Source organism: Thermobia domestica, chromosome 18, assembly GCF_964235325.1.
Source record: "Thermobia domestica chromosome 18, izTheDome1.hap1.1, whole genome shotgun sequence".
Taxonomy (NCBI): domain Eukaryota; kingdom Metazoa; phylum Arthropoda; class Insecta; order Zygentoma; family Lepismatidae; genus Thermobia; species Thermobia domestica.
In genome coordinates, this window is record NC_137471.1 from 37,791,214 (window position 1) to 37,935,392 (window position 144,179).

Genomic DNA, 144,179 nt, shown 5'->3' on the forward strand with positions numbered 1-144,179 from the left:
TACGCCACTGGATATATATATATATATATATATATATATATATATATATATATATATATATATATATATATATATATATATCATTGATTCTCTTTAAATGTAAAAAAAAATATTGTTGAAATTAATAATGCATAAACATTTAATTCCGGTATTACTAAGCTGGAGAAACTAGATACCGGATCAAATAATATGTAAAGAAGCATGGTGTGCACTTTTGGTAGCGACTGTACCTAGGACATAACTCAAGATAAAATCATGATATGTGTAATAAAGTGTGTAATAAAGTATGTGTAATAAAGTGTGTGTGTTACAAATGATATGTGTAACCGAAATGCTTTCATGTTTAAACAAGGTTGTGTCTGAATCACTCTGGCATGATCACTACATCCTTGACTCGTCACTATGTAATGACGAGGCTTGGTAGTCTTCCCAAGTTCTGATCACATGATTTTGTTTTAATCTTATTAGGGCAAAGTTTACAAAGAAAAACATTATTCATGAATCTATTAATATAGCTGCATTCATCAGTTGTGATACAGGGGAATCCATTTTTGTTAAATACTTGTAATTCGTCTTCTTCTTCTGTCTTTTTCTTTAGCATGTGTGTTAATACTTAGATCATAAACACAAACATATACTCACACAGGTGTATGAACATATGCAAGCGCAGGTTTTACCTGCTCCACACGATTGTGTTAAGTTCATTCAACATGTGACGTTCTTGTATATTGCTAACTGTAAGACGGATCCAGTGGCGGATTTATAAGGTAAAAATTTGGAGGGTCAGCCAGAACCCAGACCATGAAGGTATATCGTTAAAGTACTTTAAACTTAAAAAAAAAAAAAAAAAAAAAAAACTGTACAATAGCTTCAAATAATTTGTCACTCAAAAGACTGGGGGGTCCTAGGCTTTCACCACTGATTGGATCAAATCTAATGGGGTTGTACTGGTACACTCATGTCCAAAATTATTGTCGCATTTCTATAAATATGTTGCTGTAGGAATATAATTTGATAACGAATTCGCCCGGTATTGCTTATAATATTAGTATGTCTATAATAGACAAAGACATGTATGTGGCAAATTTTATGTCAAAAGAACAGTAAATAAGAACGATAAAACGAAAACAAAACTTTCTTGTCCATTTAGCAACATTTTGTTTTACTTATTCTAATCTTCGTATTTATAATAGTTTTCCTATGAAATTTACCAGAAACATGCATTTCCCGATTATATACATAGTATCAGTATTAAAAGTACCCTGCAAAATCATTATCAAATTATATTCTTACAAGAAGACACTTATAGATATTCGACAATCATTTTGGACAGCGGGGGCGCGGTGGCTCAGTGGTAGAGCGTTCACCTCTGGTGCTTGGGGTCCCGGGTTCGATCCCAGCCCCCGCCAAATGAACTTTGTGGTGGACAAACACCGTGCTCGTGGATTTTCTCGGGGTTCTCCCGTTTCCTCCCACTTTCTTCAATCCACCATTTCACTCATCTCTCATTATCACCGTCTCCTTTAGCCTAACCGGCTTAACCGTGGGACGTAAAACTCAAAGATTTCATTTCAATCATTTTGGACATGAATGTACATAATTTGCTAAGAAGACTTGTAATCGTAATTTTAATTTTAATTTATCATAGCACTGGGTAGGCATGTAATGGAACGTAATGTGTATAAACATTTAATAATTTTATAATCCATGATATATTCATCTTAAATTGACGAAAAAATGAATGAGTATGCGCTGTATTTTTTGAAAACGCTGAAATAAGTATATCTACCAAAAATCCAGTATTAAATGACACCTCCGGGCTTCTCCCTGAAAGTAAATCTGAAAAAAACACTGGTTACACGGATTTCTAAACACATTGTACAGATATGAGAAAACCGAAAATTCTGCTGAAATATTCCTATGTATTTCATTAAAATGGAGCAGCCTTAGCTGAAGATTTTGAAAACAAGATAAATCTCAAAGGACAGATATTTCAGGGAAATAATATAAGTGCAGTTACAGAGTTAAGACTAAATATTGTGTCAGTGTAGCCAGCACAACACAGATTGTGAATGAAAGTTTATGAGTCTCCCGGGGAGAAAGTTATATATTGTAGCAGGTGGTGTGGACGGGTCTTGAATCTTTGATGGCTTTCTTAAGATCATAATGTTCCATTAAGCTCCCCATCTCTCTCCTCCTCTCCGGCTATGTTGATAAGAAAATAAAATTAAAAAAAGAACAAGCTGTTGCCACTAGCAATATTACGAAGCCTTATCATGTACTGAAACTTGCTTCTTTTCTTCTCAGAGTCTATAAAATGTCGTTTTTCTTCTGCGATACTGTGTTCGTGAGCGTTAAGCAGATTTGTGATATGCCTAAGACACGTAAAAATATCAACTTTGTTGTTTGCCTTGGGTCGTTGACCGTAAATGCAATTACTAAATAAATGACAACATGCTATTATCATGAATATAGTAACCTGTTAATTTCCTATCAAGCACTGTAATGTTTTCTTTCGTTAGGGCTAAAACAGGGATTGAGGAGAAGTTGTTACGAAAGAAATCACTTCCGTTTTTGATATAGAATAGCGTCAGATCTAACTCCCGAGTAATGTTATCGCAGTGTGGGTGACAGAATACATAATATTTGTACTTCCTAGTGTTCGTAGCATAGGTTATTCAACTTTCAACATATTTAGCAACGTGTTTTACAGCGATTTTTATTACAGCTATTCAGGGGTGGACTGGCTATGTAAAAAGGGAGCGGTCACATACTCTGGGAGGGCGCCGTCCATCTGAGGCTTTCGCTTGTATAGAATACCCCCTCTTAATAAAAGAAAGTGCCGGGGTCTTCCCCCGGAAAATTAGTACACAAAAAACAACAAAAGATTAACTAGCTATTGCAGTTAATCACGATAGAATTATAAAAATTCTATATTTTCATGAACAAAGAGACTTTGAGTACTAAATACGAGGCGTGTTTTTTTAAGTAAGGTCCGTTTTGTTGTACACACTAGTGGTTAGCGCGCATACCGCAACTAGCGTGTGCGTCGTGTACCGGCATGCCTCGGGAACAATTGTGCTCAGTTTCAACTCTGTAGCTGACCTGTACGGTTGTGTTCTGTGCTTTCACAATGTTTAAGACTATCAAGTCGCCCACCGCGTGTGAGGTTCGCTCAGTGATACGGTTTTTGTCAGCAAGTAACCTGTCTGCTGCAGAAATTCATCGACAGATTTGCGAAGTGTACGGTGATACTGTTACGAGTGCAAGCAAAGTGTGTAAGTGGGTACGAGAATTCAAAAATGGCCGTGACAACGTCCATGATGAGGACCGCTTCGGTCGCCCTTCTTCGATTACAGACGATTTGGTGGCTTAGTTGAAGCGAGGGTTCGTGAGAACAGGCGCTGCACAATAACAGTTCTCTCAAACGAATTTCCTGACGTGTCGAGATCAACGCTTTACAAAATTATTTCTGAACACCTAAAGTTTAGAAAACTGTGCTCCCGTTGGGTCCCGAAACTCCTAAAGAGGACCACAAAAACCAAAGATTTGAGTATGCCATGAAGTTCTTGACTCGTTATCACGAAGAAGGTGAAGCTTCTTGAGTCAGGTCGTAACTGGAGACGAAACATGGGTTTCGCATGTCACGCCCGAATCGAAACAACAGAGCATGGAATGGAGACACACACACTCGCCTGTAAAGGTGAAGGCCAAACAGACTCTGTCCCAGCCCAAAATCATGGCGTCGGTGTTTTGGGATAGACATGGTGTTTTGTTGGTCGACTTCATGCAACGAGGAACCACTATCAATGCAGAAGCATACTGCCAAATCCTGTGAAAGCTACGCAGAGAGATTCGAAACAAGCGACGCGGCATGCTGACAAAGAGCATTGTTCTTCTCCATGAGAATGCAAGACCTCACACTGCAGGTCAGACCCGCGATTTGTTGGACAGTTTTGGCTGGGAAGTTTTAGACCACCCACCCTACAGGCCTGATCTTGCGCCGAGCGATTACCATCTGTTCCTCCACCTCAAACAATACCTCAGTGGCAACCGTTACAATGATGGCGACGATGTGAAAACGTCAGTGAACTCTTGGTTATCGGAGCAGGCGGCAAGTTTTTATGAAGAGGGTATTTTGAAATTGGTTGAGAGGTATGATAAGTGTTTGAACAAACTTAGCAACTGTGTCGAAAAATAGAGTAAAGTATGTACTTTTTGAAAATACATTTACTTTTTTGAAATAACCTTTCGTTGTGTATTTATGTTCAAACAGCCTTACTTAAAAAACACGCCTCGTATATTAGGCCTATATAAATCTGCACACTTTAACTGAGACTACAAAAATTACACCAGTTGTTTAAATTCTTCGGCTACATTTGTTAACAGCCTAATTATTTGAGTTAAGTTTGGGGCTTATGCTATTTTTCATACTTCTGTCCTTTTAAAGCTATGTTCATCATAACATTAACTTATTTTTCATCTATTTTTAAAACCGTTAATAAAAAGTATACATGAAACATTTACTACAAATTAACAAAAGTAAATTGAGAATTATATACCTACCTAGCGAAAAAAGATATTCAAAAACAAAACTGGAAAATGAAAGTAAAGTCACTACTTTATGCTTGAAGGAGCCTTCGCATCTCCTTGCTTTTTTCACACATTTTGTCAATAATAAGATTGTTGTCTATTTTGGTCAGAATGTCTCTTTGTGAGTTCATCAAGAACAATGATTCCAGATGTTCATCTGTAAGTGTTGAACGGAGTCTTGTTTTTATGTAACGCCACTAGCGGCTCTAACGGCGGAAGTGGGAGGGAGAGACATGTAAAAATGATCCAAAATGACCGAGATTAGAGTGAAATCAATATATTTCGAAGTCGCTGAGATCATTAATGGTACCACCATAGCCTAAAACAGAAAGGGCAAGGCCGTAGGCTGAGTAAAGACGGGATCTGGAGGCGGAGCATTGGGGGTGGTAGGGTTGATATATAAAAATCGTCTAAAATGACCGATATTAGAGTCAAATCTATAAATTTCAGGGTCCCTAAGATCATTATAATGACATTCCCAAAGCCAAAAACAGAAAGAGCGAGGCCGCAGGCCGAGCAAATACTGGGATTTGGGGCGGAGCATGGGGTTGGTAAGGGTGATATGTAAAAATCGTCCAAAATGACCGATATTCGAGTCAAATCTATATATTTGGGGGTAAATCTAATATCATTAATAGCATGGGCGGCGATTAGGGGGGGCAAAGAGGGGCAGTTGCCCCCCCCCACTTTTTGAAGTGACCTATCAATGTATATACTTTCATTTTTAAATGTACAGTTATTTTATATGTTACTAGTCATAGAAAAAAAATGATAGACTACTATATAACATTTGCCGTTGCGTGAGTACGTACTGGTTGTCTTCCCGTGGAGTTAAGAAAGCTGCAGGAATTCAGTTTTAATTGCCACGGAGAGAGTGACGTAACTAGGGGGGCAAACGGGGCTTGTAACCCGGGCGCCGGATCGAGAAGGCTCAAAATTGAGCAAAATTGGGAGAGCGTTTTGGTTTGGTTGGTTAGGGGGACGCTAAGGCGGGTTCTTGTCCCAGGCGACAACTAGAGTAGTTGTGTTGCTGCACGAAAAATGGCCCCAAAATTACCCTATTGGAGCGCTACAACTCCAGCGTACTTTTATTTCTTATTACAAGGGCCCGATATGTTGGTCAGCCGCTTTAAAACTAATGGAGATAACATTTCGAAAAAGAAAGTTATTCTTTAATTGCACAAAAATTGACAGTTCCTAAAATGTCTTTTCTTCTTTCTAATAGTAAGAAATATTTATTAAAAATAGAGTAATAAGAAACAACCTCTACCTTTTCCATTGTTTTGCAGTGTAATATACGAGAGCAGTGATGTATTTAGGGGTATACGAGTGTATATACAGTCTGACTCGTAGCCAGCCCAAAAATGTAGAGGGGCCCGGCTGAACTTAAGGGGTCCCGGTCCAACTATATGATAGTTCATCACCATATTATAGTGGATTTGCAAGCCTACCGAGAAAATTTTAGGGGGCAGCAAAAATTTAGGGGGGCCCGGCCTCCTAGACCCCCCTGGATACGAGCCTGCATACAGTACAATTAAATTTAGTGAATTCAACATAATTCTGGGTTTTAAGATTATTTCCTGTAACTAGAGTGTAGAGTAATTCTAAGTTTTGTTGAGTTTTCCAAGAAAGTGAAAACTGCACCTAATGGCAACGAACATGTATTGTAGAATTTAAAATACAAGTTGTTCATTGATCCCCAGTTTCAATATAACTCTTGCGAAACAAGCCTTATTATTCATTACTATCACTAATATTATCCTTTCTATTTATTTCTTTTACAAATTTGTTATTAAATAACTTGGTCACACAATTTTCCAGACAGAATTTTTAAGGTGTTCATGAGCAAGGAATCAAATCTTTTGTTACACTTTAGTTGTTTAACAAAGGACTAGTACCTACTTGCGTTGCTCTCGCCAATTTACTTAATAAAATATGAAATACGATATAAGGTATTTTAATTGAAAAAGATAGTATCCTATTAGTTATACAACCTTTCGTCAAACAATGTGTTAGAAACAAGCAGGAAAACTAACAAGGTTATACAAATATTAAGATCATGTCTTGCCCCCCCCCCACTTTCAACGCCCAATCGCCGCCACTGATTAATAGCATCCCACGCTGAAAACACAAAGAGCGAGGCCACAGGCCGAGCAAATACCGGGGTCTGGGGTGGAACCCTAGCTGGCCAAAGGCTAGCGAATTTATAAAATAATTATGTACCTTTGTTTTTTTTTAATTGTGTTCAGAGAGGAAACTGTGCGCCTTCCCGAGGCTAAGACGGGTCTTAGCCCCTCCCGAGGAGGGCGCAAAGGCACTGATGTGAGGAGGGCGCAGCGGCCATCGGGCCGGTACTTGATATGGCCAGTCCACCCCTGCAGCTATTATTGCTTCGTAGTAGGGGTTCTCTACCTTGTTTACCTGGTGGGGCCGCGATGGCTCAGTGGTGAAGCGTTCACCTCTGGTGCATGGGACCCTGGTTCGATCCCAGCTCGCGCTAAGTGAATTTTGGGGTGGACAAACACCGTGTGCGTGAGTTTACTCGGGGTTCTCCCACTTCCTTCATTTCTCATCATCACCGTCTCCTTAGCCTTGCCGGCGTAATGACGAGACGTAAAACTGAAATATTTCATTTTATTTTTGTTTACCTGACGCCCCCTTTCGAAACCTTCGCGCCTTCCTTCTTTCCAGCTTGTTGGTTATTTATACATGTTTTTCCCCTGACTCCTTCTGTGGTTTCCAATGCAGCGTTGATTTTTCAAATCTTACATAATAATAATAATAATAATAATAATAATAATAATAATAATAATAATAATAATAATAATAATAATAATAATAATAATAATAATAATAATAAACGTTCTTCCTTATCCTTAGTACTTTATAAAAGAATGTGCATGTGTGTGTGTGTGTGTGGTGTGTCATCACATTTTCACTTAGAACGGAGTCACCTAGAACGCACGTAGCCAGGATTTCGTGGAGGGGGGAGGGTCCGTGACATGAAATACTGTGGTCATTACACCAGGGGCTAGATCACTCTAAACTATTTTACTGTAACATTCTGTACTGTAACTATTTTACTGTGTTGGTTCGTTTAGCTAGAATTTCGTAATGGGGGGGGGGGGGCGGTCGAGACATGCAATTTTGAAGGCCCAAAAGCTCGATCAATCTAAACTACTTTACTATTAACAAATATTGGTTAGTTAGGGCAATAAAATGAGGATATGTTGGTAAGTATTTTAATAACAAACTATGAAGAAATCTCGAGTAAAATAATAAAAAACGTATTGAAAAAGATTTTACAACATTTACGTCCTTCCTCTCTTTATTCAAATATAACAATTTTCTTTTCATTATGACCTCAACTATTATAAAAAGTACATACTCAATAATGTTTTGTAAAATATTTTACAATGTCTGCGTCCCTTTCTCTGTTGAATCAACTGTTAACAACTTTTTTCCACATAAATTTTTATTTTTATTATTCCGTCAACTACTGTCTGTTCCAATTGACAGATTAAAGGAGCAGTAGAAAATTATTTTTGAAATAACATGTTTGATACTGCAAGGATGCGATGACGAAAAATCATGATAAAAAGTGTCCATGCTGTTACACAACGGCACTAAGCTTTCGGAAGCTTGAAATCTCTCTGACTAGTAGCAGAAATTCTGATAATTCCGTAACTTTTCTAGAAATTTCAAATTCCCTGACTCTTCCAGGTTATCTCGCTCGTCTCGCCATCATGTATTGCAAATAATACAAATTTCCTCATAAGAAAGAGTAACCAAAAGCTTCCTGTAGCTTTTTAATTTTAACGCTGATCCTTCTTTTTCCATTTCATTTTGTTTCATCCTTCCTTAATCTTTTTTCATTTCTAGTCTCGAACGGGGGGGGGGTCCGGATCCCCAGAGCCCCCCCTTGGATACGTGCCTGCCTAGAATCAGATAGTCACATAGTCACCTAGAGTCACATATAGCCATATAGTTACGTAGAATCATCTACAGCCACCTATACCCATAAAAAGTAATCTAGAGCCACTTAGAGTCACTTAGAGACATTATAGAGTCACCTAGAGTAACTTAGAGCACCTAGAGTCACCTAGAGTCACTTAGAGCTACTTAAGGTCATCTATAGCCATCTCGAGTCACTTAGAATCACCTAGAGCCACCTAGAGGCCCTTGGATACATTATAGAGTCAACCAGAGCCTCCTAGAGCCACCTAGAGGCCCTTAGATACATTATAGAGTCAACCAGAGCCTCCTAGAGCCACCTAGAGGCCCTTAGATACATTATAGAGTCAACCAGAGCCACCTAGAATCACCAAATTTTGAACATATATAGACCTGCACTACATCTAGTCACATACGAAGTCGTTTTCTACTTTGGACTCGAGAAGGATTAGAGGTGTCAACATAATGAAATCATATAGTGAAACATAGTGCCTGTGAGGTAGGCAACGCAACGGTTTTTTCATACGGTCCAGGTTGCATAACTCTCATCTTCCATATAGGGTGGGTGCGCCATATATGGAATACGTTCCTAATATGAAATACCAGACTATTTTGTCTACTATGTGCTGCCACCGAGAACAGTTTACGTAAACTTATACACAGTGACGCCCTCAGGCTGTGCATGAGTAGTTTGCTGCCGAACGATAACATAATATTTTCTTTTGCTGCAGAATACTTTTTTGAAGAACTTGAGTTTTTCTATCATTTATTTTCGGGCTGCTGAATATACGAAATGAGGCATTATTATTGTTGAGTTGATGATATTTAGATTACATATATAGTGTACCATATGGGCATAAAGATTCAGTACACGGAGAATCACGTAGACATGTGTAGGAAGAGAACTATCCAAAATGGCGATTTTCCTAATATGGAATACTAACAGCATCCATGGAATATTCCTAAATAGGTTCATATGTATGTGAACTAGAAGTGAAGAAAAATAACTCAATTGTAAGTTATATTAGACCTGACATATTTTAGACTGAGCGTTAGCGAACGTCTCCTAGTCGAGAAGTTTGGCATTTGTGTTGTCTGTCTACAGTATGTGTGTGTCTCGCGATAACTTCTGAACGCGTGAACCGATGCGAATAAAATTTTCACAGATTATTTATTGGTTCAAATGTCCCGACTGCCGTGTCATCTACAGTGCGAAGTGAACAGAACAGCACGATAGTACCGATTGAAGTAGTGAGTTTGCTACCACAACTACAGTCAAAACATCGCAACACACGTGGTCGAAAGCCAGATGAGGCGAAAGTAGTTACAAACGCTCCACACATAAACGATTTAGAAGCTGCCTGTACCTCATTACAGCGAGCCTTTACTTCATCATTACAACTAGTTGAGAAACGATTAAGTTTCCAAGCCCTGACCAATAAAATCCAATCGAAACAACCAAAGGAAAGGATATCACATGACGACGCGACTACAAGTTAGAAAGTTAATCCGAAGAGTCAGTGAGTGACTTCAGCGAAGATCATGAAATTTTAAGTGATCCTAATAATGATGACTATGATGAGGAATGTGAACATTGTAGTAAATTGTGGTAGCTAAGTGCAGGAGAGGGAGATTGGGTAAAATGCCCAATTTGTAAAAAATGGTCACACGAAATGTGTCCAATCAAAGGTGGAAAAAAATATGTTTGTGGCAGTGTTTTGTAAAGTAAAACTGGAATCAAAATTTGGACGCCTTAAAACACGCTAATCCAGGTGCTTGAACTGTTTCTTTTATATAGGTTTTTTCATTACTTTATTTATCGCACATAGTTTGCTTCCCCGAATATTTCGTTCTGTTACTTTTATTATTGGTCGTATCTAGTAAACACGCTTACTGCAAGGTAAAAGATACTCTGTATTATAGCTACTCGAAAAGTTAAAATATGTTATGTGATCAGAAGTATTCGGATATCTGGCTGAAAATGACTTACAAGTTCGTGGCGCCCTCCATCGGTACTGCTGGAATTCAATATGGTGTTAGCCCACCCTTATCCTTGATGACAGCTTCCGCTGTCGCAGGCATACTTTCAATCAGGAACGTTTCTTGGGGAATGGCAGCCCATTCTTCACGGAGTGCTGAACTGAGGAGAGGTATCGATGTAGATCGGTGAGGCCTGGCACGAAGTCGGCATTCCAAAACATCGCAAAGGTGTTCTATAGGATTCAAGTCAGGACTCTCTGCAGGCCAGTCCATTACAGGGATGTTATGGTCGTGTATCCACTCCGCCACAGGCCGTGCAGTATGAACAGGTGCTCGATCGTGTTGAAAGATGCAGTTGTCATCCCCGAATTGCTCTTCAACAGTGGGAAGCAAGAAGGTGCTTAAAACATCAATGTAGGCCTGCGCTGTGAGAGTGCCACGCAAAACAACAAGCCCCCTCTAAGAAAAACACGACCACACTATAACACTACCACCTCCAAATTTTACTGTTGGCACTACACACGCTGACAGATTACGTTCACCGGGCATTCGCCATACCCACACCCTGCCATCGGATCGCCACATTGTGTACCGTCATTCGTCACTCCACACAAGGTTTTCCCACTGTTCAATCGTCCAATGTTTACGCTCTTTGCACCAAGCAAGGCGTCGTTTGGCATTTATCTTCGTGATATGTGGCTTATGGGCAGCCGCTTGACCATGAAATCCAAGTTTTCTCACCTCACGCCTAACTGTCATAGTACTTGGAATGGATCCTGATGCAGTTTGGAATTTCTGTGTGATGGTCTGGATAGATGTCTGCCTATTACACTTTACGACCCTCTTCAACTGTCGGCGGTCTCTGTCAGTCAACAAACGAAGTCAGCCTGTACGCTTTTGTGCTCTACATGTCTCTTCACGTTTCCACTTCACTATCACATCAGACACAGTGGACCTAGGGATGTTTACGAGTGTGGAAATCTCGCATACAGACTACTGACACAAGTGACACCCAATCACCTGACCACGTTCGAAATGCGTGATTTCCGCGGAGCGACCCGTTCTGCTTTCTCAAGATGTCTAATGACTACTGAGGTTGCTGATAATGAGTACCTGGCAGTAGGTGGCAGCACAATAGACCGAATATGAGAAACGTATGTTTTCGGGGTGTCCGGATAATTTTAATCACATAGTGTATGTTGCTTTTACAGTCTGTTTCATCAATTTAGAAACATAGATCTAATAATGAATAAGTCCAGTCAAGTTCGATAATTATCCTTGTACTACGTAAGTAGTATAGATTTAGTGTGGTATCCATGAAAGAGATGCGACAGTTGATAAGAGATAGTTTATCGCTTGTTTAATTAAGGATAAGGCCAGATAGTGAGTATCGAAGGAGGTGATGCAATAGGGTCAGTTTTTTTTTCCTGGAGATAGATGACGAAAGGAAAGGTTGAATGACCACTACGAAGGTCACATTGGATGGTCCCTGTGCAGGACCACAATGGATGACCCTGGAAATGGCCCCCAGGACCCATAGCCCCTATGCAGGACCCATAGCCCCTATGCAGGACCCATGGCCCCTACGCTTCAATAGAAGCTACCTATTAAAAAGCAAATAAAAGGAAATGGTTTCCTTCCCTGCTTGCAGCTTATGTAATGGTTCGTAATATGTAAAATATTACTCATTGGTAAAAATATGGCCCCTGGAAATGACCCCAACCCATGACCCCTGAAGATTGCCCCCTGTGCAGGAACCATGGCCCCTATGCAGCACCCATACGAACAGAATGTGAGAACATTACAAGCTACATGTTAAAAAGGTGGGAGCAGATAAAAGGAAATGGTTCCCTTCCCTGCCTTGCAGGGCCCCTGGAAATGAGCCCAGGACCCCAGGACCCTATACAGGAACCACATTATGTATTCCTACGCTTCATTAGAAGCTACCTATTAAAAAGATGTGAGCATATATAATTGATTAGAAGCTACCTGTTAAAAAGATGTGAGCATCCCTCGACTTGATCAAAGTGAAAAGTTAAAAATAAGCCCCTCCCCCCCTCCTACAAGTATACTATGAAAAGGGTAATATTTATTAAAAATTATTTTTTTCTTACTTATGAGCTGAAGACTGAGTGGTACAGACGTCCTTCCTTGAGAGCCGTTGAAATTGAAATGAAGGAGCGAGAAGGCGTTTGGCGTGGCTTTAGTGACGTCAAGATTAACTTTGTACCGTATCAGAATGATAAAAGTGATTATAGACTTTAATTATTTACACGAATCACAGATTACTTGCAATCATCTACAAACATTTGTATGATTTGAACTTAATGAGAACTCTGAATAACAATCACGTGTAAGGTTAAAAACCTTTATTATTGACAACCATGAGTGATATCTAACAGAGTTAATCACAGATGGATCACGAGTTTATGTGTACGAGTTTAATTGATACTGATGATAGAGAAACCGATAATGACGAGAACTGATGGGTTATTGAACGCTTGCTTGCAATCATTTACAAACATTTGTATGATTTGAACTTAATCAGAACTCTGAATAACAATCACGTGCAAGGTTAAAAACCTTTATTATTGACAAGCATGAGTGATATCTAACAGAGTTAATCACAGATGGATCACGAGTTTATGTGTCTAAGTTTAAATGATATTGACGATAGAAAAAAATAAACCGATAATCACGAGAACTGATGGGTTATTGAACGCTTGCCCTATTACAAACTGAACTTGTATTTGTAAATATATATATATATATATATATAAACAATTTGGAAACGTTATTACTTAGAGATAACCAGAGAACGTCGAAAACATTTATTTTGTTATTACAATTTAATACGAGAAAATAAACTGTAACTTTAGAGATTAATGCCCCGAACTGAACAATTATTATTGTACGGATTCAATGTTCACAGTGAGAACATTGACCATGCCCCGCCTATATACAATAAAGCACACGGACTTATGGGTAAAAAAAAAATGGTTCCGCCTATACTAAATAAAGTACTTATATATAAATCCCCTTGCTCCCTTTTTCTATATATTATAATTGTTGCTACTGAGAGTGCCTTTTATAATAATTAATTGTGTGATTTTACGTGTGTGTGTTTGCGATTTTTAAAAAGTTTGGACGACCAGCGAAAACTGTAAGTTATTATTGTAGTTGATATAAATATTCACACATATTCACTGACGCGCCTTTTGTACATTAATATTTAAACCTAGGGCTAACGAACAAATGTAAAATTGTAATTCACTTCAAAAGTATAACACATATTCGTTATCGTACCACCACATGCATTTACATTGAAACGTGAGAAAAAAGTGATTAATTGTAAAATATTTTAGCATTAATGCTACGCGTTTGTTTAAAATGCTATTTATGTTGCGCGCTTACACAAAGATTTATTTTTAATTATAGCAAACATTTACAGAAATAATTTTAAAATTTCATTTCCATTTAACAAAAGTTGGCGAAGCCTTTTGTTACAATTGCACTTACGCGAAAGCGAAATAAAAAAAATTACTGTGTTCACCTAGCACATGTTGGTTTTACTTTTAAAATTGCACTTACGCGAACGCGAAATAAAAATTACTGTGTGCAACTAGCACATATTGCTTGCACTTTTTACAATTGCACGTACGCAAACATAAAATAAAAATTACTGTGTGCACCTAGCACATATTGGTTGTACTTTTTACAATTGCACGTACGCCCACCAACTTACATTTAAGAACGCATTATAAAATAGTTCGTATCATATAACTTCCGCGGACAAATTAGTTGCCTAGCACAAAATTTAAATTGCCTATCCATTATTAAGGTAAGCTAAGATGGCTATACTTGCTAACGCGCCTTTACTTGAAAACCACATGTTTTTTACTAAGGTAAGCTAAGATGTTTATACTTGCTAATGTGCATTAGTGGAAAACCATATTTTTTTTACTAAGCTATTGTAACGTAACCGTCGCTAACGCGCCTTTACTTGAAAACCATATGGTTCCTTAATAAACTAACCTAAGATGCCTATACTCGCCAACGCGCCTTTACTTGAAAACCACATGGTTTTTTACTAAAGTAACCTAAGATGTTTATATTTGCTAACGCCACCTATGGTATTGTGACCGTCGGTAACGCGCCTTTATTTTAATGGAGCATTATTCACTTTTGATAATAATGTATAAAATAATTATTATTATTTTGTTTTAACTTGTTGCTACGCGTTTGCTAATACTGAATAATTGCTTGGAAATGCACACCGACTTTGCCCTCCCCTGAACCATATGGTTGCGCGACGGTTTTACCCTGCCCTAAACCACTTGGTTGCGCGACGGTTTTACCCTGACCTAAACCACTTGGTTGCGCGACGGTTTTACCCTACCCTAAACCACTTGGTTGCGCGTATGCTTTATCCTGCCCCGCCCACATAAACGCACGCAGGTTTTTTACATGTACACCGACTGCTACATGTTTAGAACTAATAAATGTAATTATTGTACGCATGCTTTCGTATAAATGCAAGTATTTTTCCCGAATGGACTTGCACTGCTACACATTAATAATAATAATAATTGTATGAATGCTTCCGTATAAATGCAAGTATTTTTCCCAAATGGACTTTTACTGCTACATGTTTAAAACTAATAAATATACGTATGCTTCCGTATAAATTCGCGCACGTTTTTTTTTCACGAATGGACACCAATTGCCACGCTTTTAATTTTATTTAATGTAATTATTGTACGCATGCTTCCGTATAAATGCACGCACGCATAGGCACCAATTGCCACGCTTTTAAAATTAATCACTGCTATATTTTTATACATCTACAATAACAAATACTAAATATAATTGATTTTAAAACACGGAAAAGAAGAACAACCTGCGATCGGCTAACATTTATATGTTGGAAATACTTTTAAATAGTGTAGAGTACCATCATTTGCTTAACGCACATAGTGACGAATACGATTTTCATAAGTATTCATAAAATAATTGTAGAAAAAAAGATTATCAATTTGAAATATTTCATTTCTAGTACATACTAAATAATTTAATGCTAAAAATGATATTAAACTTACCTTTATATATAATCTTCTTTTAATTACATTTCGAAACCACATTTTGAAGTATACGTATTCTAAGAACCGCGTGGACAGGAAGTGACTCAACTTCCTGTAGCAGTGTTGGTAAATCTTAATACTTTGTGTTTAGTTAGAGAATGGTAATGGAAGATTTTTGATTTAAAGAGATTAATAAATAAGCAATTATTATGAAATGGGGAATTGTTTTTGGTATACTTTAATTACAAGTGCAGAAAAAGTATATGTGTTGCCTAGTTTGTAAAATAAAAATAAATGAAAATGCTTTAGGTCAATTTGTATTGTAGCCTGTAGGAATATGAGCCGATTCACTACCCTTTATGATATTTAGACTGCAAGCCACAGACTATAATGTAACACATTTGCTTATTTTATGGATTTTGCGATGGATTATTTACGCAAACTAGAATGCGAAGACAATTTAGTAAGATACATTGTGTTAGTAACAAACAAAATAGGGGCAAACTAAGAATAGTCAAGGGGTAAACTAAAAATGATCAGGGACTATTTAGGGAATAATCAAAGGGCCCAACCTAAAGATAGTCAAGGGGGGATACTAAAGATAGGCAGGGACTATTTAGGGGATACTTAAAGGGTAGTTACCCCATACTAAGGATATTCAATGACTATTAGGGGGTAATTAAAGGATAGTTAGCCCTTACTAAGGATATTCAAGGACTATTAGGGGATACTTAAAGGGTAGTTAGCCCATACTAAGAATAGTCAAGGACTATTTAGTGGATAATGAAAGGGGGTATACTAAAGATAGTCAAGGGGTAGTTACGGGATAGTAAAGATGGTCAGGGACTATTTAGGGTATACTAAAGATAATCAAGGGGTAGTTACGGAATACTAAATATGGGCAGCGACTATTTAGGGGATAATCAAAGGCTAGTTAGCCCATAGTAAGGTTAATCAAGGAATAATCAGGGAATATTAAGAATGCTTAAAGGCTAGTTAGCCCATAGTAAGAATATTCAAGGACTATTAGGGGATACTTAAAGGGTAGCTAGCCCATACTAAGGATATTTAAGGACTATTAGGGGATACTAAAGGTAGTCAAGGGGTATACTAAGGATATTTAAGGATTATTAGAGGATAATTAAAGGGTAGTTATTCCAAACTAAGGATATTTAAGGACTATTAGAGTATATTTAAAGGGTAGTTATCCCATAGTAAGGATAATTAATCAGCATTTAGGGGATATTAAGAATGCTTAAAGGGTAGCTACCCCATACTAAGAATATTCACGGACTATTAGGGGGAAGCTTAACTATAGAGTGCTGAATGAGGACTTTTTTTTGCGATACTTAGTTTGAGAATAAATATTGCGGTGGGGGCGCAGTACAGAATGAGGACCTTTTGTTTTGGTATATTTAGTTTGAGAATAAATATTGCGGTGGGGCGCAGTACAGAATGAGGGCCTTTTCTTTTGCTATACTTAGTTTAAGTATAAATTTTGCGGTGGGCCGCAGTACAGAATGAGGGCCTTTTGTTTTGGTATATTTAGTTTGAGAATAAATATTGCGATGGACAGAATGGGCTTTAGGATATTTTGCAATTGGAACAAGGCTACATACATGTGTACTGTTATTGGAAACACGTATAGAATGTGAATCGGAAAAAAAATGCACAGACACGTGTTGTTTTATGAACCCGTTTGCAGACGACTTAATACTATACTGAATGCTTTTGAATAAGGCCGCTAGGTGGCAATACTTACCACATGATTGCGTTAAAACATGCGTAAACTTGTTTAATGTAATGACATATATATTAATATATATTCCGTTTTAATATCATTTTATTGTACGCCGTTGGACGTAACGTGTTGTTTACCCCTGACTTATTATTAGTGCTAATACTAGTACTGAATTAAAAATATAACATTTAGTAAAAAAATATTATTACTGTTTTACAGTGTGCAGTTGCAATATATAAAAATTAGCGAGGCCATTTTTATCAGTTTTTGAAGAACAACTAAGAATTAGAAGGTGAGTGTATTTCATAATTATTATTATTAATATATTTATTGAAAACACTTGGTAAACAAGACTTTTTAAAACCAATTTATTGAACATTTCTTGAGCTGAGCTTGTTTTCTAACCATTAATTATTTAACCAACACTTAGTAAACAAGACTTTTTAAAACCAAGTTATGAACATTTCTTTAGTTGAGCTTGTTTTTTAACCGGTAATTAATAAACAAGTTTCTTTTATAGTTTTTTTCAAAGCAAGTTATTGATTATTGACTGTTTTGCTAGATTTTTTTATTACATAGAACTCAAAATTTTTCTTTTTCTTTTGTTTTAGATGGATTTCCTGTGTTCAACTGGTGAGTTCAATATGATTGATGAACTTTTTCTGCATGAAGTTTTACGCGGGCTTGATGACTATTCTCGTGTCTTCAGTACGTGGAAGGCGATAATGGAGCTGCAGCGATTAGGTCATCGAGCCAGTGTAAGATGTGATGCTTTACTACACGCTCTTCGTGCTTTAGAAGGTAATGACCTTATACTTTTAAATCATTGCGTTTCAGCCGCCGATGTGCTTGAGTTATTTGTATATGGATTTTTTCGTAATAAGGAGTTTTACAATTATGCTCAAGACAGATTTATGTATTTAATGGCATGCGGAGAAGGGCAAATAGATAGAATAAATAATACAGAGTTATCCAACTTTTTTGATTTTGGGTCGCGATTTGTTTTGGATGAATCTTTAATTCCATCTGAATCACCCATAACTGTGACCCCTCAAGAAAATTGTAACTTGAGTGATGAAGACTTGGCATTTTTAGATGGAGTAAATCTAAATTCCGATGAAGAACAAGAAGTGAGGAGATTGGTTAAAAATGTGGACGATGCTGTGGTTAAACCCACGCAACAAGTCCAGGGACAAAATCCTGTATACAATCAGCCTTGTGTACAGGATAATCATGGTTATGGGGACCAATCTGATCCTCAACCTGGACCCTCACATGCTCCTGACCCCGTGTTTGTTGGATATGGGAGCAATAATAAGAAAAGTACAAATAGTACTGATTGTAGTACTAGTGGTAGTACTAGTAGTAGTGGTAGTGGAAATAATAATGAGGGGGAAAATCAGAGTAATAATAACTTCGAAGTAGTAAGAGAGAGCAGAAAACGGTTTCGTAAGTTTCACCTTACGGGCCATGAAATCGCGGTTAGACCTGTGGATAATGAAAGACGTATTGATAATCCGCAGGCCTATATTGAAAGCTTATTTAATTTTGCATTAGAACATGTGTTATCTAATGCACGCCCCACTGATTATATTGGACTATACATTGATAGTAGCAATAGTAGAAATAACAAGTCTGTATATGTTCCATTTAGAAGAAAACCCGATTTTTCTGCTCAAACTGTCCTTTCCTCAGTTGAACGAGTTTTAAATTCAAATGAGGATTTCCTTTTGGGGCATGAGGTATTGTTTCGCTTCCATGTAGCGGAGAGTATGCATGGAAACGGAAGAAATGCAGCAAGTGCTGTTGAAAAGTATTCCAAACATCAAGATTATTTGGAAAAGCGTTTAATACGCATAGAAAACAATAATATGTACTGCCTACCCATGGCAATTGTTTGGGGAATTACAAAGCACACCGCAAGTAAGCAAAGTTTATATAAATTAAAAACAAGAGATTATGATACATGGGTTCTTAAAGCAGAAGTTCTCTGCGAAATGGCAGGAGTTGACGTTAAAGCAAAGGGTGGATGTGATTTTAAGGACCTGGATTTGATACAATCATATTTAAGTGGTGAGTATCAAATTGTGGTGTATGAGGAAGATGAAAATAATGACCGGGAATATATAGTACGTTACCCGGGAGAGTATGCAGAGAATAAAATCTTTATTTTCTATAAGAGAGGTGACACTGTTGGCCATTTTGAACCCATTCCATACATTAAAAAATTACTTGGAAAATTGAAGTATTGCTATTATTGTTTGCAAGCATATAATGGGTTAGCATATAAACATAAGTGTGAAACTCACTGTTCTCTTTGTGAATGCAAACACGAACGAAATTATGATAGTGATAAAATTAAATGTAATGCGTGCAATAGAGAGTTTGCTGAGGGTACATGTTTTCAGAATCATAAGAAATGTAATAAAGGCGGGAAATCTGTGTGTGATAATGTTAAGATCTGCAATAATTGTGGTATTATTTTTGATAACAGGCGTCGAAAATCAAACCATGTGTGTGGTGAACATTTTTGCACGACTTGTCGTAAGCATGTTGATATTACTCACACATGTTTTGTACAACGACAAGAGCCTGTACATACTGATAGGTTTATGTACATTGCATATGATATAGAAACGATGTTAAAGGCACCAAATGCGCGCGGTGAAAGGGAACATGTGGTAGTACTTGTATGCTGTAAGCATATTTGCCACAACTGTATGAATAAAGGTATCGATGAGTCCTGTAAAACATGTGGTGATAATAATGGAAATCGTTCGTTTTCTTTTAAGACAATGACGGACTTTATTAACCATGTATTGGCAGACCGACCTGACTTTAGACGTATAATTTGTATTGCACATAATGGTAGCAGATATGATGGTCTTTTCTGCCTTAGAAATCTAATAGAAGAGCAGCATCTTATTCCTAATGTGGTAATTCAGGGTCAGAAAATTTTTAATATTAATATTGGTAATCGTATTTTCTTTAAAGATTTTTATTTATTTATTGGTTGTAAATTATCTAGACTTCCCAAAACTTTAGGCCTGCGCGGAAATTTAAGAAAGGGAGATTTCCCATATTTATTTAACACCGAGGAAAATCAAAATTATGTTGGTCCCTATCCCCCAATTGAATTCTATGACCCTGAAGGACGAAGCACTGAAGAAAAACAAGAATTAATAGCCTGGCACCAAGAACGTGCGGCAAGTGGCGAGGAGTTTAACCTCGAAAAGGAAATGCTGTCTTATTGCGAAAACGATGTTAGAATTCTAGCAGAAGCGATCATCAAATTTAGTGACATTATTGAGGAGAAAACGAATGGTTTGCAATGTTTCATGACATCATCCACCATTGCAGGTCTTGCAATGCGTACATATCGTACTTTGTACTTACCTGAAAATACTATTCCCGTAATTCCCGCGTTGGGTTTCCATCATAAGACAAAGTATAGTACTAAAGCTATGCAATGGCTTATGTATATGGAAAAACAATTAGGGATAGAAATCCAGCATGCTAGGAGAGGTGGGGAAAAGTATATTGGTAGGTACCAAGTTGATGGATGGCATGAGGGACTCAACGCTGCCTTCGAATTTTATGGTTGTTACTGGCACTCGTGCCCGCGTTGTTACCCTTTCAACCGTAACGACATTTTACATGACGCTCAAGACTCATGCAATACAATGGAAAAAAGATATGAACAAACAATGCTCCGCCGGAAGTACCTAAAACGTTTAGGTATAAACCTATACGAAATCTGGGAATGTTCTTGGGATGAAAAGGTAAAGACGGATAAGGACGTACAAAGGTTTATTAAAGAACGTTGTACTAGCCTGCCTGATTTCCTTATTCCCAAGAATTGTTACAATGGTGGACGCACTGAAGTGTTCAAATCTTTTGTGAATTGTACGGGTAATGAGAAGTTATGTTACGTCGATATAACATCGTTATATCCATATGTGATGTCACGTAAGCCTATGCCCGTTAAATCACCTAAGATACATACGGGGCCGGACTTTCCAGATGTGGAAAGTATTCATGGTGTAGTAAAATGCACTATTTTGCCCCCGAAAAACTTATATTTTCCGATTATTCCGTATGTGGCTGGAGGCCGATTACTTTTTGGTTTATGCCGGACATGTATGGAAGAGGAAAACACTGATGATTGTACTCATAGTGACAATGAGTGTGCTATTACAGGTACGTTTTGTACTCCAGAGTTACACCTGGCTCTTCAAAAAGGGTACAAAATACTTGATATACATGAAATATGGGAATTCGAACTCATGGATCCTGAAGAGGGGAATTCAGGTGGTTTGTTCGGAACTTATGTGAATTCCTTTCTTCAGATGAAGCAGGAAGCCTCTGGTTTTCCTGCTTATTGTAAAAATGAAGGAGACAAGCAAAAATATATCGAGGACTATTATGCCCATGAAGGCATACAGTTAAATTATGATAACATTAGGACGAACCCGGGATTGAGGCAATGTGCAAAACTTTACCTCAATTCATTATATGGCAAATGGGGACAGCGCACTGATATGTCACATAGTGTAATCGTTAGTGACGAAGTTACGTTCCTTAGGTATTTAACGTCGGCAAGGTATGAAATTCAAAGTGTGGTCCCAATTAATGATGATCATTTAATTATCACATATAGAGATAATGAAACTGAAAATGTCCCACTGGAATTTTCAAACGTTATATTAGCTGCCTTTATTACTTCGTGGGCTAGACTTGAACTATATAAATTACTAACAACTGTAGGACCAGACAGAGCCATTTACTGTGACACTGACAGTATTATGTATATACAGAAAAAAGATGAGGAACCTTTGTTACCACTTGGAAACTATCTGGGTGATCTAACAGATGAAATTCCAGAAGGTTGGGAATTTACAACCTTCTACGGTCTAGGTGCGAAAAATTATTGTTATAGGCTAATTAATGCCAATGGGGATGTTCGGCACATACTCAAAATTAGGGGGATAACACTAAACGATAGGACCTCTCAAAAAATTAACTTTGAGAGTTTCTATAAATTAGTGTCTGAACAATTAGAGTCCACAGTAATAGAAAACCCAAATAGTATTGTGCGTAAACCAGGGTTCCGCATCTTTAGTCGTACAGAGACTAAGACACACCGTGAGGTAAATAAAAAACGTAAACGTGTTGACGAAGATGACGTGACTGACGATATACCAATAACAAAACGTGCGACTTTACCTTACGGATATAGGCCCACGAACGAGTAAATGTGACTTGTGTGAATGTTTTTTTTTCTTTTTTTATGGAAACTCTGCTTTTATATTCTTTTGTTTCTTTGGAAACTCCCTGTTAAAATTGAATGTAATTATGTTAAAATTTCCAGTGGAAAGTCGTTAATTATTTGTTGGACTGCTTCTTATAGAAGTGCATTGTTAATTATTTTTTTCTTCGCTTCTTATAGAAGCTCATTGTTAATTATTTATTTGTTTGCTTCTTATAGAAGTTCAGGACAATCGTTGATTGTTTTCTTACAAACCTCTATCTCTTTTCTTTTTAATTGTGTGAGTGTATATAAAGCAAAAGCTCTATTGCATGCATTCATTTGAGTACAACATGTTAAAGTTTCAACATCCCAGTAGTATAGATTTAGTGTGGTATCCATGAAAGAGATGCGACAGTTGATAAGAGATAGTTTATCGCTTGTTTAATTAAGGATAAGGGGGACTATCGAAGGAGGTGATGCAATAGGAAAGGGGAAAGGTCAATTGATTGATAAAGAACACGTGATGTGTTTCACAATAATAGATGACGAAAGGAAAGGTTGAATGACCACTACGAAGGTCACAGTGGATGGTCCCTGTACAGGACCACACCGCATGGTCCCTGGAAATGACCCCTGTGCAGGACCCCAGCCCATGGCCCCTGGAAATGGTTCCTTCCATGCCTTGCAGCTTATGTAATGGCAAGCCATACTTCTTGTTAAAAAAGCTTATTGGTAAAAACAAGACCAATACGAACAGCATGTGAGAAGATAAAAGGAAATGACCCCTGTATAGGTACACCCTGCCCCTGTTTATTGAATTTTAAAAAATATGAAATTATATTTATGTGGACACAGGAATTGAACTCGGGAAAATAGGAAATTACTTTATTTTATTTTATTGCATTATTTAGCCATAGTTGGTGTTCGTACTAAAGACGGAGTCTTGTTTTCGCACATCCATCAACGAAGAACTTAAGACATGAACTGAGGTTTTGCGCGCTTTGAAAACCCGGATGAATTGACCTTTGTACAATTAGATAAACTTGTTGATTGACGAAACATCATGTGACGATGAGTAATTTTGACCGTTGATACATGACTAAACATCATGTGACTATGCGAGAACAAGTAATTTTGACCGTTGATACATGATTAAACATCATGTGATAAGTAATTTGGGGCTACAACTGTGTGATTAAGTAACATGTGATTGATGACTAACCACATTTGATTCGGCATAAGGTGAACACGTGATGAATCTGAAAGTACTTTAAATACAAGTTCTAAGAGAGAAAATATATAAAGACACACAATGCAGTCGTATGAGAAGAAGGACCACGGCGATATTGAAGCATCATTATCTGATGCTGAAACAGAATTATATGAATCATCTTCAGATGAAGAATTTGATATTGATGAAATAGATTCATCAGTATTAACAGTTTCAGAAACCCCAGCATCATCACCATCAAGATTTTGGAGTTTAGACTGTTCTTGTAATAGTCAAAATGTGGACCGAGAATGTATAAAGAAAGCTATTGAAAAATGGGAATTTAACGAGACGTTAATATGTGATGGTTGCAGAGAAGGATCGTATCATGTGTATGCGCATGATTGTATGAATTTACCCCCAAAATCATTGGAAGTCCGTGCTTGGAGTGTTATAGCAAGCCCTAGTGTTGAAGATGATGTGTTTTACCTGTATGCCAACACCCACATTATTGGAATACTAACAAGAGAAAAATTTTATGAAGCATATTTGGAACTATTAAATGATATAGACTATTTTCCGGAATTACTAGAGGTTCTATTAAGAAAAGACAGAAGGAAAAATGTATCCGAATAGTGTGAGAGTTTTATGTGTGTTATGTAGTGCTAAAAATATTAATGTGAATTGTGTATTAAAAACAATAAATGTATACTTACGTGAGAATAATCCGCTGGATTGCAAATCAAGTACTCTTCATGATATTGGATCATTTGCAGCAAAGTATTTATCTCTTGATAAAACTCTTGGTGAACTTTTTGAATTGTATGAACAAGAACATAGTGAAATCTCATTTATGTGTTTTATGCGTAAAACTTGTGATCTTTTAAAAAATACAGAATTTGTTGGACAAATCATACCATATTTTATTTAGCGCACAAATGAAATTTCACCTTGCGTAAATCAATACATTATTGATATTCAAGGTTTTAAAATGTCTGATAACGAATTTATTATTCGTGAGTTTTGTCTTAGCGCATGTGATGATACAGTAAATTTTCATTGCTTGGTAAAATCACCAATAGAATATAATTTATTGTCATTAGGTTGCCAAAAACAAATTGATTGGCTGACATTGAATTTACACGGTTTGAACTGGGATAGTAAAACAGGATATACTGTATCATTTATACGTAACCTTGTATATCAATTATGTACAATGAATTCAACCTTTTATTGTAAAGGTTTAGAAAAATCTCTTTGGATTAAGAGAATATTTGCATTAGATAATGTTATTGATTTAGAAACGAAAGAATGTCCAGCATTAAATGATTTGTGTGGAAATACATTTAATGAATATTGTTCTTTTCACAAAAATGTTGTAAAGAAATCAGGATGTGCATATCGTAACGCACAACAGTTGAATTACTGGTGGAAATATGAAAGATCAACAGCATTAACTAATGCATTATCAAGATTGTAACGAGGATTTGTAAATTAAATGCATGAATATAGTTTAAAAATTTTTATTGTAAAAAATATATATACAATAATAAAAAATAAAAAATTACTTGTGTTTTCTTTTTAAAATGTTGTTTACATGTTTATAAACAATATCATCATTCTTTTTTAAATTTTTGTTGTTAAACAATTTTAAACACTTTTCAAATGATTGAGTGCGAATAATATGATGCAAAAAATATAATACAAAGTATCCGCATAACACAGAATCATCGTGCTGATATTGTTCACTGTTTGTAAAATATAATTTAGTATTTTTGGATAAAAAATTTTTTATTTCCTTGGGAATGTCCATAGCAAGACTGTCAAAATAGAATCCATGTTTTTTCTCATTAATGTACACTGCTACCCAGTGTGATCCACTTGAATTGGATGTATCAAGATTAATTACAAGTGCTGCAGGTGGTTCTACCATTACAGGAAGTTTATCAATAGGATAAATCCCGGTAACACTTGCACCAGTCACTTTATCAGTTACTAATACTTTTAACAATTCGTCACTATACATGATTATTATTTTTTAATTATAGTAGGTATGTAATTATCACTGTTTTTCACATGTAAAACATAATCATACACTTTTACATATTCACTATATAGTAATGCTTCATGAATACTGCACCTATATTGTCCAAAACGATGTTTATTATGTGCACACTTGTGAACGTGGAAACTTAATGCAGTATACTTTGGACAGTCTATTTCTTCCAAATTTGTAACATTTCTTTGCAGAATTTCTTCAAGAAAACACTTTCTAGTTAATCCATACGTGTAAATACTGGTGGTATTTGAACAATATGATTGAATTATTTCCTTAAGAAGTGAATACTCTACATCGCCTTCGTGCCAGGTAATGCCATATACATTTTCACTTAGATATTTGTTTGTATTTATGATTGGCTCAGACAGCTTATTTAATGGATATGGTGGTTTAAATATCCAATTTTGTAAAAACGGAACGTCAGGATTTACAATTGCTAGTTCCTTTACAATAAATTCCTCATCATTATTATGGAATGCGGAGAAGTGTACAACAACCCTCATTCTACTCAACTGAATAAATTAGAAGGTGTTATCAGTATAAATATTTCTATCTTTGTCTATTTGTGCTAACGAATCAAATTGCGCATAGACAATACATGTAATTGGTTCAGTTAAAGTTTCTGAAAATGATACTTTTAAATTTACAGGAGAATCACGAACTACATCCCAAGTGTTGTCATCTAAAGTTTCAGTTGGAGATAGAATAAATGCATACAGAGTATATCCATTAGGATATTCTTCAAGAGTAACAGTATGTGAATAATTTTGATAATATATTCCAGTACCTGATATCAGAGTATAGTAACTTAGAAGGTATAAATCATTATTAAAATCAGGCGTAAGGGGGTTGGGAGGGAATGATTTTGATCCAACATGTAATTGCAGTTTGTTAACGTTAAAGTTGCGGAACTCATATGGATTAAGATGTGATTTACCATTGAAGGCTGTGTTGGAAATGAAACCAATAACCAGACCTTTAGGAACATTACCCAGAAAGAGATTATCAAGGTTATATGACTTGACTTGTGCAGGAATAGTATAAGATCTTGTTTCTACTCTTGTGAGAGGTAACTTGGCCGTTTCTGAAACCATTCGTGTATTTAATTGCATAGCTAAATCTGCAGCAACATCAATACGTCGTACATGTAGAATAACTTCTTCAAGTGCAACTTTATAACTTGTATTTTCAGGACTTATCAAAACAAAAGTTATCTTTACTACGATGTAATTTTACACGTAAACTTACTTTATTGGGAAGCATACGATCTAAACTTACAATATCAGTATGAAGACGTCCGTACATTTCAAAAGATTTACTATTTTTTATTTTATTGGCACGCTTTTGAAAACCATCATTTGTATTATCTAATTTATTAAAATTTTTTGCAGTATCTTTATGCCACATAGCACATGCTAAATGTGTTTGAGAAGCATCATGAGAATAATTTAATAAAGTTTCAATGTATGCACGATAAGGATAAGATCCTGATGAAGAACTAATTAATTTATCATTTAACGAAATATCAATTTGACTAAATAATGAATGTAGGAAATTATTTACTGGTGCAACAACATCATCATTAACTAAATTTTTACCATCATCTTTTGTAATTTTACAACGTACATAAAGATATAGATATGCGGGATGAATAAATTCTCCTGTTTCTCCAGGAATAACAAATTCAATTGGTCCTTCTGATGTTAATGTAGAAATAGGTCGATATTCAGCATTTATAGTTGCTTCAATAGCTGTTTGTGTCATTGGTATTGAAAAGAAATCAAATTCATTGGTACAGCATTCAGAACTATCGGAATTTAGGAGCGACATTATGAAAAAATATCGTTTATATGTTTACGTTTTGTTGGTGGTCCAAAATTTACAATTGCAGGAGCCTTTCTTTTGCGTGACCGTCTCTTACCACTACCAGTTAGCAACTGTCCAACTTTATTAATAGCTTTTGTCTTTAAATTATTACCAGCTTCTTTTACACGTGCACGAACCGCTTCTTTAAATGGTTTATTTTCCAATACATCACCCGCAACTTGTATACCGGTTTGCAATGCTTGACGTCCTACAGTTTTTGCACCTTGTTTAAGAAATGGTAATGCAAAACGAAATAACCCTTTAAAGAAACTCCCTATACCATGTCCCCTTTGATATACAGGTCCTGAAAAATATGGTATTCCACGTCCACGATGTAAAGTAACACGTCTAGATCTCATTTTATTATTATTATTTAACAGGAGAGCGTTTAAAATGAAGTGTTACGGTCAGTGTCCCAGATCGGAATGGCAAATTTCGCCCTGCATGATCTTTTAATAGTATTTCAATTGTATTAAAACAAAATTTTGCAAGTGGCATATAATGAATATCTTCAAAGGTAATTGTTTGAACTTTTCCATATTTAATATCTGAAATTGTTGCTATACGTAGTAACGGAGCTTTTGTATCACCTAAAAATTGATATTGAATAATGTCGGTATAAATAAAAATTTGATGTGGATATCCAATATCTACGTATGGCTGTTTGAATCCACGGCGTTCTTTTACAAGATCTGATTTTTCAGAAAAACCTAATTGTAAAGCTAATGTAGGTGACAATGTAACAGATTCTACACGTTCATCGCATTCAACACGTACAATATTTGAAAAGCTAAACCGTATAAATCTTGATATTGTATTTAATTCATCTATTAAATGATGAATGGATGGATAATATCCAACAACAACTTTACTTTTCATAGGGTCTGCATTTTTAAATTTGTACCATACAACATTTTCGCCTTCGGTGACGTTATAACATGTTAATGGAATATGTACTTCACTTAACCCTACGTACCAATCGGATTCTGATAATCGTATATTATTTTTTAACTGATTAATAAAATGTGTTGGATTATTTGTAGGATATACATTTGTACTAGCATTTGAAACTAATGTAATGTAAAAACTATCATCAATACTTTCAGAAATCATTTTCGTTTAAAGTGAAGTGTCAAGTTTGAAGTCCCGAAACGAAATGGTAATTTTAAACCGTGTTCATCTTTTAAGTTTACTTCTATTGTATCAAAATATTTCTTTTCAACTTTAACATAATGGGGTGTATGAAACACAAAAGATTTTACATTAGCGTGTTGTACATTATATACACTAAGTTTTCGAATTAACGGTCCAATATTTTGTTGATGTTTTACAATATCAACACATACATTAATTGAATTGGGAATATTATAATCTAAATTACATGGAAATTTACCCCGTGATAATAATAAATCAACATTTCTAATTTTTGTGTATACTACATTTTTAATATCGTGTGTATTTTCATTAATAAATCCAAAAATATGTTGTAATCCTGGTGTAATACCAATCATACATTGATCTTGTAATTTTAAAGAATGTTTAATTACAATTTGATTTTTATTTTGTAAATATTGTAACATACGAACATTTTCAGGAATTAACTCAAGAATAGATTCAATAGACGAATAATATCCCGGTGTTACACGAACATGATGGCGTTCAACTTTATCATTGATAACAGTAGTAATTATTATTTCTTCATTTTCACCAACATTATAAAAACTCCACGGAATATTAATTTGTGTTAATGCAACACCCCATTCCCCATCACTTAAATCAATAGGTTGTGCTAATTTAACGCGAAATGAAGCTGTTGTATTATTATTAAAAAGTTTACTACTGGCATTTGAAGGAAGAGTAACGTAAAAGTCATGTGTAAGGTTTGAATTCATTTTGCAGACTGAATAGAATCGGATCTAATCCATGAATTCATACTTGACGGATATCCCAGCCATTTTACATACATCCACCCATTTTTACGTTTTAATACTTTTTCAATAAGATAAGTTTTTTTTGAATTTATAATTACTTTTTGTAATTCTTGCGCATAAAATATTCCTTTAATTTCTTCTCCATTCCAATCTTTTAATTTATAAGTCACAGGATTAGATTTAATACATTTATCGACAATAAATATTTCTTGTGACCATTTAGGTAAATATCCTTTTTCCAATACATGTTTATACTTACTAACACGAACATAATCACCCGAACTAAATTTACAACTTGTATTCTTTTTATTTATTGTATTTCCGTATAATGTTTTCCACACTTGATTTACATTGGAATCATTTACTTCTGCAGGCGCCATTTTAATACTTGAATGATATGAATGGTTATAATTATTGACAATTTGATCTAAGACATTAATATAACGATAAGTATTTTTTGCAGTAAAGTAACGATACAATTTTTCTTTTATCGTTCTTATAAAACGTTCTGCTAAAGCACATTTAATTTCGGAATGAACACTATAATGATTAATTTCATATTCTTTAAACAATTGTTTTACATGACGATTATAAAATTCTGTACCTAAATCGGTTTGGACATTAAACACGGGTAACTTGAAATTTTTTAAAATTTTTCTTATTGCTTTTACCATTTCAGGACCTTTCTTTGTTTTTAAGGGGACACAATATGCATAACGTGAAAAAATATCAATACAACATAATATATACTTATAATTATTATTATACTTTGCAATGTTTTGCATATCTGCCAAATCCATTTGTAATGTTTCATTTGGTGCACTAACATAATACTTTTTCCGTTGAAAAACTTTACGAATTGGTGCATGCAATGTATATGCATCTTGAGAAGCTAACCAATTTTTAATTTTCTTTTTAGATAATTTTGTTTTACGATGTAATGTTTGTATACTTGATAAAGAATTAGGATTTGAATAATCATAATATATTTTTGATAACTTTGTCATTTTTTTACATACTATATTCTTTCCAATGTTTAAATAAATTAGATACTGCTTTAGGACTGGATGATTTTCTTATTTTACGAATACGTTGTCTACTACTACTATTCAGTTTTGATGCTGGTGTACCAATAAATTCTTTAGGAACATTAAGATCTTCTAATAAATTTTTAAATTCATAAATACCTATAGGATTTCTTGAATATTTTCTTGTACGAACAACATCATTTACTAAATCTATAATATTTGAACCAGGTATTGTTTTTCCTTGGATACGGACTATGCCAGACTTATCCCACTGAATTTTATCAGAATTTGTTAACTGCTTTAATAATAGATCTGTTTTCCTACGTAGTGTTTTTGGTACTGATTGTAAAATGTCTGATACAAATGGTAAAATAGAAGTATTGTTATCCTGTTGCAAAGCAAGTGATGATAATTTTTCTTCTTCTTTTTGTTCATCCTGAATAACAGGTAATGTAATAGGTTTATGTGAAGAAGAAGAAGATGTATACTGTAAGTAACGATGCAAAGCTTGTTGATATAATTTCCATTTTTGTTGTACACTAATATCATGACGTTTTAAAATATTATTCATTTCTTCATCTAAACGTGATTGATGTGAATCTATTGATTTAAGATTGGACTGAATTTCATGTATTGCATTTTCAGGAACTAAAATCATTTTACGTAATTCTGACATAATTATCGACTAAAAATACTACTGCCTACTGCTGCTAGAAGTGGTCCCAAAATTAATGGTAAAAGTGCACCACCTTTCTGTAGTAACAACCTCTTCTTTTTCTTTAATGCAGTACGCTGCTGAGATAAAGCGCGCAAGATCTTTTTATGTCTACGTAATCGTTGCTTCTGACGAGGATTTAAAGGGATGTTTCCTTTTATTGTGTTTTTAGCTACTTGAGAAATTGTTCTTATTAAATCCCCTGAAGCATTTTGTAAAATTTGTTTTCGTTTTGTATTTTTGCATTTGCACAGAGCACGGAGCGTGTTGTAGTGTTGTTTTACCTTCAACATCTTGATAGCAACTAAATAAAAATTTCTGTATGCATGTCTTTTATGTTGGCGTATACATGCATGATTTCATTAGGAAAAATATTTGTACGTATTCGCAATGCATCGTTTGTTTTTTGGGTTAGGTCAAATAGCAAATAAGTGTGAGGCTCACGTGTTACCTTTCAGAAACTTTAACTGAACCAATTACATGTATTGTCTATGCGCAATTTGATTCGTTAGCACAAATAGACAAAGATAGAAATATTTATACTGATAACACCTTCTAATTTATTCTGTTGAGTAGAATGAGGGTTGTTGTACACTTCTCCGCATTCCATAATAATGATGAGGAATTTATTGTAAAGGAACTAGCAATTGTAAATCCTGACGTTCCGTTTTTACAAAATTGGATATTTAAACCACCATATCCATTAAATAAGCTGTCTGAGCCAATCATAAATACAAACAAATATCTAAGTGAAAATGTATATGGCATTACCTGGCACGAAGGCGATGTAGAGTATTCACTTCTTAAGGAAATAATTCAATCATATTGTTCAAATACCACCAGTATTTACACGTATGGATTAACTAGAAAGTGTTTTCTTGAAGAAATTCTGCAAAGAAATGTTACAAATTTGGAAGAAATAGACTGTCCAAAGTATACTGCATTAAGTTTCCACGTTCACAAGTGTGCACATAATAAACATCGTTTTGGACAATATAGGTGCAGTATTCATGAAGCATTACTATATAGTGAATATGTAAAAGTGTATGATTATGTTTTACATGTGAAAAACAGTGATAATTACATACCTACTATAATTAAAAAATAATAATCATGTATAGTGACGAATTGTTAAAAGTATTAGTAACTGATAAAGTGACTGGTGCAAGTGTTACCGGGATTTATCCTATTGATAAACTTCCTGTAATGGTAGAACCACCTGCAGCACTTGTAATTAATCTTGATACATCCAATTCAAGTGGATCACACTGGGTAGCAGTGTACATTAATGAGAAAAAACATGGATTCTATTTTGACAGTCTTGCTATGGACATTCCCAAGGAAATAAAAAATTTTTTATCCAAAAATACTAAATTATATTTTACAAACAGTGAACAATATCAGCACGATGATTCTGTGTTATGCGGATACTTTGTATTATATTTTTTGCATCATATTATTCGCACTCAATCATTTGAAAAGTGTTTAAAATTGTTTAACAACAAAAATTTAAAAAAGAATGATGATATTGTTTATAAACATGTAAACAACATTTTAAAAAGAAAACACAAGTAATTTTTTATTTTTTATTATTGTATATATATTTTTTACAATAAAAATTTTTAAACTATATTCATGCATTTAATTTACAAATCCTCGTTACAATCTTGATAATGCATTAGTTAATGCTGTTGATCTTTCATATTTCCACCAGTAATTCAACTGTTGTGCGTTACGATATGCACATCCTGATTTCTTTACAACATTTTTGTGAAAAGAACAATATTCATTAAATGTATTTCCACACAAATCATTTAATGCTGGACATTCTTTCGTTTCTAAATCAATAACATTATCTAATGCAAATATTCTCTTAATCCAAAGAGATTTTTCTAAACCTTTACAATAAAAGGTTGAATTCATTGTACATAATTGATATACAAGGTTACGTATAAATGATACAGTATATCCTGTTTTACTATCCCAGTTCAAACCGTGTAAATTCAATGTCAGCCAATCAATTTGTTTTTGGCAACCTAATGACAATAAATTATATTCTATTGGTGATTTTACCAAGCAATGAAAATTTACTGTATCATCACATGCGCTAAGACAAAACTCACGAATAATAAATTCGTTATCAGACATTTTAAAACCTTGAATATCAATAATGTATTGATTTACGCAAGGTGAAATTTCATTTGTGCGCTGAATAAAATATGGTATGATTTGTCCAACAAATTCTGTATTTTTTAAAAGATCACAAGTTTTACGCATAAAACACATAAATGAGATTTCACTATGTTCTTGTTCATACAATTCAAAAAGTTCACCAAGAGTTTTATCAAGAGATAAATACTTTGCTGCAAATGATCCAATATCATGAAGAGTACTTGATTTGCAATCCAGCGGATTATTCTCACGTAAGTATACATTTATTGTTTTTAATACACAATTCACATTAATATTTTTAGCACTACATAACACACATAAAACTCTCACACTATTCGGATACATTTTTCCTTCTGTCTTTTCTTAATAGAACCTCTAGTAATTCCGGAAAATAGTCTATATCATTTAATAGTTCCAAATATGCTTCATAAAATTTTTCTCTTGTTAGTATTCCAATAATGTGGGTGTTGGCATACAGGTAAAACACATCATCTTCAACACTAGGGCTTGCTATAACACTCCAAGCACGGACTTCCAATGATTTTGGGGGTAAATTCATACAATCATGCGCATACACATGATACGATCCTTCTCTGCAACCATCACATATTAACGTCTCGTTAAATTCCCATTTTTCAATAGCTTTCTTTTTACATTCTCGGTCCACATTTTGACTATTACAAGAACAGTCTAAACTCCAAAATCTTGATGGTGATGATGCTGGGGTTTCTGAAACTGTTAATACTGATGAATCTATTTCATCAATATCAAATTCTTCATCTGAAGATGATTCATATAATTCTGTTTCAGCATCAGATAATGATGCTTCAATATCGCCGTGGTCCTTCTTCTCATACGACTGCATTGTGTGTCTTTATATATTTTCTCTCTTAGAACTTGTATTTAAAGTACTTTCAGATTCATCACGTGTTCACCTTATGCCGAATCAAATGTGGTTAGTCATCAATCACATGTTACTTAATCACACAGTTGTAGCCCCAAATTACTTATCACATGATGTTTAATCATGTATCAACGGTCAAAATTACTTGTTCTCGCATAGTCACATGATGTTTAGTCATGTATCAACGGTCAAAATTACTCATCGTCACATGATGTTTCGTCAATCAACAAGTTTATCTAATTGTACAAAGGTCAATTCATCCGGGTTTTCAAAGCGCGCAAAACCTCAGTTCATGTCTTAAGTTCTTCGTTGATGGATGTGCGAAAACAAGACTCCGTCTTTAGTACGAACACCAACTATGGCTAAATAATGCAATAAAATAAAATAAAGTAATTTCCTATTTTCCCGAGTTCAATTCCTGTGTCCACATAAATATAATTTCATATTTTTTAAAATTCAATAAACAGGGGCAGGGTGTACCTATACAGGGGTCATTTCCTTTTATCTTCTCACATGCTGTTCGTATTGGTCTTGTTTTTACCAATAAGCTTTTTTAACAAGAAGTATGGCTTGCCATTACATAAGCTGCAAGGCATGGAAGGAACCATTTCCAGGGGCCATGGGCTGGGGTCCTGCACAGGGGTCATTTCCAGGGACCATGCGGTGTGGTCCTGTACAGGGACCATCCACTGTGACCTTCGTAGTGGTCATTCAACCTTTCCTTTCGTCATCTATTATTGTGAAACACATCACGTGTTCTTTATCAATCAATTGACCTTTCCCCTTTCCTATTGCATCACCTCCTTCGATAGTCCCCCTTATCCTTAATTAAACAAGCGATAAACTATCTCTTATCAACTGTCGCATCTCTTTCATGGATACCACACTAAATCTATACTACTTACGTAGAATTCTGGCATTTCTCCTTTTTATGTTTTAATTATCTTAAGAATGTTATGTAACTTTTGTTTACCTGTCTTATACACCTACCAAATATGATGTATAGGCCACAATGCCTACAACACGACATTTGGATAATTCAAGCATGTGCATGATCTCTGCTCAGACCGCCCATTCTGAGTGTGGTTTTCCTTGGTTTTCCTTAGCCCCATCATGTGTATGCCGGGACGGTAGGGTCTAGTCTGACCTTTCCTTAGGTCAGGGTCGAGTCTTTTCCAATTCGTAGACTTATCTTAAGGGCCGATGTGATCTCGAAGTTCAAAGCTCGAACACTTCCTTTGCTCCTTTCTTTGAACTAACAAATAAGTTTATTCCTTAAATAAACAAACTAATTGCTCGAATGCATTGCGCATGCTTAAATTATCTAAATGTCGCATTATAGGCAGACGCGCATATTTGTTCTAGTATTCCATTTTAAGAGCAGATAGTGTTCCATATTAGGAGCGGGGTGTGCCTAATATGGGAAATTGAGTTTATTTATATTTTGTAATAGTGTAAAAAATCAATAACGTGGAACAAACTTTCATACTTGTATTTTGTTTTGCAAAGGTACCGCAAGCATTATTATGAATAATATTTTTATTCTGGGATATGCATTTCAGAGAAATTAAGAAGAAACAAAAAGTATTCTATATTCGGTGCCTTTACCCTATATATTTTTTTGCATTAACCTTAGTTTTCCCATGCGGAGAACGGCTATTTCAGCTAGTGATGGATAAGATTTTTTGAAGTCCATTTGTACACTGAAATAACATCTCTCATTTATTTTTGATGATTTTGTAAAGAATAGTAATTTTGTATAATTATTTTTATTTAGTAATTATTTAGCAATATTTAATAGGAATAGGAGAGAAGAATGTCAAACATGTATAGTCTTTGAAGCTTACTAAAGCTAAATTGGAAACGGGTGGCCAGAGGCTCAGGTTTCTATGACCATCTTCAGCTCCCCGAAACTTTCAGTTATTATTATTATTATTATTATTATTATTATTTATTTATTTATTTATTTATTTATTTATTTATTTTGATGGCAGATACTAGGACTAATGAGAGATTTTTTCTGCTTTCTTTCTTATGTTCGTGTCTGGAAGTCTTAATTCCATGTTTCTTGATCTTCAGCTTTCTCTTTTAACTCTCAATATTTTCTTCTATTTTTCAAATTATTTATCAGTTGTCTTCCTCTTCTTCTTCTTCTTTCTACTCCTGGCTTTCCTTCCATTTTTCCGCTATAGCATTATGAAAAAGACTATTCTTTGTAAGATGTGTACAATCCCACCAGTTGACCCCCCGAAGGATGCTTTGTGAAAACACCCTCTAATGTCCTACCTTTTTAAAACATTTTTTGTTTGTTACTTTCTCTGTCCATTTTATCTTCTCCGTCTTCCTTCAACACCACATTTCGAAGCTCTCTCAGTAGTTCTTATCTAAAGTCTGCAATGACAAGTTCTTCGAATCATCTAGTCCAATACTCCATGTATAGCACTTGACTAGCTTCTTCCTTTGTCCAATGCTAAGCCTGTAGTCAAGAGTATTTTATTTTTTTATGGAATGCCTGTTTGACTATGACAATTCTTAACCTGCTCTCTTTGGTACAGATTTGTTGATATATAATAAGTATCTAATCAAGTATCAGGCCCCTCCCCACAAATGGTCTCCGCATCTCCTGTACTAGTCTACTGTCTATGAACTTGGCTGTAACTTGGCACCAACTTGTAGAGCTCACGCTCACAATTTTTCTCACAATCTAGTTCTATTGAGTTGAACTCACGAGTTTGTACTCTCTGACCACGAGGGACCTCCGCATTGCATATTGTCCATAGATACAGAGTCAAATTTTGAAACACGCTTGAGATTCGACTTGCACCCTCAATGTAATGAACACACGGTGCGGTTAAGATTGGGTGACTAGTGATGATAACATGGTATTTGATGCTACTTGACCAAATCTTGCATCTATTAGAAAAAAAATAATAATAATTGATATAATCTGGTTTAGCAGTATAGTATGCTTAGGAAGGGATCACTGTAGTATTTAAGCAACATAACTTACGCATTTAAATTTAGGATATTAACAAGTTCTGTAAGTTACCTCTGTTTTAAACCAGTAGATAATAGCTATATCTGGTAGCAATAGCCGAGTGGTTATAGGCGTTCGATTTCAATGACGAAGCGCAGTCCATCATGGATTTCAATCCCACTGAGGATCATGGGGATTTTAACTGCTCTCGAAATTTCTGTTGTGGTTGATTAAGTAAAATATTGACCTCCAATAGTTAGAGGACCAGTGGAGACATCTGTATCAGTTTGGTCGAATAAAAAGAAAGAAGCTAGCGTGCCCGATTGTGGTGTCCAGACTTTGGGAGAAGGGTGTTCGATTCCTGGCGGAAAAGCAACGAAATTTAAACTTATTATTATTGTCATATAGCTTTAATACTGAACTGGGTTCAACCAACCAATCTATCGCGTGTGATAACTGTAATGCTCGAAAGATGAACATAGAATTACAAAGAAACAAACAACAAATATCGAAATGTGTCCATGAAATTTGAATAAGTTAAGAGACAGTGCTCAATACCTGTGACTACAGGGATGGATACTAATTTATCTTGGTACTTTAGGGTATACACATCAGGGAGGCGGCACCGGGTCCGGAGTCCCTCCAAAATTTCGTAACTCGACTAACAAAATTTCGTAGGCTTTTTAACATAACTCTATTGGTTTAACAGAAGAACGATTGATGTAGGCTATTTATTTTATTTTACTCTTCATCTGTACTCTCTTTTTTTCCTTATATAAACAATCTAGTTCTATTTTTTTTTTTTTTTTTTGAAAATATAGTTGGAAGCATTTTACAATTACTCATCATCTTTTTGCGTGCAGAATAATACATGTATCGGAGCCCCCAAATACTTTGGACTCCTCCCACCATACATTTCTGGTCGCGCGCCTGATTCTATCCTCTTTTGTGAAGAACTGGGTACAAGTCGACCAATTTTGTTCATTATTCGTTATGCTGTAAGAGCGTAATTTTATGTACACTGCGGAAAATCCTACCCAAATTTATCATTTCTTAAAAATAAAAAATGAAATTTGAATGTTAACAAATAACACGTCGAGTTTATATAAAATCAAATTTGTTGTTGGTATACAATCACCGCAAACATTTACATATAAAAACATCTAACGCCAGTAAGTATTGATTCTATACGGTTGAGCATATACATACATTAATCATAGCTTATAGATGTTTATAGTTCATGGCCACCAAACCGGACGTTCAACCTGTCCTCTCTTATCAGCTGCTTGGCCTAATTTCAGGTTTACAGCTCTGCAGGGGAGCGTGCTTCTGATAGATTACAGTTCTTAATAATATACATCCAGAATCTAGGTTAAGGGAAACATTCATTTCACAGGTAAAACTGTACGTATATATGTATATTTTTGCAGACAAATTTTGCAGTAAAATTCCAGTTTCTAACCTGTTATCGTATCTACTATTCTACATTGAATTTTATTGGCTTGTAGTCGACATAATCTACAACTTTTTTCTATAATTTTGTACATCGACTTCTCTAAAGTTATTTTTGCTACATAGTCTTAAGTTTGATTTCCCTGTGTTCTGTAAGGCTCTTCTATAACATGAGAAAAGAAAGAAAAGATCATTTCAATATTCATATACTTTTTGACTTTTATTTACACTTTCTTTACATAGCTGTTTTGAATTATTCTCACGACTATAATCATTTCCAACACTTTATAATATTTGTCCCTTCCAAAAAAATTCTAAAGTTGAAATACTGCGTGTTGCTTTCTGTGCCCGTGACCCTGGATTCTATTTCCGGTGGGGGTGATTGCCCTTGGTATGGACTTGAGCAGTAGTGAAAACGGAAATCCCACTGTAAACAACCGATTTCATGTCTCATATAACCCCAGAGTAGACGTTGAACTCCAATAAACCAACAAACTAACCAGCGATACGAGTAATGACATGGTCTTTCCCAAAGCAGTACTATTTTTAAACTTACTTGATGATTCTTGCAAGGGCGCCGATTTCTCTGTAAATCTGGGGCAGGGCATTCAAATGCAGAAGCATATTTTGGGAGGTGGATTTTTTTTTTGGCTTTTTATCATTTTTTAATGTGAGTTTTTGAAATGAAAAATGAAAAGAAATCTTTAAGTTTTATGTCCCGCGGATATGTAGGCTAGTCTAAAGGAGACGGTGATGCTAAGAAAAGAATGAAATGGTGGAATGAAGAAAGTGGGAAGAAACGGGAGAACCGCAAGAAAACCCACGCACACGGTTTGTCCGCCACAAAGTCCACTTGGAGGGAGCTGGGATCGAACCAGAGACTCAAAGCACCAGAAGTGAACGCGGCCACCATGATTGAGGCAGCAATGAAAATTTGGTGGAATGAGAATGCTGGAGAAAAGGAGAGTATCCCGACCGAAAGCTACGGATACGAACTTATCCACCACAAACTTACTTGACCGGTCTTCGAACCAGTGACCCAACGTACCAAAAGGTACGTACTCTACCAGTGAGCCACCATGCCCCCTAATGTCATTTTGATTGAAGAGAATATTCTAATTGGTATAAGGAATTCTAATAGTTCTTCCCATGATATAGTTAAGATAAGAAATATTTAAGTTGACTTAGAGAAGAAATGAGCAAAGAAAAGAGAAGATTCATTCCCCTATATAAAACAAAAATGGTGCAGGTATTCAACCCCTTTAATATTACTGTAATCAGTAGCGTACGCAGAATTTTATGTGTGGAGTTTCCAGGATTTCTCCATACTGAAATGTTTATTTCTTCCTAATATATTGTTCAAGGTAGGGGTTAAAACAAGGAAATATCGTAATCATTATTACCTGTAACTGTTGAATTGTTTACTCGTGTTACTTATTGACAGTATAGTAGTACCAAAAAAAATCAAAATATTAAGGAGGGTAGTGCGGAAAACTGGCCATTTGTGACCAAAGAGATGTCTAGATTTTTTTGGAGGTCATTTAAATGGGGCTCAAGTGGGGCTCGATCTTGAAATTTTAATAGATTTCGTTATGCAACACGCACAACAATTTCACAAAATTTCATTATTTGGCTATTTTATGTATTTTCTCTGTATTATGGTCGTTTATTCTTTTGTTTATGACAAATATGTTAAATTGGTGCTTCAAGGGTGGTTTCCTATCCTGTTTCCCTATACTTTTGATCAGGGCTGGATTAATTAATCCATATAGAGGCCCGGGGTTAGAAAAAATATTTGGCCCCTGCTGATTTCACCCAATACATTTTTGTGAAAATAGAGTAGGAAAGTTAAGGAAATATGTTTCATGATTGCATCTTCATGATACTCTTTAGATAGCCAGTTGAGATTTTGATAAGAGTGGAGGCTCCTGTCCAACCGGAGACTTGGGGCTATAGCCCCCGCCACCAAGCCTCTCCCTTAATCTGTCTCTGCTTTTGATCAAAAACTGTCAATTTTAGGCTAAAAATACCTTTTTAAATTAGAATCTAGAGGACATCACCGACATTTCGAACAAAAAGTGACTATAAAGTCCAAAGAGAAAGCTAGAAGAAAATCTTGGCCTGCCCTTTAGTAAAGTCATGTTTGCCAACATAACTTAGAGTGAGAGGGTGGATGACCTCACAGTCCAGTCATCTCCTCGTGGTGAACTCTGGATTATTTTCAAAGCATAATAAATAGGGGCAGGAGTTTTTTGCAATTTGGAATTCAACATTTCGCATTTGGTATTAAAAGTTTCGCATTTTGAGATATAAAATTTCTCATTTTGTCGCTAAGTAAATTATTTTGCAAGCTCTAATATACAAACTCTAATATAGGTAGGCCCAATATAAATAATAAGCAATGATACATGAACATTGAGGACATTGAAGTCATTCTTTATGCAGTTACTAACAACAAATTACTTCTTTCTTCTTTTACAAGTCTTTCATCAGGCATGTACCGCACTTCATCAACTACGCACGAAATGTAGGATGGTCATCTTTTTCCCATGGGTATATTGTACTTCAGCAATATCTCGGTAGTCTCATTTATGAATCCAATCTTTTCTATTTTTGCCTTCTGCGCATTTGCAAAACCTTCCAATGTAATTTGTTGCTTCGCCCTGCTTGGTCCACATTCAACTCTGTCTCTGTTACAATTATGTCCTACTGACTTCATATGTTTTGTACAGTGTCTTTCTTTTTTCCATTCAATGCGTGAATTACAAAATTTACTCATTAACGTTTGGATATCACTAACGTACAAGCCTTCACTGGCACACTCACTTGCGCGATCTTGTACAATATGCTTTTTATTCACTATTTTTAAAATTATAAACTCTTAGCGTACGTATTCCACAAAAACTTCAAAGTGAGAATTTCTGCTGTTTCAACACGACGCTGAATGTTCGACATTTCACAACTACCAGCTATGAACTTGAAACGGAAATTAGTAGTAATCAGCGTTGCCAGTTGCAAAAGGAAAATGTTGCTTGGAAAATTATACTTTTTATTTCTGTATTTCTGTATGGAAATTAAATTTAAAAAAAAAATAATCGCAATTTGTCGCGTTTTGCGGAATATTTCGCTCAAAATGTCAGTTATCGCATTTTGTCGTGACTTCAAAATACCTATTTCTTTACTCAATTTGACGTAGTTCGTTGAAATACCAACTCTCGGCTTTGTCGGAAAACTTTCGCGATTTCGCAACTTGCAAAAAACTCCTTAATAATAAGCTATGAAAATAACCGAAGCCCTGGACAGTAATTGAGGACTTGTTTGCAATTAGAAAGGCAAATGCTTTATTTAGTCTTTTAAATCGGAGAACTTTCGAATAAAACTCAAAGCCAAAAACAATTGGAAAACACCAGAAAAAATAATTACTCTTAAAATTGACAATTTTTGACAAAAGCACAAGTAAACAACATAGAAAACCATCTTTGAAGCACCAATTTAACAAACAAAACAATAAACGACCATAATGCAGAAAAAATACATAAAATAGCCAAAGAAATCTCTATCAAAACTTCAAGGCCGTTGCGCGCCACCTAAACGACCTGCAAAGGATCTCTTTTATTTATTTATTTTTTTTTTTAATCACAAGCGGCCACTTTCCCGCACTATCCACCTTAACATTTCGAAAAATAGTTTTTTTCGATACGTCCTACTGTTATACAGTACTTATTTGTTGAACAAATAGAACATGGATTGTAAAGCATCCTGACCATGGACACTGTCCTCTGTTAGAGGTAAATATTCTTGTGTATCTGGGATAAAGATGCATCATAACAGGAAAAGTCATCAACTTAATCATTGTCCTACGTCATTTGATGAATCATCATCAGCAGGTTTGGCTGCACCAACCTTATCTTGTGTGGACAGGATTTTCCTGTTAATGTGATGTAATTTACGTTCTTTGTCCTCAACTCCAAGAGGCCTTGTTGCTTAAGTCAGGCTGTGACCCAATGTCTGATTCATTCGCAGCACTTCCTTAACTCTCTATTGAGACAGCTGAATCATCATCTCTATACGACTGAATGACTGAACGTGATACAGGATCACAAATATCTTGAATCATTGAATTTACAACCATCGGTACCTAATAGTCAAAATTACTCTGTGAATTGCTTATTTGCTTTATTAATTACAGTTTAATGGCTTCATTGATAAAGATGATTTAGGATTTAGATTTCTGGGCTTTCGGCATCAATGGCCATGTTAACCCGTCCCGTATGAGGGATGATGTTCTTCAGCGATCACACTCTCCGAGGAAAAGGAAGGAAGGAAGCGCCTTGGGACTGCATGTTAGGTACCACCCCGGCATTTGCCTGGTGTGAATGAGAAAAACCCAGGAAAACCTCACTGAAGATGGATAGCTGGAAAAGCTTGTTACACTTTTTCGACCGAGTGTCCTCACCGAGAATCGTCGGCAATAATACTTATGTATCGCTGTACATTTTATAATAATAATAATAATAATAATAATAATAATAATAATAATAATAATAATAATAATAATAATAATAATAATAGGGGAATGGTGACTCTGGGGAGGTTTAAACTGACCCGTAAGGCGAACCTCGTTGAGGATTCTCATACCCCTGAAGATTGTGTGTGTTTTTCACTGTCATCGAGGGTTCGAATCCCGGTGGGGACACTCGGTCGAAAAGATGTAACAGCTTTTTCAGGCCAACCAGCCTGCACAACATAATATTGTTCTTTCTGGAGAAAGGAGAGAGAGCAAATGATGCTATTGCCTAGGTCCGTCCCTGGGGGTATTTGTTTTTGAATATATGACGATAGGTTTGACCGCCCATAATTTGGGAATCATAATCCTGCACAACATAATACTTCACATAATTTTATAGTAGGTGAAGTTCTATCAATATACCAAGTTTGATCCCAATTGAATGAGTGTGGTATATGTTTTTTTTTTTTTTTTTTTTAATATTTGACGCAAAATTGGACCGCCCATAACCCGGGAACTGCCATACGTCTGCACAACATAATATAGTATTTAAGATCTAGCCAATGATGACAACTCGTGGGAAAAATTCATTTTGTGGGATTTTTTGACATTAATTTTTCGAATAGGAATAAAAAGAGTTTGCGTCAAAATTGGCATCATTTTTCATATATTTATTTCATTGACGCAAACAAAGTTTAATATGAGCGGGAGGTATACTAATGAATGACGCTTGAACCATCATGAAATCAGTGCTGATTGTCAAATGTTGTTGGAAAATATACACTATGTGATCAAAAGCATCCGGACACCCCCAAAACATACGTTTTTCATATTAGGTGCATTGTACTGCCAGCAACTGCCAGGTACTCATTATCAGCGACCTTAGTAGTCATTAGACATCGTGAGAAAGCAGACTGGGGCGCTCCGCGGAACTCACGGACTACGAACGTGGTCAGGTGATTGGGTATAACTTGTATCAGAAATCTGTATACGAGATTTCCACACTCCTAAACATTCCTAGGTCCACTGTGTCTGATGTGATAGTGAAGTGGAAACGTGAAGGGACACGTACAGCACAAAAGCGTACAGGCCGACCTCGTCTGTTGACTGACAGTTGAAGAGGGCCGTAAAGTGTGTTAGGCAGACATCTATTCAGACCATCACACAGGAATTCCAAACTGCATCACGATCCACTCCAAGTACTATGACAGTTAGGCGTGAAGTGAGAAAAATTTGATTTCATGGTCGACCGGCTGCTCATAAGCCACACATCACGCAGCTAAATACCAAACGACGCCTCGCTTGGTGTAAGGAGCGTAAACATTGGACAATTGAACAGTGGAAAAACGTTGTGTGGAGTGACGAATCACGGTACACAATGTGACGATCCGATGGCAGGGTGTGGGCATGGCGAATGCGCGGTGAACGTCATCTGTCAGCGTGTGTAGTGCCAGCAGTAAAATTCGGAGGTGGTGGTGTTATGGTGTAGTCGTAGCGCAGGCCTACATTGATGTTTTAAGCACCTTTTTGCTTCCCACTGTTGAAGAGCAATTCGGGGATGGCGATTGCATCTTTCAACACGATCGAGCACCTGTTCATACTGGCGGAGTGGTTACATGACTATAACATCCCTGTAATGGACTGGCCTGCACAGAGTCCTGACTTGAATCCTATAGAACACCTTTGGGATGTTTTGGAACGCCGACTTCGTGCCAAGCCTCACCGACTTACATCGATACCTCTTCTCAGTGCAGCACTCCGTGAAGAATGGGCTGCCATTCCCCAAGAAACCTTCCAACACCTGATTGAAAGTATGCCTGCAAGAGTGGAAGCTGTCATCAAGGCTAAGGGTGGGTCAGCACCATATTGAATTCCGTAAGTAATTTTCAGCCAGGTGTCCGGATACTTTTGATCACATAGTGTATGTTAGTGTGAAAGTGATTTATACAGAAACTTGTGAATCTCAAAAGCAAACAAGGAACGTAAATTGTAGTCTGGCCCTTTTTTCCCATAAAATCATGAACGGAAGTAAATTACTAAGCGAGAAATAACCAATGTCTCACAGGGAATCAATGGCGGATCGAAGAAGGGGGGCGATTGCCCCCCCCAGAAGAGGAAACTTTCTTATTTTATATATAAATTAAACCCATCCCAGAGTTTGGAGCTCTTAAAAGTAGCTGTATGTAGCAGTATTACAACCCACCGCCCCCCTAGAAGTCCATCCTGGATCCGCCCCTGCAGGGAATAATTGGAGAACGAAGTTTGTCTAATTTTATTACGTTCAGTAGAACTATGGCACAAAAACCTGATGCAAATACTAAATTCTGACAAAATGTGCTTGTTTTCGTCAAAATTTTAATAGTCTCTTTTAATTATGGAAAATGTCTATTTGGAATTTAGAAAGAATTCACTCAAATATTAAAAAAAGTAAGTAATATATAGTAGCTTCAATGTTCATATTTTATAAATTTTGAAAATTTTGTAATCAGTATAATGCGTGGAAAATTTAAGAGAAAAATGGGAATATCCATCTTTCAGGATGGAATTTTCTAAGGTTCCAGGTACGCATCACTGTGTCTAGCACGATAACAACTTTGATCCCGATCGTTTGACTTCGCCTGAACTCTTACAATATATATATATATATAAAAAAAAAATCCTTGATTTTTGAGGAAAGAAACAAATGAACGACGAATTATTTCTTAAATCATCGCTGATACGTGTTGTGGAAAATAGTGAACACGAAAAATTATCTCTTAGTTTCTATCCCTGGTAAGTAGGGTGACCAGACATACTCTTTTTAAGAGTATTATACTCTTTTCGAGGTTCATATACTCTATACTCTTTTTTCTTTCCCAAAATATCGAATTATACTCTTTTGGGGTATTTTCAATTTCATTTAACGCTTAATGCATTTTCACATTGAAAATCGCATTTTTATCCTGTAAAAACTTGGACGTTGACAAAACTGCTGCTTTTCTCGTTCTCGTTGCATTGTAGGGCTGCCAGATTTTCTTTTTGCAAAAGGGGAAAAAAAAATAATATAACTAAATTGTTTTTATTAGTTAGTACTAAAACTATAGTAAAGACGGCAAAATTAAAGTGATAGATTTATCCAAACTTTCAACGTTTTAATTATTAAATTGTTAATTAAATTGATTATCTGGAATGATTTATATTTTCGTAATTTATATCTGATATTCCTACAGTTCATGGCACGGGGTTTTGTTTTCCCTTCAAAGTGAGTCAGTTCTTGGTAGTGGGAATAGCGCAGTGATTATTATTCTAATTAACGTGCGTACGTACACTCAATCAATTATATTATTCGAGGATTGGAAGGATTTATTTTATTACCAATGTCGCGAGGAAAATGTCAGTATAATCAAGCGTTTGAAATAAGCTATCCTTGCGTTAAAAGGGCCCACAGTAACCATGTTTACAAAGCATGGTGCACGGTATGTAAGAAGGAGTTCTATATTAAAAAAAAAAATAAATAAAAAAAAAATAAAAGGAAATATGATATAGAACAACATATAAAATCTAAGTCGTACACTGAATGCTCATCAACTTCCGAAGCAGGTAAGTTGGATAGGTTTTTTTTTTTTTTTTTTTTTTTTTTTTTTTTTTTTTTTTTTTTTTTACCACAGAATCTTCAGAAGAGCTCGATTTAATTCGACTAGAACTTGTGTGTCATACCATACCATAATGTTAAACATAACCACTCTTTTAGAAGCATGGACTGCACTAGCAAACTTTTGAAATCAACAGTGAGTAAAAAATTTGCATGTGCGAGAACGAAAACGGAGGCTTTGTTAATAAATGTGGTGGAAGTGTGGTCAGAAAATATTTTAAGTAATAGTGTTAAAAAGGCTCCTTTCGTTGTTGTTGCTTGTGATGCTTCCAATCGTAAAGCAACCAAACTCATGCCTGTTTTAGTGCGGTACTGTGAAGTAGATACTGATATTAATGTAAAAACATGTGTTCTAAAAATTCATAGCATATCAAATGAAACCTCGGAAAGTGTGTCGAACGTATTAATGGGTACATTACGTCAGTTTTGTTTGGAAAATAAGGTCATCGGTTTTGTAGCTGATAATGCACCAGTAAATTTTGGAAGCATAAAAAATAAAACAACAGGAAACATGCATAGCGAACTAGAGTGCAGGTTGAAGAAAAATGTTTTGGCTGTCGGGTGTGGGACTCATATCCTTCACAATGGAATTTCTGTGGCGTATTCGAGAGTAATACCTACCGATGTTGAGAATTTGGTTTTTAAATACAACCATTTCAGTATTTTTAGTGTAAGGACCGAAAATTAAAAAAAAAAAAAAACTTTTGTGAGTTCATTGGCTGTCATTATGAGGGTCTTTTGTATCACTCAAAGACGAGATTCTTGTCTCTGCTTCCGTGTGTAGAAAAAATTATACGTCAGTATGAACCACTTAAGGGGTATTTTTGAGTGATGAAAATGCTCCAATAGCCATAGTCAATTTCTTTCGAGACGAAACAAGTGAGTTGTGGCTGTATTTCCTGCATGATTAGCTAATCTTGTTCACTGAAACAATTACAAAAATTGAGAGGGAGGATATAACAGTGACTGAAGTTTCTGTTGAATATTTTGAACTTCTGAGGAAATACAAAGACAGAATAGAACAGAACTTTTTTCCGTTTTCTGCTAGAAATTTACTTACAAAACTTGTAAAAGAAGGGAATATAAAAGAGGAACATGCCTACTCAATGGCAAGACGGTTTTACTTTGAAGTGATAACATACTTAGAGATGTGGTCACAACGTTTTTTCGGAGAAGTAAACAAGATGAAACATTTACTACTTGACACATCAGTTACCTATGAAGAATTTCAGGAGTCGTTTGTATATTTCTATGAGCACGTAAAACATGTAGATAGTTCTTTGGAATTCAGTGATAATGATATTTTTGACACTTACTGTGCAATATTCAGATGTGTTAAAGAACACCTTGAACAATGGGGAGAGAAAAGAGAGACAATGATGGGCAAATGGAAAGTAGTGTACAAAGATTTAGTGCGGGCTGGGTCAAATTTAAAAGTGATGGTGCCACTCGTGCATTTCTTGTTTACGTTATCGGGCACTAATGTTGATTGTGAGAGGCTCTTCAGTGCTATTAACACTTACTGGAGTAGGGAAAAAAGTCAACTCACAGTGTCGACACTGGAACAAGTGATGAAAGTGAAGTTCAATGTAAGCATGACCTGTGAAGAGTTCAGACTGGCAATAAAGGATGACATTAACTTACTCAAGAAAGCAAGATCGTCACAGAAGTATGAATGATGTGAAGTATTTAACTCATTTGCATGCGCATTGGATAAAATACTGTAATTCATCTTGTCTTCATACTTACTGTCAATTTTTTTGGATGTACTCTTTTGGATTTAAAACAATCTGGTCACCCTACTGGTAAGCAAGTACGTCACGATCGGATGGTGCAATTTCAACGTAAATCTAATCTCACCCGCTTTGAATTTGTCGGTTACGTGTGACGTCATTGACGTAAAGACGTCATTCGTTGTGACGTCAGTTGTTGTTAATGACTTTCCTTACCATAGCGCAGCCTAAACCTGTTTCCGCTACATACCAAACATATTTCTTTTCTTAAGTCAAAGTCTGTATTTGGGAGTTTGTCTCACGGTGAGGAGAGAAGCTTCATTCATTCATTCATTTATTGTTTGTCCTCTGTACTACGAAGAGAATGCATTAGTCACGTAGCTCAGTACATTTATCTTCCCATTCCTTTTCCATTTTATGTTCTTATGAAGGTCAGATACTCTCATGGCCTCACGATTAAAAGCGAGGGAGAGTGGAAAAAGCTTCTCGCTTACAATGATTTGCAAATTGTCCATCCGGTCCATAGGGCAACTAAAACTTTCGCGTCAGAGAAGATTGCTTTGGTCACATTCTTCATTTTATTAATTACTGAAATAAGAAAGCATATTAATACTAAATCCATCAAATAGTAAGCATTCTCTTCGTCACTACCATCCCAAGTTCAACACATAAATAAGTATTTAAAATTATGTATATAGAGTTATAATGACTAGAAAAGTGTATAATTGTATTGTATTGTATTTCTCACAGCAGTAGAGATTACTCTTGTCGATTCACTGGTAATTGATTGATTAATTGAATGTCCCATAGGCCTACTTATTATTTATTCAATTTCATGAATTACATCAGCTTATTTATTAGTAATTTTATATGCTATATGTAAACAATATGTATTCTTTTTTCATTTCACATTTTCCAATATAGATAATAATTAGATTATTAATATTATTCTTAATAATTGATTATTATTATTACTACTATTATTAGTCAGTGGGGATCTTTGAAGGGAGAAATCTTCATAGAGCTTTACAAAAATGCATACAAAAGTTGGTATATTTGGGAGCTTTCTTTTCTTAGTTTGTAGTATTAAAATTTAAAAATTTAACGACCTGACTTCCCTTAAGACCCACCACTGTTTTAACTAATTTTTTTAATAAGTAGTTGACGTTATAATTATAGAAAAGTCTTTATGTTTTCATTTGTGAAATTTGATAATTAGTCTTCTAAACGTTTTTTTCCTTCTTTCTCTTGATTCCCTTTAAGTAAGTTCTCCTTGTTTTATAGTAATATACGATTAACCTATATATTATAGATTTTTCATTTTTGTATTAATCGTTTAAGGACGGCTGTTTTTTAAGTGTCTTTTTTCAAAACCGAACAAAAACGCCGATTGATTTTTTTATTATATTACAATACATAGAATGACTTGTTTGATAAATTAAATGCAAATGACGCTTTTGAACCTCATCCACCCTCTCTGTTCAGATTTTGTGTTTATTTATCAGACTTTGTACTCAACAAACAATCGGATGTGTTTATATGCTACGTCTGTCTTTAAAAGGTTAAAATTGATAACATATGGTTCCATTCAAAGAATATATATTATATTATTTATATATTTATAAATTATTTATTATTTGTTTATTATTTGAGATCCACTGTAGTTAGTTCCTGAAACTTTAATTTATTTTAAACTGTGATTTGAACCATGTTTCTTCTGGCTATATCAAAATGTTACTTTATGTAAATTGTGAATATGAAATATTTACTTTTTTTTTTTAAAATCAAGGCTAACTTCTAAAAGTACTAAGAACTTCATATGGGGTATTTGCTTATGGTCTATATGAAATATTTCAACACCGGTAATGGAAGAATAATGCATGGTTATGATTAAGCTTTATGATTCACAATTTATAGTGGGGACGGTGAATAATCTAGTGCGGAAATTCCCGCTTTATTATACAAATTCTTGCCTTGGAGAATCAATGGCTGATAAGCTCTTGGGCGATTCTCAGAGTTACGCACGGGTCATTTGTACACAAAAACTGCTTTTTTAAACAAACGTATTTTCAAATAAAATAAAAAGTATATCAAAATTAGGGGAGAAATTATTAGTGCATAGTTCAATAAAATGAAACACTCAAAACAATTGCAAATTTGAGTTATAAGCCAAAATTAAGCGTTACGCACGGGACTCAGACAAAAAAGCTCATTTTGTAAGGTGCAGGTAGCCAGAGCCGAAACTACTGTTACCTAAGAACACCAACACAAATAAAAATAAAAAAAATAAATGAAGGAGAGTGGCTGGGAAGATATAAATTAACTGAAATATTTGCATAGAAGGCAAATTACAAACTATGTGAAAAATGATTTCTTCCCTCTCGGAGATAAGGTACTCTCCTGTAAGGGCCGCCACTCCCTTATGAAGTCGGTAGAGCAATATTATCTAATTTTGTGGAACAGCAGATCTCAGGGTCATCTGCATAACAGTCATGCTCAAAGATGCTACGATAGTGAGTCAGTTTTTTTAACTTTCAAATAAGGTTAAAAAAAAACTTTTAAAATTTTACAGGTAGCAGCCTGTAATTGAGCTCACTATCTCATGGCTGTTATATGGTTCCTTGGGCAGAATACTCTCTCTGAGCCCCCATACAGAGAGGTGATCAAACATACACAACCAAAGGGAAAATGCCTCCTTGAATCACACTCCTGAAACAAACACATCATTAGCACAGATACTCACCCTACAGCAAATTGAGTAGACATTGGTTCTGGTCAGAGATGGTAGTTTTATTTTCCACATAGGAAACAGGAACATAAATATGCTAGATATATTGATACACTTGATATTTTCACACAATTTCATTCCATTTAAAAAAAAAATAATAACGTAGGATGAACCTGAAATTAGAAAGGTCGGTCTGACCTTTAATAAGATAAAAAAAAGAAAAAAAAATATATAGATATATATATATACACAACTTTCTTTTATCTCCTCATATTCGTGAGTTTCTGGTCTCTAAACAGTTTTTAGAGGAGAGACGTATTTCACTGAAAACATATTTAAATATCTGCGTAGATAAACAAAACAAGTAGAAGATAAAATAAACAAATTTCATATACTGATTCACTGTTCAGATATTCACTCGTTGTTCACAAGTTCTAAGTTGAATGACACAGTGTCCTTCTAGATTCTCATTCCACTGCGAAGTAAAATGATCTGTATGAGATATGGTACACAGGATTACTAATGTTCTATGCGGGAACTTGCAGTATCTTCTATAAACAAGCAAAATAATTGCTAGAAGCCTTGTTCTAAAAATGTCCAAGGACAGGCACGGCTTAAAGGCGTTACCGGCCTAGGTTTAATATCTCTACTTGAGATATCTTAAGTTATGTATTTCTCCCATATTGGAAGAACTAGGTTTTTCCCATATTAAAAATGGGATGTTCGACGAGATTCAACATACGTCGTCTCTATTGAGGGTCCGTAGCACTCAGAGAATGAATGATTATTAACTGAGGATAAAAGTTAATTTTCCATTTTTCACTAGATTTAATTATCACCACTGATATGTATTAACTCCAGATATGTGTAGGGCTTACACATTCTGTGAATTGATTATAACTTCATATAGAAAAACTGAGTTCTACACACTCGCGTATACAGTTGTTCACAGGACCATCCAGGGGAACCGGACTTTGTTCACACCTTGTCCCGGGTATCAAAACTCTATGTAAGAGAAGTCAAGTGACTTCCTTCTAACTCAAAAACTATATCTTGTCGCCTCTCGATTCCAACTTGAACTACCTCGTTCCCTCATGAAAACGAGTATATGTCTTTACCAAAAACAAGGAAACGAAGAAACTCGCTTCCGCAAGAAACCTTTGACAAACGCTTCTCTGCCTTTAGGCGATATTCTGGGTGGTCCGATTTGCCAATGCACTTGTTCAGCTACCTTCCGTAGCCAAATTCACCCTTTCTTTGCTGACATGTGCTGCCCCTACACACCAAGGACGGTCAACACAGAAGCTTTTGCTCCCAGCAGAAACTATGAGAGTTTATAACACACTTTTGTTTTTCTTCACTTGTTACACACAAATTAATATGAGAAACATTGGTTAATATACATAAAGTTAAAGAAAAATATACAAAGAATATATATATATACAATTCATGAACTGTCATCTCTCTCAGAAGCAGCAGTACACCCAATTCCTGGTGGCGGTCTTTCAAAACTGTCTGCTACTAATGCAGCCATGTTTGCTTGGAGGGAGATTTAGGAAACATCTTTGTTAATTATTTATTTTTCACAAATACAAGATCCAAGTGTCTTGTTCGATAAGGGAAACACGATGATAAAATAAATCAGAATTTTATGCGGTATTTCCAAGAACGTGTTTAGCTTAGTACGTAAATATTAATATTAAACACAGAAAATAAGTCAAATCAGAGTATACATTTTCAAATTGGTGTTGCATTTCGGGAACTAACTAAAGGCTCGCTAGCCAGGTTTACTGGTCTTTGGTGAAAGGGGGGGAGGAAGTGACGCTGGTGCTCGATGCATCGAAACTCACACTTATAGAAAGCTAAAATTTCGCATGTAGAAGCGAAAAAGTTTATGGCTTTTGAAACAATACAAACGATGTGTTTCAACCCACTGTATCAACGTCAGTGTATTTCCACCAAGGAAGTCCATAGGCTACTTCCTGTGTATGAATATTCTTATTTAGCTCCTATTCTGGTGATTTCTTCCATAGTGAGTTGTGAGGACCTCACATCATGAACTCTCGGCGACAACAAGTCGGGAAAGAAAAAAAAAACCTTTCTCAGCGTTCGCTCTATCTTCCAGCGTTCTGAAATTCATGTATGATTCCCATAGAATCTGCTTATTTTCTTATTAATTAATCCTTCATATATGATTTAAATATCATTTCTTCCTTCATCCCCTGTAAGCTATACATTATGCCATGGCGCAGTAATTATATGCAACCCATTTAATACGCTATATAATGCCAATAAATGAAATAACACAAATGAAATAAATACAATATAATACAATATTGTATTAATATTTACGTACTATGCTTGGTGTTTCACACTTCATTTCTAATAATATTAAAATAAATATGCACTGAATATGCTAATGTTAAGCAATTAACTATACCACAAAATCATTATATTTACATATCCATATGCAAATGTGCCCCTCATCTGCATTTCGATAGGCAGATGATGGAGAAGGACATCGGCCTTCTACAATTTGACAACCTCAATTTCATTGGATATTCTCTGCGATTTGTGGCAGCATTTTCATTTTATATGCCATCACTTATGTTCTACATTCATTCTCCTTACTGGAATTTAATTAGCTTCACATTATGTTTTCTTTTTTCGACTCACCGTTACGCACGGGACAGAAAAGTAACTATCCACTTGTTTGGTTGTTCTAAGACTGCTATTATGCAATATCGTTACTAAAGAGATCGATATTTTAAGATTAACATTTGGACATTACCAAGAATAAAAAATTCGCATCCATAATTTAATTTAAATGAATTAAATTACATTCCAAAGTATCAAAGTCGAACTTTGCTAGGCAACTCGCTTAGTGCTATTACCATGCCTTTGGGGTATTTGTCTGAGCGCTGATTGGTGGGGTTCAAACCACATAATGTTGTACAACTGTTGAGCTGCTCGATCCTCTGTGCTACCTACCAAACGTTGAGTCGTTTGAACGCTGCCATTGTCAGGTGAAATGCGGGAAAGTACATTGAAGGGAAACAGTTGGTTTTTGGTTATTTGGTATTATTGATTGTTACTTCACAGTGAAGATTTCTTAGTGTGAGTTTTTTTAAAGTAAGTAATATGCATTCACAGGCAAGTAACTCTGTTCCAAGTAATATTGTCAGGGATGAATTGAATCGATCAACAAAAAGCAATGAATGGCTCTGAAAGGGCTAGAAAATATATAAATTGATTTAAACATAGGAACCAAGGCGATACTGAAAAATAAAGTGAGGATGCAGCGTTATAGGTCAGTTAACTCTTTTCCTCTCATGTTCCTTTTGCGAAATTCATTCCGCATTGTTTCGTTAGAGGAAAACACTAAAATGTGAAGAAGAACAAGGTAATTCAAGTTAGATTGGTTCAAGGAAAACGAAAGGAGTGCCAGCGTACAGAATGATATATTCATCAAGTGATGAGAGCAACAATAATTCAGAATACAACTTTGAAGACGATGTTCATAATGATATTCCAACCCTCCAACTGTCGAGCTCAGAATGGGCAATATTAAAGCAAGTGTATTTCTCCTAGTGAAATTCGATTGTAGTTCTTCCAAAACTAAGATTAAATATCGGTATGTAGATGTGTCTGAAAGTGGTGTAGAAGATGGTGACATTATAGAGTAACAAATCTGAAATGCATGGACAACAGTTGTACAAAGTTTTGTTTTGATGGAAAAAAACAGATCTTATGTCTCATTCGATCAAGTTTTAAATATACTTCAAGCACCTAATTTGCTGATAAAGGGTGAAAGAATATACTAAGTTCCAGAACAGAACCAATAGCCGTTTTTGTAAAGAACTAAAGAGTTTTGTAGCGAATCCATTTTCCCCCTACAAGGCTGTCAAACCAACTTAGATACCTACCTTTCTAATGAAAAGAAAAAAGTGTCATTTATCATGACAATTTGTTTCTAAGCCTCGTGGTAAATGTTTCTATGTAACTTAATGTAGACGTTTTAAGTAGTTATATTTTTCAGCAAATTCATGTTTCTTTGAGTTTATATAAAAGTGTATTAACAAAAGAGACACTGACCAAAGCTTAAAATTTTACTTTATTTTAAATTATAATTTGTAACTGTTTCGGATATCTAGCATATCCTTCTTCAGACACGATCGAAATTAATGAAAATACAGACATATATATAACAGTTACAAATTATAATTTAAAATAAAGTAAAATTTTAAGCTTTGGTCAGTGTCTCTTTTGTTAAAACAATTAATCCAAAGCCATGAATAGTCTTACTATAAAAGTGTATTGTTCATTGTTTAACGTCAGTAACAATAAACAGGTATTGAAATCTTAATAACTTAATTTTATTCACTTCCTTGCGTAAATCTGTAAATGTCCCGTGCATAACGTTACGCACGGGACAACATTTCTATACCTCATGAAATAAATAAGGAGGACAATAAACAAATTTAATAAGTACCACTAACAGGCTAATAATAATTCTATTTTGGAGCAAAAGTTTCAAGACTTTATCTTCTACAGTTACAAAGGAAAGACGAAACATTCATGTTTTCCGTTACGCACGGAACAGCAAAACATGACATGAGAAAACTACGATTTTTGCCTACCAGAATCAAACATTAATTAAAACGAAATTGTCAATTTTTTGCAATAGGTCCACTTAATATTTTTTGCTATTGTTCATATAATTTCAGATTTAGAATTTAGTTTGAAAATTATTTGAAAATTGGGATATGCGAACAGCATTGAGCTTGATGTAGAACATGTAAAGTTTATGGGGTCAAAACCTAGTAAATATATTTTACAAAAAGATTTTAAGTATCTCAGGATATAGTTACACTATTTCTTAATAGAAAAACATAAACATCATAGTTTCAAATTAATTTTGAAAATTTACTGACAATGGACCACTTGACAGAGAATCGCCCTGTTAGGAAGATGGGAGTACACCAGATTCAGTAAGAATTTCTAAGCAATATAATTCAAATGAGAAATAAATACCATTTCAAGGCTTCTTTCTCAATAAAGTTATAGCATAATACCGTATAGTGTGTTCACTCAATAGGAGTGCAGTCCGTCAAATGATTTTGAAGTTTCCATGCTGAGTTTTACAACAGGATCCCTCCCTCGCTCCACTCCCCTCTTTGATCGCAGTTGCGGGTTGCAACGTCTTAGCACCTATTATCTGTTCTTTCTTCCCAACACTATGGCTAATATGAAACAAGATGTCAGGCAATGTAAGAACAACGAAGCTGATCTCGGGAACAGAGTATCGAGCACTAACTTAAAGGACATTTAGAACTATGACAACTAATACTCCAAGTGGATTTGAGACGAGTCTGTCAATTGTTTGAAATGAAGGTTCTGGTTGACCATTTAACACTTATAAGTACACATCGATCAATTTGACCGATGGCCATTTTTACGTTCTGATATTGGCAACACTGGTTCATTTCGGCGCTCGTCGTTCACAATACCTTCCTGGCTCCCCCGCCCCTATCACCACGCAGAATAACGCAAAACAATACTTTTCCCTAGGTTGAATGCGTGCCTGATGATCGATTCCAGAAAAGGAAAACATGTGAGAAATGTCCACCAAGAAATGATAGAAAATGCATCAAGATAGCACAAATGCATCAAGTGCAACCTCGCAAAATATGGATAATGTGATAGAAGAGTCTATGTACAGACTGTACTGAAGAATGTGTGTGAGTATGAGCAAAGAAACTGAGGGAGTTTGTGAACTTTATCTTACACCAGTATATAATATATCAATGTTTGATCATTTTTAATAACAAGTTTTTGCTTTTGTAAAAGTTTCAAAATTGTAATACATTTATTATCAGTCATGTCTAATAACCTTTGTTTGTTAATTTAAATGTTCTTTAACCTTTTTATTGCATTACGGTGTTTATAAATAGTAAAATAGGTAAAAAAATTAAAAAAAAATAAAAATGCATACATGGTCAAAATGACCGCATGTGTACCTTTACGTTATAATGAACATGTGTTCCTGTAGGTGTTAATTATCGGGGGTGTTTTCCGTAAGATCTCTCAGATGATGACTTACTTATGGCACGAGCCACTACACGTAGGAGTATTCTTTATATATGAACTGCACTCCGGTCGAAGAAACTTAACTATACACGTGTGTGAAATGAATATGTACAGTGACCCAAAAAAGTACCTGGATCCCTGATTGCTATAATTCCATTAGTTGGGGTCCAGGTACTTACGTGGGTGACTGTACACTCTTTAAAACAGAATATATCACTAATTAAAGCAGATGGGTATATAATTTTCGTGCTGTTGTGTACCTTAAGGACATAAGTTTTATTTTTTTTTTGAAGAGTGAAGATGGATAGTACCTTTAACAGCATAAAGCACTGCCTCCTTTTCATCTGAATGTGAGGGGATTTTCTCAATTGCACAATCCCTGAGGGACGGATACAGTAGGTCGAAGAGGAGACGGAGTATCTCCGGATTTAACTCCCGTAGTCTTATTTCTTAGGGAGGGGGGACTAAAAAGAACACAACGTTCGCCGAAAACCACAAATAGTGGAAGATCTTAGAAAACAAATTGAGGAGACCTGTTGCTATACCGTTTGAAACAATACAATCTGTGTGTCGCGGTGTTTAACGTTGGTGTCGGTTATTGGTTGCGACGGAAGGTGTCCATTTCAAACTTTAACGTCCTTAACAATCGTATTTCTATCTGTTCTAATTAAATCGTTGGGCACAATCAATGGCGTGTGAGTTCGACACATGATTGGAAGGCTCTGTCGCGACGTTGCCATGTCGTAAAGGTATATGTCTTAATAGATGCACTACAGCGCAAGCAGGTGACGGATAGATCTCGTTCTTTACTTTAAAAGGGTAGACAAAAACATGACAACACCGCAGCTCATTTATTAACAGTGTTTGAAGGGGACTCGGACCACCGCCTTCAATCGCCATAAACGCTGCCCCTTAGCATAGTGAGATATTCTGTTTTAAAGAATCTATACCTTAATTTGAGACACGCTGTACAGTTGAGTATTTCATGGGATTTCCTGATTCATTTTGTGTGGTTCTGAATGTAATATAAAGTATGGCAAAATCAGATAGTAGAGAAACGTGGACTGAAAAGTACATGTGTTATGTAATCTGCCGTACTTAATGAATTTAATGTCTTATACATTCCTTGAAAGTACGAGTATGTTTTCTGTTTTTTGTTTCCATACGTATTCAGATTGACTCGTGTTTACGTAAGAGAACAACAAAAATGCAATGAACGAACATCGTGTATTACCTCTCGCAGCCAGTAAAGGTAAGAATTTTTTCTTTAGTCTCACAATCAGTTTTAAATACCTGTACGAATAGATTAACTTCAAATGTAATGGACAGAATTTGAGAACATACGTAAAAAGATCTGCACACACGGAAGTGTTTACTTGTTATGAACATTTCTAGCAGTTTAGATCTTTGATTTTTTAGGACCATGCAACCATGTTGTAATCTTACAAGTAAGGGACCATATGGTTGTCGCGCAAATCAGATGCAGACATACGTCATCTGATTGAGCATGAAAAGATATGGAGAACACAAAAAATTAAGGTGCTAAGAGCCATAGGGAGCGGAGCGAGGAAAGACGAAACATTGAATGTCGACAAAATTGAAGAAAGTCAGGAATGACGGGAAAAGTTAATTTCTTGCAAACAGGGAAAGAAAGTCAGCCAAAAGAAAGAAATTAAACATAACAAGGGCATCAAGGACGAAGAAAGATCATAATCAGGATTGCCACCCGGACCGCAGTGTTGCCTGCGCTGCATAACATTGATATGGAAGGTATAGCACAGTATAGCAATTCATGCACAAGGAAAAATATTAGTAACACAAAAGACAATTGAAAAGACTCTCTACACGTGCGTAGAAAGGTTTAACGATAGTCGTGAGTGAATAATGTACATGAGGGAGGACAAATATAGACATGAAAGTGAAGGGGGTACACATGATAACACAGAAACGGAAGTGTTTGGGAGCATCGTTCCATGAATTCCCCAATGGGAAAGCATATGCAAGCACATCAGCGAATATGACCAAACGGGATTTCCAAATCTTCTTGGAAGAAGTTTTGTGGCCCGATCTTCAGGGTAAGTATCGTGTTTTGCTTTTGGTTGACTCTCGGATTCCAAACAAGGATGACACTACTTACAACATGACTGTTCCTGACGGTGTTCAGTTCTACAAAAAGCTGATTCCTCCGAAATGTACAGGCCTTATACAACCTGCTGATGTGTTCTTCTTTCGTCCATTCAAAAACATGGTGAAGTTCATCACAGATACGTTAGTGTTCTCCAGTATTAATGTGTGGCAACGTGAGAACTTTCTCCGCCTTCAGTCATTTGTTCATTACCAGTTTTCCTCTAGGTGATTCCAAAAGATGATACGCTTTGCGTTTTTCAAATGTGGATACTCCGATGAACATCCTGGGCGGTTTGAAACACTTTCCGCATATTGCTTTGAAAAAGGATTCACAGAGGAATGCTGCAGAGACGCATGTGACCAGCTTGCCTTCATCCGCTGTGCTCACTGCGAGAAATGTTTGTATGTTGACAACGCATTCATTCGTGATCTTCACGCCAACTGCAATTAAACTACAAATGGTGCGTACTGTTCTCTATTTTCCTCCATTTGTATTCACGAGGGCGTAATATTCACTCACAACTACGTTAAACCTTTTTACGCACGTGTAAAGAGTCTTTTCAATTGTCTTTTGTGTTACTAATATTTTTCCTTGTGCATGAATTACTATACTTATCTTACATAGCAATGTTATGCAGCACTGGCAACTCTGCGGTCCGGATGGCAACCCTGATTATGATCTTTCTTCGTCCTTGATGCCCTTGTTATGTTTAGTTTCTTTCTTTTGGCTGACTTTCTTTCCTTGTTTGCACGAAATTAACTTTTCCCATCATTCCTAACTTTCTCCAATTTGCCGACATTCAATGTTTCCTCTTTCCTCGCTCCGCTCCCTATGGCCCTTAGCACCTTAAATTTTTGTGTTCTTCACATCTTTTCATGCTCAATCAGATGGCGTATGTCTGCATCTGATTTGCGCGACAACCATATGGTCCCTTACTTGTTAGTCCGTCCGTCCGTTACACCACACGATAACTTTTGAACTAAAGCGAAATTTTGAATTCTGTTTTCGCAATAGAGAAGTAGATCAATTATTTTAGCCATGTTTCTTAATGGGGTCAATCTATTAACATACGGTTGCCATTCATCCTGGAAAATCCGGAACCGTCAAGGAATCGAGATCTGCGTCCCGGCGTCCCAAAAATATTTCTCGGGACGCCTAAATGTCCAGGATTTCAGCGAAGAAGGAAAAAAGAAAGTTTGCTTTTTTCATAGAATTAGGTATATAATTATTCTCTTCAAGTTCTGATTCAAAAGTTAAAAAAGAAAAAACTTGAATACATAAAACATGGCACTCATTCTAGCTTTGGAACTTCTTGTATAAAATAACAGACAAATTCTGACCAAAGCATATATTAACTAATAAATAATAGCGTTACAGTTTCGGCAAATTAACTTTGCCTTCATCAGACACATTATGAAATACAATTTCTAAGATTACAGCTTATATACTTCTTAAAGTGAGAGGAGGTATTCCATGAACCAATCATATTCGTCCTTTCCTTTAACAATTTTTAATTAATACAAATGCAACTTTTAATGATAAACTTTCACTTAAGAGCTAAACTTTTAATTGGCACACCTGTGTATGAATAACTTTCACTTTTGAAAAACATAAACTTTTAATTGTCTATCCGTTGTTCAACACACCTGTTTTAACCTCTTCTTTCTTCTCTGTTTTATCCAATATCTTTCTCCATACATCATGTATATTTAGTCCGCTATTCCAATTCATAAGTTTCTCGCTTCCTTCCTTTCTTATCCATTCTGCCTCTTTCCATTTTCTTATAATGCTTCTTTTCTCCTTTTCCAGCCCCTCTACGCCTTCCCAGTCTATTTCATGTCCTGTCTCCCTTACATGTTTATATATAGCGTTACTATCTCTCTTCAATCGAACGTCGTCCTTGTGCTGTTTAATCCTTTCTTGTAATCTCTTTCCTGTTTCTCCTACATAACTCATATCACATTCTTTGCATTTAATTCTATATACAACCCCTTCATAACTTATTTGAATCTCTGTTACCTTCATTTTCCTCGTTCGCAACGCATTTAACATTCTTCTGCTACCTTTTCTGTACGTTCTTACTCCTCCTTTTCTCAATAAGTTTTTTAAGACTTCCTTTTTTTCTCCTATGCTCTCTATCCCGAACCATCTTTTCTTTTCTTCTTCTCTATCTTCTCTCACTTCCTTCTGCCTTCAGCCCTCTTCTTTCTTGCTATTCTTCTTCAATATATCCTCTCTTCTTACAAAAGAAGAGAAAGAAGGATTTAAGAGCTTAAGACGAAGGAAAGACATTGTTATACAACAAGCCGATAAAGGAGGAGCAGTAGTAGTAATGGAAGAAAAATGGTACAAAGAGAAATTAGATGAATTATGCGACGAGACATACGAGGTGATAGGTGAGAGAAAGATGAAAGAAGAAGTTAAAGAGGAGATAATAAAGAATGCGAAGAAGGCAGGCTTTAGAAAGTTATTAGATGAAAAAGGAAGAATTTCGGATATGAAAGGATTCCCGAAGATACACAAAAAAGAGGTAAAGTTGAGACCAGTAACGGATTGCAGAAAGAATATTTTTCAACCATTAGAAGAGGAAATAAAGATAATAGCAGAGGAAATAAGGGGAGAACAAGTAAGTAATAGAGTTAAGAATACAGAAGAAGTCAAGAGGATGATAGAGAAAGTAGGAAGAAGAAATGAGAAAACACTGATGTTTAGCGTAGATGTCAAAGCAATGTTTCCCAGCTTAAGAAGGGATTATATTTTGAAGGTATTGGAAGAAGAAATGGAGAATAGAACAGTAAGGAAATGGAAGAAAGATAAAGTGATAAAAGCATTAAAACTGATATGGGAGAACAGTGTGTGTACGATAGGAGAAAAATTAGTGAAAATAAAGGAAGGACTAAGTATAGGATCGAAACTAAGCCCAGTGTTATCAGAAATTGTGATGAATAAATGGGAAGAGAAAGTTAAAGAAGAAGGAGGCGAAAGACTGATTATGTTTTGCAGATATGTGGATGATTGTTTAGGTATTTGGAAAGGAACGAAGAGACAATTCGAGCAATTTGTGAGAAGGATAGAAGATAAAGAAAAAGGAATAAGCCTGGAGGTAGAATTAGAGGAAGAGGGGAAAATAAACTTTTTAGATATGGCAATAAGGAAAGTAGGAGGGAAATTTGAAACAACATGGTATAGAAAACAATGTTCAGCAGGTGTTTATTGCCATAGAAGAAGTGATGTAGATGAAGGAACTAAAAGGAACTTTATTAGAAACATGGAGAGAAGGATAAGAATGATAGACAGTGATGACGAGAAGAGAAAAGAAGACATAGAGCAATTTTACACTTTATTAATGCAGAATGGATATAGTGAGGATATATTGAAGAAGAATAGCAAGAAAGAAGAGGGCTGAAGGCAGAAGGAAGTGAGAGAAGATAGAGAAGAAGAAAAGAAAAGATGGTTCGGGATAGAGAGCATAGGAGAAAAAACGGAAGTCTTAAAAAACTTATTGAGAAAAGGAGGAGTAAGAACGTACAGAAAAGGTAGCAGAAGAATGTTAAATGCGTTGCGAACGAGGAAAATGAAGGTTACAGAGATTCAAATAAGTTATGAAGGGGTTGTATATAGAATTAAATGCAAAGAATGTGATATGAGTTATGTAGGAGAAACAGGAAAGAGGTTACAAGAAAGGATTAAACAGCACAAGGACGACGTTCGATTGAAGAGAGATAGTAACGCTATATATAAACATGTAAGGGAGACAGGACATGAAATAGACTGGGAAGGCGTAGAGGGGCTGGAAAAGGAGAAAAGAAGCATTATAAGAAAATGGAAAGAGGCAGAATGGATAAGAAAGGAAGGAAGCGAGAAACTTATGAATTGGAATAGCGGACTAAATATACATGATGTATGGAGAAAGATATTGGATAAAACAGAGAAGAAAGAAGAGGTTAAAACAGGTGTGTTGAACAACGGATAGACAATTAAAAGTTTATGTTTTTCAAAAGTGAAAGTTATTCATACACAGGTGTGCCAATTAAAAGTTTAGCTCTTAAGTGAAAGTTTATCATTAAAAGTTGCATTTGTATTAATTAAAAATTGTTAAAGGAAAGGACGAATATGATTGGTTCATGGAACACCTCCTCTCACTTTAAGAAGTATATAAGCTGTAATCTTAGAAATTGTATTTCATAATGTGTCTGATGAAGGCAAAGTTAATTTGCCGAAACTGTAACGCTATTATTTATTAGTTAATATATGCTTTGGTCAGAATTTGTCTGTTATTTTATATAAAACATGGATTTAATTAAGTTCACGATTTAACTACTTTGACATTGAACGAAGCATTTGTTTCATTGGGCCATTGACAACATTTTTTACTGCTCAATCTTGTTATCTTTAGTACTCTGTTTCAATCTGCACCTTCATTTTTGAAATATTTTTGTCCGTTCTTAAGAAAAAAAAAGAAGATACAACACGAACAGATAAAATGTGTGAAAGGAAAAATGGGTCTACCCATGGATGCTAAGTGATCAAGAAAAATAAAAATTGCTGCTCGACCTTTTCAAAAAAGATCTAATTTGTTTAGAAATGTTGAGTCGACATAATGTTTCGTAACTTATTAAATTTATAGTTGTGTTATGTTTTATGAAAATTAGTTAATTTCTGAGACATAAATTAATATCAAGATAATTAAAATAGTGAAATGCATAACTACCAATAACTGAAATAGATTATATCTATCGGTAGTAATAAAAGAAAAAGTGAGATGCATATTTTCTATTTTCTTAACACAAACATACAAGAATTTCTAGTATATATTTACATATTATATATAAATAATTAATCTGCACGGAGGAAGACCTGGCCTATGACTTCTTGTCTAATGGTTTTCTTTTCTATAACAAAATTTAGAGGTTTAGCTTACGGTATGAGTTTAGTAGGTAAGACAGCCTTATCCATCATTGTTCTTGAATAGTGATATTAGTACTGAGCAACAATCCAATCTAAACAAGCCTCTATAAGTTATTATGCCCCTTGTTTGTCTTTCTCCTGGTTTATATATCGTTTGGCCTTTCACCTGTTGTATTAATACCTGCATTTGTTTTTGTTTTTGACTTACAATAATCTTACATACAAGTCGTTGCTTCCTGAAAAGTGAAAATTTCCTATTTTTCAGGAACCTACTTTTACAATACTATACTAAATTGTCTCTCTTTTTATACGCATCTAATAGTTCAAAATAATATCACAATAAAAGTACTTCAAAACCACAAATAATTATTTTTTTTTTTACAACATTCAATGGCGACGCAGCGGCTTGCGCCATTTTTCGTTTTCTTCGAATTGAGGCATTTACAGATTATTCAATATCTCCACATGAGTTGGTCCTACCGAAATGAAAATTGCTGGGCGTCTCCAACTTGTGCAGGTCTCTTAACATTTTTGCCTAAAACCACTTGAAAGGGGTGAAAACAGGGCTTACAGTAGCAACACTTTTGGACATTGAAGACATGTTTGGGAAGAGGAAGCAACTGACGTAAAGGTCTGAATTTGTGTGTGCATGTAGTTAGTGTTGTAAAAAACGGTTTTTTTTCTGTGAAGTTTTTTTTCAATAAAAAACATCGTTCTTTTTCATGTTTTTTTCTAATGTATGTTTTTTTTCTGGCAACTATTATTTATTGATTTACGTTGCAGATTACTGAAATAATCAACAGAACTTGAGTCGAAGCCCTCGTAACTTACAAATCTTTTGTTTCTTTACACGTATATACTAGCAAAATTGTGTGATTATTCCTTTCGGCCCCAGGTCATTTTTGGCGTTTTCCTACATTTCCAGTTAGTGACTTATTGCTCAAAAACCATTCATTCGATTGATATGGTTAAGGCCTTGTTTTTTTTAGAAAATAGATGTGACTATTTTTTGGTGTAAGTTGCATTGCAGTGTTGCCAATGGGTAGGAAATTATTGAGGGAAATGTAGGGGTAAAAATTTACAAAAAAATCCCTAACCGAATTTCAATTTTTTTTTTTTTTGTATCTAGTACCACTGCTGCTATATGGGTTCAAATCACCAAAAAGAATCTTTGGTGTGTTGACAAGGTAAAGTGAAATCCTGTAGTCGCTTGCTTCCATCCAAAGAGAGAAAGAAAAAATTCTGTCATACACATGAAATTTTGACACTTTTTACGCCTCACAAGCAAAAATCAAATATGCCGGGGCTACAACTTCTCTAATTATCCTATTGAAACTTTTTATGATGCGTTCTGTAGGGCAAAGAGGAAGCTTTTAGGTAGTGGTACATTTGTTTCAATGTAGCCAGTAAGAGGGTAATATTAGAGGGGAAAAGGGAATTTTTTCCGAATTTTTCACCTAAAAGCGGGAATTAATTGTTTTGGCTGGAAACACTGCCATCAGACAGACGAAAACTATCTAAAAATAAACCTTAGTACTCCAAGAATATATCCTACAAGTATCATGGCGATATATAACAAAGTAAGCATGAAATTTAAAAAAAATCTCATTCTACCTCAGAAATTCACCATTTTCTTACCACTTACAGAACATGGTTTATTATAAACCTCAACTGTACTTTCCCTAATTATTCTAGTGAAACTTTTTATGGTGCACTGCTTAGGCTAAGAATGAGGCTCCTAGACACTGCTACGTTTGTTCGAATGTAGCCAACAAGAAGGAAATAATAGAAATAAAAAAGGGATTTTTTTCCAAAATTTGCCCCTAAAATCTGGAATGAAAATTTTCTGTATCTGGCAACACTGCTATCAGACACACACAAACTATCTTAAAATAAGATTTGACATCCCTCTAATATATCCTACAAGTAGTATGACATCTAATAAAGTAAGCATGTCAATAAAAAATATATCATTCTACCTTTAAAAAAATCACAGTTATCTTTCCAATTAGAGAACAAGGTCTCTGTAAACCTCAACTGTACTTCCCCTAATTATCCTATTGAAACTTTCTATAGTGCGTTGTGTAGAGCAAAGACGAGACTTCCAGATACTGGTACGTTTGGTCCGATATAGCCAACAAGAGGGAAATAATAGAGACAAAACAGATATTTTTTCCAAAATTTCCCCCTAAAATCTGGAATTAAAATTTTCTGTATCTGGTAATACTGCTACCAGACAGACGTAAACTATCTTAAATTAAACATTGGTACACCACTAATATATTCTACAAGTGTTATGATGATATTTAACGAACAAAACTTGTAATTACCAAAAATATACTACGGTAAACAGAAAAGTAGGGAAAAATTAGAAAAATCAAGGGTTAGAACCTAAATATGAATTCTTCGTGCGTTCCCTAATTATCCCATTGTAACGATCTGAACTTGCGTTTCTTAAGTAAGGACAAATGTTCGATTGGCGTAAGTTGACTTGCACTCGGACGTATAGGTACGGATTTATAAATAAAAATTTCTAATTTTTGCCCAAATTTAAGAAAATTTTAATTTCCCTAATTGGCAACACTGCGCGCAGGCCCGTCCAATTGATGTCATCAGTTAGGTATCCATCCGAGGTTTCTACTTGGCAAGTCTTAAGGAGGTCTTTCTACAACGAAGGAAGCTACAGGGGGAAAAAGTAGTAAAGGAAATTTGTAATCAGAAAATTCTAGAATTTTTGACTGGGGTGAAATTTGAGAAGGAAATTCGACACCAGAAGAAAAAAATTAATATAATAAACTATAGTCCAACCATATTTTGCAAGAATAATATCCCGATATCTTAATTAGTGTCCACACAGGAGTGGATTAAACAAATGACACACCCGTGTGTGCCACTTTGGCCACCTGGGCCACTGAGTATACATTTGATTACATTTTGTTTTACTACTAACTCGTGTTGTTGTTGTAGTTATAGTCTCGACTAATAATACTATCGTAGTTGTAAACAATAACTTCATAAGGAAAATTTTCTCCTTTTTACATCTTAGTTCCAACACTGTTGGTGAGAAATGCAGGGTGTTTCAAAATGAATTTTGGGGTTTTAAGTCTTCGTAGTACTTATTACATTTTACGTACAATTATAAACAATGCATCAAGTAAAAGAGCACCTCAAACAGTCTTTGCTACAAGTGTTCAATGTGAGATTCATTTGTCACACGGCACACATCTAGTCGATAGGCGAGAAAGGCCCATAAACTTTCCGCCATATGGTACAAAACACATTCAATTTAGGAGAGTCTCGTTTCAAGTGTACCATCTCCTGAGGATTTGCTGACGGCCAGATACAAACATTATGAGTGTTCACATTAGCTCTTTGGTGAAATGTTGATTTACCACTGAAGACGACACGATCTAGAAAATCTTCATTGTTATGCAGCAATATTTCACTTGCGAAATTGGCATGTAAACCGTAGTCTTTAGACTTTAGACCTGTAGCAACTGCAAACGATAAGGATGTAGTTGCAAGCGTCTCCTTGATATTTTTCACACAGACCGTTGCACTGTACAGATTCAGTCTTTATTAAAACACAAAAAACTTTCTGCTCTCCAGTTTACATCTTTGCTGCTTGCTGTTTCTAACGGCAGACAGAAGAAACAATGCATGTACATGCGTGCGTACAAAACTGTTTGAGTTGCTCTTTCATTTTATATAATATTTATAATTGTAAGTTAATTGTAATAGATACTACAAAGTTTCAAAACCCTAATATTAATTTTGAAACGTCCTGTATTGCTTCAAATTTGAGTCATCCTATATTCGTGTCTTTTATATACATATCATCAGCAAGGTGACCAGACGTCCCGTTTTACCCGGGACAGTCCCTTATTTTCAACCGTTGTCCCGTTTTTTTTCTGATTCTCAAACGGGACGCCTAAATGTCCCGTATTTCAGCAAACATGACCCAGGTGTCCCGTAATTATTATTCAAAATATAAATGGTCAATGCTAATTCTACACTCTTCCGTACCAACACTCATTGTGAAAATTCAGCCGTGCCTAGAATTTCTGAATATTCAAATGAGAATTGAGTGTTCTGTGGTTCAAGTGGGAATTGAGTGGGAATTCTGAGTGTTGAAGTAGTTAAAAGTATTTTTGGGTAGTACTTAAGTTAGATATGCTGTGTTATCATTCTTACTTGTGTATTTTGTAAATTGAAAACACTGCAGAGTCCCAAAATGCAATGTGGAAGTCACCCCCACCCCCCGTCGCCGATTTGTATGCGTCCCGTTTTTGAAAGTAAAAGTTCTGGTCACCTTGATCATCAGGGCCGGTCCTAGTCAATTTGTCGCCCCATGGAATGGCATAATTTGCCGCCTCCCCCTTTCTCCAGAAAGAACAAATCTTAAAAGTCATGATTTTAAGTATGCTACTCCAGCATGAACAACAAAGGTGAGGGTAAGTGCAGTTGCACTCAGAAAGGCTTAACCCTTATCCGGGCAAGACATTTTTGTAACGTAAACGGGCGACCGGGGCCTGTGAGGCCCAGTATATATTTTAAGTGCAGAATACACAAAATCAATGCCTATTGTCACTTACTGTTCAGACTAGTCTAGAATGTACCGGTATATATTTTTGTCAAGTAGCGAAACTTCGTGTCACGCTTTTGTAAGCCGACCAAGCAGAATAGCAAATCCGGTCCAGACATTTTTGTAACGTAAACGGGCAACCGGGGCCTGTCAGGCCCAGTATATATTTTAAGTGCAGAACACTCAAAATTCAATGTCTGTTGCCGCATACTGTTCCGACTAAAGGTTACAATAGTCACGTGTTCAATATATAATTATGTGACAATTTGATCTAATATTTGACAGGAATTTCACTAAAGTTATACGGGGCCTCCTAGGCGCCGGTTGCCCGGTTACGTCAGGAAAAGATTTTCAAATTAAAAAAAAAAAAAAGCTTTACCAACTCGATATGTTCATGATTTTAACTTCGACGAAAGATAGAAGAATTCAGTATTTTATGTCTTCTAAATATGTATGGTTATTGAGAAATTTTAGAAAAATGAAGCTACTGGGCCTGGGAGGCCCCGGTTGCCCGGATAAGGGTTAAATACTCACTAAAAATGCAATCCCGTTGTGTGTGTGTTTTTTTTTAAATATTAATCTATTATGTTAGTGAAACATAAAGCAAACACACCTGCAGAGGATAGATGGTAATCCTTTTTATAGAATTCACTATCGAGTTTCAATCTCAATGTATCAGTTTGCAATTCCAGTGCAACTAGTTCTTTTATCTTTATTTCTTGATTTCTCTTCTATATCTGTTAACATTTTCTAAAAAACTTGTTTCTATCTTCAATGATAAGGAACTTGTTTCTGACAAAAACAAGACTAGTTGTCATATCAAAACTGTGATAACTTACTAAATGGAACAGATATTCACTACTATTCGAGAATTGAATTCTTGCATTTGGCAACAATCAAGCAATTTGTGCTCGGATTTATTCGACTATTTGCTTTAGCATTGTCCATGTGGCCTTAAACTAATGCATCCTAAACATAATTTATGAATGTAATATTCAAATAGAAGGTCAGCTTAGTAAATGTAACTACCATCATCATAAAGTCTGTTTCCAACAAGAAATATTTAATTTAAATAATATACTTATGACAGATTTTGCCGGACCATCCAAACTTGCCACTCCATGCAAATGCACGTTTTGCATATATGGTAGAGCCGGCTCTGCATATCATATGTATCTAGTCGACAAATTATTTATATATGACATTTAGAAAAATACTATTAGGCAAATTAGTATTAGTTTTTATCTTTAGACGTTATATGAATTTTATACTGTTCGTGACATTATTTTCGTACTTATTAAAGACCTGCTTTCACGAAAAAACAAAATTTCATTTCTACTTTTATTTCTTAGTTGATATTGATGAAAACTGCTGAAACCCGAATTGTTAATAGGTATGGTATTCATGTAAATTGTAAAATATTTGTAGCGTATCAGTATCTAGCGTTTAATTTATGTTGCATTTTACGGTGATTATACCTACATAAAAATATTTAATACTTAAATAGACGTAAAATGCATTAGAAATGACTATTTGAAAAAAAAAACGAAATTTAGAAAAAAAAAGAGAGGCAATGTTTTTTTTCTTAAAAAAACGTACATTTCTGAAAAAAAACGAACGTTTTTTTTTTCTATTTACAACACTACATGTATTCCCGAGTCATAAGTTTGTGCACAAAAATTTGCAGACCTGTAGCTGGTCCCAAAGGCCTAAAAAAGAATCGTAAAGTTGATTAATTATGACGATTCGGCATATTTCACTCTCTAATATCTCCAATGGGCCTGGATATTAAAAAAAAAAATCTGAAATTTTGGGAATAGTTAGTCCTTTAGTATACCATAACACACAACAAAGCGCGTTTCGTGTTTTTGAGTAGAAGGGGATCAAAATATTAAGGAATGACGTCATACCCTGGGAGGTGTTTTGTTCACAAATTAAACTGGAAAGTCATTGTTGCGAAGTAGAATAAAGTAGGATGAATGGTTAGTCCAGTCAAGGGTCTCATGCTCGTTTCTTTCCTCTAGTTGTGACCCACTATAATGCCACTATCAGCAGAAGCAGAGAAAAGTCAAAATGCACGTACTCATTACTCTTGTTGCTTGTTATATCAATGATATTCAATCCTGTTTATGCTTGTTTTAACAGTCAACTCATGTAGGATACAGTTGTCCTTTCGTTTGATTTACATTTCCCAGTCAATGCTTGCAGTGAGTGAGTGAGTGAGCAGCGTTGCCAATGTGTGTGTAATTACACAAAATCTGTGCAATTTTGTCCTGTGTGCGCATTTTGTGTGTAATGGCAATTTATGTGCATTTTGTGTGTGCACAATTCAAAATTTTTATCATTAATGATTTTTGCAAAGTTCCTTTCATTCAAATATTCATTATTTCATTTTTTCCCTGAAAATTACCTATAAACTACGAGCGTCAACGCCGGACTCCAGGGCGGCGCAATAAAAATTATCTTGCTTCCTTCGTACTTCACTTCTTGCTTTTCAGAAGAGGGTGTCATGACTAGAGATGCAAAAAAGCCGGCTTTTTTGAATCGATGTTTTTTTTTTTTTTTACATAAAAAGCCGGCTTTTTTTGGCAAAAAAAACGAGAATTTTGGAAATGTTGGCTTTTTTCATTTTCATGATTTTTCTATCCAAATAGCTTTCTTGTAGTATACTCTATAGTTAGATAAGAATTCCATGACCTAAATGCCATATTTAGCTCTGTAATTCACCATCAAGATAGATGCAGCACATGTTTTACGAATTAAAGCTAACATGAAGAATATAGTATGTGAGGGCAATTTTACAGGCTATTTAACTTTATTTTAACTTTTGAGTTATCGACATTTTTTTTTTCTTCTCTAGATCATTTTAGTTTGTCATCCGTGTTTCATTTGTAAGAGCTTAGTACTCTAGCTTCTAGCACAAAAGTTAAACTTACGTTTTTCTATTATTTGACGGATTAAATATATATCCGTCAAAGCATACGTTTTTCAATATGTCCGTCAAACCGTACTTCCACATTTCTGTTATACTGTAGTTGTACAATGATTTAGCAATAACTTTCCAGATACAACCTTGAATACCAATTTATACAAATAATCAGTAGCGGATTTAGAAAAGTACTTTGGCAGGGGTTTCTCTGATTATTTCGTTTTCTAAAAAGTCCTAATTTTATTTGGGAGGTGCTTGAAGTTTATGAGTACAGGCATAATTAATATTTCATTTCGTTTATATGATTAGCAATAATCTTCCGGATACAACCTTGAAGATCATTTTATACTGAGAATCAGTGGCGAATTTAGAAAAGTATTTTGGGAGGGTTTTCTTACTACTAATGTTAAGTTTTTGTAAACATTCGTAATTTTTATTTGACGGGAGCTTAAAGTTTATGAGTAAAGGCATAACTAATAGATATTTCGTTCGTTTTAGACATTCCACAACTTTGGGGAACAGGCTTCAGTCCGAAAGACCGACTCCCTAACCTTCGCAAAACCGTTATTGCAGGTAATTAGTAATAATAACGATTTAAAAACAATAAGAAAGGAAGTCGGCCGACTCCTACACTCCTAGTCGGCCAGTACACGCACTATTTCTACATTCACAGATGGAATGAAGGAAAGCTTTGTCAGAATGGTCGAATGCTGGGTTGAATCCCGGACTTCCCGATAGAAGCGCAAAAGCGACCACTGTCATGTCTGTTGTGCAGTTGTATTTAGCTTAACTTAAATATATTCCGTAGTCCTTTTTTTGGAGGGGGAGTTCCATAGTGATATGTTGAATCCCTCTCGTTAAAAATTTAGAAAACTTGAGGACTGGGTAAACCGTGATGGTGGTCAAGGGCGCCCATGTTGTGGTTTCCAAGGGGGGGGGGCAAGTATAAGCAACGTTTCAAAAATAGTTTCAAATTTTGCTGTAACTAATGCAAAAATTCTATTGGATTTTCGATATTCTGAAGTACATTTTCCTCTAGGGGGCGAGCGCCCCCTTGCCCCCCTGATGGGCGCCCTTGATGGTGGTTATAAAAAACTTAACTGTAGAATTTCAAGAATATACAGAACCAAAAGTTCCAGATGTGCATCCTTTAATTGTATCATATAAATCTAAGTATTTCTCTTATGTTTTATTTTAATTTTATTTTGTTTCAAAAAGAGGGTATGGAATATTTTGAATTAAAAACACTACATACAATTTTGCTAGTTATTTGTATATATTTTTTTTTTATAAAAAGAAGTTTTTACTTTTAGGGTTGGCTCGTTTACACCAGCTGTTTTTTTTTTAAATAACTGGTTTAAACCAAAAAATAAATAAATAAAAAGAACAAAAATGCGAATCGTGTGAACTTCATGGTGACGTTTCCACATGTCAAACCATCTGCATTAGTATTTTTCCTTTTCACCATTTAATCAAGGTGTCCCATGTTCAATTCTCGGTCGAACCACAAACCTTCTCTCATGTGTAAACCAAGTAGGGGTTCGGAAGTCCCTTTAAGTGAAAGTCTTCTCCTTGATAACCTCGGTATTACGTAAGGATGTTAAGCCTAAACATACGAAACGAAACCAAATTATATATTTCTGCATGCCTGTTGTTTTATAAAGAAGCCAAGGTAGCTTAAATATACTCGTATTGATTGAAATTGGTAAAATTTATCGATTGCCTACGTAGCTTCCAACATTAGCTTGGATTGGACTTTCAATGATATCTACATACTAAATTTGTAATTTAATACCTCAGTTTTAGCGTACTGATTATAATACGTTGACCTTTAAATTTTACATGGAAAGCAATAACAGGATTTTCCCGTTATTGTTTTACATTTAAAATAATGACGGGATTTTCCCGATGGCTAGGGCGGGAGTTTCTCAATTTAAGAAATTTACTGACCGGACTTCTTTAAGCTTATGGGACCTCTTCCAGCATAACCCCGTTGTTGCATAATAACACCAAGGCGAAACAAACTAATTTCTGTGAATATGTAATATAAATACATAAAGCAAAATATCTAAATCAAAAAACCTGGTTTAAACCCAAAAAAAGCCTGGTTTAAACTGCCGCCAAAAAACGGGTTTTTGGCATTTTTAGAAACAACCATGGTTCTTGCCAACTCTGCTTACTTTTGTATATAGGAGGTTATTTATTATTATTATTATTATATACATTGGTTAATCCTTTGGAATTCATAATGTAAAAGTGTTGAAGTAAAATTGTTTAAAATATCTTTTCGGAATTCATGGTTTATTTTCGAGGTTTTATATTGTTATCGGCATCAACCACTAATTAAATGACTTTTTGTGTTATAGAGAAGCGAAATAAAGTCTACTTTATCAATTTAAAGCAGAATTTTGAAAAAAGCCCAAAATTTCCCAAGCAAAAAAGCGAAGCAGAAAAAACCGAGTTTTTTTCAAAAATGCCGATTTTTTTCCGAGCCCTTGCATTTCTAGTCATGACCATTTGCACCCCCAAGCCAAGCCGCTTTGTTCAAACAAAGCAATATGAATGAATATTGACTCTCGATGCTGGCCAAATCATGATGCGGAGGGGGTATGAAGTCTATTTTGCCTTTTCACCACTTGTCAAGAAAATGTCGTTTTGCAAACAGATGAGCGACAGAGTCAATAGAGGGATATGAGCTCTTTTATTGAACGAGAAGAAGGTGGCGATTTTACTATAATAATAATAATAATAATAATAATAATAATAATAATAATAATAATAATAATAATAATAATAATAATAATAATAATAATAATAATATGAATCTTTGAACAATGGGTGGTAGATGTACGTATAGGTGTGTACATTATCAGGCGTAGTTATGATATGGATAGATAGTGACATATGGATAGTTACATAGTTCTAGACCCTACATATGGATAGATAGTTATGTATTGTGCAATTTTGTCTTCCAGTTTGTATGTAAAATTGTGCAATTTGGATGGAGGGTGTGTGCAATTTCGCTTGCCGTGTCTGGCAACACTGTGAATGAGTGAAGGAACGGTCTTCGGTAATGACAAAAGAGTGCCCACTTGGCTCCTCATCATGAACATTGGTGCTTCCATCTTTAAAGACCCTTTCATTGTTCATAATATTTCCTCCATACTCTTCACTAATCAGGTAATGAATTTTAGCCTTAGCACTAAGAAATCGAATCACAATCGGCAAACGCATTACAAACGTAAACACGGTCGAATGTTTCCGTAATGGCTTGTTGGGTTCGCCAACAGATGTAAGTACACATCGCGTATACGTAGAACGCCGGCCGCAGGACTGGAGCGGTCGAAATTCAAAATAGTAGAGGAACTGTACCAAACCCGGGCCCGGGTCCATAAAGCGGGCCCCCTCAATTACTGCTACGGGCATTTGCGTAGAATGCTAGAAATACACTGAATTGTAGTTTACGGTTACTGATGCATGCAGCGCTAGTTTCTGTGTTGATCAGTTAATCCTTTGTTCTGCAATCAACATCTGACGAGTTTTCATGTGGTGGAAAGTTTCGAAGCTCCGACGAGCAAGCTTTGTTTTCCATAGTTAGTAAAGAGGTAAGTGAGCCAACTGTTTATTTATTTAATCTTAATAGTAAGAGGTATGTTCTATGTAATTAGCTAGTAACTTAGACGTAGGAGTGACAAATTATTTGCAGCGAAAGTAAAAACATGTATGGTCGTAAAGTGGGCCCCCTTGTCAATCCTAAAGCGAGCCCCTATTATGTTGTGCAAAAGTAAAATATACCGGTATGTTTCATACAAAATTCTCATAACTCGTGCAATTTATTTACAATTTTCAAGAGGGTCAAAATGCTCAATAGAAAGACGAAACTAACAACACAATGTCGTGGTTGAGGGCATGGTAGTGTTAAGTCATTATCAAGATCCTATGATCCAGAAAAGGAAAAGACACCGCTGAGGGTGAAAGGAAGAGCCAAGGAAGACGATTCTGATTGTGGCTCAATTTCTGATATAAGGAAGCATCAACAATATTCTCAACATTAAACGTTCCACCGCAGAAAACACCGTCCACGGATGACGATGTCACCTGCATGTACTGCACTGAAAATTTTTCGAGTGATACGAGAATTGAACTCTGGGTCCATTGTGTCATGTGCTCTTAGTGGGCCCATGTAGAGTGTGAGGAAACTGACAAAGTTATTTATATTTGTGACATTTCACAGTAGCAATCTTAACTTTGTGAAACATTTCATGTATCACTTTAATTTAGAAGTTTTGGTTCTGAAGTTTGAGAATCCTTTTTTTAAAAGTCAAATAAGCAGGTTGGATAAAGAGAGATATTTTAATTTCTTATTTTTACCAGTAGAATATTGAATATTTCAGTTTTAAAATTTTCAGTCTTCAAGTTTAGTCTATTTGGAGACTGTTATGGAGCTTTTTAAAAAAAAAAAGACTTTTTGATTTGCTATTTCCGCCAGTAAAATGTGGAATATTTAAGTTTAGATATTTTCAGTTTACAAGTTTAATATATTTGAAAGGTTGTGCTGGAGTTAAGAAAAAGACTTTCAAATTGCATTTCGGCCCCTAGAATGTGGAATATTTAAGTTTGAAGTTCAATTTTAGTGTGCTCTTTACTTTTCGGAATTAGTTTCAATTTCTTCTAATAAAGTCTTTTAAACATTCATATTTCATTTTATTTCAATCCTCAGTGTTTAGGATATTGTTTTTAGCTTAAATACGTAACTCATGTAAAGTGATACAGGATTTCGCTTTGTATAATTTATCTAAATTTAAAGGGGCCCGGTTTTGGAACACTTTTTTCGAATGCCGAAAATGCAGTCCATATGAAAATCCATTTTTTCTCAACCTATTTTTTCCTTGATTGTTATGGGAAGAAACTAGCAAAGCAATTACATATCATATTATTTTCAGCCTGAATAGCATTTTTTTCTGATCGATATATTCTTAGATATATGGAAAAAACAAAATAGGGGCTCACTTTTGGTACAGTTCCTCTACTTATGAAACACACCTTGTATTAATATTTGCTCCCCAAAGAAAAGTTCAAAGGTAACGGCGCTATCCGGAAGGTAAATTTTGTGAAACAAGATGGAACATGATCAGAATATACACAGTTGTAATAGTAGTTCTATTAAATAACGGTTCGAACTGCTATAATTTCTGCTTCTTTATGTTTCATTCTTATTTTCTTTTATCTGTGAAAGAATGTTATACATTTCTCTTCAGTGAGAAAAAGAAAACAGTGCGTGGAATTAACATTTAATTTATGTTTTGTGAACAAATGTTATACTTCCATTTTTTTCTTCTGGTACTTTAATTCCATTAGCTAGATTATGTCATTTGCCTGTGTCGTTTGGCATTTGTTTTTATTTTTATCAACACTTCCATAGCTCCCCTGTGGTGTAATATTTGCTTGGCTTTTTCATTAGTGCGCCTTGGGAGAGGTTAATTAATCTGGATGACGTTAGGTGGCTCTGAACTCGAAAGAAAGGGGAGAAAAAGAAGTAGTGTATTGAATTTAATTAACTTGCGCTTCGCTTTTGTTTTTCTAAGGTTAATTAGCTAGAAAGTAGGACTTATATATGTATATATACTGTACTTCTAACTACAACAATTTCTTGTTAAGGTTTAAAGTGAAAGCAATTACATGTTCATTTCTCGGCGATAACAGCTTTATTAAAACCATATTATTCTAGTATGCCCTCTATGGTTTAAACTTCGTACGACTGAAGGATGAAACTACTTTTATGCTTGGATTTATTTTTACGAAAGTAAAATCTTGTATGCATTCGATAGAAATTCACGTAATGGAACAAGGAGCTTTAAATACAAAACTGTCATAATACCTTTCAATTTTTTTCAAATATTTTTGTGGCAAAGGAGATTTTGATAAATTAAAAATATGTTTATTTTCTTCTTGCGACTACAAATACAAACCATGATATGCACAAATATGTGATGTCTGATTGGGTTTAGAGTTGCCAACTTTTGAACATATAAATACCAGACTCCCTACTGGAGTACATATAGGCCTACTCTTAAGATTGTGAAATCATCGCTCGTCAAAAAATGTGAACAATCTGAAACTGGTTACTTCACATAAAATTGAGTGATTCAGAGTTTGAATTTCATAACTTTAGTTACTTTTGAAGTATTTATTAAACTTACTTATTCCAGTGTTGGTTGAGTCGGCACATGTATTTTTGTAGTCTACCATCAATAATACATCGTAATTATAACAGAAAAAGCAAATATAACTGGCAATATAATTACGGTATGCACAAAATATAGGGCCTACTTGAAAAATAAGTCTTACCAGCTTCGCTCATAATGCCTACATACTTGTACTTGATCTGGAAGCATTATTTGGTTGAAAGATGTATCTGAAGATGAACCAGTGCTAGCTGCGCTCTTGAAAATATACTTTTGTTGACCTTTATCAGTTTTGATAAATTCAGTAAATTTTCCTGCCTTTAACTCTTCAGCGAATTCCGCGCACGATAGGCTGATATCAAAGCGAATTATAAACTCTGCTTTAAGGTTCTTCACTACAGCGAAATTAAACTACCGCTAATTTTAGAGTCTTTCTGTAATATCTTCAAAACAAATAAAAATATTCGCAAAGCAGAAAGGTAGTGAACTAGACAATACCATTTTCCATGTGATACCTTTACCACAATTCACCTATCTGCTGCATGGTACTGCTATTTACAGAACCCACAAAAAATGCTAAATCTATCTACAGTTGCAAATCAAAAGCAGATAGATGAGTATACTCATTATATATTACCTGACCAGCGTACGAGTGCTGAAGGCCGGTTTTGGAACTGAAATACAAACAACAGTGTTTCTAACTGGATTACTTGTAATTAATCTAACACAGTTATTTTTGTCCTGTTCGAAATAAGCCACTTCACGCATATCTCCAAGTTAAGTCAAACAGTTTCTAAGTTAGAAAGTTATTTCCAGAACATTTTAAGGGACTGCAAAAAATGTACATACACCCTTCAGAGGGTACATAACTGTTTGGCAATAACTTGCGATTAAACTAACCTCAGTGTTGTACAAAGAAACACTAAGAAACTTCGTAGCATTCGAGTGTAAAGAATTCCTACTTCTATTAAAATCTCGAAGGTCATCTTTGTGAATCAAAGTTATACTTTGGCAACTGCGCTTTCATTGTTGAAAGCAAATTCTATTTTGTAGTTTGAGATAAGACATCTTAGAAGTTGCGACCAAGTTGGACCATGTGATCTCCGATCGATTGTCTAATCACTGTCTTGAGTAACAAAATCCTTTTGCATTGAGATCATTTTCAGATTTGCTGCAAAAGTCCGGTCAGAGAAAAACTAATTCTTCACCGCCTCCGAAGGAGACTTGAATTTGCTCCTGATTAGATGGTAGATAAAGATAACTTTCTCTGATATCTAACCTGTCATTATTTAGCATGGTTTGGTAATTTTAAAAAATCCAGTACTTCTGCCATATTTTAAAAGAAATATACCCAATGTTACAGTGAGGGTGGTAGGGGAACGATTAAAGTTTAAAGTGGGGTGCCTGACAATTGAAGGTTCCTGATAACTCCAGTGAAATACAGAAAAAGTGAGTTACGTATTAAAAAAAAATACAAAATACATTTTCAGGGTAACTCTTACAGGCATTAAGTTTTTATAAACTTAATGCTACTTCTGAAACTCATTGGAGTAAATAGATATGTATTTGAATAAATAATAATAAAAAACACTTGCGTAAGTTTTTCAAAGTATCAATTTGAGAAGAACGAAGTTTGTCTTCCACTGTTATCTCATTGCTCAAAGATACCGATGTTGAAACAATTGGCCAGAAATTACGCGGTTCCTTCTTACATCAATTCATGAAGAAGAAGATGAGTGCTAATGTTAGGTACCTAAGTTCAGTATTAAAAAAAAAAAAAAAAAAAAAAAAAAAAGAGAAAAGAAAAAAAAACGGAAGCCCAACCTCTCGCAAACATACGTAGCACATTTTAATACTTAGAATTGAAATAAAAATACAACTGTTTAAACACGATTGTCTTTCTTTGAATTTCATATGTGGATATGGGGAGGGGCAGGTTTTATTAAACAAGACCGTACATCTTATATGTTTGAACTATATGCAACTTGTGCTTATGGGCTAAACTCAGTCTTCTGAAGTCAATCGACAAATGATTATGTATTACAAACACAAAGATAACACTAGGCTCCCAAGTTTCAAAATTATATTGTGTGTGAAAACAGTTAGTAGAATTAATTCTTTGTCACCTGAGTCCTAGAATCTACAAGAAATTCAGAGGGAGTTCAAGAGGAATTTCTGTACTCATACATAAAAGTTGTGAATTTATTATGTGTTGAATCAATGATATTAACGCTTACATTACCCATACGCTGATGTTTTATCAATACTTTTATTGCACATTTACCAAAAGGCTGGATTACGATAATAGTCTAATCCTAAAAGAAAGATGCAATGTAATCAGATTTTACAAGTAATCCCGAAAGACAAGCTATCCAATCCCATAGCTCTTTAAAAGAAATGAAGGAAAAATTTCTCCTTCACCTCCTTTTCCCGCAAAGAGTTCACATTCATCGAAAAAATAAAATGAAATTTCTTTAGTTTAACGTCCCATGATTATGCTCTTTATGCTAGAGGAGACAGATGATTAATGAAAGTGAAAGATTATAATATTATTTTTTGGTCTCTCACTGGGATTTCAACCAAGAATCACGTACAACAAAGGTATATGCGCTAGCCAATAGACCAACGGAGAGGACTTCCACAGTGCTCGAGCGGAAACGTATCGGAATTCTTCCTTGGCTAAAGCTCGAGAAAATAATTTATTTGTCAACCGATAAACATACATTTAAAACAAACACAAGTATCACGAGCCTTAACTTGATTTAAACTTACAGTTACAAGGTATTGCATAAGTCTCTAAGCTATCAACCCTTAATTAATCTTTTAGTTATTTGCTCCTCTTTTACAGGTTGCTTCTGTTTTATAATGAAATCGAATAAAACATTATCAATTTTTTTATACAATCTGCTTAATACACGGCAGAAACTCACTTGTGTGCTATTTGTTCGTAAATCGTTGATTTCTATGCAAGTATCATTATCCACAATACATCTGCATTACTGCAGGAATAATCATTCCTGCATTCAATAACAACTATATAATTTATGGCGTTCTTTATTAAATGAAATGAAATCTTTAAGTTTTACGTCCCACGTTTATGCCAGTTAGGCTAAAGGAGACGGTGATTATGAGAAATGAATGAAATGGTGGAATGAAGAAAGTGGGAGAAAACGGGAGAACCCCGAGAAAACCCACAAGCACGGTGTTTGTCCACCACAAAGTCCACACGGCGCGAGCTGGGATCGAACCCGGGACCCCAAGCACCGGAGGTGAACGCTCTACCACTGAGCCACCGCCCCCCGTTCTTTATTAAGCAAAATAGATTATGCTACTTATAATATGTCAACTGCAACTTTTAAAAATCGTTGGATACACTGCAGAGTGACGCTCTCTACTCCCCTGTCTCACCGCGCTTACCTACAAACTGATGTAAACACAGCAGCAGCGCCCTCCGTGAAAAACTGCACTAATATCCTGGTGAGGTTATAGCAGTCTATATTTTGCTATTTACATTATACCGAGGACACTTCTTCTCAGCACTTCACCCCATATATGTATTTACTTCACCCTCATGTGTGGGGTGAGGTGAATAATTTACCTTTTATGATTCATTTCTTTCTGTGCGTGTTATTTCAGACACGAGATGAACCATACTTGTCAGAATGCAGAAGGTCTGTCCTATTTATATATAATTATCAATTAGCCGTGCTACCAGTTCTGTGTAAGATACTTTCACTTTCATGCTTACTACGGTGTTCTGGATAAATATCTGATCAATTCTCTTTTATAAGACATGAGTATCACTACGTAGGGGAAACCGGGACTGGTTGTCACACGGGTTGGTTGTCGCAACAGCAATTATTCAGTTCATAGATGACGCATGAATCTGTGCCTCACTCTGGTGACGTGTAATTATCCAGAGTGCGTTGTGAGTTAGTTGTAGCAGGAAGACGCCAGAGGTAATTGTGTGAGACGATAAAAAGTGTTTTGAGAGTGTTCAAGTAATTTTTGTGGCTTAGATTGTGCGCCGTATTTTGCTTTTCACCTAGGAAGCTTGGAAGTTTCAATAAAATATTATAAATGTTTGTTTATAATTTTATAATTTCAATAATTTATATTTCTTGGATCTCGTTCTATGTTCCATGGAGGTCGTACAAAAAATGAACATGGCGAGTGGGTTGGTTGTCACGTACTTAATGGGGTTGGTTGTCACGTTCTGAATGGGGTTGGTTGTTTTATGTGACTCTTTGCAGAGCACAATGGTTTGGAATTTCAAAATATCAACCAAATGAAATGAAATGAAATCTTTGAGTTTTACGTCCCACGATTATGCCGGTTAGGCTAAAGGAGACGGTGATGATGAGAGATGAGTGAAATGGTGGAATGAAGAAAGTGGGAGGAAACGGGAGAACCCCGAGAAAACCCACGAGCACGGTGTTTGTCCACCACAAAGTTCACTTGGCGGGGGCTGGGATCGAACCCGGGACCCCAAGCACCAGAGGTGAACGCTCTACCACTGAGCCACCGCGCCCCCTAAAAATATCAACCAACAAAGAGGAAGTCCTGCCCGATGTTATATTACCAGCAGCTAGAACTGTTAAATTGGAAGGACGTTCAATTCAACAGGCTGCCAGAGACTTTAATGTGAATTATAGGTCTTTAGCTCAATACGTACAGAAAATCCCCGACAGTGATCTTAGTAATAAGAAGGTATGGGCACCAACAATATCCGTTGGATACATAAAAACCGCCAAGTTTTTCCAAATGCCGCAGAACAACAATTAATTGCGTACTTGCTACGTGCCGCCGATATTTACTTTAGATTGAATACTAGAAAAGTCCGTAAATTGGAATTTCAAGTTGCTGAAGCAAGTAACCTTAAAATGCCGTCAAATTGGCATGAAAATAAAATGGCTGGTGCAGATTGGTTGACTGTTTTTTTAAAGAGGCATCTTAAACTAGCTCTTCGTGTACCAGAGACAACTAGTTTAGCAAGGACTTCAGCGTTCAGCCGCACAAATGTAGAACGATTTTTTCGCAATCTTTCTGACGTCTTGAAGAGGCACAAGTTTCTGCCGCAAGACATTTGAAATATGGATGAAATAGAAGTAACAAGTGCAGAGACCAGATAAAGTACTCGCTCGAAGAGGATTCAAACATGTGGAAGCCATGGTTTCTGCCGAAAGGCGAAACTTAGTAACTTTAGCTACAGCAGTTTCGGCAGTCGGAAATCACATACCACCCTTCTTTGCCTATCCACATGCTTACTTCAAGGATCATTTTATTGCACATGGATCTCCAGGCTTCAAGGGATGTGCTAACCCGTCTGGATGGATGACAGAATTACGTTTTGTTACATTTCTTCAACACTTTGATTCTGCAGTTCGATGCTCACCTGAGAAACCAGTTTTGTTGCTCCTGAACAACCACATTTCCCACCTAAGCATTGAAGGTCTTGACTTTGCAAAGAAACACGGTGTAATCATGTTATTGTTCACACCTCTTAGACTGAACTGTGTTTGGACCACTAAAAAGTACATTAATTCTGCATGTGACTCTTGGATGCTCAACAATCCTGATAAGTCGATAACTATTTACGACATCTCTAAGATAATGACTACTTCTTATCCCCTTGCTATGATACCAACAAACATTCAATCTCGTTTTCAGTACATTGGCATTTACCCTTATAATGAGCATATTTTTTCTGAAGCCGACTTCCTTCCAACGTGTGCAACTCATCAGCCAGAATAACAAATGGAGTTACCTCATAATACCTCCAACCAATTTGATTCTGATGTTGGACCTAATTCTGAATTTTCAACTGATGACAACCCTGACATGCAGACATATCCTACCGATCAACCTCAACCTACGAACAACTCTGAAATGCATAGGCCTGCCCAGACTGATGTAATTTGGCCGAAGATAACCAGTCCAGTTGGAAGCCCTAGTGATGTAGTAAGTCAACCACTACAAATTTCCCCTGAAATGATTAGGCCACTGCAAAAGAAAGCAGAACAGCGTAGTACAAAATAATAATAATAATAATAAACACTTGCAACAGAGAAACCGCTATCTTGACAGACACTCCAGTGAAAAGGATATTGGAATAAATGAAAAGAGATCACAAAAATAAAAGGATTGAAATCAGACAACACTTCCAATGAACAAGGACAAAAATCCAAAGAGAGAATAACTAGGACTTCACAACAATTTTCAAGAAATCAGTTATTTTCTGAAAGTGAAAGTTCATATAAATCTACAGCCAATTCAGGCAGACGAGGTAGGCCTAGAAGGACAAAATCCGTACATGACAATGACACTGAAAGTGACCAAGAAGAATATTATTGTTTAGTTTTCTAGAATCATTTTCGAATAGTTTGCTCAGAGAAGATTGGGTACAATGTATTGAATGTAAAGAATGGTCGCACGACCAATGTATCCCTGATTCAGGATCTAGTTCTTATGTTTGTCATAACTGTGAGTTTTCTATTTCTTGCATAGAATCTGACTAATGGGCTAAATTACAGTCTTTTTATTCTTCTTTCATATTTATATTTTAGTTACGTTAGTAAGCCTTTGAATTAGGTAACACAAGTTATTTTGTCTTTAAATTTTAATACGCATTATTTGTCCTTCTACGAACGGTATTATGTGAAATTCACATTTATTATTATTGTAGACAAACAATTTGCTGGTTTCTTGAATCATATTTTTCAATTATTGTCCCAATAAAGGTTTAGTTCAATTTTAAGATCTCTAATACCTGAAACAACTGTCATTGCACAAAATATGTATTTTGTATTATGTTTTATAGTTTAAAATTTCTTACGGATGAACAATTTTCTGAGTTTTCATTGCTGCACTTCTGAAATAAATTACTTTGGTCGAAGTTAAAATTTACTATATTTTGTATTTAAAATAGCTGGAACCGACTCTGTTCAGTGAGACAACCAAGCTGGAGACGGGACAGGTTGTCACATACGGGAGACATTTTTCGATCATCAAAAATGTCTCTTTCCTAATAACATTTATCAATGAAAACTATGGCACTTTGTGAAAGAGATACCAAAGTTAACACAGAACAATCGATACTTTCATAACTTTCTTTCCTGCGAAGTTACATTCCAAAAACCAAAAACTGTGACAACCAGCCCCGATCTCCCCTACCTGTCTTAACTCTGTTGGTCCAGCCTTAAATTTTGGACAGTGATAAAAAATAAACAACCGACTTTCCTTTCACAGTGTTAAACTACTGTAGAATTCCAAATTATGGAAACTCAATACTTAAATTTGATGTAGTGCATCTACAACTACTGGTTGCAATAGATTAATAACATCAAAAATATAACCTGTTTCTCGATGTTGAATCCATACCAAAAAGCCATTACAAGCTATGCCTTACAGTTTTTGTTTGATGGAAATAAACATTGAAACTGGAAATCGTTAATCTTAACCACTTCTGGTTCTGGTAGAGTGTTACGGGTTATGATGGTACTTTCTCTTAAGACTCTGAATGGATTACGAAAAACCGCTTGTCGCTATCCAATATCATTTTGTTCTATGCGATAAATGTGGAAATCAGAAATGGATAATTTGAACCACTTTTAGTTTGAATAAAGGGTTATCGGAGGAGATGAAAACTCTTTTTGGAATGCTGAATCGATTCCAAAAATCCACATCTCGATATCTTTTACCGTTTTTGTTTTCATACCTGTCGAAAGACGGAAGGACGAACGAACAATGTCGTTCTATAAGTCTTCCCACACTTATGCATAGCATAGTTTGGAATTCTAAAATTGGTAAATGTTCTTTAGGACTAAGAGGGATCATCGTTAAATAACGCTTTATAGCGCGAGAATGGTGCTGATGGTGCAAAGCACACTGCCAATGATTGAAAATGGATTACATGTACCGATGTTCTAATTTATCTTGTTTCCAACAACATGACAAATACCAAAAGAAGCTTATGCTCCGAAATGTTTTCCTCCCTATGGTCAAATATGGCTGCGGGTCTGTAATGTTCTGAGTAGCAATTCTTTGGTATTCCATGAATCCTATGATTTTGCATGTGGATAAACTGAACTCAACTCAGTGGCGGAGCCAAGGGAGGGCCAAAATTCTTGGCCCCCCTAGTGGCCCCTCCACACAGATGATGCTATTATAGGTCGACAAACGGTGAGTTGCCAGTGGCTACAAGTGAAACTACTTCCAAAACATCTCTCGACAACAAAGTTACGAACTGTAGAATACCGTTGCGTTCCGAATAAAATAGCTCCACTCGTTTTAGTTTGTAGTACGGGAAGATCTAATTCACGGAAATCTGTGGGATGCTTGCATTGACCTCGCCACCTGGACATTCATTTTAACCTCTGTCCATTATCTAGTTATCTTCTTTGTTTTTGACAAACAACCAGAAAAATAGAAAATCAGTCGGCATTCTCATTCGCTTCAATGTTGAAAGTCATACTAAAATATGATATGCATATTTACAAATAACATGCACTGCAGTAAAACATTGTTGGACGAAAAAAGTCTTCGTAACTAAGTAATTGATTTCCATTGATTATGGCGACATAGAACAAATGCATAGCTTCCATTAAATAATTTGGTATTATTATTATTATTATTATTATTATTATTATTATTATTATTATTATTATTATTATTATTATGAGTTTATCTACCAAACAACTATTTATTGATTAATAAAAATGATTAATCAATTATATTTAGTTACGTATGGTAGATGACTTCAGATTATATTATTTACTGACCGACAGTATCCCACGCTGTCGTATCTGTGCATAAGAGATAAGTTCTAATCTTTTCTTTGTAGAAGTTAAGTAAAAGAACCTGTTTTACCTCGAAATGCTTAATTACAATTTTATTTACACAAAGACAATTCTAACATACAAGATGATATTAACGATGCTATTTGCATATACGAGTTACTTGTCACAAAAACTAATTACGCTAGGAAACTAAAACTATGCTCAGACTGTCTTTCGTAGCTAACTTTTACAAGTGGTAGCAATTGAAACTCACATGAGTATATAGTAACCTCTCACCCAAAGTCCAAGGTTAATCTCCTTGCACATGGCTAAAAAAAAAAAAAAGTCTCTGTTGCCTCCGTTTTCATTCTCCCCCTCTGCCAGCCTGAATCCCCATTATATTACCAAATGTTATCAATCTTTAATTTCAAATTAAGTGCTTTATGATTTTTTTTTTTGCAATTATAAAGTCTCATTAGTTTCTATCACCGTTGTCCCTTAGGGCAAGTTATTATAACAAAGGAAAAACATATTAATGGTTCCTCTTGATTACTTTTCAAGGCTTTTTCTTATAATTCACTTAAGCACTATCACTTTTTTTTTTTTTTTTTTTTTTTTACAAATTATCGTATCCATTTATTCCTTTTTTTTTTTTTTTCATAAAATCTATTTTCAACACATTATATTATTATGCGGTATTAAAACAAGTCTGGAACTTCTGATATTTATTTACCTCCATCATTCCATCCGGAAAATTAGTGAGATCTGTACACGAGGGAATTTTTTCGGGCTGCTAAAATTAAGATTACTGATGCCATGCTATAACTTTGAGTTTCGCCTTATCTCAAGTAGATGCAAACATGTCAGAAGGTTTGATCCTTGTAGATACACTAGTTCAAACGCTGTCCAAGATGAGGTCTGGTAAATATGACTCCCAACGAACAATATTCGAACAAATTTATCAAGAATGTTTGGAGATGTGCAAAGAAAATGGTCTCGAATTCCAGAGCCCGAAACAAATAGAATATAGGGGTTCCTCGTGGAAAAGAATTAGACATCCGCCATCGAAATATCACAAATTCATTTTGGATGAATCTTTTCCTTCATTGGTTGCAGAAAACGAATTTTCTAAAGATAATATATCTATCAAGAGACATTTTTCTCCCTACTATTGATAGACAATCACTGATATGGAAAACCGCTTTGTATCATGTTGCAAAATCATTAGATCAAACACCACTCTACATCCAAAAAGTAAAAACTTTTTAAAATTGCAACATAGTCGAGCCTATAACTCAGCATTATGGAGTAATCTGCAAACATTAAAGTGAGAACTCAAAATCCTCCCAAACACAATTAATAGAGCAACCCAAAAGCATAAAAAGCGTATAAAGCATAACAGCAATTTACACATATGGTTGGTACCTTGAACATGATTGTGATTGTCTAAGGGTCCAGAAGAAACTAGTTTTAAAAGCATAATTTTAGAAAATAAAGCATAGAGCATAATTTAAAATATATAGCACAATTCTTGGAAAATTCTCTTTAACTGAAAGTTTAACATACTGTGTTAATATTTTTAAAACCAATATTTACAATGCAAAATCATTGCGAACATAACAATGCAACAATAAAAAGCTTATTTTCATTACTGTAAACTTTTCGGTGTAATCCTTTGATGTGGAGAAAAGAAAAAAGTAAAAGAAGAAATTTTTCCGCCAAAAATGAATAGTATGCAAGAACTCCATACTATATTGTTATGTTTACTTTTTGAACTTAAGCACTTTCTATACATTTTGGTGGCATCTCTTACTTTTTCTCTCTGTATGTATGTACCTGTAAGGCGCACACAAATGATAGAAAAAAAATTATTCGAGCAAAGCACATCTACAATGAATTAAGTAGAAAGTTCATTAAATATGAGAGAAACTAGTTGCAAAAAAATATCAATAAATAGATCAAGATATTTAGAATATTTAATGTATAATAAATATTATACATTATACACGATTAATGTAAAATAATCACTGAAATTAACAATAAAGCATAATTTAAAAAAAAAAGCATAATTAAACAAGAAATAAACCATAATGTGGGTTGCTCTAACAATTAAGTTGTATGAAGACGAGAAGAAAACGAAAGCTGATTCCTTAACGAATTTCGTTGATTTTCTTTGTGTCTACAAAAACGCATTCCTAGAAACCTACAAGCTAGGTATCATCTCTGTGATTATATCAGTTTCTAGTGCTACATGTGATAGGTCATTCTCTTCTTTGAAAAGATTAAAGAGTTGTATACGCAATTCAATGACTCATGATAGGTTGAAAAACTTAGTGTTACTTTATATTGAGAAGAAAATTGCTAAATCGTTAGATCTTTAACAAGTTGTGGATATGTTTGCTTCTGCCCACACGAATAGAAAGATCCTCTTCAAGTAGAGGCATGAACCTATAAGTTATTTTCTTTACCTGTAAAAGTGTGTTTGCTTCCACTTAAGTCGACCAGCTACACATATTTTAAACGCCATGATTAAATAACTATTTACTTGTATTAGAAATCAATTGCATTAATGAATCCTAGTTGTTTGAGGTACTAAATTCTTATATTTTCACTGTTTTCCAAAGAGTAAAATCATGAACAACAAAGATGGAAACATTCACCTTGAATACACCCCCCCATATATATATATATATATATATATATATATATATATATATATATATATATATATATATATATATATATATATTGGAGATGGCCCCCTCAAAATCCTCTTGGGCCCTTCATTGGCCCCTCCTGAAAAAAACTTTAGCTACGCTACTGACTCAACTTCAACTGCACCATTTCACTTTCTTTAATTTCTCCTTTGAGATCATTCCAAACTATTGGTACTAGACTTATCTAAATTTTCTTAAATTACCGTCTTTCTTAATTAATTGAAATGATTATTTATTTACTTAATCTTTTGGTAGAAATGTATACAACTACATGATCACCATTCCTTCTAGCATTAAGTTTACAAAATGAAGTTTTAAATCAATGCTATGCGTTCCAAACATCTGACATTATTATGTGAAATCTAGTAAAACAAAACTTTATCGCGTCACCATCACCGTCAATTGCTTTCATTACGTGTTATTATGCACACATAACAAGTTTTGAACACATATTTGCAAAGCAAGGAATTAAACATACTGCTCCCCCCTGTATTTTCTGTTATATTCTTTTAAAAATACAATATAAATTAATTAGCCATTAGGCAGGAATTGTTCATCTGCTACACGAACATTTCTTACATATCAGTGTGCATTAATATTATATTCTTAACCTAAGTTAAAACCAATCTTAACCTACGTACAAGTACATTAAAAAATCATATTATACAACTGCCAATCAGACAGAAAGGACGTGTTGAAAAAGCGAACGGGCATCTTTACTTTAGCCTATCTTTTGTAATTCCCTCTAATTTAGTTTTAAAATTCTGGTGAACAACAAAACTATTTGATTTTTGAAAAGTGAACTATCAGAGACGGGATGTGAACCACGTACTATCAGTGAATTGGTTCCGACTGCACACAGGAATACAACTTTCCTATTTTCCGATAACTTACTAAAATAAAATAATATGATTTCAAAACATGTTCCTATCCAATTTGCCTTCAGTCGGGGCAAATAAACGCGGTATGCATTATTATTGTACTACATACGAGTATTCAATTTTGTATATTTCTCTTGTGTTAAATAAAAATCTATCTATCTGATATTCTGGAAGCCTAAAGAATGGTAAATTAATTTCGAAATTATACTGGTTTATTTACCATTCACATTGTATTCTGAGGTGAAATAAACTGCTAATTTTGTACACAATGACCAAATTTTGATTGCCTCTTCCCAAAGAGAATATTTGCAATAACAGCTCTAGAGGGGACGAAGGAATTACTCAAACATGATGCTGTGAATGAATGCAATCGCTAGAAAATCGCTAATTAACCAAAATTGTCACATAAATTGTAGTATTAGAGGATATCATTTTTCTCCATTGACCTGCTTTTGCATCATTAACAAGATCAAATCCAACCTCCGCGGTAAACTCCAGGGATGATCACTTAGCCTAAGGAGGATGTTACTTCGATTCCCGCCGTATAACTGCAGTAAGAGATAATGTGAAACAATGTTCTGGACATAAAAATTTCATAACATTTCCACACATTCGATTCCTGTTGTCCTTCATGCATTCACTACAGGACTTTTTATAGATGATTTTTACGTGTTTCCTTACCTGGAAACTATAAATGGCAATTTAAAAAAATGATGTACTCATCAAACACAGACACTACAGTGCCATCTTGGGCTGAAGCATACACTTTTTATTTCGTTCTTCTCTTTCTTTTTGTTACGTCGTATCTAATTTTTTATGCCTTTTTTATGACTGATCACCACGTTCACTACTTTGGTTTTTTATAACCAGTTTTCCCGCTGAAAATAGACTTTTCTTTTTAGTATTCTACCAAAATGTTTAGAGCGATAAAAAGTATGGTATTCACTATGGATGTTGCACAACGACACATTTTCCTCACAAAGAAGATTACGGGGATTGGTTGATAAAATGTGATCAACAATAAGACGAGCAAATCATGATTTAAGATGAAAAATACTGACCAATTAACTTTTGGCACCCTTTAAAATCTCCTTTTACGTCAGATGATGCATGTAGATGAAAGCTATGCTCGATATAAAGGAATTTTAGAGAATTTATATTAAATATATCCAAAAAATAGAATTTAAAATGTATGAAAATTTACGAAGAAAATTGTGAAAATTCTTACAGAAGACTGCTAGATGCAGAATTCGATAGGAAAAAATGTTCTGAAGACATTAAAATGCCCTAAATATAAAGTTTTATAACAAGAAAACCATGAAACAAGGAAAATATTCAAAATTGAAACAATACAATCCTAAGACCTAACCTAACAAAATATGATTTTTTAAAATTACAATTAAGTTCACCAGAACAAATTTACACAAGAAAATACGCTTTTCCCTACAATACAAAATGTAAACTTGTTGTTTGTGTAATAAATATTTATGCCTTTATACTGGTTTCTACCATTGTATACCTCCACGATGAACCAGAGCTTTTCTACACATCTTATTAATGAAGGTGCATTTCCTTTAGGTCTTTACATTATTTTGATAATTATATATATATATATATATATATCGGATTTCTAACTGTTTCGAGGACTAAAGGCTCATCTGCGTGGGAAAGAGTTTTGAGATGAAAACGAGCTCAACACGTATGTGAGAAAGTTATGCAATGACCACCAACATCAAGAGTTTTATAAACATGAATTCCTGCTACGAAAACAAAGATGGCTGGATTGCAGTGAAGCAAATGGATTATGTATTGCGTAATACTTATAAACGACCAATGCTTCTAGCTACAAAGTTTCATTTCTCTAGTGCTATTGCCAGGGGCGTCATTTAGGGGGGTCAATTGCCCCCCTGAGTTTGAGACTTCTATAGATTTTATCAATAAAATAGTAGTAAATCAGTGAAATACGCGAAATTTTATTTATATCAAGGGGTCTTGCCCCCCCAAGCAAAATCTGAAATGACGCTTGTGGTATTACTGAGTTAAAATAGATCATGTGCTGTTTTCTGATTGATCTTTGTTTATATTCAGAGAATCAGATTTCTTTCTTTTCTTCCTTTTCTTAAAAATTTTGCGTAGATTTTTTTTAAAGGATGCGTATGTTCTAGCATAACTAAGCTCCTTTGTTTATTTGAAACTTAATGTGTCCAATCAGTGGCAAGTCAATCTATTTTTCAAGGCCAATATTAGGCAGTCTTTAACAATTTACGTATCAGTTAACCAATCAACATTTGGTTCTCGCCAGTTTTTATGTATTTATTTATTTTATTGATATTAAATGATCCTAAAGAAATTTCTAGAACTCCTATAAGTTATACCCTGTTTGTTTGAAGTTTTGTTGCAGTCAGTGGCATCCAGCTCTATTTTAGGAGAGAACACTCTATACTATGAGAGGTGATCTTGTTCCCTAACTCAATGTGACATGACGACGTAAAGCCAAAATTTCACATTTAAAACCTCTTTGTAGTTACTACAAGTCTCTTCAGTGTTAAGTCCATTATGCTGTTTGAAGGTCGATATTCTACAATTATCAATTTATCGTATCAATAAACCGGTCACTACTTTGTTCATGTCTTCCCTGCTTCTTTTTCTTTTTTGACGTACTTAACAACCCTACAGAAATTTCTAGAATAACTATATTCTATTGTTTGTTTGAAGTTTAACTTCCCTTTTCAGCGTTAAGTTCGTATCTTTCTCAAGGCTGATATTCTCCAATGTTTAAAAATTTACATATCAAGTAACCAATAACTATTTTTTTTTTTTAATGTTAAAACGTTTCTTTCTCGACGTACGTTAAACCCAGTAGAGAGATATCTAGCTTATCCTTTCCCAGAACGGTTTTGGATTCGCGAGGGGCTAGCCAAGGGTACTTAGAAAAGAACATTAGCATCAAATCGTAGTTGAATTAGCCAGCCACGCAGACTGCCCAAGGATAGAAAGGTGACTTGATATATACAGAGCACGTGACAAAGTTACAAGAATACTCATTACGTGAACACTCTCAACACACTACACGGATGGTTGAGTTCAAAATCACATCTCTATTGGGAGCAGTGGAAAATGAGAGTGCGATAAACTAGCTGCTCAGAGATTGTGCTAGAATAAAACAGAGAACATAACTTTTCGTCTATAGTGATTTTTTTTTTTAATGTACATTTTAGGGTTGCCAACTGGCCGGTTTTTCACCGGCCTGGCAGGTAATATTGCTGTTACTTTGATTAAACCCGGTACAAACTTCTTACCAGCCCCTTTATAACCGTTTTTTTTTTCAAGTTTGTATCTAGTTCGAAGCAATTTCTTCTAGTTCAAAGTATAGATTTGAAAAACAACTTTCATTGTATAAATCCAAAACTGTCGCCTTTTATTATCTGTCAACGATTAATATACGTATTTTGTTCTTCTGTTTGGATAATTTTAAAGAGATGACACGAACTGTATTAGGCAAAATTTAAAATTTACTTGTAAGGAATTTTATACATTTATTGAGAAGAAAAGGAACTTTATAAAGCAATTTCCTGTAGTTGAAATAAGTTTCATTTTCCAAATTCAAAATTGTCACATAAAGATTAATATACTTCTGTACATCTGTTTCGATAATTTTAAAGTAGTGGCAGTTCCTGGTAAATACAATAAATTGATAAATACCGATTTCAGTTTTTCATTTATAGCACAATGTATCTGTTAAGCTTATTAATGAATGTACTACAGAGCCGGATCCAGGATTTTCTGAGGGGGGGGGGTGAACCAATAATTATCAATACATTAGAATCAAATTTATTTATTTTTTTTAAAAATACCTTTAGGCATCTGTGATGTGTATGAGGAATTGACTTAAACTATTGTGCTTATCAAAACCGCTTTCTTTTAAGCCCGAAACGGAAACATGACATGAAATTTTATGAAAGTATTGCTATTTTCACTGCCATTTTCTCACTTTAGATAGTGTATATTCAGAACGGAGGGAGACGGGTGCACGTGCTCCGGTAAACCCCCCCTAAATCCGGCCATGACTAAGGATATGCAGAACACAGGTGCTAATGTACTTTTGTTCACAATAGTACATTTCCTTCAAATGGATGGGTCCGAACAGAGATAGTTCACACCTAGACCTATATCATAGGAAATTTTGAGAAGGTGCCGGTTTTTTTATTTTCCAGAGTTGGCAACCCTAGTGGCGGATCGTGACTTCTAAAATGTTATATGATTAGCGCTTAACAAAAAAAAAAAAAAAAGTCCAAAGATGAGACATTACTAACTGATAGATCCCAGAGAGTTGTACAAAATTATATGAGTGAGTCTAAATCATCATGCGTAGTTTCTGAGAGAATAGAGAAAAAACTTTTTTTTGATAAACTGTAAAATTGATGAAACTCTTTCTGAAGTATACCATCATCAGGCTCTATTAAATGTTCTTTGCTTTTTAAAAATTACTTTACATTTAATATAACTTAAATTAAACTTGATTATTACTGTAGCGGCCGACCTGAGGCACCTTCGGGCCGACCTAATTTTTTTGCTTTTCTTACTGTTATTAAATTCATAATTACTATTTAAAAACCTTTTAATTGCTTTATTGCCATGTAATTATTGCAGGTATTAGTCAATGTTAAATTTCTCTCTTTATATTTTGTTCTTTCTGTGGAATAACTAAGCCAGACGAATACTTAAAGTTAGCTGTTTTCTCGTAAGAGGAAACTCATATCTTTTTCTCCCCTCTTTGCATCTTGAGAAACAGATCTGAATTGGTAACCTATAACCTTCGATTCGCTGCACGTGCAAGGGAATATCTAACCCTTGTGTCTTATCTGAGAGTCTGATGTTATTTTCTGAATACTCTCATTGTCCTCTGTTTAAGCCCAGATGTTCTCAAAAACATGGTAGACGTATAATTAACATTTTGGCGCCGAAGTTGACACTTCGAAAATACTAAATATGTCTATTTTGACACCGTATAAAATAAGTGTCTTGGGAACATTTGTATTTTGGTATCATTGTGAAACGATTAAGAAACCTGTAAAATCTGGATAAAGCTTGATTTTCTTTGTAATATCAAATTAACCTTTGACTTTTAATTTGGATATTATGTACTAGATGACGCTAAAGCCTTATACTGTTTGTAATAACGCGCATGCGTGACTATTCTAGTTAACACCCTAAATAGTCGTTTAGATTATCAATACCCAATCTAAACGTAAAGACTAATTTCATTGCACACGAGTATCCGCCCTTTTGGAAAGATACCACCCTACTATACTCCCACGTACGTAACGTGTGAATAAACTCCCTGAATACAAAATAGCTGTACAAGCTGTTCTCAGGGGGAAATCATTGTGTGTCTACGAGGCACGAGCTTCGTGCTCGTCGCCGGGGGCTCCGGCCCACTCTTCGGGCTCAGGCTTCTGTCCTTCGCCCGCCGGACTTGCGTTTCTTCTCTGACTTTGTTAGAGTCATAGAGAGAAGAACTTAGTGCATTCTCAGAGTGTGTTATTACACTGTGTTAGTGGAGAACTCCGTCATCTCCGTTCTCCTACCAAGGACCATCTCTGTTTTCATTTCGTGTGTGCAATACAGCAAGAACTTTGTTACTGTGCTGAACGTTGTTTCTAGTAAGTTTACTAGTGCATTCTCAGAGTGTGTTATTACACTGTGTTAGTGGAGAACTCCGTCATCTCCGTTCTCCTACCAAGGACCATCTCTGTTTTCATTTCGTGTGTGTAATACAGCAAGAACTTTGTTACTGTGCTGAACGTTGTCTCTAGTAAGTTTACTACTACTACATGCAGGCAGTCGTAATTCAACCTCTTCATTGAACTGCCCTTGTTTCTCTTTTATCATTGGTCATATTCTGACCCCTCTCAAGTTTCACGCATACGCCACTAGACTTGTGCGTCATCTAAAATTACCTCTGATGTATAACAACTTATTGCTTATCAACTCTTCTGCGCTGTACAAAAGCAACTTACAATAAAACTCATACTACTTCTAACTCGGCGTCCCAGTCATTTAAAACGCCTATCTAACGTTTTCAAAGTACGACCTCACCTACTTATATTTTCTCAGAAAGTACCTCCGAAGAAGCCGTTCGTCGAAGTCATTATTATCACATCTCTTTCGTTCTCTGGTTCCTACGAGAACCACTACACCAGTCACGCCTGTTGAGGACCGAACTCTTTATCTTCTGTAGTGAGTGAACCATCACCCTTCTGTGTGTGTGTTCTGCGACTCCAGTACTATTCCTGCATTCGCCGTGAGAATTCCGATTGGAGAAAGAACTTCACTCTCCGTAGGAAGTGGAAGCATCTCGTTGGTTTTACCGCTCGAACCAATACAGACATCTTCTGGGAATTCTTGGTTGCAACGAACATCTTGTTACCACGCTAAGCTCTACTGGACTTATACAGGACTCGACGATATCTCCAGAGGCCACTTGGAACTCTTTCATCTCAGTAGGTGTTCTATTGCGAGGTGAGTGATGTAAATTGTTTTAGTGATTTTAATTGTGCATCTTGATTCCTCGCATCGACTCAGAATCACGTCTACTTCTTTGCACCCAATATCCGATTTCAGTGTTTGTGTAAAGTGATTCTACAACTAAGGTTGTTAGCGATAACTATCTCTTCCATCTTATTGTTTTATCGATTAAATTGTTATTAGGCTGAATTATTTAAGTATAGTCAAGCCTGACCTTGTCTTGTGAAGTTTTATGTATTTGAGGTCCATTAAGTGTGTTAATAATCCTGTCTCCATTGCATTAGCTTTAATTTTAATTCATTGTTGTATAATACGTGCCTAATTATTAAGTTGTCGTCCCGCTACAAATATTTATTTCCTTGCACGAGTCCTAGTTGTCTATTATTTTGGTGTGCTAATTAATCTCGTTGTTGTGTGGGCTTCACGTTAACTAGTGACCCCCCTTTGGAGCCGCCACTGCCCTAAAGTGCTGGCAATTACCTGCGGGACATTCATGGATCAAGGCTCCCTTATAATCTCGTAAACTCGTGCTTGAACTTTGTAATTAATTATTGTCATACATAGGCACTCATCCTGTTCTCTCTCTCCCTATCAAATCACCTTGCCGACAGCCTTGTTAGTCGGACATTGTTTGAACAGGACGGACCTCCTCCTTACCGTACTAATAAATTGCCGAGCCCCATAGACTGCTCAGCTCCATTACATTTTTAATGTCAGGCAACTCTCTAAGTCAGTGATATTGTTGAGACCTTTCGTGGTCCTTTATTAATTATTCTGTTAGTTGGATTTCGGCTACCTTTGGTAGGGATACTGTCGCTAATAATCTCTTTTTATGTTCGTGACCTGTGGTGGGACTCCCTCACCAGTGGCCGCAAAAGTTCTGATCGCCTCCTGCCACCGGCCCCGACATAAATTTGGTGGCAGCGGTGGGATTCGATCATTAGCTCGTCATCTAATAATGTGTTAATTGATATTGATTATAGAATCCTATGTTGCTTTTGTAAATGACAAAGCAGGAGTTATTTATATTATTACTTTCATTGTGTTATATTGTTTGCTTAGGGTCACATCTATATTCTAGATGAGTAACGTATAATTTAATGTTTAAATTGTGTTAATTGAAATGACAGGTTTCCTATTAAGTTGCTCGAAATTTAAATCTAAATGTAAACATTTTGTGTTGATGTGTTGCGTTGGGCAAATGCCCCCTTCTACCCTGAAAGTTTAGCTATCATTTTGCTTGTTCTAGAGAAGTCAATGAGGGAAGGAAAAAGAAACAGTCCATATATCAAAAGAATAGTTCGTTCCTTTTTCTTCAACACAGAGAGAAAACATCTGTTCTCTGTTAGTTTCCCCAGCTGGGCAAAACAAAAAAAAAATATATATATATCTATATATTTTGTGAAAAGAAAAAGCGAGAAAAAGGAAATGTGTTGGTTAGCACTCCTCGGTTGTGTACTGCCTTAGATTCAAAAGAAAAAACTGTAGGGAGAAATATCAACACAATACCTTGAGAAGGTTTATGGCGCCAAATGCGGGACGGATACTTCCTTCTCCACCTATCGAGATGAAAGCTATTCCGTTCTGTATTCAAAGCTTCTCAACGTATTCTGAGTTCGATTCTTGCAATGGATTTTCGCGAGGTTCATTTCAAGAATCATCAGTCGTAAGGCTGGTGTAGGAACTCCAAGTATTCAAATTCTGCTTGTGTAATTAATGTACAAGTCAGTCAAAACAAACATCATTGAAATTTTGAAATTTATTTTGAAATTTTCATTCTGTGAGTCCTTATACTCACGCGTTGTTAGTTCTTTGATTGTGGGTAAATTCTTGATCTTTCCCCGACTGGCTTCTCAGCGTTAGTGGTAAATTAAATATTATGTTAGGTGCTAAAGAGATTCCTTACACGAATTATGCGAACTAAAGCCTTAATATGTTTCGTTTCTCAGTAAAAGTTCATAATGAGATTCATTATTGTGATTTTGAAGTTTTCAAATTATTTTAAATTTTCTTGGAGGCCAATTTAATTTTATTGTTTATGAATGGACGCGCTTTTTGTTAATTATGAGAGGATTAAGTATACCAAGATTGAAAGTTTAAAAGGGCAATAAATTCAGTTAGTAATTTGTTTTAAGTAGAGACCATTCTTAATAAGTTGTTGTAATATTAATCCTAACTCGTTATTTTATTATTTTAAGTCGTGTTTGAATAAAGACAACACTAATGTGGGACACCCCTGAAGTATAGTACCCTGTATTCAAAAACCGCGAGATCCCTTGTATTTTGATTAAATGATAAGAGCGTAAAGTATTAGGATATGCGTTATTGCTTTTGAAGTCCCTGGCATCAAAGTTTTGTAATTTGAATAAAGCTCTTGTAAATTTTAATTGCCAGTGTAAGGCTGTTTTATTAAGGAAGAAATATGTGAACTTAATGTAGTAGAAAGATTAATCCTAATAATTCCGTTTGTGCTTAGCTATTGTTATTAATTAAGGAGACGTTTAAATAATTTATTAGTAGACATTATTAATCAATGAATCTTTTCTTATTCATTATGTTAGAAGTTGAATTATCTATAAATTTATCACTTTCCGGTCACGATAAATTCGACCGTAGTCATTGTGTTAATAATTTCATTTGTTCAGGACGTAAAACCGTGCTCTGTAGTATTGTTATTACTTTTGCTATTCCTTGCCGAGCGCTAATGCCTCGAGTTGTGTAATTATTTTGTAAATTTTAGCGAGCTATCTAATTTTGGAACGTGTCGTTGGGAGACACCCTGTCGGAAAATATTGAGACAGTGATCATACCTCTCCCTTGTTCCAGTAATAATTCATGGAGTATAGATTAGGTTAGGATGTGTCAATTCCCTTTCCTAAAAGGAGTACCAATTCCATCAAACGTGATAATTAACTATAATTATCAGCCCCAAAGCGTACATTGGTCGTTTCAGAAAATTGCCGCTTGTTTCTATCGCTTGTATTAGCTGAGAACCGCGCAATCTCTGATGATTATACTCCGTTGAATCGATCTTATTGTACCAATTCCATCAAACGTGATAATTAACTATAATTATCAGCCCCAAAGCGTAAATTGGTCGTTTCAGAAAATTGCCGCTTGTTTCTATCGCTTGTATTAGCTGAGAATCGCGCAATCTCTGATGTGGATCCTCTGTTATATCGACCTTATTGTATAAGGGTGCGTCCGCGTAATTGTAAGGATGTTAAGCCGGATCTTTGAGAAGGCTTACCCCCTTAAAGGTACGGGACCCTCCTATTACATCCCAGGTCGCTATGGACCCCCTAGGTCCCGCAGCTGTTTATTATCGTTCAGTTTACTAACGAACGACCAGAGAATGTTTGGTTCTTTCGGAAGGAAGCCCAGTGTTTCGTTCGAAAGACACTCTATTGTGTCAAAGTTTTAATTATGTGCTTTTCGAGATGGTAATGATAAGTATGGAAGCTAATGTTGTATTTAAATGGTCATAAATGTTCTTGCTCGCGAGTGCCTAATCTAATCAAAGGTGCGTTTGTGTAGACCTAATCCTTTTGAGCACTCTTGCTCCCTAATGAGTCCAAGCACGAGTCCTTAAAAAAATCTAAGGTTGTCCGAAGAGATAATTAAATTCACTTGTCCAATGTATCAAGTATTGTTATGTTTTCTAGCTTCCGCGTAAATTAGTGATGTTATAATATCATGAGTAAAAGAAATGCTTCTGCAAGTCCAGGAATCGAGTTATTTTCTAGAATAAAATTCTTATCGGGCCTAAATGTCAAATACAGCCGCCCTGTTTAGTAAATAAGTGCATTATTGATCATTTTGTAATTGCATATAAACTCTTTCTTGTCTCCTATTTGAAATGATAAATCGTTCTTTTGTGCGTATAGATATCCCAAAAGGTCTCTAAAATGTAAATACGCGGTTAAATTCCTCAAAGTTAAAATTATGAATAAATGTGAAGTAAATGTAAGTCCCAGGGTCATATGAGTTAATATTAGAAGATAGGCTAAAAGTAATCTTTATTATACCTCTCTTGCCTCCTGCCGTCCGAGTGCCAACTTAATTTGTATCTAAGAGTCGACATCATGTCTCCTGTAAGGAATTCTCGTTGAATTGTATTAATTGTTCTTAAATGTATTTAAGTAATTATAGTCTATTCCCGTTCGATTGTATTTCTATAAAGTTGTGGCACATTCTATTTTTATCATTTGGATATATTGATTATTGTATTTACTAGGAATAGACATTTTAAGCTGTAATTCTAATAATATTCTAACGTGAATATACATTATAATAAATATGATAATGGCATTTGATATATTATGCGTTATAATGCATATGATAATTGTATTTTGATATCTACTATATGTGATAATTAATATGAATTTTGGTGAATATCCAGGTTGAAATTAAGACCTACCAATTGAATGATATCAATATTTTACTGTAAAAGGTAGTTGTTATCATAGTAAGGCAACAAGATAATTGCCTGAAGTTATATTTAAATTCATTGTTAATTTCTAAACGTCAGTACTTCAGTTATAATTGGTTCCTTTGTTAATAAAATGACGTAAAAGTGAAGTACCTCTGTGCGAATAGTACAATTAAATATATGTTGATTTGAAATTTTATATTGTAACTCTACCTCTCTTATCGATTAATTATTTGTAGCAGTTCCTTTTATAAATTAAGACGATTTATTTGATTAAGTTTATTAAGCGTCTGTTCAACTGCGTTGATTAATTATTTGTAGCAGTTCATTCTATAAATTGAGATGATTTATTTGATTGATTTTGTTAAGCGTCTGTTCAACTGCGTGACAATAGTCACTAAACAATAATATTGAACCACGCGTTAATTGGCATATTGTTAAATGTAAAAGTTGAAAGTTTAGACCATAATTGATCTTGTATATTGGTCGTTTGCGTCATATTGTAATTCAGGTATTTTAGACGTAACTATAAACTTGCCATTTAGTTTATGAACACCCTGTATTGAGCCGTGTTCCATATAAATGCTATTTAAAAGGGGTTCATTTCGAAACATTCATACGCTGTTCCGTACTGAATTCAAATTGTTTAAAAGGATGAATGTTATAAAGCGTTTAAAAAAATATATATATATGTTCTAGTTATCCCTTTCGTGCTAAAAGAAATCAGCCTTCATTTCATTCGAAAGCTTGTATGAAACATAGAAATTCTTCTTTTGGCCGTTCTCTGTTTAAAGAAAAACCAGACCCTTACCAGACAGGGCTGTAGTATAATTTCTTTTTCTTCACACCACCCTGACCTCAGCGTGGAGTGTAGTAGCAAAAAAAAAAAAGAATAGAAAACATCTGAGCGTCAATTCCCAACTACCCTCCGGTAGTGGATAACCTTCGACCTCAGGGAGTCCCAGTAACCCAATTTTGGTAAAGACTAGAAGAACATAAAAACAAACTGGCTCCCTTTCTTATCGTATATTTAATGGTTTGTTTTGACAATTTTGGAGTAAGTGATAAAGTGTAAATTTTTAATTAATGTATCCAAAAACAAAACGTAGAGAAAAAGAAAATTTACATATAGTAATAATAATAATAATAATAATAATAATAATAATAAAAAAAAAATCATGAATTAAATACTTCATTAACTAATGCAGTTATACTCTGTATACGGTAGTCTTACGATTCTATGTAATGTGTAAAACCCCTAGAATTTTTAGGTAGTTGATTCTTGTACTTTTAATAATATAGAAGTCATTCAAATCTTTTGTTAAATTTAGTAATTCTATATATATACCTAGTGGAAATTTCGTTTAGGAAATGTGCAGTTCCTTGAATGTCTAGAGAAGTCAAGAATACAACTATCGTTAATGATTGCAAATTAGTAAAAAACAAAAAAAATTTGCGTGTAAATATTTATTATCTATATATACTTCCTTTGTAGTTATAATTGATTTGTAAAGCATAATTGCATGTTACTTGGGTTTAATATCTAACTATATTATTTTAGTATGGGTCATCCATCCCCTTTACATATAGGTATATCCTTTGTATATATAGGAACTCGTATTATAATAATAATAACTATAAAAACTGAGTAAAAAAAAATATTTTAAATGTGTACTGTACATAATTGAAGTCATTTGTGTTATCCCTCGCTATAGTGTTTTAATAGGTATAGTGTATTTATACGAAATCAGGTTGTATTGGCCTTGTTAGTCTTTGTATATTTTTATAGACAAAGCTTAGTTTTGTAAATATGTAGGAACAAATCGTACCAACTAGGGAACTCTTTGTATTATACGTATATAACCATTGGTAGAGCAATGTAGTAATTTCTTAAATTTGTGATTCACTCACAATCGAGATTTTATATCTAAATAATTGGTAGTCTAATGATAACTTTGTTTATTAACGTAGTTTAATAATAATTTTGGGTTCTCATATTTAATTCTAGTTATAGGTGTATATATATAAACATTTCTTTAACTTTTTAATTGTTTGGGTATGACCTAGGTATTAGACCTTTAGATAATCGTATATCTTCTTATATACACAAAAATATATATTTAAGCTATTTTGGGATTTTAACGAGTACTTCTGTACTACTGATATAATTACTTTTGTGTCATATTATTTTATTATGGTGTTACCTAATACTATATAATTATTTCAATGGGTTTTTACTTTATGGATTTAAGTACTTCGATTATTTAGCTATAATTGTGTATAAAATAATACTTGCTGGTATAAGCAACAAAAATGTTTTGCCTTTATGAACTTTACTTAAAGAATTAGCAAGTGTTGCCAACTAGGACTAAGAAATTTTAATTGAATATATCTATGTATGAGTATTAAGCAGTGTTGACAATCCTAAAGATTAAAAAGTGTTGCCAACTCTAAAGTTTAAAAACAATATTGCCACTTAATTTTTTTAAAAAAAAATTTAAGACCAAGTAGTCAAAAAAAAAAATATTCCTCAGTTCCCTCGTCTATTTTTTTTTATTTTACGCGGGAGGACTGTAGCGGCCGACCTGAGGCACCTTCGGGCCGACCTAATTTTTTTGCTTTTCTTACTGTTATTAAATTCATAATTACTATTTAAAAACCTTTTAATTGCTTTATTGCCATGTAATTATTGCAGGTATTAGTCAATGTTAAATTTCTCTCTTTATATTTTGTTCTTTCTGTGGAATAACTAAGCCAGACGAATACTTAAAGTTAGCTGTTTTCTCGTAAGAGGAAACTCATATCTTTTTCTCCCCTCTTTGCATCTTGAGAAACAGATCTGAATTGGTAACCTATAACCTTCGATTCGCTGCACGTGCAAGGGAATATCTAACCCTTGTGTCTTATCTGAGAGTCTGATGTTATTTTCTGAATACTCTCATTGTCCTCTGTTTAAGCCCAGATGTTCTCAAAAACATGGTAGACGTATAATTAACATTTTGGCGCCGAAGTTGACACTTCGAAAATACTAAATATGTCTATTTTGACACCGTATAAAATAAGTGTCTTGGGAACATTTGTATTTTGGTATCATTGTGAAACGATTAAGAAACCTGTAAAATCTGGATAAAGCTTGATTTTCTTTGTAATATCAAATTAACCTTTGACTTTTAATTTGGATATTATGTACTAGATGACGCTAAAGCCTTATACTGTTTGTAATAACGCGCATGCGTGACTATTCTAGTTAACACCCTAAATAGTCGTTTAGATTATCAATACCCAATCTAAACGTAAAGACTAATTTCATTGCACACGAGTATCCGCCCTTTTGGAAAGATACCACCCTACTATACTCCCACGTACGTAACGTGTGAATAAACTCCCTGAATACAAAATAGCTGTACAAGCTGTTCTCAGGGGGAAATCATTGTGTGTCTACGAGGCACGAGCTTCGTGCTCGTCGCCGGGGGCTCCGGCCCACTCTTCGGGCTCAGGCTTCTGTCCTTCGCCCGCCGGACTTGCGTTTCTTCTCTGACTTTGTTAGAGTCATAGAGAGAAGAACTTAGTGCATTCTCAGAGTGTGTTATTACACTGTGTTAGTGGAGAACTCCGTCATCTCCGTTCTCCTACCAAGGACCATCTCTGTTTTCATTTCGTGTGTGCAATACAGCAAGAACTTTGTTACTGTGCTGAACGTTGTTTCTAGTAAGTTTACTAGTGCATTCTCAGAGTGTGTTATTACACTGTGTTAGTGGAGAACTCCGTCATCTCCGTTCTCCTACCAAGGACCATCTCTGTTTTCATTTCGTGTGTGTAATACAGCAAGAACTTTGTTACTGTGCTGAACGTTGTCTCTAGTAAGTTTACTACTACTACATGCAGGCAGTCGTAATTCAACCTCTTCATTGAACTGCCCTTGTTTCTCTTTTATCATTGGTCATATTCTGACCCCTCTCAAGTTTCACGCATACGCCACTAGACTTGTGCGTCATCTAAAATTACCTCTGATGTATAACAACTTATTGCTTATCAACTCTTCTGCGCTGTACAAAAGCAACTTACAATAAAACTCATACTACTTCTAACTCGGCGTCCCAGTCATTTAAAACGCCTATCTAACGTTTTCAAAGTACGACCTCACCTACTTATATTTTCTCAGAAAGTACCTCCGAAGAAGCCGTTCGTCGAAGTCATTATTATCACATCTCTTTCGTTCTCTGGTTCCTACGAGAACCACTACACCAGTCACGCCTGTTGAGGACCGAACTCTTTATCTTCTGTAGTGAGTGAACCATCACCCTTCTGTGTGTGTGTTCTGCGACTCCAGTACTATTCCTGCATTCGCCGTGAGAATTCCGATTGGAGAAAGAACTTCACTCTCCGTAGGAAGTGGAAGCATCTCGTTGGTTTTACCGCTCGAACCAATACAGACATCTTCTGGGAATTCTTGGTTGCAACGAACATCTTGTTACCACGCTAAGCTCTACTGGACTTATACAGGACTCGACGATATCTCCAGAGGCCACTTGGAACTCTTTCATCTCAGTAGGTGTTCTATTGCGAGGTGAGTGATGTAAATTGTTTTAGTGATTTTAATTGTGCATCTTGATTCCTCGCATCGACTCAGAATCACGTCTACTTCTTTGCACCCAATATCCGATTTCAGTGTTTGTGTAAAGTGATTCTACAACTAAGGTTGTTAGCGATAACTATCTCTTCCATCTTATTGTTTTATCGATTAAATTGTTATTAGGCTGAATTATTTAAGTATAGTCAAGCCTGACCTTGTCTTGTGAAGTTTTATGTATTTGAGGTCCATTAAGTGTGTTAATAATCCTGTCTCCATTGCATTAGCTTTAATTTTAATTCATTGTTGTATAATACGTGCCTAATTATTAAGTTGTCGTCCCGCTACAAATATTTATTTCCTTGCACGAGTCCTAGTTGTCTATTATTTTGGTGTGCTAATTAATCTCGTTGTTGTGTGGGCTTCACGTTAACTAGTGACCCCCCTTTGGAGCCGCCACTGCCCTAAAGTGCTGGCAATTACCTGCGGGACATTCATGGATCAAGGCTCCCTTATAATCTCGTAAACTCGTGCTTGAACTTTGTAATTAATTATTGTCATACATAGGCACTCATCCTGTTCTCTCTCTCCCTATCAAATCACCTTGCCGACAGCCTTGTTAGTCGGACATTGTTTGAACAGGACGGACCTCCTCCTTACCGTACTAATAAATTGCCGAGCCCCATAGACTGCTCAGCTCCATTACATTTTTAATGTCAGGCAACTCTCTAAGTCAGTGATATTGTTGAGACCTTTCGTGGTCCTTTATTAATTATTCTGTTAGTTGGATTTCGGCTACCTTTGGTAGGGATACTGTCGCTAATAATCTCTTTTTATGTTCGTGACCTGTGGTGGGACTCCCTCACCAGTGGCCGCAAAAGTTCTGATCGCCTCCTGCCACCGGCCCCGACATTACATTTTAAAAGGTATAAAGAGTAATCAGAAAGTAAGGTTACAACACCTGCAGTGAAACGTGTATATTATTTCATACAACCAATACAGGCAACAGATAGTACATACATTAGGTTGTTTTTTGACATATTCTCCATTAGAGACCTGCACGGGCCGAATTTTTCGGCCCGAGTCCAATCCAGCCCGAATGTACCTAGGCCCGGCCCAGCCCGGGCCCGAAAAGTTTTGGAGATTTTCGGCCCGAGCCCGGCCCGGCCCGATAAGTTTTTTTTAAAATTCTTGGCCCAAGCCCGGCCCGGGCCCGATAAATTTTAAAAGTTTTCGGCCCGACCGCGGCCCGATAAATTTTTTAAAAATTTAGCTCGAGCCCCAATCTTTCTCAAAATTTAGTACTAAACTTGACCTAACCCTCAGAAACATTTTCTAAACTGGTGACAATCTGACGCTTGCCTCCCGAATGGTACCATTGCCTCCTAGAACTTTGCCTGTCATCGAGAGAACAAAAACTCCATTTGCTGTAACAAAAATCTAACTTAATTGATTTTAGCATAAAGTGAAGATGACAATATTGTTTAACGACAAGCAATTTGGGTTCAGTGAAGATCAAGATCAGAGCTCAATTTACTGCGCAATGCCTGCAATCCTCTCTTGTGAAAGTGGAGCCGCTAAGCAACACAAACTGTAAATAGCTATTGCATTCTTTGTAACATTTTTCACGGGCACACTTCTTCAACGTTTGGCTTTATTCCAATTACCGTTTAACGAAAGTCAATAATTATTAAATTGCAATTAATCGGCCCCAGCGCGGCCCGATCTGAAGAGAAATCAGTGTCGGCCGGTCCAAGAAATAACAGAGTCGGCGCGCCCAAGCCCGGCCCGTGCAGGTCTCCAGTCTCCATATCGGTTGAGACACTTGTTGCACTGCGATGAGGTCCTGGTAAAAGCCCTGCCCTTGTCTGTTCAGCCACGTTGTCAGAAAGTGTTTCACCTCCTCGTCTAAAGTGAACTGTAGAATATCATACACAATGTGAACGCTTCCAAACTACATTCCTAATTCTGCCATCAGATGCCATAAAGTGATTCTCCTCATAGATTAATGATATAGTATAAGAGGTTTCAGCTGCTCTTCCAGCTGAAATTGTGGAGACTGGTGGCGCCGCCGCTCAAGGGAGTTGGGTACCATGAACTACTAAGAGCAAGAACGAATCAAATCATTCAGAGCGCGTGAGTCTGATAGAATTAGCCACGATGTCTCAGTGGCAGAGCGTTCACTTCTAGTGTATGGGGTCTCTGGTTCAAACCCTACTCCCGCCAAGTGAACCTTGTGGTGGACAAATACCGTGTACGTGGGTTTCTTTGGGGTTCTTCCGTTTCCTCCCACTTTTTTCATTTTATTTTTCATCACCGTCTCCTTTAGCCTAGCCGACATAACCGTGGGGCGTAAAGCTCAATGATTTCATTTCATTTTTTCCAAAATTTGCGATATCAGGGGAAACATTTCACTTTCAACGCTTGACATATTTGAACATATTATTTACGTAATTGCTGGCTTTCTCTATGTTTTCGTAGTTTCATTCATTGGAATTTTTAAAACATACTATACAAGTGTTTATTTTACTCTAATGTTTTCAATCCGGAAGATAACACGTCATTGCTTTCGCTTTATACTTCAGTTCCTAGGCCATGTTGTTTAGAAAATAAAACTACGATCACCATAACAACGAGACGGATGTGACGTCACACTATTTCAGTCTAGCGCCGTAAATGGTGGGTGGCTGAAACTGCCCAGTTGCCAACTCCATGTATCAAAATTACCGCACACTTCTCATTATTGTATAAGGCTTCGAAACCTTAGTTTCTGTACACCCTCGTATATAGGCGTATCTAACGACATTTTTCACGAAGTAAGGTGAAATTTTAAAAGATTTGATCAAACCAGTAAAAAAAAAAAAAAAAAAAAAAAAATCAACGAAAACGAATAAATATTTCTCCCAACAAATCAATGGATTAACAAACAAATTGTGCAGATTGTGCGATTTTTCTATTGAGGTTGGGTAATGTGTACATGTGCAATTTTCTCTGTAGTCATTTTTCTGCCTTCTGAACGCTCAATAATACTAGTTTTAAGTAACAAATCCTCCATACAGGCAGCATACATACGTCACCAATTATTATCTGTGACCTTGTCGTGACATTCTGTGACTCGACGCACACAAAGTGAGGAAATATAGAAGATAGAGCGTGTGTAGATAGTAGATAATTGTGCACAGAAAACATTAACTCACATTGCAAATGTCCTTGATTCTTTTTTTTTTTTTCTGTTTTCATATAATAAACATTGGGCTAAGTTCGCTGATTTCACAACGTTTTGAAAAGGATTTTTTTTAAAGGAAGAAAAACAGTACAGTTGTTGAACTTCCAACTTATAACATTGGTGTTAAATATAGAGAATGAACTTGATACAAAGTGAACATGTTAATAATACAGGGTGATCATCTTGAAAATGTATTCTTTCAGTTCAACGTCCAACGATTATGCACGTTAGGCTACAGGAGACAATGGTTAAGGCAAGTAAATGATGATGGAAGAATTGGTGGAATGATAGTGTAGAAGGAAACAGGAATACCCCGAGAAAACCCACGGACCACAAACTTACTTCGCCGGGGATCTAACCAGGGACCTCACACACCAGAAGTAAACGCTCTACCACTGAGCCACCGTCTCTCCGCGGTGCACCTGAACGCACGCTGCAACATTGCTGGGGTAATTTTACGCAGGTGCAGATGCCGAAATACGTTTACACAGGTGCGCCAAATTCCTAAATCTTCACCCTGTACACAGAAAGATGGTAACTCTGATAGGATATGGAGGATGGTCATGTCGAACTGCTGTGATTTCACTCTCTTCTTTGATATTATAAACACTCCATTTAAATTCAAGCATTCCTTCCCAGAAATGGTTAGGGACTTCTCGGGCAACCTGTTTTAAAATAATAATGTAGTGGCAATCAAACCTCTGAAACATCTGATGGTAATTTGAGTGAGACTGAAAATCACTAAGCTGTCTTGTAATTTCCATAAGTTCAATTCATATAAACTTAAAAAAAAATTAGAACCACAGAACAACGGCATCGAACTCGAGTTATTTTATAATAATTCTATAAAATTAGACTCGCCGTAAATATGGAATATTATTATTATTGTCAGGGTCTATACGAGTTACATCGTTTGATCTTTGATATGCCGAATCTAAAGATACTAAAATAGATGTCGATTTATTATTCAATGCTAATACGCTAGTAGCAAAATCGGTTGGCCCAACGTTGAGAAAATGGTGTCGATGCGACATACCGACGGTGGCCCAACGTAAGGTTTGGCCGGTTTGGCAACAATTTCCCATCCATTTCCCAAGCAAAAGAGGGTCGAGCCTTCGTTTACCCAACTATCTCCTAACGTTACGCTTCCCAAACCTCAACAATATTGAGAATGTTGGGCCTCCGTTCACCCAACCAAATCCCACCACTCTCCTACATTACCCCAGATAAACCTGGACGTTGAATGGTGGTTCACTATTCAAATGCTCACGTTTACACAACCAAATCTAGTGTAATTCCCTGACGTTCCCGAACGTTTCCTCGCGGTGGATGGGTGGGGTAGTGATGCATTCCATCTGGCATGTTTGATTTTTATATGGTATTCCTGAGATATTCTGGTCTGCTGTTTATTTAGACAGTTATTATATATTAGTCGAGGCTTCAATCGACTGTATCTGCGCCATTACTATACAAACACACAGTAAATATTGAAATAACACAATTTGACTACCACTGTAGCATGTTACTTGGGTGTTAATTCAACACCAATGACATCACCTTCCGACCATATCAGAAATAACTAGTAACTAGCTGTGAGAATTTTCAATAGTTTTTTTTTATTTTTTTGCTATGAGCAAAGGTTTGTGCAGTATATTTGTCATTTACACCAAGTAACAAATAACGTACTATGTGTTTTGTACTCGGTCAAGAAAATAGTTTTGTAAGGCTATGAATTGTCTGAGTTACATGACTAGTGTTCCTGCCATCTGTTGTTCTTATATGCTAGGACAGAAGCTCACAATACACTATAGGAACATGATTCAACACACACAACACGAACTCCTCTTTCGTTTCCGTAATTTGAGCACAACAAGATGGCGGTGAAGAAATGCGTATGACTGGTGAAGCACTCTACCAGCATCAAGTATGATGGAGTTAGCGACCGTTAGCAAACGATAAAACAAAATAGCCGTAGAACGGTTTCCCGACATTTAGCCAACGCTAAAGTAACGTATTTCTTAATTGGGAAAACAATCAATTCTAGTATCGGTGCTTGAAGGTCGGGAGAATAGTTGGTTGGCCGATCATACATTTAACCAACGTTGGGTCAACGTAAGTTTTTTCCGCTATAAACTCACACCGATCATCACCCACCGTTTTGACCAAATCCCACTCCGTCCCCAACGGTGGGCCAACCAACTATTAGGGTATTGTCCACAAACCGAGAAGTCCTTTTTTAAATAATAAATTCGAGATGAGGCAAGAAACAAGACGAATTCCCGTCTGGTCTTTCGAGGCGAGAAATTTAAGTTTCGTTGGTAACATTAGTGAGCACGCAAATCTTAGATGTCTTACACTGCCTTAGTGTAACATACTATTCAAATGTCTTACATGTTAATGTCCCCGTTAGGGCGTTATTTGGGGCTCCAGGAGAAGATTATCCCCCTCACTTTGACATTTGTATACATTTTAATATATCATATACGGTACCAATGAAAAAAACCTAATAATCTACTGTTATGATTATTTTATTGAAATATTAAAAAAAAAACTTTTTATATGAATGTACGAACACAAACTTTTCAATAGTGTAGTACTAGAGAAGAATAACAAAATACGTCATGAGACAAATAACAAAATACGTCATGAAACAAATAAGTTGTTTGTCACGTAGTTCACTCTCTCAAACCAGTATATAAGCTTCGGAAAATTAGAACTATTGATGAATCAGGAATCAGACATCGACTCAGATCTTACATCATACTTTGCGTCTCGCATTTGGACTAGAAGCCACGACGAAGATGGTCAACATTGAGTTGAGAGAGAGACCTCCGAACTACACATGTAAGTTTCATCCTTTTGAATAATTTCAGTCTCTAAGAAGAAGTAATTTCTTCTATGGCAGTCTCCTGCTAAAGGCCTCATAAATAACAGATTCTTAAACTTTGCTTTATTTGTTAATTTCTTTATTGTAAATCACTGCAGACAAACTTGAGCTCATTTATTATTAACATTTGATTTATTATGTCTGCATATTGTAAAGTGACATTATATTCTTTGTAATAAATTTATATTTTGAAAATTCTATTCTTTTCACACATACTACTGAATTTAGCAATTTTACTGTTATTATGAGAAAGATACTAACCACTATACTAAAAGGTAAACAAAATCATTTAAATTAAACATGGCTATCCCCGCAAGAAATAGAGACTAAAATATTCAAGCAGCACATTAGCTTTTGCTATGCTAAATAAAAGAGGCCTAGGTTACGAAACTACTTCTTCATGAGCATTGAAATACAACATATATACGATTTCTGCATGTCTTAAGGATTTCTGACTTATATTTCTTTTGGTGTTTAAAGTACTTTGTAAACAATGGCTCGTAGACAACAAAATAACAATACTTCATCAACTCCTCCTACTATAGCTTTTTCCATGTTCATAGATACCTTTGCAAATTCGGAAGGTCAAGATGCGGAAACATTCATTCAGAAATTTGAACGATTTTCTTTATTGCATAAGTTAAATGAAGATACCCAAAAACAAGTCTTCAAACTTTCGTTGACCCAATTCCCAGCACTTTGGCTTAACAGAAATGAGCAATTTCTAAATTTATCGTGGTCAGCCTTGAAAGCCAAGTTTTTGGAACAGTTTTCCCCTTCTTCTTCCTCTCTTGAGGCCACACTTTTGTTTCAGAAACGGCAACAAGAAAAAGATGAAAAACTCATTCCGTTTTTGTATGAGAAATATGACCTCTCACAACGCATTACACCTCCCATGCCTTTTAAATCATTCTTATTGCAAACAATTATATCACTGCAGCCTCGATTTGTTCCTTTGTTTGCTCAACATCAGTTTGAAAATTTTTCACAGTTAATAAACAAAGCACAGATTATAGAACATTCAGATACTTTATTAAGATACAGGACGGAACAGGAACACAAACACGTTGCATTCCAAGACTCTGCTACCTCCCCTCCCTCCGCTTTGTCTTCCACGGATGAACAGTTAGAAAAAATATCAAAATAACTTGAAGCATTGCAGGTAAATTTAGCAACGTGTGCAGAGGACAGTCAGGTTATTGCTTCAGTTTCTCAACAACAAGGAAATCACAAACAGTATTTCAGGAAATCCCGTAGTGTTTCTCCTTACAAGAATAAAAATCAAACCAATGGTCAAGGTAGGCAAAATAACTCACAAAACAAAAATAAGAAGAAACATAAGTTTTCCAATGGAAAACAAAATTCTAAGAGGTTTTATCAACAGTATTATGCTGTTCCCCCTTTTCCATATTACATGCAACCTTTTGGACAGCCATATGGTTCCTACTTTCCATCTTTTACTCCACAAAATAACTATCCTGCGTTAGAATATGGACCATTATCAAAAAACGGGAATCAATAGGGGATGGGCATAGTATGTTTTTTCGGACTCCCACCCCGCAATTTAATGAATTAATCCCAATATATTCTCTGCCCACTAGAACAAATTCTGTATATTCCCCCTCAAATTTAAATCCGGAAGCACCATCTTTTATACCTACTGCACACACAAGCTTGCACGTTCCTAGAGAAAGTATCGATACTTTTCATGAAAGGCAATCATTTCACTTGCCGTCCAAGGCAACAGCAAGTCAAGAGTCACATACCAGTTTATTATACTCACAAACTAATTCCCTTGCAAGTGATATACCTAAAGCTACTACTATATGTATGAAACAAAACAAGCATGATACACATGCCGTTCAGCCTCAGCAATCATATACTAAAGTAACAGTCCCTTTAGTATTTAGGAATCAACTACCGTATGTAACTGGTACTATATCGAATCAACAGTATAACTTCTTACTGGACACAGGCGCTATGACATCTCTGATACATTACTCCTTAGTACCGCGTAATTGTAAGATATTTCAACTAACTACTAAAGTATACGGCATCAGTTCTACTCCATTACATTTAACAAAAGCAGCATACATTCCGATAGTTATAGCGGGTAAAACTTTTCAAGTTTTATTCCGTATTTCCCCGATTGCCAATATTCCTATTTTACTTTCTAACAGATTTTTGACAAATCATGAGGCTAATATTTCATATAAAGCTAACACAGTTACCCTTACCCATTATGGGGACACCCATAGATTTCCTAGGGAAAGTGACAAAGGAACATCATTGTCTGCTAAAGTGAGTAGAAACTGCAAATTCAATTTCTATGTTAGACAAGGTACAACCATTCCTCCAAATTCAATAAGGTATGTTCCTCTTACTCTTGATACTCCAGTCTCGAATACTGAATTTATTGTTCAAAATCCAATCATTAGAAATATGCAAGGTTGTGTATTCATGCAAACAGCAGTAAATTCCAATAATATGTATTTACCGATAGTAAATCCGGGAAATACTAAGAAATATTTGCAGAAAGGAACACATATAGCTCAGGGCGCTTTATTACCAAAGGACACACAGAAGACTCATGTATATCTCATACGTAAACTTTACGAACCAACGAAAAAACAAACACGTAATAGGGTGGCCAAACGTCTTGAAAAAATCAAACCATACATAGACTACAGTAAGTTTAATATTAATCCTGATTTAACGCCAGATCAACAAGAGAAGATACTTTCAGTTTTAAAAAGACATCCAACATGTTTTTCTTGGCATAATAAGGATTTCCAAGTTATAGACTGCTACTCTGCTACACTTAATGTAGTAGACAGAGAACCATGGACAGTTCCTACATATACCATTCCTTTTCGTCTTCGTGCTAAAGTCAAAGAAAAGATACAAGAAATGATTGACAATGGAATCATATCAAAATCAGACAGTTTCTATAGAAACAATCTCATTGCAGTTCCTAAACGAGATTCGAACCAAGTACGTCTCGTCTTAGATCTCAGAGAACTTTCATCCCTTTCAAAACCGGTCAGCGAATTATCCCCTGGTGTTCAGGACATATTAGACCAATTATCACAGGCTCGTTACTGTATAAAAACTGACATGGAGCAAAGCTTTCATCAGGTCAAATTAGACGAGGCAGATCAAGAATTAACCAGTTTCAGCGTGCATCAATTAGGGTTACCTCACAGTCTCTTTAAAATGAACACTTTACCCCAAGGTTTTCGGACATCAACTTTAATTTTACATAGGATAGTTAAAGATATGTTTAGAGATTTCTCCCCCAAAGAATTTCTTTCGTATGGGGACGATTTAATTTTCTTCGGAAATACGTTTGACGGAATGCTTAGAGTCTTAGGAAAAGCATTGCAAACTGCAGAAAAATTTGGTCTTTTGTTTAGTTTAAACAAAACTCAATTTGGAGTACAGAAATTTAAATTTCTTGGATACATAATAGATCAGGGCACCATTTCACAAGACCCTGACAAAGTCAAGGCATTAACTTCATTAGAACGTCCGAAAACTCCCAAGCAGTTAAAAGCATTCTTAGCTGCATTGCAGTATAACAGAATGTTTTATAACAAACTGTCAATAGTTGCCGCCCCATTACACAAATTTGCTGCAACAAAAGAAAAGCTGTTGAAGTGGACCCCAGAATTAATTGAAGCCTTTGAGAAATTAAAACAAATGGTCACTTCAGCCCCCATGTTACAAATTTACAACCCGTCCGCTGAACATATGCTCGTCACAGATTCCAGTTCCATTGGCTGTGCTGCGCCGCTTCTGCAGAAACTTCCAAATGAGAAACACTGGTCTACTGTACAATTTGCTAGCGCTACTCTCCCACCTAGAGTAAAAGCATACCCTATTTATTATGCGGAACTTTTTGCGGTGTTTTTCGCTCTTCGTAAATTTTACAGATATCTCATAGGTGGACACTTTACTATTTTGACAGACAATTTGGCATTAGTAGCTGTCAAGAAAACTACAAATCTCACAGCACAAATGGTCAGGTGGTTAAGTTACATACAAATTTTTGATTTCACTATTCGCTACATTAAATCCAAGCAGAATGCCCTTCGTGATTATCTTTCACGCCATCCTTTAGACTTATCCCCGGAAGAATATGAAGAAATAGAACCAGAAGAACATCCCTATGCTTTCTTGGTTTTAGATAGTAATACTGATATAGCTGAATTACAACGTTCAGATCCGAAATTTTCTAAAATATACATGGTGTTACAAAATAAGGAGACCACTCATCCTAAGTATGCACTTTGGTCCAAGCAATATCAAATACAAGATCATAAATTATACAGAATCATTTATACACCAGCAGAAACTAAATTACGACTATGCATTCCAGATTCATTGAAAGATACAGTCTTTCAAGAATTTCATTCAGACACCCATCCTGGTTTTCATAAGTTAAAATTTCTAATCAAAGATAGATATTATATACCTAACTTACAAAATTGGCTCCGTTCAAAATTAAATGGATGCATAGAATACAATAAATTTAAGCGAAATTATCGCCCTAATGATATTCACATACAAACACATCAGCCGTCAGTACTCTTTGACACCTGGTTTGTGGATGCTATAGGCAAATTACCCACGTCAAATAGTTACAATTATATTTATGTGGCTACAGAAGCAGTAACCTCCTATGTAGTTGCTAAACCTGTCAAAGATATGACCACTGATACATTTCTCCAATTTATATATGAGAATATCATTTTGCAGTATGGTTCGACAAAATGCATACATATGGATAAAGCTCCGAACCACACCGCCATTAAAGTACAGGAATTTTTTAAATCACTAAATATTCAGGCAAACTTCCCGCATCACATCGCTCCATTGGCTCTGTAGAGGCAGCAATCTCCAAAATTCAACCTGCCATTAGGTTTCTATCTAAACTAGACCATTCCATATGGTCTCAGTATGTCCAACAAGCTGTAAGTGTTTGTAACAATACGCCACTCACTCAATCCGGCACGGCTCCTTTCACATTACTTTATGGCCAACAATACAGATTTCCCATAGATAATATCTTACAGATACCTACAAATAAAGAGGACGAAGACAATAGACTATTACAAATTGATGAACTCAGGTCTTTGGTTCATTTCCATAAGCATAGGATCTTTCAGCAATTAAAATCCAAAGCTCAAAATAAGCCCAGGGATTATCCTTTAGGAAGTCAGGTTAGGGTTAAGAAAATGCACACAAAGAAGGGTGAGTCACCATCAATGTCTGCACTATATACAGGACCACATACAGTGAAAGCTAAGTCCTATCACAAAAATGAGTATATTATAGACATTAATGGTATATTGCAACCCATAGCCATAGATCGTTTAAAGCTTTACATCCCTGATACATCTCCAGATCCTATTTTTCAAGCCAAATATAGAAAATACATGGCTAATAGTGTACCCAAGTAGTATTATAACTATAATGTACAGAGTAGATACATATATCTCATTTCTATGAGTACTTCTTATATTTCTTATAATTGCTATATATATGTATATTTACATGTAACATCGAAATGTTCTACATTTCCTTTAGGTTGAGATGAGAGATGAAAAAAAAGTTAGTCATTCTGTTACGTTATTGTTTCATATGCTTTCTTTCTAATTGCATATCACAATATTAATATTTTAATGCACAGACATACTTATTTCAATATATATATTCATATCTAGTATTTGTATATTTAGTAATATATTTAGTTCATACATAAAATATGTCTGTAAATAGTTTAGAATATAGGTATAATAACATCCTCTCCCTTACTCTTACAACCCTCTCCCCTATAATTAGTACAACCCACCCCAATATAGATCTAGTACCTACTCTATTCCTCAATCCTTACTATCACTCAAACAACAGAGTTTGATTGACAAGTTTATGGGTATTTAGGTCTAAAAAGAAATTTGGCTAAAAGAATCGAAATTAGGTTAACATTACTTTCTAAAAGGAATTTTTAAAGGTATTACATATCTCAATTTATTTATTTTCAATAATATTACAGAAAGTCCTTCAATTCTTCCATATTCATCATATTGCAGAAATTAACATGCCAATACTCACGTCACTTCAATTCTGTTATTTCTATATTTCTATTTCTATAACGGCATTTCCCGTTATGCATATACTTCAATGAAATTTCTCCGAAGTGTGCGTGGTTTATCTCAAAGCCAGTTTTCTTTCAGATCTATTGAATAACGTGTGTATGTAATAAATCCTCTTTCCCCTTATCCCTTTAAATTCGCGTTGTCACACCCTATATCCTAATCCCTCTCACTCATGTATATATATTATTTAAAATATCAGTCATTAATCTCTCTCTCATCTCTCCTCATTCTACACGGCTCCATGCCATCGCTCAGCTGTATCCAGCCTCCGAGATGATCTCGCTTCCAGAGATCACAGATGTCTACGTAATAAGGACGACCAGTCACGATGATTGACCGCTGACAGCAACCCACACAGCATTCCTGATACTTCAATTGTCATCAGCAGCATCCCATGCCGTCAACGTTCCAGTTTCCAGCAGGTGTTTCCAGTGGTTCTCCAGCAGACGCCTCATCGAAGTGGACTCAGCATGGACAAGAACCAGTCACCTCCAGTGCTCCAGTCTCACCTGATGGACCACAGTTCAATTTCCCACCCCACCCCCATGTGTTTCACTCATTACATTCACAACAAGACGCCACAAACTATCGTCTTCGACTATCGTTTGTGTTACATCTTGTGTTCATCTTCGCCCTCCAGCATCACTGTTTTGGTAGCTAGCGTCCATAACAGACTTGCAGATAACCAGCGGCAGTGTTGACATCTTATGACATCAGTTCGCAGCCAGGGTTTCCGTCATCCGACATGATGTTCAGTGCAGTCATCCCACGAAGAGCTGGCCTCTCAACAAGGATGCTACCTGTTACGTCGCCCCTGCCTGATACGCAGTCAGCGTGATTCTGTGGAATGCGCACGCATGAGAATCAGCACGCTCCTGTCCAATGGTTTCGTCTCTTACCAGATGCTCCATTTCTCATGTCACCGATCATCACAGTTTATCATCAAAGGAAGACGTTCCTTCTCAGCCGATCCACTTTGCTGTTTCTTCACTGTCAAGGTCAACTTTCTCCAAGACAATGAACTCGGTTTTCAAGTCACCGTTAACCTTTATGCTTCTATGTTTATAAACACTAGTGAAGTGCTTTTCAGAAAGTGAACGTGTTTTCATTTTCGTCTTTCTCTTCCCCGTGTACTCACTATATACAGTACACATACATCACTTCGAAATTTTTTTTTGAAATATTAAAAACATTATTCTTTTTTTAATTTGATGCTAAAACATTCAAATGAAAGAACAATTTTAGCAGAAGAGGCTATGTTATGATTATTTTATTGAAATATTAAAAAAAAACTTTTTATATGAATGTACGAACACAAACTTTTCAATAGTGTAGTACTAGAGAAGAATAACAAAATACGTCATGAGACAAATAACAAAATACGTCATGAAACAAATAAGTTGTTTGTCACGTAGTTCACTCTGTCCAACCAGTATATAAGCTTCGGAAAATTAGAACTATTGATGAATCAGGAATCAGACATCGACTCAGATCTTACATCATACTTTGAGTCTCGCATTTGGACTAGAAGCCACGACGAAGATGGTCAACATTGAGTTGAGAGAGAGACCTCCGAACTATACATGTAAGTTTCATCCTTTTGAATAATTTCAGTCTCTAAGAAGAAGTAATTTCTTCTATGGCAGTCTCCTGCTAAAGGCCTCATAAATAACAGATTCTTAAACTTTGCTTTATTTGTTAATTTCTTTATTGTAAATCACTGCAGACAAACTTGAGCTCATTTATTATTAACATTTGATTTATTATGTCTGCATATTGTAAAGTGACATTATATTCTTTGTAATAAATTTATATTTTGAAAAATCTATTCTTTTCACACATACTACTGAATTTAGCAATTTTACTGTTATTATGAGAAAGATACTAACCACTATACTAAAAGGTAAACAAAATCATTTAAATTAAACACTACTGACATCTAGGATTTTGCCACTCCTCCCAAAGCAAAACCTTTAATGACGTTGCTCTTTCCCGTTCGGAGAAGAGAAATTTCTCCTAGTTAATAAATAAAACTGAAGTTTACTAAAAATAATCACTAAAATTATCGAATTGGCTGTAACAGTAGTTAGACTAGGGCCATCGTAACCTGAGCTCTGACAGATCTAACATCGTGTAAGTTGACGACAGTGTTGCGAACCGTCATAGCAAGAAGAATCAAAGCGACCACATGACAGAACGATAAAGGAATCGAATTACTTTATCACTGATTGAATCAGATTATAAGTTGAAATATTTACAAACTAGATATTTAAAAAAATAATCGTACTTCACTTTACTTCTCAACATTCCAGCACAACGTAGTTCCACTAGGCCTAAAGTTATTGCCACAATAATGAATACTTTTTTTTCTTTTTCCACTTATTGACACAACTCTGTCCTTTTGACAAATTTGCTACGTACATAGAAGTGGGGTTACATGGAACAACAACCGGTCCACCTCCCTATCGCCGCAGGGAGTAGGTTTTCGTGGAATTGAAAGCGAAGAGGGTAGTGAGTCTGTACGAATCTTCTAAAGTTCAAGGGCAATGAACCATTATTTGGAATGTCAGGCTGAAATGAGTATAATTTCTAATGATCTTTGTAGGAAATTTGTTGACATAAGGAAAAAATGTACCTACATACTCTATATATTACAGAGATTGTTATAATGAGCTTTTCATAAGGACTGATTTAGAAATTGAGTGGTTGGAAAGTAACGAATGTGATCCAGCTATGTTTGTCTTTTCGTAGAAGATATTTTTTCACCAATATGTGAAGGGGAGGATAGGTTTAGACCCACAAAAATACATTTGGAAACACTAGGTTGTTTCCATGGTAACCGAACAGTGTTGTCGCATTTATACCTACTCATTACTGTGAAAGTTTTTGTGTTGTCAGGTTGTTTTGATTTTTTGTGCTATCATCTCAGTGCATTGGTGTGAATATTGTGTTGTTATTTTCATTCGTCAGTGGAACATAGTTTGTATTCGTATTATTCACATAGACCTAAAATATAAATTTAGTATGTGTGTGTGTTTGTGTTTATGAACACAATGCCTGAAGTGCGTAAGAAGTGCGGAAAGGGGATGCCCTTGACAAGTCAGGCACGGGAATTTGTTTGAGTTTTACATCCCACGGTTATGCCGGTTAGGCTAAAGGAGAACGGGAATTTGTGTTTAATCTTAGGGAATATTTGGAGAAAGAATGTAACGACGGTCCTTTATTGCCATTGAATAAAGTGATTGAAAGAGTAGATTCAGCTTTATACATTAGCCCTATAACTGTGAAAAGAATCACAAAAGAGAAGTGCCTGAAAGACCTCGCTGAACCGACGGAAATTTTATCCACCCTAGGAAAAAAGTGTAAGATTTCTACAGTAAATGGAATTAAATTATCTACAATTGAAAGCCATTCTCTAACGTAAGTAGTTTTCATTAAAAAAAAAAAAAAAAAAAAAAAAAGATGTAACATTATGGGCCTTAGCAGAGTCGTTCTGACGCGTGTTTAGTGTCATACTAAAGAGTTGAACTGATTTTGAGTTTAACGTCTCTTTCAACAGCGAGGCTATATGAGACGTGGACCTACTGATTAACGTGGAATCCGAACCACATGAGCTCCCGCCGGGAATAGAACCGGGGTCTTCCATGCCCAAGGCGTACGCTAACCGCTTAGCTACGAAGCAGCCCGATCTCATACTAAAGAGTTCGACTAACATATGTTGCCATGCAGTAGTCAGGCATTTAGTATGACGCTAATCATGTCAAAAGGACTCTGCATAAGACCCTATGTGTTTAGAAGTAACTGTTGTTTTCTTTACGATTTTGTAAACTATCTTTACGCAATACTAATTTGTTTGTTTCTTTTGTCTAATACTTTTGTCAGGCATAATGTTAAATAATATTTTTGTTGTAATACATATATGATTCATTTCCACAAAATGTGCCCCTTGTTATATTTATATTGTTACAGAAGATAAATGTGGCAACCGCGCTTGATCGCACGTGAGAGTTGTCAGAGCTCTTCTTAGCGCGGCCTTACTTTACATAAGCGATAAATGTATTTTAACTGGGTTACATATTGTCTTATCATATCCCTGTCAGGCGCTTGGAAAATTTCTATCTGTATTGTAAAATGGAACGGAATATAAGATAAATGTTTGTTAGTCCTTGTCATTGCGACATTAATAAAAAGGGATGTCTATATTATTATTATTATTATTATTATTATTATTATTATTATTATTATTATTATTATTATTATTATTATTATTATTATTATTATTATGATTATTATTATTATTATTATCCATAAAACTGACAACTTCGTTACCATAAACCTAAAATGATATGCAATCTATAGATCAGAAAACAGGCACAACGTACAGGAGACAAAAATGTAGATGTGGAGAAGAATTAGCTGGTTCAACATAAAACGCGGTGGCTCAGTGGTAGAGCGTTCACCTCCAGTGCTTGAGGTTCCTGTTCGATTCCAGCTCGCGCCGTGTGGAATTTGTGATGGAGCAAACCCCGTGCTCGTGGGTTTTCTCGGGTTATCCCGTTTCCTCCCACTTTCTTCATTTCATTCATCTCTCATCATTACCGTCTCGTTTAGCATAATCGTGAGACGTAAAACTTAAAGATTCATTTAATTTCATTTTACCAAATGATTGGATTATTGTGTAGATGCCTGGCGCTATTTCACCTCTTTCGCTAGCATACTTTGTAACGTTTAAGAAAAAATAAATTATCCAAACATATACCAATAAATAGATCTTATAGAGCTGAACAAAATGTAAATTCTCATGCGTAGTTTTCGAGAATATAGAGAGAAAAAACGAACTTATCAATCTAACAAATGACCACGCCCCCTAGTAATATGAAACTGACACTGAAGCTTCTCATTATGACACTAGGAACAGGACACTATACAAATAGCCGAAAATTATAATTTACTCAATATTTTTCGTTCTAAAGATAAGACTTATCAATGAATACAACATGTCACATTGAACATATCACAGAGGATAAATTCTCATGCATGGTTCTCGAGAAAATCAAAGTTTCATGGGACTGAAAAAAGTCATTAATTGCTAATGATAATTGCTAAGTTTTTATTTATTTACTAGCAGATTGCTCGTTCTTCGCACAGGGAGAATACGTTTTATTTTAGACTAAAGGGCTGAATTTGGATTTAAACGGCATTGGAAGTGTCACTGTTCGTCTCAGCAAACCGCAACACTATGGATTCGACACTAATATCGGTCATTTTCGATCAATTATAATATATATGTACAGGCGTGGATCTAAGGGAGGGCTATAGCCCTCCTTGACGCTCAGTTATACACAATGGTCTTCAATCCTGCTTTACAGCTGCAAACTATGATTTAGCATCTCCCTGGATCCGCCATTATATATATACAAATTCCTCCCTTCCCCAAGAGGCTGGGCTGAATTTGTATTTAAACGACATCGGAAGTGTCACTGTTCATCTCAGTGACCCTGAAAACTGGATTCGACACTAATATCGGCCATTTGTTTTAAATATCTCCTTCTTCCCAAAGTTGCACCGTCAAAGTGAAATTATAAAAGTCATCCGAAGTCCGAACCTCATCTATGTTTAAAATTTGATCGAGATCTGTCGCGTAGTTCAAGAGTTATTAAGTTTTATTTATTTTCTTATATATCTCCCCATCCTCCCCCTCCCCTAAGTTCTATCTTCAGAGTGAAAAGATAAAAGAACATCCCAGGCCCGAAGATCATTTATGTTGAAAATTTGATGGAGATCAGTAGGGTGGTTCAAGTATTATGAAGTCACAAACATCGCCCCTTTCATTTTTATATTTTAGATTTACAATATTCTTTTATGTGAAACATCCACTGTTCACGGGCAGATTGCATCTGTCGTTGTCTTCTCCTAATATTATACACTTACTCTTAAGAATAACACAGACACTCCGTTCTAACTGATCAATGGAGCGAGATACTAACAGAAGTACAATTTATCTTTTCACAAATAGATGTTAGAAGGTGTACTCGGATGACCATCCTCTTATCTCAATTCTACGAAAACAGAAGCTTGCAAATTTCGAAGAACGGTGGAAGCTCTGGAGAATGAAGCAAATAGACAGAAAGAAAAGCTAGAAGACAAAAGAGAAAAAGAAAAGGAAGTAGATAGAAATATCACGAACACGTTTCTTTCATCTCGAAGTCCTAGTTTTCTCAGAAGTTGTATCTCTCGTGGGAGTCATACGGCAAACTCCGAATCGATTCCTACACAGCGGTTGCTTTTTTTTTCCCTTTTCTTTTTTACCTAAAACAGAAAATTCAAGAAAGCTTTCGGGAGAGCTTGCTCGCTCGCGCGTATCCCACTAGCTTTCCTCCAAAACTAGGTCAACCCTCACTACTTTCTACTACTACTACTACTACTATATACAGAAACATTTCTAGATTTAAGTCAACCTAATTCATCCGAGTGGTGCTTCTAATAAATTAAGACTCACATTTTGTTTTAATGAAAGAAAGGGATATGTAAACAACGAAATTCAACAACAACAACAACAACAAAAGAAGTTGATTTAAAAATGTCTCGGATTCTGCGTACAATTTAAGGAATTTCGCTCTTTCAGGGAATATCTAATATTTGTACAACATCTGCAAACAATTTTCGTCATTTTATAGCCACATTGCTACAAGTACACCATTTTATTCTTCAGTACACACAAACTTTTCGTGTTTTTCTTGATGTAAAATATTTCGTTTACTGTTTTAAGTAGAAGGAAGTAGTGCTTGAAATAAGAGCAGGGGCGTACCTATGAGGGCATGGACATACCCATGGGAACAGGGATGTGCGTAGGAATTTATTTCGGGAGGGGTCTAAAGCGTTTCGGGGGGTTCCAAATAGAATTTGAGGCTAAATTATATGAAAATTTCTAAAACTGCCCCTAAAAGTAAACTATATTTACAAAAAAGTCTCGGGGGGGGGGGGTCCGGACCCCCAGGACCTACACCTTGCATACGCCCCTGCATGGGGGGTCCACCAAGTTCGGACCTTCCCAAAAAATTCCTAATTTGCACACTTTCTCAATAAAACTTTACTTGTCTAACAGGGAAATGATTAATGTAGTATGTAAATGTGATCTTACATTTCATCTGTCCTCTTTCTCTTATAAAAACAAGCTAGTTCTATCATTTTCCCCACCCCTGAAAATATAATTGGATGTATTTTACAATTACTTATCGTCTTTTTAGGTGGAGAATAATAGCTGTTCAATATTACATAGACGCAGGGGCGGATCCAGGGGGGGGGCGATCGCCCCCCCCCCTGAAGGGCAAACTTTTAAAATTTATATATATAAATATAAACCCATTCCAGAGTTTGGAGCTCTTAAAAGTAGCTCTAAGTAGCAGTATTATATACAATCCATCGCCCGCCCCCCAGAAGTGCGTCCTGGATCCGCCCTTGCATGGACGTAGTGCCTTGTAGTATTGGACCCCCCCTATTGGGTCCCTCCCAACTAAAATATCTGGATGTGCACCTGTGTGACACTATATGTTGCTAATACATCATTAAAGAAGGGGTCATGAAGTTTGTGACCTCTGATCCGGACAGAGTCGGCGACGCACAAAACTTCTTATACTATGTCATTGGTACACCGTGAACCATATTCTAATTTATTTCTAAGAAGTACTTTTGACAACAGCTCAATAGCAGTGTTCGTATAACTTTCCTCAAGAACATTTCCCTCAATTGACTCAAAATTTTCCCTAGTTCTGAAGTATCCAATTCCTATGACATACGGCCTAACTTATGTCATAAGAAGAATTTATCTATATTAAAGGAAGTGCCAACCATATTTATTTTATTCATTTGTTTTATGTTTCTATTTCTTCTTCATTACTTTTTCCTTCACTTTTGTTAGGATAAAAAATACACACAAATACACCCAGCCAAAATGGGTGGGTACTTTGAACAGATAGAAAGACAGACATACCACACAAACTATTGCTACTGTATTGGTTTATTTCTGAAGAACAAAGAAAAATTTAAGCATTTATATCGGTCAATCAGTCCCTGGATTTGTAAGTTTTATTGAAAAAATCATTTTTTTCCCTTTTTGCTAAATTTACCTACAAAATATCCCTACATTATGGAAATTTCCCTCAAACTACGAACATTGCTCGAATAGTAATCCTACTAATATTCGACTAATTCATTTTTCAAATAATCAACTCCTCTCTTATAAAGAATAATTTTCCAACAGTTACGTTATCCCCATATTCACCAGAGGACAGGGCAGCCAAGCCGTGGAACAGTACAGGTAAGAAAAGATTTAGGAAGGAAACAAAGCTTCCTACTGCTAGAGATGCAAAAAAGCCGGCTTTTTTGAATCGATGGTTTTTTTCACATAAAAAGCCGGCTTTTTTTGGGAAAAAAACGAGAATTTTGGAAATTTTGGCTTTTTTCAACTTCATGATTTTTCTATCTAAATAGCTTTCTTATAGTATATTCTATAGTTAGATAAGAATTCCATGACCTGAATGTGATATTTAGCTCTGAAATTCACCATCAAGATGAATGGAGCACATGTTTTACGAATTAAAGCTAACACGAAGAATGTAGTATTTGAGGGTAATTTTAGAGGCTATTTAACTTTATTTTAACTTTTGAGTTATCGACATCTTTTTTCTTCTCTAGTTTGTCATCCGTGTTTCATTTCTAAGAGCTTTTAGTACTCTAGCTTCTAGCGCAAAAGTTAAACTTGCCCGTTTTTCTATTTATCCGCCAAAGCGTACGTTTTTCAATATATCCGTCAAACCGTACTTCCACATTTCTGTTATACTGTAGCTGTGAAGTGATTTAGCAATAATTTTCCGGACACAACCTTGAATACCAATTTATACAAATAATCAGTAGCGGATTTAGAAAAGTACTTTAGGAGGGTTTTTTCTGATTGTTTCGTTTCCTAAAAAGTCCTAATTTTATTTGGGAAGTGCTTGAAGTTTATGAGTACAGGCATAACTAATATTTCGTTTCGTTTATATGTTTAGCAATAATCTTCCGGATACAACTTTAAAAATCATTTTATACTGAGAATCAGTGGCGGATTTAGAAAAGTATTTTGGGAGGGTTTTTCTTACTAATGTTTAGTTTTTTTAAACATTCGTAATTTTTATTTGACGGTAGCTTAAAGTTTATGAGTAAAGGCATAAATAATAGATATTTCGTTTGTTGCAGATATTCCGTAACTTTGGGGAACGGGCTTCAGTCCGAAAGACCGCCCCCTAACCTTCGCAAAACCGTCACTGCTGGTAATTAGTAATAATAACGATTTAAAAACAATAAAAAAGGAAGTCGCCCAACTCACAGTACATGCACTATTTCTACATTCACAGATGGAATGAAGAAAAGCTTTGTCAGAATGGTCGAATGCTGGTTGAATCCCGGACTTCCCGATAGAAACGCAAAAGCTAATCACTCAGTCATGTTTGTTGTTCAGTTGTATTTAGCTTAACTTAAATATATTCCGTAGTCTTTTTTTTTTGGGGGGGGGGAGGGGGGGAGTTCCGTAATGATATGTTGAATCCCTCTTGTTAAAAATTCAGAAAACTTGAGGATTGGGTAAACTGTGATGGTGGTTCTATAAAACTTAACTGTAGAATTTCAAGAATATACAGAACCAAAAGCTCTAGATGTGCAGCCTTTAAGTGTATGATATAAATCTAAGTATTTCTCTTATGTTTTATTTTAATTTTATTTTGTTTCAAAAAGAGGGTATGGAATATTTTGAAGTAAAAATACTACATACTATTTTGCTAGTTATTTGTGTATTCTTTAAAAAGAAGTGTTTACTTTTAGGGTTGGCTGATGTACACCAACTTTTTTTTTAATAACTGGTTTAAACCACAAAAATAAAAAGAAAGAAAAATGCGAATCGTGTGAACTCCATGGTAACGTTTCCAGATATCAAACCACCTGCAATAGTTTTATTTCCCTTTCACCTTTTAATCAAGGTGTCCCATGTTCAATTCTCGGTCGAACCACAATCCTTCTTTCATGCGTAACCCAAGTAGCGGTTCGGATATCAGTTTAAGCGAAAGTCTTCTCCTTGATAACCTCGGTATTTCGTAAGGATGTTAAGCCTAAATATACGAAACAAACCAAATTGTATATTTCTACATGCCTAAATGCGTGTTGTTTTATAAAGAAGCCAATATTGCTTAAATATATTGATAGAAATTGGCAAAATTTATCGATTGCCTACGTAGCTTCCAACATTAGCTTGGATTGGACTTTCAATGATATCTACGTACCGGTACTAAATTTGTAATTTAATACCTCAGTTTTAGCGTACTGATTATGGTACGTTGACCTTTAAATTTTACATGCAAAGCAATAACAGGATTTTCCCGTTATTGTCTTACATTTCAAGTAATGACGGGATTTTTCCAATGGCTAGGGCGGGAGATTCTCAACTTAAGAAATTTACTGACCGCACTTCTTTAAGCTTATGGGAGTTCTTCCGGCATAAGCCCGCTGTTGCATAATAACATCAAGGCGAAACAAACTTAGGCTATTTCTGTGAATATGTAATATAAATACATAAAGCAAAAAATCTAAGTCAAAAAAGCCTGGTTTAAACCAAAAAAGCCTGGTTTAAACATCCCCCAAAAAACGGGTTTTTGGCATATACAAAAACAACCACGGTTCTTGCCAACTCTGCTTACTTTTGTATATAGGAGGTTAAAAAATTCTTATTATATACATTGGTTAATCCTGTGGAATTCATAATGTAAATATGTTGAAGAAAAATTGTTTGAAATATTTTTTCGAAATTCATAGTTTATTTTCGATTTTTTATATTATTATCAGCATCAACCACTAATTAAATGATTTTTTGTGTTATAGAGAAGCGATACAAAGTCTGTTTTATCAATTTAAAGCAGTATTTTGAAAAAAGCCCAAAATTTCCGAAGCAAAAAAGCAAAGCAGAAAAAACCGAGTTTTTTTCCAAAAAAGCCGGTTTTTTTCCGAGCCCTTGCATCTCTACCTACTGCGCATGCTAAACAAAGACTTCTCCAACTTTTGAGACAGTCACGCCTATCTCTCCACACTCTATCCTGCCTCGCCTTGGCTGACTTTGTCAAAATGAAACTACCCTTATTCGGATAACTAATTATTTTTCAAAACAATAATTCAAATAACAAGTAATTACATAAACAGTTACCTTGATAATAATTCATTTTTGAACTGTTATTTGGATAACAAATAAACTTGGAACAGGTATTTTGATAACGATTAATTTTCGAACAGTTACTTGGATAACAAATAAATTTCGAATAATAATTCGAATAACAAGAAATTATTCGAATAGTTGTCCGGATAGATAATAATATTCAAACAATAATTGGAATAACAAGTAAGGGATAACGAATAACTTTTGAACATTGATTCAAATAACGAGTAGTTATTCGAAGTTATTTTGATAACGATTAATTTTCGAACATTTATTTGGATAACAAACAATTTTCGAACAATTGCTCGACTGACCAGTAATTATTCGAGTAGTTATCTTGATGACAGTTAATTTTCGAAGTTATTTGGATAACGAACAACTTTTGAACAATAATTCGAATAACGAGTAATTACTTGAACAGTTTGAATAACAGAAAAAAATATCCGTATAATCAATCGAATAACAGCAGTTATCAACTTCGGGTCAGATCCATGATATTCATACTAGGTGTTTTTACATGCATTTTCAATTGTATATACACGCTTTGTATATTGAAATTTAAACTGTGACCACAGTGTACAATTGGGAAGTTAAATGGAATTTTGTCTTAGCCTCAGAATTTATTCCTTGTAGGAGTGCGTGAGGCACCGATTCCACGTTAAGTTGCAATCCTGCATCTTAATGTGTTCGGTGATTCCCGGTGGGAACTCATGTGCTTCGGATTCCACGTTAATCAGTAGGTCCATATCTCATATAGCCTCGCTGCTGAAATTAACATTAAACTCAAAATCAACTCAACATTAATGAGTTCGGTTAAACAGGCCAACTTCAAATAGGTATAGCTTGAATGTATCGTATATGAAAGGAAAATATTTTACAAGCGTAGTAAGCAGTGGCGTATTTACGATTTTGTTTCGGGAGGGGCTTTGCTAACTTTCGGGGGGGGGCTTTGCCTGGAAATGTGAGAATTCTGCAAGATATTTCATTTACTTTACTATACTAAGTAAGATTTCGGGGGGGGGGGGGGCTTAAGCCCGGAAGCCACCCCCCTAAATACGCCACTGGTAGTAAGCATTATGAAGTCTACCTCCATGCCTTGTTTGAATTCCATGCCATACTTATATAATTTTCCCTCTTCTGTTGGCCCAGAAATTGATATTGTTATTTATTTATTTCACTAGTTCCTGTACTTTTAAATATTTTGCATAAACTATACCTTCCCCGTGCAAAGAACGGGCATTTCAACTAGCATTGAAATAAATGCTTATGCATGTTTGACTCGGGTAGCCTGTCGGTGGTTTAAAAATCTTAATTTCACAAGACACAGAGAGAGAGAAAAAAATAAACTTTCATTTCACTTCCATACTGTTAGTATTCGTGACTTCTCGACAAAAGTTTCTAGACTATATTTATTTGTTTCAGAATTGCTTGCAACAACAACAACCAGCTTGTGGCGACATCGATCCGGCGACCCGTAACAGTACAATTCCAAAGTGACCTTCAACTGCCATTCAACAACTCAAGTGCAAAAAGATCGACTCCTACACCAGTTGAATCAGGAAAAAGACGCGGAAAAAGAGAAATAACAAAAGAGAAGGAAAGAACATTTGGGTTTTGAGGCAAGGTCATGAAACAATTATAACTTCGGTACTTGTTTAATATTATCCGAGTGGGTACAAGAAAAACGTCACAAAATAGATTTAGTGGAAATTTTAACAGATAAATCTACTGTCTAAATAAATTTCGAGGATTGTTTTGAAGTGTATCGTTGTATGCAGGTTTTCATAAACGGCAACAGAATTAAAATTTTCTATGTGGATTTTTTTTTTTTAATAAACGAACACCAAAAAAATGAGTTTGTTATTGTTCCCACTAATTCTAGTAGTAAGTTATTGTACGTACTATTATTATTAAGTATTCTGCCTTTTAGTAGGTTCTGGGAGTAATGAATTAGACCAATATTATTATTATTATTTTCAATTTTAGGTGATGACCTGGAATGTTTCTTCCACGTTTCTCGATCCTCAGCTTCTATATCACTCCCAATATTTTCTTCTATTCCCTGTTCAGCGTAAGCTCTTAACTCCGATAAACAAAATATTTGTATCCTTCCGCTTGTCACAAATACGATTAGCTAGTGATGTATCACTCCCACTCCCCACGCGGTGGCTCAGTGGTAGAGCGTTCACCTCCGGTGCTTGGGGTCCCTGGTTCGATCTCAGCTCGCGCCGTGTGGACTTTGTGGTGGAGAAACACCGTGCTCGTGGGTTTTCTCGGGGTTCTCCCGTTTCCTCCCACTTTCTTCATTCCACCATTTCACTCACTTCTCATTATCACCGTTTCCTTTAGCCTAACCGGCATAACCGTGGGACGTTAAACTTAAAGATTTCATTTCATTTTTTTCCCACTCCCCACGGGGAGGAGCAAATTATACACGTGCATTTTGACAATACTGTCTCGTGTTGTCCAGATACTTACAGCAGCAGCAGAAAAGAAAGAAAAAACTCGAAAGATTAAAAAAAAAAATATATATTTGAATTTCGCTGGTAAGCAATTGTTGCTTAGTGGGTAAATGTTTCCCACTCACGGAACCGGGATTCATGCCAGCCGTCTTTCAGGCTTGAAAGCTGAACACGCGCCCACAGTTGAATTGGCGCCATAATTACTGCGAATGCTTAGTGTTTATTTCTGTTGTTTCATTAACCACAGTCGATTGTAGCCGTATTATATTTTTGTCATTTATAATAATGTAGCAGTTTTATATGGAGCTTCATAGTAAAAGTAATAATCAAATCATATGAATTATTTTGCGGAAGAACCAACAGCAAATCAGCAAGCGTCGGTAGGCGAACAGCAAATCAGCGAGATTTATTTTCACGTGGCTTTGTTTATCGCAGTTTAGAGCTTAGGCCGAACATGGTTTAGTCTTTAAATCATCGATCAGTTATATCTTTCCTTCTATCCTTCCTTCTATTGCGGTATGAAGAAGACAATTTCTTCGCAAGATATGTCCAATCCAATTGGTCTTCCTACGAAGGATGCTGTCCAGGGCTGGATTAACCCATCTGGAGACCCGGTGCTAGAAAAAAATTGTGGCCCCTGCTGACTTCACCTAATACATTTCTGTTAAAATACAGTAGAAAATTTAAGGGAATATGTTTCACATTTTTGGTCATATTTTATTTTATGACGATGATTGTATCTTCATGATTCTTTTTAGATAGCCAGTCGAGATTTTGAACACAGTGGAGGCCCCTGTCCATCTGTAGGCCCCTCCCTTAATCTGGCCCTGGCTAAAAGAGTTCACTTCTCTCCTTCCCGTTTTGAAACATCTTCGTTTGTTAGTCCCTCCGTTCATTTTATCTTGTCCATCTTCCTCCAACATCACATTTCGAAGCAATCTCTAACTTCCGTAATGTTCAAGTCTCCGAACCATACAGTCTCATACTCCATATGTAGCACTAGACCAACTTCTTTCTTAGTCCAATGTTAAGCCTGCTAGTTAGGAGTGATCGTTTCTTATTGAATTCCTCCTTGACTATGGGAATTCTTGACCTGATCTCTTTGGTGCAGTAAGCGTCTTTCGTCAAAATACCTTCTATATACTTGAAATTATCGCTCTCACCAAGTTATCTCTGTTCTATTCTGACCCGTAAGGGACGATTAAACCCGATATTCTCATGACTTTCGATTTTTCGATGTTGAAAGAAGTATAATTGTATAAAGAAGGTTTTACTGGTGTTAAGTGAGCGTTTATATTAGTATCAGTTTCACCCCAATAAGTGAAATGGTTCTCGTATATCGTCAAAATTTAAGAATTTTGCTTTATCGAAAATTCTTTAATTTATTTGTTTACCTGTCCATGTGTCCATCCAGGAATCAAAATCTTAGGAACTACTTAAAGGATCACCATCAATTTTGGCCAGGGTATACACTAAAGTTCTTCGATGGACATGATCCATACAGTTGATCTCAAGATATGGCCAATGGAAAATCCCTAAGTATTCCTATAGAATTAATTATGGATAACATACCCGCAATGCAGTTGAGATGAACGGGTTCAAACCAGTGGCGGCCGGTGGATTGTGGTTTCGGGTGTTACAGTACGAACGATCGGGGACAGAAGATATAAAGTGGACTCATTGACTAATCAGCCTAACTTTAGATGCAAATGCTATGTAACATGTTAAATTAAATAAAAATCTGTTTTTAAAAAATAAAAAATACAGAACATTTTATCCGATTAATCACCTTAATTAATTAGAAAATTCATTTTCCTCTCTTCGATTGGAGCAAATCTGTCTAATACATGCTGGTTGAACTCTAGTATTCTTATTGTCAGGTCTTTTTCGATGGAAAGCATAACCAATTGTGATAACCTTTCTTGGAACATTAAATTTCTTGAAAGTGTCAATTCTTTTTGATGTGAAAAAAAAACTTTTCTTCTTTTACTGACGCCATAGGCACAGTTAATATTAATTTCAGAAGCTCTGTAAATTCAATAAATATTTTTTCTAGATTATTGTGAACAATTGATTCTAGCAAACTCAGTCCCTGACAGTGATCCGAATTCTTCTTCAGCGTTGACTGAAGAGAGTTCGTAACAGAGATTAGTATTATACAAAATGTCCATTGAACACACTTTATTCACAGTTTATCCAGGAAAATTTAAAATAAATTGAGGAAATGTATCTAGTGGAAACAACATTACTGTCATAAAACATCCTGTAAATTTAAACTGGATTTTTTTTTTTCGAACACTCTCCTGAATTGTCCTTTGCTTGCTTTATCTAAGCCTTAATTGCAAGTTTTTCCGTTGAAAGCTGGTCAATGTTTCTTGTAAGTTATTTACAGAAGTCACGGTATACAATTCATTCAGAATTTGTAGGTTATTACAGAATTAAAGCACACACAATAAAATTAAATCTAATAAATAAAAACCAAAACAGTGATACAAAAGAGGTACTGGTATATGAATTCCGAATGTCATATATTCATACATCAACACACATACATGTGCGTAAAAGAAAAAACTACATTTCAAATCATCCATCTTGGTTGTTACGCAATGCACGATGAACACAATATACTTCCACATGAGGCGAAACAATGCTTATCAATGTCATATGTTCTGGAAAGCAAATCTCGAAACCCGCCAGATGTAGGATCAGCATATATACCTAACACAAGGTAAAAGTCGAAGAACATCAAAACAAACAACACTGCCAGTTCTACACCCAGAAATATGTGTTGGGAGGGGTTCGATACGTCTATGCAATATATGCCTTTCTTATTCTGCATCCGAAAATACGATAAGTAATAATTGTCACCTATATTCTTAGCAGAAAAATGATAGATAGATTGTTTTTAAGAAAAGAGAGAGTACATGATGAGGCGTAAAATAAAATATTTAGCCCACATCAATCGTTTCTCTGTTAAACAAGTATAGTTCGTTAGGAAAGTCTACAAATTTTAGTCAAGTTTCGAAATTTTTGGGAGGTGGCTACGCCCCTGAGCATTGCTAACTAGTCCCAAATTCAATGTGGCGTTCCCCATCATACAGTTTTATGTGGAAATTATCAAGAGTATAAAATATACTTATTTTACAAAAGAAATATGTATATACTAAAATACTAGGCTACCAAAAAGGGAGGGGGCGATTCTACATACTGACTTATTAATATTTGAATCACAAAAATACTGTGGAAGAAGCCTTCATTATCAATATAAGCTAAGAATTAACTTGTAAATGCGGGTCTACTTTCATTTGTTTCTGCTCTACTAGATATTTTCTTTCTTATTTTGTAATTCTTCAATCACTTTTTTTAATTGTCATTATATTGATTTGCTTCAGTATGGTCGTGTAACTTAAAAATATGAATGCATAAAAACAAATTCCATTTGTTTAATTGCTAGTGAAAAAAAAATCAGAAATCTTATTTAGCGCGAAAAACCTTCTCGTTCACTGGAAACCGTGCTGTGTTGCAGAAGCACTGCAACGACCAGTCCCTTTAACTTCTGAGATAGGGAAAGGAGACTTAACATTCGCTCCAATTGCCGCGCTGAAGGAATCTGGTCGTTGTATGCTCGCTGCAACACAATATAAATTAGAGACTCTGTGACGGATTATTTTTCGCTTTTTAAAACGGATTAACGGAATGGACAGTTACAGAAATAAAAAAATATGTTATTTGAAGTGTATTTATGCGAGTATTAAAAAGTATTTTTCTGTTCTTTACTACCATTGATAATAATATTTTTTCTTGAAATACTTTGGTCGTTGCGCAACGCTGCAACACTAAAATTAGCCGCCACTGGTTAAAATACTGCTCAGGATGCGAAATACTAACCTGTCATTAGACTACAACGCTAAAATGAATCTTGAACGACTTTTTACTTGAGAATTCTAAAGACAAACGTTTTCCAGTTTTTAAATGTGCATTCATCTTTCTGAAAGTTTTTGAGTACAGAGTGGGGGTAACGGGAAATACAATTTAAAAACATCAATTTTCACGTTGTGTAGACAGTGAAAAACCAGACTCTTTCACGGGGTGTACTCTGTGATAATGCTGTTTGTTACGTATATTGTTTTTTGTATTTTCTCGAAAACTACGCATGAGATTTAACACCCGCGCATAAAATTTTTGTTAAGCTCAATATGTAGCTGTTGGTATGTGTATCATCTGGGACATTACGCCGTTTTAACTGCAACTAATATTATAGGGATTAGGGTTGGGAATTAGATTTCTGGGCTTTCGGCATCTATGGTCAGGTTAGGCCGTCACTAGGATTATGATTAGGAATAAGATTTCTGGGCTTTCGGCATATATGGCCATGTTAGACCGTCACTAGGTTTAGGATTATGAATTAGATTTCTGGGCTTTCGGCATCTATGGCCATGTTAGGCCGTCACTAGGATTAGGATTAGGAATTAGATTTCTGGGCTTTCGGCAACTATGGCCGTGTTAGGCCGTCACTATGATTAGGATTAGGAATTAGATTTCTGAGCTTTCGACATCTATGGTCATGTTAGGCCGTCCCTAGAATTAGGATTAGGAATTAGATTTCAGGACTTTCGGCAACTATGGCCGTGTTAGGCCGTCAGCCCGTTACTATGATTAGGATTAGGAATTAGATTTCTGAGCTTTCGACATCTATGGTCATGTTAGGCCGTCACTAGGATTAGGATTAGGAATTAGATTTCAGGGCTTTTGGCAACTATGGCCGTGTTAGGCCGTCACTAGGATTAGAATTAGGAATTAGATTTCTGGGCTTTCGGCATCTATGGCCATGTTAGGCCGTCACTAGGATTAGGATTAGGAATTAGATTTCTGGGCTTTCGGCATATATGGCCATGTTAGACCGTCACTAGGTTTAGGATTATGAATTAGATTTCTGGGCTTTCGGCATCTATGGCCATGTTAGGCCGTCACTAGGATTAGGATTAGGAATTAGATTTCTGGGCTTTCGGCAACTATGGCCGTGTTAGGCCGTCACTATGATTAGGATTAGGAATTAGATTTCTGAGCTTTCGACATCTATGGTCATGTTAGGCCGTCACTAGAATTAGGATTAGGAATTAGATTTCAGGGCTTTCGGCAACTATGGCCGTGTTAGGCCGTCACTAGGATTAGGATTAGGAATTAGATTTCTGGGCTTTCGGCATCTATGGCCATGTTAGGCCGTCACTAGGATTAGGATTAGGAAATAGATTTTTGGGCCTTTCTGCATCTATGGTCATGTTAGGCCAGTAGGATAGGGGCATCTAGTCCTCACTCATGAATATTCATGAGTGAGGACTTTTTTGACATGGTAGCACTTGGTAATACACGTTTTGAAAAAATGGATACACCCTTTTACGCATACTAATGACACATAATGTATGCAGGTGCGGCCGGAGGTAACATGACACATAATAAATTGCTTTCCGGTCAAAAGAAATGTTAATTGGACAAGCAGAAATCAGAAAAAACCTTTTCGGAAATAAAATATGCAGATCACACACGTAGAACAAGGTAATTCATTAATATTCAGCACATGTAACGCGGCAGCTGATGCTGGTCGTTGGAATGAGTGAAAGAAAGTACTAGAAACTTCCAGTTCTTTTTTCTAAGCTTATTATTGTTGGAATAGGGGAAAGAACACACTCGAAACTTCTGGAAAGATTTCTTGTAGTATACTTGTTCATTTTTATATGGGAAAGGGACATATTGTAATTGTTGGAAGTATAAGGGGACGGAACTGCTTGGTTTTAATCGGGAATTGATTGCGGATTTTCCGGCATTGAAAGTGATATGACTCGGTGTACTTTTATGGAATTATAACATGACTAAGATATAGTGTAGTGTAATATGGAGGGAATCAACATTAATGATTGCACCGGGAGTCGAATGAGTATTCTCCCATGTGGAGAACCGTACACTAAATATTTTGCTTGCAGTGCGAACATGTTACTTATATATAGCTATGAATTGTGATGACATAACAGGTATATATAAATTATATTGTACAGGAAGTTAGCAGAATGCGCCCCCGGGAATCGAACCAGGGCTATTCCACGTGGAGAACCGCACGCTTGCTTGCGCTGTAGACTTTTTTCAGTTATAAATGGTATATTTTACAAACTTATATTGGATAGATAGTTAACAGAATCTGCACCGCGAATCGAACCATGGCTCTCTTACATGCAAAGCCAATATGGTTGAGAAGGTTAATGCTACGTTGAATATCATATTTTTGTAATTTGAAAAGTCGTAATAGGGTAACTAAGTACACTTTTTTTCTTTTCTGTTTTAGGTGCTGAAGCAAATAAGTGATAGGAGCGAGAAAAGCAGAGAGCACGAAAGGCGTGGATTTGAATTGGATTATCACTTAAACAGAGATAAATTAATATTCGGTAAGTATTATTATTATTATTATTATTATTATTATTATTATTATTATTATTATTATTATTATTATTATTATTATTATTATTGTAAACTGTTGTGTTTTGTTTCATAAACGCTAGTGTAACAATGAGGATATATGGCGACAGAACGTTTAACGTTATCGCAGATTGAACTTAAGTTTTTTCATGTTTAAAGCTAATGCAATAAAAGGAGACCCGAGATTGTTTCAACATATTACCCAGGACGAAATGTAGTAGTGAAGTTGAAAGGGAAACTTTATACGTATATTTTGTAATTGGAAGTTGTAATACATCAAATAACTAATTCTTAATTTCTTTTATTGTTTTAGGTGGTGAAGGAAATAAAAAATCTTAATAGAAACACTGGAGAACAAACCTTATTTTCCTGAATTGTTCGCTGTTGAAATATAGCGGTGTTTTTAGTGAAAAGGAGTTATAGATTGGTTTTAAAACATGGATTCAATGAAACCGTTGGATCTTAGTACAAGAGGTGAAAGTGATCTCGCAGAATCATCATCTTTGCAGGGGACAGAGGTTTTATCCCAACCGGTGGTGATTTCGCACTTTCCACCACTGGAAACAGAAGTTATTCCGGCCAACTTGGATGTATTACCGGGAACAGAATTTTCATCCCAACCGGTGGTGAGCCCGCAATCTCCGCCACTGGAAACAGAAGTTACCCCGGCCAACTTGGATGTATTACCGGGAACAGATTTTTTATCCCAACCGGTGGTGAGCCCACAATCTCCGCCACTGGAAACAGAAGTTTTCCCCTTACTTGATGTTGAAAACGAAATAGAAGAATATCCCCCTACACCTTCACCAACAGTGAGTAATTTCCCGGTGGAGAATTGGGAGTTGGAAGAATTTTTGAAGTTACCATGTGACTGTACTGTGGAACATACATCATTGGATTGTATAAAAGAGTGTATAATATATTGGAAACCAGACGATATTTGTATTTGTATTGCATGCGGTTTTTTGGAAGGTGGACAATTAAAGCATGATTGTTTGATGTTGGATACGGAATGTCTTGAACGGAAAGCTATAGAAACCATAACAAAAGTTGAAGTTCGTAAAGAATTATTATCAATTTACAGAAAAAAGCATGGACATTTGTTTTTGGTTACATGGAACTTTATTGAACGTTTCCGAGATCTTGTGTCTGACTTTGAATACAGGCCCACTCTATTAAAGATTTTACTAGAAAAAGATTTTGGGAAATATACTGATATGGTGTAAAAAATGTACAAGAAGAATGTACGAAAGTACGTTAAAAGTAACCTTAGTGTGAGTAAAAGATTTTTATATTGTATTAGAGTGTAGAATATATTACCATTAACAATAAGACAAATATATATTTTGCATTTATGTATTTTATTATAATAGAACATACATCGTGATGTTATATTAACGAATTGTTTCTTGGAAAAGATTTATTTTGTATTGCCCTGAAACATATTATTAAACAGACAATTCGAATAAAATATTATTGATTGTAATATAAGACGGAGAATTCATAGAACACTTTATTAAATGTAAGGAAAAAAATGTGTTTTACACATGCGCAGAAGCTTTTATTGTAGGTATATAAATAGATGTATCACACTTGAAAAATTATTGTATTTGATTTGTTTTGCTGAAGAGCAGAAAAATGACTACCATGGAGACTGTTTATGTTTCACCTAGAGAAAAAGAAATTCAGCGTGAAAACGAAAAACCTATACTGTTAATTCACCCGTCTGACCCCGATTTGCCAGATAAATTACGTGATAAAGTGAGAATCATATATCCATCACAAGAAATAGAAGAAGTGTATTATTTTAGACGCTATAATAGATATAATGATGAAATACTCCCGGAAAGTGATGATAACAATTTTTCATATATTAACTGTTTTGAAGTGGAAGCTAATGACTGTGAGTGTACTAGTGAAACTATTAGTGATACATGTGTTATACAATTATTTAATGAGTACACACCAAATTCAGCACTATTATGTGAAGCATGTGTTGAACACAATGAAAATGAAAAAGATCACAACTGTTTGCTGCAGTATGATTACGAATTATTACAAAAGGTGTGGACGATCTTAATTAAACGTGAAATGAGAGAGAAAATCTATAAACTTTATTTAAAGAAGCATTTTAAAGGTTGTAACATTAAGAACACTTATACTTTGGAGAAAAAATTTAATTTGGTATATGAATACATTACAGAGTGTGATTGTTATATTAAAGAAATAGTAGAAATATTTTTAGAGAAAGATAAACAATTATTTAATTTTGTAAATGAACACTGAGACACTGTAGCATATGCATTTTTTGATTGTGTATGAATAGAAGAACATATTTATCCTCATATATATATTAGGGCTAAATACTTTGATGTAAGTCGAGAAATTACAAAGGGTTACAGAGAATTGAACTGTTAACTATATTATTTTATAAATGGATAAATTTGTAGTATTGTAATATTAAGAATTTAATAGATTACAAACATTGGACTGACACATGTAAATAATAGTTAGAGCTAAAATACTGAATTACTGGCAACTGAATTGTCAGTGAGAGTAATGTATTGTTTTCTTTAAAAGAAATAAATAAACTGATACTAGAAAAAAATAATCTTAGTTGTTTTGTATACAATATGAAGAAACTAGTGTTTAAGAAGCAGTGCATTAGAAGAAAAAATAATGGTTTTCGAAGAATATGGTAGGAAACTGAAAGTATTTAATACTTTATTTTAGATTTTTTACAGACATTACCAACGTAAGTGAATGATGACCTGTTGTTCATTGAACAGGAGGCACTGACTTTGATACCTTGTGTTTATGAAGACTTCAAAACCTTTCTTTAAGCATTTACTTTAAATGAAAACAACATATAATTTTGTATACAAAACGGATTGAATTAAGGGTGTACCCACGCGAGGGATTTTTTGGACGCGGACCACATTTTAAAACGCTATATAACCCAACAAACATTTTAATACTTTTTAAGAGAAATATGACTGCAGTAGGAGAGAAATGCGTGATATACTGTAGAAAAGTCGATGTTATAGTACCCATGTACTCTTTATGTCTTATAAAAAAGAAGTTAGCGTACTCTTTTGCTGAGAATATAGATGACAATATTGTAAAATTACGTGTCGTTTTATTGCAACTAGAATAATGTTACTTCAATAATGCTTAAACGCAGTGACTATTAGTGCAGAATCCACCCTCCAACAAAATTTAGGATGTGCAGACCCTTACTTGGTATATGATTTTAAAAAGAATAAACATTGTACGGTAACCTCTTGAAACTTGTAGACCCACAGTGAAGTATAGTCGGATATGGGGGAGGGCACGGTGACTCAGTGGTAGAAGAGATTTTGATGTTTGTGATTTAAAACCGACCAAATGAACTTTGTGGCGGACAACATCTTTTTTTTCCTGATACTTCCATTTCCTATATTTATTTATTGGCTTAATTAGCTTATTCGATCTTTCTCTCTTGCAATAGAATCATTACAAGGCTATGATCATACCTTATAATTATTATTAAATAATCCTTATTGAAGATTTAATTTACTTCACGATTTCTTTGGAAACAATAAAAAAAAAATTACTTGAGATGGATTGTTTCTCAGGGAGGAAATGTCAGAATCATGAGAAAACTTGCTTACATGCTGTGTGCCAAACATAATAAACCTTTGGCGGGCTAAGATCGAGCCATGGACCCATCACGCGCCAGAGGTGAACGATTTGAAGGCGATGAAGAATATTTTATAATACCACAGTAGTATCAATAATTGTTTGAGATTCTTACTATACTATGTGATACAGGTTACACGAATTTTATTTTGTTCTTTTGAACTAATGTTTAAGAGGACCAGAAGGATAGATTTCAAGAACTACCTATGGTTCACGGATTATAGTTTTAAGTTTACAGCTTTATACACATGCATTCAAAAATTTAGTGCCATTAGATGGTTGTATAAGACTCTTCTTGGAATAAGGGGGCGCGGTGACTCAGTGGTAGAGCATTTACCTCTGATGCTTGGGAGTTTCGGGTTCGATCCCAGCTTCCGCCAAGTGAACTTTGTTGGGGACAAACACCGTGCTCGTGGGTTTTTCGGGGTTCTCCCCTTTCCTCACACTTTATTCATTCCACAATTTCACTAATCTCTCATTATCACCGTCTCCTTTACCCTAACCGGCATAACCGTGGGACGTAAAACTTAAAGTTTTCATTTCATTTCATTTTCTTCTTGGAATAAATGTTTTCGCTGGAACCTTTTTTAAATTTAATGTGAAACTATAAACATAATGAAGAAAATAAGAACATGCTAAGGTGAAATAAACTTGAAAACTCCCACCGTGCAAAAGAATTAAGGAAAACAGCTTCTGTTTTCAAGCTGAAACTATCCGTGGTTGAGATTGACCACCAAATATATCGATTATTTTTCTCAGATGATGAGTTTGTATGCTTATGCCAGTAGCTAAAACTGGAAAAGTGAACCAGGTAGTGTTTGTAAAATGGTATTGCATGGTTCAATCTCAGAACATGTGCAATTGTGATGGACAAAAATTCCATGGGTAGTGGTGCTGGTGGACAACAACAACTTCACGAAACATCTGTTGGTATTAAAATTAACGATACATGAACTTTCAAAAGACGAAATGTTTCTTTATCTGGACTCTTAATACGTATTTGAAATTTCATCAGAACATGCATTCAACTTAAACTATAATAAACGAACGAACTATCTAGTTTCATTATAGGAGGACGATACAGGTGTGGATGAAAAGTTTATGTATTGATTTTTGAACACGAGTTGTGTGCGAGTAATTCAATTTTATTTAACTTTTAATATTAGAGATTATTTTATACGACCATTTAATATTTTATTATTTCTTATACATATTCGCTTTCATCATTTGTCCATTATAATGTTAGTAGAAAAAATGTTTTATTTAACAACATACGCACGAAAACCTACAAGAAAAATATTAGACAACATTCATAATTATCACTGTACGGAATACTTCTTTGAACGGAAAGAGTTTTTTTTGTCCATTAGTAGAGTGTATCCATTTGGCACGAGGATCCATTAGTTCAATCCCAGATCATGACAATTTGTGATGGACAACACCCTGTGGATTTTCTTGGGGTTCTCCCTTTCCTAACACTTTCTTCATATCCAACATTTTTACAATCATTAGCCATTCAACGTTGCCTACTTGTAAAATGTCTCAAGTAGATGAGTATATAAGACTCATGCCAGAATAAGTGTTTTCTCCTTGCTCTCAAGCCAGAAAAGAAGAAACTCGTATCCACGAAGTGAAATTTCTCGAGTCGCTACTCGCCAAATTTCACAAGTTTCGTGGATACGAGTTTCTTCTTTTCTGGCTTGAGAGCAAGGAGAAAACACTTATTCTGGCATGAGTCTTATATACTCATCTACTTGAGACATTTACAAGTAGGCAACGTTGAATGGCTAATGATTGTAAAAATGTTGGATATGAAGAAAG

At 35.4% G+C, this 144,179-nt stretch overlaps 1 protein-coding gene across 1 annotated transcript; it reads left to right on the forward strand.

Annotated features, from left to right (window-relative positions):
- The first annotated feature begins 14,378 nt into the window (after nt 1-14,378).
- LOC145675057 (uncharacterized) lies at nt 14,379-83,123 on the forward strand. Its single transcript, XM_081745423.1, has 4 exons — nt 14,379-14,432; nt 17,961-18,150; nt 61,981-62,888; nt 82,965-83,123. The coding sequence occupies exons 1-4, from the start codon at nt 14,379-14,381 to the stop codon at nt 83,121-83,123; spliced, it is 1,311 nt and encodes a 436-aa protein (XP_081601549.1).
- The last annotated feature ends 61,056 nt before the right edge of the window (nt 83,124-144,179 follow it).

What these genes read in the sequence shown, in the direction of transcription:
- LOC145675057 (XM_081745423.1), top strand. Translation starts at nt 14,379, where the DNA reads ATGGCTATACTTGCTAACGCGCCTTTACTTGAAAACCACATGTTTTTT. An exon ending in CGCTCTTCGTGCTTTAGAAG is followed by an intron (nt 18,151 to 61,980) that starts GTAATGACCTTA and finishes TTCTTACAAAAG; the next exon opens with AAGAGAAAGAAGGATTTAAG. An exon ending in TAGATATGGCAATAAGGAAA is followed by an intron (nt 62,889 to 82,964) that starts GTAGGAGGGAAA and finishes TCAATTCAACAG; the next exon opens with GCTGCCAGAGACTTTAATGT.